The sequence below is a fragment of the Mesoplodon bidens genome (assembly GCF_964165515.1).
Source record: "Mesoplodon bidens genome assembly, chromosome: 14".
Lineage (NCBI taxonomy): Eukaryota > Metazoa > Chordata > Mammalia > Artiodactyla > Ziphiidae > Mesoplodon > Mesoplodon bidens.
The window spans coordinates 23,946,940-24,088,857 of NC_138170.1; the positions used below are offsets into that span (position 1 = coordinate 23,946,940).

The 141,918-nt window shown below is 46.4% G+C and overlaps 2 protein-coding genes and 1 long non-coding RNA gene across 9 annotated transcripts; all 3 read left to right on the top strand.

Moving 5' to 3' along the window:
- The first annotated feature begins 1,448 nt into the window (after nt 1–1,448).
- Nucleotides 1,449–51,758, top strand: LOC308627621 (E3 SUMO-protein ligase RanBP2). 4 transcript variants are annotated; one of them, XM_081253930.1, is made up of 30 exons: nt 1,449–1,632; nt 6,612–6,679; nt 7,973–8,084; nt 8,618–8,770; nt 12,863–13,093; nt 13,430–13,575; nt 15,468–15,660; nt 19,528–19,615; nt 21,751–21,960; nt 23,396–23,577; nt 23,663–23,838; nt 23,997–24,120; nt 24,803–24,964; nt 25,233–25,370; nt 25,449–25,595; nt 26,672–26,851; nt 26,939–27,022; nt 29,683–29,818; nt 33,113–33,207; nt 34,078–38,866; nt 39,550–39,627; nt 41,772–41,942; nt 42,560–42,652; nt 42,954–43,132; nt 44,771–44,975; nt 45,559–45,660; nt 49,022–49,167; nt 50,149–50,422; nt 50,549–50,874; nt 51,246–51,758. In XM_081253930.1, exons 1-30 carry the CDS (start codon nt 1,561–1,563, stop codon nt 51,549–51,551), a joined length of 9,366 nt encoding a protein of 3,121 aa, XP_081110056.1. In that variant the 5' UTR covers nt 1,449–1,560; the 3' UTR covers nt 51,552–51,758. The 4 variants fall into 4 exon arrangements, with proteins under 4 accessions (XP_081110056.1, XP_081110053.1, XP_081110054.1 ...); XM_081253927.1 differs by lacking the exon at nt 39,550–39,627; XM_081253928.1 differs by lacking the exon at nt 39,550–39,627 and having other exon boundaries at nt 6,615–6,679.
- Nucleotides 51,759–53,359: 1,601 nt separating this feature from the next.
- CCDC138 (coiled-coil domain containing 138) lies at nt 53,360–108,313 on the top strand (the record flags this gene model as incomplete). 4 transcript variants are annotated; one of them, XM_081253771.1, is made up of 13 exons in its annotated part: nt 53,702–53,733; nt 53,924–53,981; nt 54,449–54,573; nt 63,797–63,955; nt 66,740–66,859; nt 69,917–69,994; nt 70,107–70,214; nt 73,218–73,382; nt 80,000–80,116; nt 90,309–90,501; nt 97,561–97,737; nt 105,805–105,943; nt 107,844–108,313. In XM_081253771.1, 11 exons carry the CDS (start codon nt 54,508–54,510, stop codon nt 108,007–108,009), a joined length of 1,488 nt encoding a protein of 495 aa, XP_081109897.1. In that variant the 3' UTR covers nt 108,010–108,313. The 4 variants fall into 4 exon arrangements, with proteins under 4 accessions (XP_081109896.1, XP_081109898.1, XP_081109899.1 ...); XM_081253770.1 differs by lacking the exons at nt 53,702–53,733; nt 53,924–53,981; nt 54,449–54,573 and adding an exon at nt 53,360–53,452; XM_081253772.1 differs by lacking the exons at nt 53,702–53,733; nt 53,924–53,981; nt 54,449–54,573; nt 70,107–70,214 and adding an exon at nt 53,360–53,452.
- Nucleotides 56,612–58,990, top strand: LOC308627515. Its single transcript, XR_014017411.1, has 2 exons — nt 56,612–56,649; nt 58,377–58,990. It is a non-coding gene; the product is annotated as an uncharacterized lncRNA (long non-coding RNA).
- Nucleotides 108,314–141,918: the final 33,605 nt, after the last annotated feature.

The window sequence follows — 141,918 nt, forward strand, 5'->3', positions numbered from 1 at the left end:
TGGTTATGTTCATCACTTTGATGTTTGGGTTCCACGTAAGTTAAGCGAAAAAAACCTTGACCGTTTTTTCACACGTGATTCTCTACCGAAACATAATAAAAACGTTCCATTTTTAAAAACCAATTGCGATGGGCGATGAAAAGTGGATACCGTACAACAATGTGGAACGGAAGAGATGGTGGGGCAAGCAAAATGAACCATGACCAACCACACCAAAGGCCAGTTTTCATTCAAAGAAGGTGGTGTTGTGTCTATAGTGGGATTGGAAGGGAGTCCTCTATTATGAGCTTCTTCCGGAAAACCAAACAGTTAATTCCAACAAGTACTGCTCCCAACTAGACCAACTGAAAACAGCACTCGACGAAAAGCGTCCGGAATTAGTCAACAGAAAACGCATAATCTTCCATCAGGATAACGCAAGACTGCGTGTTTCTCTGATGACCAGGCCAAAACAAAACAAACAAACAAAAAAACGTTACAGCTTGGCTGGGAAGTTCTGATTCATCTGCCGTATTCACCAGACATTGCGCCTAGGGATTTCCATTGATTTCGGTCTTTAGAAAATTCTCTTAATGGAAAAAAATTCAGTTCCCTGAAAGACTGTAAAAGGCACCTGGAACAGTTCTTTGCTCAAAAAGATAAAAAGTTTTGGTAAGATGGGATTACGAAGTTGCCTGAAAAATGGCAGAAGGTAGTGGAACAAAAGGGTGAATACGTTGTTCAATGTAGTTCTTGGCGAAAACGAAAAATGTGTCTTTTATTTTTACTTAAAAAACGGAAGGCACTTTTTGGCCCACCCAATACTAGGAAGTTCAACTACCCAAGGTAGACTCTTCCAAACCAGCCACCCTTATTCACATACAATACGATTGAAATAAAACAGAACCAGAATGTTGTTTTATTTTCCCTCTTTATAAAGGCAATAATTGCTCATTGTGGAAAATTTGGAAAAATTGAAAAATCAAAAAGGAAAGGCTGTAAGAGGCCAGGTTAGTTCCATGTGTTGGATAAAACTGTATTAAGTCTATAAAAAAAGGATCAAAATTATCCATAACCATAAATCCAAAACTCCCTGTGTACACGGATGTGATCTTTTTAATCCTAAAACCTACTGAAAACATTTTATGAAACTTGTTTTAAGCTAAGACCTAAAAATCCCAATTCCAAAAATGAGCGCTTTGACGCACACGACTGGCGCCGAAGAGTGACGTCGGCACCGGGTACACCCCGTCAGCCTCCAGCGCCTGCGGGGCGCGGGCTATTCACGAACGCAACTTCTCGCGGCCCGTGTCGTCGTCATGCACTTTCTGCCGCGTCACACAGCCCGCGAGCTTCTCATTTCCGCGCCGCGCAAGCGCAGTCACCTCCGCGCGCCGGCCCCCGCGGGCCTGAGCGGCGCACAGAGATGACGCGACACGCACGCACGCACACTCGCAGGCGCGTAGGCCTTTCGCCGGCGACGGCGCTGCGTCACAGAGCTTTGGGCGCCGCGTTCCCCAGACTGCAACCGTTGCGGCCTAGTCGCTGGCGTCTCGCGCGCGAACCCTGGTCGGCGGCGCTATGAGGCGCAACAAGGCCGACGTGGAGCGGTATATCGCCTCGGTGCAGGGCTCCGCCCCGTCTCCCCGGGAGGTGAGCGGGCCGGGACACGCGGCCTCCGGGCGGGCCAGCGGGCGGCGGCGCCATGGTTCGCGCTGAGGCCGGGCGGCGGCCGGGGGGCGGGGAGGCGGCGGGGCGGGCGGCGGGCGTTGGCGCTTTCTCTCCCTTCTCCTTTTTTTTTTTCCTCCTCCACTTCCTCTCCTCTTCGTCCCCGGCGCCCGGGCGGCCGGGGAGGCGGCCCCGCTGCGCCCACGGCCCGGGCTCCGCGCCGAGGCCCGGCCGCCCTGCTGCCCCTCACACCCCGCCGCCCCTCATAGCTGCTTTTACCGGCATTTTGTTTTTCATCGGAGCCCTGGTGGGGTCTGAATTTCCTCCCGGGCCTTGTGTCTGGGGCAGATTTTGTGGCCTTCCGGCGACGCCTGTCGGGGTACTTTTCCTCCTTGGAGGCAGATAGCGAGCTGGGTGCACCGTGGATCCGACAGTCGCTGGTCGGATCCCTGGTCGCTGTCCCGGGTCGAATGGCAGCTCTGCCATGCACACGCTGTGGGGTTTGAGGTCAGTGTAGCTTACTTCATTAGTAGGGTGGCGTTTAGGAGGGTCTTTGTTAAACATTGAGGGCAGTGCTCGGCGCGTTTGGTGAGCCCTCAGATGTGGCTGTTAAAGGGACGGTCGTTCAAGGTGTTCTGGGCAGGGGCCTATGCGAATAAAGATGCATGAGGAAGTTAAAAACCGACAACCGAGTGACAGTCATGAATATAATGGTACCGTAATTGTGTCTTTAACCACATACTAGGTGTATGTTGTGTTACTGCCGACGACCCTGTGGATATTGAGATCTGGAGAGATGAAAGATACTTGTCCTGGGGAGACAGGTGGCTCGGCAGGATTTTGGCAGTGGGTGTGGTTTAGTTTCTTTTAGGACCAGCGGAGTGGCGGTCAGTCCATCCCTCCGGAGGAGGGGACCAGGTGCCTACATACAGATTGTAATTCCCAGCTGCTGGCGTACTCATGAATACAAATGTGGTACCAGAGCCTAAACCAGAACCTCACTGAACGTTTCTGTACCCTTGAAACCGGTATAACTTTTTTTTCTAAAGCAAGTTGAGAGCTTTTATGAAATTCTAAGTGGGGACCCTGGCTCTCAAAAGAGTCAGAACCCCTGTGTAGACAGGAGTTAGAATGTTCTTTGAACTAAGGAACTTTTCTGTCAAATCAATAAAGGCGGGGACAAAACTTTAAGGACTGGTTATGACTGTCACCTCTTTTACATTTATAAAGAGTATTTTAAGCAGATGTTTTTCTTCAGACAAGGAGAAATCATTGATTTTAGAACCTGGGGCCTTCAGTGGAATATTGACTAGCAAGCGCATAACTTTGGAACAGGTGACAGTAATTCTATAAACTTGGGTCTCAGTGAAATGACAAAACAGGGCGCTGTGGACAGGTTGGGAGGGAGATGGTGGGGTGAGCAGAGACAGCAGTTGTGAAGAGTAGGAAGAGATTAGTATCTCCTTGGTACCCAGTTTGGCAGAGACCGGCCATATGTGAACAGACCAGGCTTTCTAGGATGTCCAAGTTCTAGGTGCCGTGATGGGTCCATAGTCTCCCATCTTCCCAGGCTTCCACTGTGCTTTCATTTGTTCACCTCATCTTTTGTTCTCCCATTTTCTGCTCCTTTACATCTGTTTTTGTTCTTGTTGAAAATGTCACTTAACGTTTCTTCAATGTATTTATTTATTTTTTCCAGATGGCTTCTATTTAGTTTTCGTAGTTTTCTGTCTGGTTGGCTTTTTATCCCACACCCCTGATTTCCTGCTCTTTAGAGGCAACTTGACAGCTCTTAGGTGTTTGTTCTACCGTTAACATCTGTATTTCATACTTCTGAATAACACACATATGTACAGTTGACCCTTGAACAACACGGGTTTGAACAGCACAGGTCCACTTAAATGTGGGTTTATTTTCAATCAATCTGTACTAGAGTACTATGCGATCCACGGTTGGTTGAATCCGAGGATGTGGAAACTTGGGTATGGAGGAACCGAGTGTGTATACAGAGGGCTGACTGTACGTATATGTGGATCTTGAACTGGGTAGAGGGTCAGTGCCCCTAACCCTTGCTTCGTTCAAGGGTCGACTGTACTTCTATTTCTTTATCTCCTTTTCCTCATTTTAGACACTTTCTACTGGCTTTCACCTTTCCTCCAGACTGGTCCACAGATGTATTTACTTTTCCCCTCCTTTTTTCAGTTCTGTTCTTGTAAATTTTAGTTAAATGAATATCTAGTGTTTATATAATTACGGTAAGGTAAATATGTTTGCATTCAAGTCCCCTTTATTGTGTAGTTTTATTTTTCCTAGAGTAAATAATAATTGCTCTATTTTTTTGGTTGGTTTAGTTTCCTACGATGTATCCCTTTTTAAAAAAATATTAATTAATTTATTTTTGGCTGCATTGGGTCTTTGTTGCTGCGCGCAGGCTTTCTCTAGTTGCAGCGAGCGGGGGCTGCTCTTCGTTGCGGTGCGCGGGCTTCTCATTGCGGTGGCTTCTCTTGTTGTGGAGCGCGGGCTCTAGGCACGCGGGCTTCAGTAGTTGTGGCTCGCGGGCTCTAGAGCACAGGCTCAGCAGTTGTGGCGCACGGGCCTATTTGCTCCACGGCATGTGAGATCTTCCCAGACCAGGGCTCAAACCCGTGTCCCCTGCGTTGGCAGGTGGATTCTTATCCACTGTGCCACCAGGGAAGCCCAGGTGTTGGATTTTGTCACGTGCTTTTTTTCTTTTGGTGGCATTTGAGATGATCTTGTGGTTTATTTCTTTTTCACTTTTAACGTGATGGATATATTTGTGTTATGCTTTTGGCAGGTGTACTGGACCCACCTCTGCCTCCCCAGGGTGTAGAGGGGAGGGAGGTGAGTGGCACTGAGGGCTTTCCACTCACTCTACTTTTCACATCCGTTTATGTGCCAGACGTGAGTCGTGCTTAACATGGTCCTCCTTGTCAGCTGATCCTCTCAAACTCATTGCCCCGTAGCTGTTGTTTGACTAGGTTAGTGAGAATCTTGGTCGTTAATTCCGTACGTCTCTAATTAGATGATAAGGCATTTGACTACCTTAAGAGACTCATAGTTACTCTGCCATTTATTTACCTTCATTGAATTTCTCTACTCTGACGTTGAATGTACTGGGCAGAAGTCACATCACATCAGTACCTACAGTTGCCTTTATTTAAATTAAGCAGTGAGACTCCTCACGGCTGCCCCAGTTGGAGAGATGCATTCTGGTTTTAGTCACAGGCTAGACCATAGTATGCAAGGGGCAGATGAAGTAAAGTTGTAGAGCTGGGCAGGTGCCATGTCATGCTAGTCTTTGGTGAGAAGTATGGGTATTTTCAAAATGTAATGAAAGCCATAAAAGGATTTAAAATTTTAAAGAAAGGCACAGTGTGGTTTGTCTTATGTTTTGGCGAATTAATTTTGGGAGGGAAACAGGAAGGAATTAGTCGTTTTGGTAGTCCCAGAGAGAGAGCATAGCAGGCTTGTACTTCGGTAATAGCAGTAGAGATGTCGAAAAATGGATGGATTGAGGTAACACAGAAGGTAGAACTGACAGGTCTTAATATTTTACACGTAAGTTTAGAGCTCAGGAGAGCTGAGAGCCAGAGATACACATTTGAGAGTCAGCGTAGTCATGGGTGAGATGGATTATGTATCCCAGATGAGATGCTCTGAGAGGGAAGAGGACTTAGGACCAACTCCTGGGGCTCTGCCAGTGGGATGGGCACAACGTTAGGGTGCCTGTGCTTCGTGCGCTGAATCTGATTGTAGCCTTGTGAAAATGCAGGGCACTGTGCATAATTGATGAAATACTGTAAAATAGCACTCTCTCCTGCCTCTGTGCTTGTCACCCTTCCTGAACTGCAGCCTTCGTGCATGAAGACAGAGACTTAATTTTATGCCCATTCCCCAGTGCCCAGAATGGTGCCTGGTGAATAGCAGGCACAGTGAACAAATCTAACACCTGTATTTTTAGGAATAAAATCAATAAAAGAAAACATTGCTTTGTAGGCTGCTTTTTCACTTAATATATGTTGATTTTTGTTTTTCTGTGTCTTTATATAGCTTTCAAAAATAAAATGCTTGATGGCTGTGTACTTTTATCACATGTGTGTAACATCATCTGGTGTGTCCCAGCAGGCTGGACTTTGGAGCTTATAGAAATAAAAGAGCCAGGATGTGGACTTGGATTATTACCAGAAGAGTTCAATTTTTATTTCTGCCTCTTTAGCTCCTTGAGTGTAGAATAATGATCTGTGGAGCGGTCAGTAACTGGACCAGGGAATCCCCAGTGCCTTATGGGTCTGAAGTACTTTGGTACTCTCCCCATAAAGGCTTACACATGGCAGGAGAAGTGAAGTCTCTCGTGTACCTCTCCTCCCCTAGAAAAGTGGGCTTCTGTCTGTTCACTTATCTGTAAAGTGAGAGAGGGGCACCACTTGTTTTCTGAGGTTTCTTGCTGATATAAATTCTTTTTTTTTTTTTTTTTTTTTTTTTTTTTTTTTTTTTTTGCGGTAGGCGGGCCTCTCACTGTTGTGGCCTCTCCCCCTGCAGAGCACAGGCTCCGGACGCGCAGGCTCAGCAGCCATGGCTCACGGGCCCAGCCGCTCTGCGGCATGTGGGATCCTCCCAGACCGGGGCACGAACCCGTGTCCCCTGCATCGGCAGGCGGACTCTCAACCACTGCGCCACCAGGGAAGCCCTGATATAAATTCTTAACTTCCAATGTCATCTTGCCTTGATGTTCTTAAATTTATTTTTTTGTTTCATGAAAATTAGAACACATGGACTCGGGACTTTTAGAACATGTGCATTTCTACAGGCAATTTTTAAAAATCTTCTAAGTGAACAAAAATCAAATATATTAATATTAACCTTGCTAGGACAGATTTTAGCTCTTGTGAAAAATATGCAGAATTCAAAATATGATAAATAAAAGAATTCTTAATTTTTTTTAGAAGTCAATGAAAGGATTCTATTTTGCAAAGCTGTATTACGAAGCTAAAGAATATGATCTTGCTAAAAAGTAAGTACCAAACTGTAAACATGCCTTAATTTTCTAAAACCGGTGGTTTAACCTCATGTTCTTCTTCGAAATGGATAAATACACGTTTTTTAGCAGTTCTTCCTAAGTATGTCCTGGAAATAAGGGATTCATCACTCAGATTGGTGATAAGAACTAGTCTGGATTCTATATGCAGGTTGAGTCTAGAATGATACTTTCTGCATGCCTGCTGCTTGTTTACACCTAGGGCAAGAAATCGTTTGGCATTAAATTTTCTCTAAAGATTGTCCTGGGTTAGAACAAAAGAGAACCATGCCTATATCTTAATTTCTTCCTGGTTAGGTATCTGCTACTTTTATCAGCTGGAAAAAAATGGCAGTGAATACAAAATTAAACTAATTCCTGGGCAGGAGAATAGCTTGTGTAAAAGATCTTTAATTGACTGGATAGGTGATCCTGTGAGGCTTTGTCTCAACATAGAGCCAAGAAGCTTGGTGGTCTGATTTCCTGATTTATAGTGACTTAAAGCTGGAAATTCTGAGGGAGGCAGGCTATTAAAGGCATCGATGGGAAGATGAAAATTCTGATAAGGAAAGTGTTAGCGCTTTTATTTAACTAGCAGCATTGGGGCTGTTAACCCTGTTCCTTATTAATATGACACTTTTTACTCCAGTGTTGATCTTTGGTCTAATATCTCCTGTGATAACATCCACTGGACCTAGAATATGCTTATTTTTAGTTGTCACTTGAGTTAAGGAATGGAAGTCACCGGCATTTGGTGGTGTAGTGAGTGATTTTTCTTCTGTGCTGTTTTAGCTGTGTACAGTCCCGTTAGATGTTATTTTCTTGTTTAAAAGGTGAATACATTCTCTTAGTTGTTATTTGGAAATTGTTGCTCCTTAGTGTTTTGCATTATGATAGTTTAAAGATTTATTGTAATCACTTTCTAATGTCTGTGCAAAACTTAGTGCTATTCCCAAAGTGTAATAATAGAAAAAAGAAGTAATTTATGTGTTGTTCATTTCTTAAAAATGGGTAGCACTAGAAAAAAAAATTTGGTAAATGTACCATTTAATGGTAAAGTGAGTATGTTGTCAACTTTATACATGTGTTTTTGTTTAAGTATTATCTCTTTCTGTGGATGCTTTTCACTTATCTGCATATTCTACTTTAAATAGTGGTGGTCAACAGTTAGAATAACAATATAAATTATTTTAGTGGTTGCTTGGCTTAAGATATTCTCTCAGCAGTTCAATGCAGTTCTAAATGTGATAATTTAAAGATTGTTTTTATATTATTATTATTTTTAAACAGATATATATCTACATACATTAACGTGCAAGAAAGGGATCCCAAAGCTCACAGATTTCTTGGCCTTCTTTATGAAGTGGAGGAAAACATAGAGAAAGCAGTTGAATGTTATAAGGTAAACTATATAAGATTAAAACATAGCCTTCGCACAGCCAAACACACATAATGCCCAGGTTAATTTATGTAATAAATAATTCAGATACATTTTATGGATGTCTTGAAAATAAGCACTGGTATCATCGTACTATTAAGTGAAACAGCCTGAAACAGATTTTGAAGTACTTAGCCCAAAGAATGCTATATTTTATCATTAAGAGATTAGCGATTGTAAAAGAAGATTAACACCTGTAAATTTCAAGTTTACCATGATCAGAAATGCTGTTCTTATGTGTGTGGTTCCCTCCCTCCCTTCCTTTTCTTTTTTGTGTTTACCAAATAAAAAGATAATTTTTTTTAATTCATCTTCAGAAAACTTGCAGACACTGTTTTTTTTTTTTTTACTTGCAGACACTTTAACAGCCTTGAAATAACATGCTGTCATTTAGAAATAGAGTTTTAATAGAGTCACTTGATAAATTTTTAATTTTTGTGTATGAGTGTATGGACTTTAGGAATCCTACTAATTTCTTAATTCTTTTTTGATATCAGCGTTCAGTGGAATTAAACCCAACACAAAAAGATCTTGTGTTGAAGATTGCAGAATTGCTCTGTAAAAATGATGTTAGTGATGGAAGAGCTAAATACTGGGTTGAAAGAGCAGCTAAACTTTTTCCAGGAAGTCCTGCAATTTATAAACTAAAGGTAAAAAATTAAACAAAAGAAAGCATATAATAAAAGCAGTTGGGGAAAACTTAAGACACAGCTATTTCTAATATTTGGAGTTTAAATGATTTCAGTAGTAACCTTTAAACCGGTGTGTGGGGGGATGGGGAGTGTGGGAAGTGGGTGAAGGGGGTCACAGGGGTACAAACCTTCAGTTATAAGATAAATAAGTTCTGGGGCTGTGAAGTACAGCTTGTGACTATAGGGAACAATACTGCACTGTGCATTTGAAAGCTGCTGAGAGTGGGTCTTAAAAGTTTTCATCACAAGAAAAAGTAATTTGTAGCTGGGTGAGGTGATGGACGTTAACTTATTGTGGAAGCCATCTCACAGTACATACGTTATCACAATATGCTTTTTCATTAGGCACGAGTTTGCTTCACACATGGCATCTCATTTACCCTTTGGAATGATTAATATTTTAGGGATTTTACAGTTTGTTAGCTAGATGGTGGAGCTAAAATTAAACTGACTTCTATCTGATATGAAATTTTTGCTTCATTGGGTGAAAATTACCCATAGGGTGACAGTTTAGAGTTATAAAGTTTTTAAAGCACTGTTATCTAAATTTGGAAAGGACTGTGTTATGGGATAGTGAGGTTTTCAAGCAAAAGTTAAAAGACAGTTTCTCTAGCATGTAATTTCTAAAAATGATAGAAACTTGTTGCTAATATATTAACTCATTCTGCTTGTTATTCTTTACTGAGTAAAATATAGTTTACTAAGTGACTGTTCTGGAGAAAGTCTTTCCAAATATACTAGGCAAACAGAATTTTAAGTGTATGTTGGGTTGTAACCAATGTATTGGGTGGCTTGTAGGATCTTAGTTCCCCGACCAGGGATCGAACCCCGGGCCCCGGCTGTGAGAGTGCTGAGTCCTAACCATTGGACTGCCAGGGAAGTCCCAGTGTACACTTTGTAACAGGACCCCCTCCATCCCGACTTATACATGTTTCCGATAGAATTTTTTAAACTTTTTTATTTTGAAATAATTATAGATTTTTCTCAGGAAGTTGCAAAGATTGTACAGAGGAGTCCTGAGTTTACTTCATCCAGCTCTCTCCCCAGTGGTTGCCTCTTAATGTAACTATAATACAGTATCACACCAGGATTTTGGCGTTGGTGCAGTGTGTGTTCAGTTCTCGTCCATCTCATCACGTGTAGATTTACGTCACCAGCACTGCAGTCAAGAGACAGAACTGCCCCATCACCACAGGGCGTCTTTCATGCTTGCCCTTCTGTGGTCACATCCACCTCTCCTTCCCATCGTCCTTAACTTCTGCCAACTGTGAATTTGTTCTCTGTCTTTATAATTTTATAATTTAAAAATGTTGTATAAATAGAATCAGGCATCGGGTGACCTTTTGAGGTTGGCTTTTTTCATTCTGTACAGTGCCCTTGAGACCCATTCACGTTGTATCAGTCAGTAGTTGGTTCCTTCCTTTTATTGCTGAGTAGTATTTCGTCATATGGGTGTGTTCCACAGTTTAACCATTTACTTTAGAGGGAAATTTCAGTTGTTTCCAATTTTTAGCTATTACAAATCCGGTATGAGCAATTGTGCACAGATTTTTAAATCAAAAGTGTTTAAAAAACCCCTAGAGATAAATACTAGTAACATTAAGTTTTTCTCCCTGTGATAAGCACCTGGATTTTAAATATTAATCTAGGGGCTTCCCTGGTGGCGCAGTGGTTGAGAGTCCTCCTGCCGATGCTGGGGACACGGGTTCGTGCCCCGGTCCGGGAAGATCCCACATGCCGCGGAGTGGCTAGGCCCATGAGCCATGGCCGCTAAGCCTGTGCTCCGCAACGGGAGAGGCCACAAGAGTGAGAGGCCCGCGTACCGCAAAAAAATATATATATATGTTAATCTAAAATGTTAGGTTTCAGTGTGTAGATTTCTTTACCTTACTGTCTTTGTTTTATGCCTCAAACATAATGTCCTTATCGGCCATGACAGTCCATTCCATTGTGACGTTGTGGACCATGTATAAATGGGAGGGGATTATTTTTCTTGCAGTATAACCAAAGTTAAATGTTTCTAAAGCATCCTGATTTTCTTTAATGACTCTTTAAAGACAGTGTTGTCTAAAACTAAATCTTATGTCAGATTCCCCCCCCCCCCCGCATCTTTTGGAATAGAAACCCATGAGATTTGTAGCTATTTAGCAAAGTAACTCTATTTCTCCTAAAATTTGAGGCTTACTTACAGTAAACAGTTTTTTGGCATTTCTTTAATGAACAAAACTACTCAATATTATTAATGAGAGGGCTTTTTCTCTTGGGTATGGGAGCAGAATTTTTTTTTTTTAACACTTATTTACTTATTTGGCTTGCACAGGGTCTTAGTTGTGGCTCATGGGCTCCTTAGTTGTGGCTGGCAGGCTCCTTTAGTTGCAGGTCGCCGGCTCCTTAGTTGTGGCATGCGAACTCTTAGTTGCAGCATGCATGTGGGATCTAGTTCCCTGACCAGGGATCAAACCTGGGTCCCCTGCATTGAGAGCGCAGAGTCTTAACTACTGCGCCACCAGGGAAGTCCCGAGAGTAGAATTTTTGAAAAGCATCCATAATGGTGTTGATTTTTTACTTATTTATTTTTAAACATATAATTGAAGTCTAGGGCTTTTTTGCAGTTATAGACACACCAGGTGTAAGTTACGGAACTGATCCAGGAGGAGAGAGCTTGGTGAGGGAGAAAGGGCACTAATGGCGAGCATGGTCTGCGAGGTGGCGGGGTGGGGAGGTGAGTGCAGGAAGGTCGAGTGGAGCTTAGGGGTGGTGGCTTCCATTTTCTCCGCGGGGGATGAGGTGTGATCATAAGTTGAAAGTGAGGGTTGGAGGAAAGAGGAGTATGAAGGGAACTCTTCAGGGAATGGAGAAAGTGAGTTTATTAGACGTAAAGTAGGGCTTTATTTTTTCTAGGCATTACCAGTTTGGCAGTTTGAGATTATGAAAGTAAATCAGTTAGCTTGCTTGTGATTTCCCAAATTCCCGAATGCCCTACACTCACTTGTTCCTCTGTTAGTGTATGGGCGCAGAGGAAGCAGGTGGCGGAGTCTCCAGGAAAGGTGGAGGGAGTTAATTGAAGGCATCTGTAAGTAAGGAGTAATTGTGGTTATTGGGACTGTGGCATTTCAGCTGGACATGGAAGGAAAGTGTATGTGGGTATTTCATGGAAAATTAAAACTTGGTGATGTCAGTGTACTGAAAGCTTTTCAGGTGGTAGACAGAGGCAAAGAGATGTGGCAGTGAGGGTATGTGAGCCCCAGTGAGGTGGGAAAATGAGAGGGTGTGGTGGTCTGAGCGCTTTGATCAAAATACAGATTTTGCCAAATGGATGGCTGAGGCTGGAGTGTGGAGCAGCGGAGATGAGGTCGTTAAAGAGCAGGATGCCCAGGCTGTTGTGTCTTGAGCACTTCTCAGTTGCCACTGGCGGGGGTAGTTGTTAGGGATAAAGGAAGACGGTTCTATTCCAGTTGCTAATGGGGGGTACTGGCAGGAGTAGCCGGATAGCAAGTCCTTCAGAAAACAGAATTAGGAGCAGGGATGTGGTGGTGACGCTGGGAGACCCCCACCTCCTCTGCTTGTGCGTAGGCTAGCAGAGAAGTGATGGCAGCTGTCTTGGAATGGGACTCCATTCAGAAAGGCCAGAAGGTGAAGACTTTGAGAAGATAGTAGAGCAGTAGGAGCTCCAGAGTGGGAGCAGAGGGGGCAGGGATGAGTCAGCCTTAGGGAGATGCAGAGCACATTGAGGCTGAGGACCCTGGTGCAAGGGCTCCTGGGAGGCTGGGCTTCTGGTAGTGACCAGAGTGTGCAGGGACGCGGGCCGGTCGTCCTTACACACTCTGAGGTGAGCATGGGCAGCCACTGCTGCTGTGTCATCCCAGGTGTTTCTCCCCACGTACATTTCTTGAGGTTTAGCTTCTGGGCTGGAAGTGACTCTGAGGGGCTAATGAGGTAGGTAGAGTGGGAATTTACTAAAGCCAGACACAGTGGGATGATGCTCATAGGAGCCATGATATGTTTAGAGTTGCACAGATGTTTCTCTAATTAACGGTTCTTTAAAAACAGGAACAGCTTTTAGATTGTAAAGGTGAAGATGGATGGAATAAACTTTTTGACTTGATTCAGTCAGAACTTTATGCAAGACCTGATGATGTCCACATGAACATCCGACTAGTAGAGCTGTATCGCTCAAACAATAGACTGAAGGATGCTGTGGCCCACTGCCACCAGGCAGAGAGAAACATAGCCTTGCGTTCAAGTTTAGAGTGGAATTCCTGTGTTGTACAGACCCTTAAGGTAGGTAAAAACTGCTGGGTCTCACACTTCTTGATGGACAGTTACCGTATATCTCTTTGTATATAAGCGCTGCCTTCCAAGACCTAAATTTCTTTCATTTATGTATAGCAGCTGTGAAATGAGATTTTTACTAGCATGATTTCAATTTATATTGGGTGGATTGGAGAAATAAATATGAGAAATATGTTTATATATTTTTTGGTGTTTTTATGGGCTGATTTAAAATCGACATGGTTTTACAGCATAGGAATGGGCAAAGGAATTTGTAGGCATAAAGCACTCAGTTTTGTAACACATGATAAAGTTTTGTAACTTGGAGTTCTTTTTGCAAAATAGGAATATCTGGAATCTTCACAGTGTTTGGAGTCTGATAAAAGTAACTGGCGAGCAACCAATCAGGACTTACTTCTAGCCTACGCTAACCTTATGCTTCTCACGCTGTCCACGAGAGATGTGCACGAGAGCAGGGAATTGTTGGAGAGGTATGTTGACCTACGGAGAGAGTACTTCGGTGTCAACTACAGGTTTTCTGTTTGTGGTAATTCCGTTCATTGGTCTAAACATCTTAATGGCATTATTTTTTCTGTAATATATCCAGAGGTAATAGTTAACATAATGAACTACTTAGAAGGAATCTTCTTTTGTGAGGATATTGTAATTGGTTTCGTGTGACTTTGATTTCTAGAGAACTGTATTACTGCTTAGGCCTTATTAAATTATAGTTAAATATTTAGTTTTGGCATACTTAGTAAAGAGTTGAGCCTGAAAATGAATGTTCTAACTGATGTTCCATATTCTGTTTCAAAAAAAATGATACACTCTTGATTGAAAATCAGAGAATAAACTTCATTTGTCAGATATTCTGGTATAAGCTGTTAACGTGACTGATATTTCAGAAAACAATGTTTTAGCTTAGAAACAAGATAACTAAAATATAATACATGATTTTTCTGTTTTCCACGTTTTAATTTTGAGGACCAGTATCTCCACTTGATTAAAATAAATTCCACTGAACAGAAACATCACTTGGATTTGTTTGTTAGTTTAGAGCAGGGGTTGACTAGAGCTTGTGGGCTAAACAAGGCTTACAGCCTGATTGTATGAATAAAGTTCTCCTGGCCACAGCCATGCTCATTGTTATGTGTTATCTATGGCTCGTATCTACACACTGCAGTGGTAGAGCTGAGCACTTGTGACAGAGGTGGTGTGCCTGCAAAGCCACATTCGTATGTGGCCCTTTATAGGAAAAGTTTGACATTCCCTGGTTTACACTCTCCATTTGTCTGAAAAGTAATTCTTTTCACTGAAGGGTAGAGGTAGTTTTCTTGAGGAAGTACTTAGTGTCTTAACATGGGTAGGGTAAGGGAGTATCCCAAAAAAACTAAATTGAACTTTTAGATCATTTTAGAAACTATTTAGGTTTTTTTGTTTTTTTTATTTTGGTGTGGTTATATACTTAAAAACTTGGTTACATGAGGAAATAAAGGAGAAAGAGACAATTTTTTAGTAGTAGTAAAAAATAATTTTAACTTCATGGATCCCTAGGAGGGGTGTTAAGACCCTCTAGGGCAGTGGTCCCCAACCCTTTTGGCACCAGGCACTGGTTTCACGGAAGACAATTTTTTCCAGGGACTGGGGGTGGGGCGGGGGCGGGGAAGGTGGGGTTGGGGTTGGTTCAGGCAGTGATGGGAGCGATAGGGAGCCGCAGGTGCAGCTTCGCTCCCCTCCTGCCGTGCGGCCCGGTTCCTAACAGGCTGCAGGCCGGTGTTGGTCCGAGGCCTGGGTTTGGGGACCCCTGCTCTAGGGGTTCCAGGAACTCACATGCTAGAAGAAATGTCTGTTGTTCAGGTTTCTTACAATCTACTTTAAAATCATCCTTCACATTTCTGTTGTGTTTGCTTTTGATTTTCTTACAAAATGAAGATTCTGAGAGCCATTAGGATTCAAAAGCATTAATTAATACATAGATTACAAATAATAGTGAGAAATATAATTTATTTAACTCTAGTTATGTGTACAGTAAGAAGAGCAGTTATGGTATTGATAATGCACATATTTTAGTTATAATTTGAAAATGGCATGTTTAATTTGAGAAATTTCAACTTTGAATTAAACAACTAAACCGTATGATGGAGAAGATGTTTTGGATTAAGACATTCTAGAGGTAAAGCTTGAAGTATAGGAAGTGTGTGGAATAACAATAAGCACTAGATGATTTATAATTCATAAAACAGAATATGGATTATTAAGAGTTACAGTGTGGAAGATGAAGCTTGAAATAAACTGTTTTATTAATTTTATTTTGAATTAAATAATGAAACTGATTATTTACAATGCAGTAGTTTAATGCATGTTTAATACTTTAATATTACAGTTTTGATAGTGCTCTTCAGTCTGTGAAATCTTGTGTGGGTGGAAATGATGAACTCTCAGCCACTTTCTTCGAAGTGAGAGGACATTTCTACATGCATGCTGGTTCTCTGCTTTTGAAGATGGGTCAGCATAGTGAGGTGCAGTGGCGAGCGCTCTCTGAGCTGGCTGCGTTGTGCTATCTCATAGCCTTTCAGGTAATCCACTCCCAGTTTTGCATGCAATTGACATTTCAGTGAGACTTTGTTGTATTTCACATGGAGGTGTGTCCTGGTCCGTAATGAAAATATGGGTAAATATGTAAAATTAAAATGAAATAGTTACTTTGATGGGTGAAGAGTAACAAGATTTATATAGTACTGGTGAGGCTGGTGAAACAGGTACATTGATGCATTGCTAGTGGCAGTTGGCATTGCTATGGCTTTTTGGAAGATCAATTTGAAGAATTTGATCTTTTTACTCTGCCATTTCTGGGAACCTGTAATATGGAAATAGTCTCAACGATGGATAAAACTTGATTCAAAAAGGTACGCATAACTTGGACAAAAAACTAAGTAAATTTTGGGGTATGGTTACGTAAGCTATGATAGAAGAATGTGTTTGCCACATGCATTTCAACATGTTAATTGAAAACGTGTATGTAATATGTATACAACATTAATAGTATATTTAACGTATAGCAGTATACTGACTTATCTTTGGAAACATGAAACTTCTTTATACATAGAACGTGACATGAAGAAAGTACGCCAAAATATTAACCATTATTTTTAGATGATGGCTCTTATCCCTTCCATAATTCATTTTTGTAGTTTTAATGTTTTCTTGTAGTTTTAATGTTTTCTTTAGTGAGCTTCTCGTAACTCTGAAGTGAAAAGAAATGAGCAGTCTTCCAAAAAATGAATTAAGCCCAGCTTGTAAAAATTATTGTTAGCTTTGGAGAATAATCTTTTGCCTGAGAGAAAGAAAAAGGGGTTCACTATAGAATTACTTTTAGAGAATGTTCCTCCTTCTAGTTCACATTACCTAGATCTTTTAAAAACCTGTTGATATGTGGTCCACAGTGCTACAGTGTGCTCAGTGAAAGCATTTTGGTTCATAAGGAATATATTTTAGTGAAAATTAGTGAAGTTAATGAAGTTTGGTAATTTATATAAGCACTAAAAGGTACTTATGATTAATATTTTTATAGAATCATCAAGTAGCTGACAGTTTTCTTATTTTTAATGGAAACTAAAATGTATTAAATTTTTAAAAAATGTGTATTTTTAAGTTAACACACAGTCAACCATTCTAAACATTGGCCCTTTTAAAACTGAAGCATAGTTGATGTACAGTATTGAATAAGTTACAGGTGTATAATATAGTGAGTCACCATTTTTAAAGGTTTTACTCCATTTATAGTTATTATAAAATATTGGCTGTATTCCTTGTGTTGTACAGTATATCCTTGTAGCTTATTTTATACACAATAGTTTGCACTCTTAACCCCACACCAGTACCTTGCCCCTCCCTCCTTCCCTCTCCCCACTGGTAACCACTAGTTTGTTCTATATATCTGTGAGTCTGTTTCTTTTTTCTTGTATTCATTAGTTTATTGTATTAAACTTTGACCTTTTTAAATAGTAAAAACTAAATCTCCCTCTTAATTGATTGCGTGAGGCTAATAACTTTTTTAATGGTAGGGTTCTCAGACCCTTGCTCAGGGGACCACTGTAGTTCTAGTGAGTCCAGGTAGTCCCCCACTTATGATTGTCCGACTTACAGATTTTCAACTTTACAACGGTGTGAAAGTGCTACGCATTCAGTAGAAACTGTACTTTGAATGTTGACCTTTTCCTGGGCTGGCGATACGTGGTACATACTCTCCTGTGACGCTGGGCAGTGGCAGCAGGCTGCACCCCCCATCTGTCACACAACCATGAGGACTTACAGCCATCTGTACCCAGGCAACAACAGTCCTGCTTTTCATTTTTAGTACAGTATTCAATCACATGAGATATTCAACACTCTACAATAAATGGGCTTTTTGCGTTAGATGAGTTTGCCCGACTGTAGGCTGATATAAGTGCTCTGAGCACGTTGAAGGTAGGTCAGGTGTATTAAATGCATTTCAACTTAGGATATTTTCAACTTACCGGTTTATTGGGGCATAACCCCCATCGTAAGTTGAGGAAGATCTGCGTGCCTGTGTTTCAGCTAGGCTTTAAGCAAATTCTCTCTTGAAGCCTTTTTTTGGCCGCACTGTGTAGCTTGCGGGATCTTGGTTCCCTGACCAGGGATTGAACTGGGGTCCTCCGCAGTGAAAGCGCCGAGTCCTAACCACTAGACTGCCAGGGAATTCCCTCTTTTGAAACCTTTTAATTAAGATGAGGAAGTGTTGATTTGAGATGATGTGATTAGTTACTGTGACCAGTAACTAATTTACTGGTCCCAAATGATAGTGGTTGAGTAAGTAGTTCTGGAAAGGGTGCCAGTTTTATGAATTGAGGTCAGTTTGAAAGCAAGAAGAATTATGTCACATTTTGTTTCTTATTTTCTGTGGTCTTCAACATCAATCTATAGATGACTAAGTTTGGCTTCATGCTTTAACAACTTCTGGGTAAAAGCATAGGTCAAACTAATGTTTCTAAAATGCAAAATCAGAAGTTTTTAGGTTCATAAGTAATATATTTATTTCGAAAAATTATCTTTGGAAAGGTGGTTATATTCACATGGTTTCATATTGTAGTGGCATGTAAGAATATACAGTGAAAAGTCCTTCCTGTGTCTGTTCCTTAGTCATTTACTTCTCTTCCCTGGAGGAACTAATGTCATTAGTTTCTTATGAGTTCTTCAAGAAATGTTTTATGCACACACACTCTTCTTAGAAAATACAGAAAGAAGAAATTCTGTACATTCTGTTTATTTTGCCTTATTTCCATGAAATATATCTTGGTGATATTTCCATATCAGCCCAGAAAACATAGCATGAGTACAGCACTCTCATTTGTTCTGATGTTTGCATGTTATTTCCTTCTATGGATGTACCATAGATTGGGTTTCTTTAAACCAGTGCCCTAAAACCAAGATACCAGGTTTTACTTTTTTGCTATGCTACTTCAAAATAATTCTGTAACGACTAATTTATGCCATTTCACACGTGACATTTTGCGGGTGGAATAAATTCTTGAGAGAAGAATGGCAGGATCAAAGTGTATCTATGCATTTATAAGTTTTAGAGCTATTGCCAAATTTCTAGCCTCACAGAGGTTGTACCAAATTATACTCCCACTACCAATTTAAGAAAGTCATCAGAGGTTTAACAGCAGTTACCCCCACCATCCATATAGTTAAGTTTTAGGAGATCTCCAGTAAGTGTTCATTTTCTGGAACTGAACATTTTCAGTGATGGACATTTGCTGCTTTTCAAGATAGCCTGTTGCGTTTTTGGATAATTTGGTTCTTGGTGCTTCCTTATATGGAGTAAAAATCTTTCTCAAGCTGCTACCCATTGGTGGTGTTTTTTTCTTTTAGTACTATTAAGAAGTCTAGCCCTTCTTTTACAAGATAATTTTCCTGATATCTGAAGGCAGCTGTTGTCTTTTCACCATTGTGTTTATTCATAATTGTTCCAGCTCTTCTTCATAGGATATGGCTTGGAGCCCTTTTACTCTCTTGGTTGTCCCAATTATCCCAGTGTTATCTCAGATTATTCTCTGGAAATGTGCTGTCCACAGTGTGGCATTTCCAAGTATAGGCCCACCAGTGCCAGGTCATGGAGAGCTGTCATTCTGTTTATGCAGGGTAGAAAAAGTCTCTAACCAAGTACTCCCGTTTCCCCACCTGTAACTTGAATGTGCTTTTAGTAGAAAGTAATTTCTCAGAAGTGCTTTTCGTAGGCATCTTTTATAGATTATCTAAATTCCTTGGTTCCGAGTGTTTTGCAGTTAGATTTCCAACTCTGTTTAACATTGGCTAACTGTGTATTCTTTATCGAAAAAGTACAGTGTAATAGAAAAGAACATCTTACTATAAAAATGTGAGTATCACTGAATTAAGATTTTTGATTCTAAAATGATCAGGTTCCAAGACCAAAGATTAAATTTATAAAAGGAGAAGCTGGACAAAATCTACTGGAAATGATGGCCTGTGATCGTCTGAGCCAATCAGGTAATAGTTATGTATAACTGATTTTATTTTAAAAAGAAAAGAAAATTTCTGTTTGAGCACATCTTATGATAGTATCTTCTCTCTGTCCAGGAGATAATTTGTCATAATCATTTGTTTCTCTTTGCCATATTGGATTAGGGAGCGAGATACAGAAAGAATGATAAGAAACTGTATGTTCTTTAAAAGGAACAAATAGTGTTTGCTCCCAGGTAGAGAAACTCCTTAACACCCCCCCCCCCTTAATCTAGCTGCTAGAGCCTCCATCCAGAACTTTTTTTTCCTTTAAAAAAAGATTTTTTTTTAATGTTTATTTTATTTTTTGCTTTCTCTAGTTGTGGTAAGCGGGGGCTACTTTTCGTTGTGGTGCGTGGGCTTCTCACTGCGGTGGTTTCTCTTGTTGCGGAGCACGGGCTCTAGGCGTGTGGGCTTCAGGAGTTGCAGCACGCGGTCTCAGGAGTTGTGGCATGCGGGCCCTAGAGTGCGCGGGCTTCAGTAGTTGTGGCGTGAGGGCTTAGTAGTTGTGGCACACAGGCTTAGTTGCTCCGTGACATGTGGGATCTTCCCAGACCTGGGATCGAACCCTTGTCCCCTGCGTTGGCAGGCGGATTCTCAACCACTGCGCCACCAGGGAAGTCCCTCCATCCAGAATATTTTAAAGCACTTCCTAAACAAAGAATAAGTTACTCATCAGTTACTTATAAGACATTACTATGGGGGATATAAAGATGAAAATGTTCTGGATCTCTCTCTTAAGGAACTGACATCATAGTAACAGAGATAGAAGGTATATATTCACATTCTGTTAGGCTCTTAGAATTTTTAGATTTATTCCCAGTTTTGACTATTTGGGATGGATCCTAAATGTCTATTACAGACTATCTGGCTTTGTTAAGGCAGAAACTTGCAGGTGTTCACGCAGGCAGTGAATCAGGCAGTGAAATGAAGACTCCATGGGGAAATGTTTCTGTAAGAAGCAGTTTTCGTATAAAGTTGAAAGGACTTTGTTAAGAGTTAAGAAGTGGTCTTAAATCAGAGTAGCTATAAGCTGTTGTCTGTGGGTAGATGGTTGATCAAGGCTTCTCTGTCCCACAGCTTCCTTTTTTGTGAGAGACAGACTTTGAGTCCTTGAAGAAGTGACCACCTGTTTTTTTCTTAGGTGTCCCTTCTACCTTTGCACAGTTTGTAAAATGAACTTACTTTACTGTCTTTGATCTGGGCCTTACTGGGTTTGTCTTTGCAAATTTTCAGAGAGATAATGGTCTGGCGGTAACCAAACCTGACTGACCAGCAGAATTACTCCACTTTTTTTTTTTTAAACGGCTTGATTGTGTAAAATTCACATATGATATTATTCACTCATTTTAAGTGTACAGTTTAGTGGTTTTTTAGTATGTTCACGGAGTGGTGCAATCATCACCACAATTTTAGGATATTTTGATCACCTCATAAGGAAACCTCGTACCCGTTAACAGTCACTCCCCATTCCTCCAGACCCCCTCGTCCTAGGCAACCACTAGTTTTCTGCCTCTTTATATCTCTCTGTTCTGGACAGTTCATATAAATTGAATCATACAAAGTGTGGTCTTTGGGTAACTGTCTTCTTTCACTTAGCACAGTGTTTTCCAGGTGCATTCCTGTTGTAATGTGACCTAGAACTTCATCCAAGGAGCGTTTTTAAAACAGATTCTTCACCCCAAATCTGTGGAATCAGAATCTCTGGGAGTTGGGCCTGGAAATAAAAAAAGAAATTTTTAAAGCTTTTTAAAGGATGATTCTGACCAGCCAGGTTTAGAAGTCAGGTTTATCAGGCCAGAAAATTTGAGCTTGGTCCCTTTCTCCTGTGGCCACTCGAATCCCACACTTTTCCATCTAAAATGGAAATCCTTTTGGTATTTTTTGCACACATTTTTTTTCTTTCCTTTTATTCTAGCACATAGATACAGATACTGTTACACCTGTAGTCTATTCATTTTTCGCATCAGCACCCTTTTGGGTCCAGCTGTGGTTGTTGGGCTGGAGGGCTGGGTCTGAGATAGTCATGTTATTTCCCCTTAGGGTATGTGAATGAAACTATTGAGAGAGATGAATAAAAACAATCTGTATTTTTTAAATGATGGAAATAATTTGTTTTTCAGGGCATATGCTGCTAAACTTAAGTCGTGACAAGCAAGACTTTTTAAAAGAGGTTGTAGAATCCTTTGCCAATGAAAGTGGGCAGTCTGCTGTATATGATGCTCTGTTTTCTAGTCAGTCACCTAAGGATAGATCTTTCCTTGGTAATGATGATATTGGAAACCTTGATGTACAAGCACCAGGTCCTGAGGATTTGGCTCGATATGATGTTGGTAAGTTGTATCTTTCTAAGGAAACATTTTGCATTTTAATCCTTTTATACTAGGAGACAAATAATAGGAACAAGGGGAATAAATTGCCCATAATCTCATTACCCAGAAATAATGACTTAATATTTTCCTGTATTCCTTAGAAGTTTTTTGAAGGGTTGGGGTAGTATGAGGGGTTGGGGTAGCCGTAGTGGTGGCATATGTTTTTCTTGTAAATAGTTGTTTATACTGTACACATGATTAGTCTCATGAATTCTTTCTCATCCTGTCTCTCTAAATATCACTTTTAGTGGCAATATGATCTTTTTAGTGAAGTAGCCATAATTTGTTTGCCACTTTTTATTGTTGGGTATCGAAGATGTTTCCAGTTATTTCACTTATATTAAAATACTGATGGGGCTTCCCTGGTGGCGCAGTGGTTGAGAGTCCGCCTGCTGATTCAGGGGACACGGGTTCGTGCCCCAGTCCGGGAAGATCCCACATGCCGCGGAGCGGCTAGGCCCGTGAGCCATGGCAGCTGAGCCTGCGCTTCCGGAGCCTGTGCTCCACAACGGGAGAGGCCACAACAGTGAAAGGCCCGCGTACTGCTAAAAAAAAAAAAAAAAAAAGGGGCCTCCCTGGTGGCGCAGTGGTTGAGAGTCCGCCTGCCGATGCGGGGGATACGGGTTCGTGCCCCGGTCCGGGAGGATCCCATATGCCGCGGAGTGGCTGGGCCCGTGAGCCATGGCCGCTGAGCCTGCGCATCCGGAGCCTGTGCTCCGCAACGGGAGAGGCCACAACAGTGAGAGGCCCGCATACCGCAAAAAAAAAAAAAAAAAAAAAATACTGATGAAAACTTTAATATAAAGTGCCTCCATTTCAGTTTTTTCCGTAGAGATTCCTAAAAACAGAATTACTGGGATAAAGTTGATGAACATGTTTAAGTCTCTTGCAAATTGCCATATTACAAGAAAACTTGTACCTATTTATGCTTTCTGAAGCCCATAACTTTTTTAGTATTGAATTTCTTGTAGAGGAAAAGATCTATTTATTATATTCCTAATGGACTAACGTAGTGGTATCCCATTGTTTTAATATTTCTTTACTGAAAGGAAAATCTATTGTTTCAAGATTTCTTACTGGGTGGCTATTCTTTATTTTACCTCTATCAGTAGATTTTGTTTTATTGAGTTCTAGTGAGGCTCTTTTTTCTTCTTAGATGGACTTCAAAAGAACGTTTTCCATTATAACTGTCTTTATTAAAGTTCCTAGATGGAGTTTGAATACTTTTAATAAGAACATAAGACTTTGCTTATCATAGATTTCCCCTGTGCTCTGATATAGAAAAGCAGTTATAAAATTAAGGTACATTTAATATGAGTCAGTTGTTTCTGTTGGCAAAACTGTTGGGACACAAAGATTTCCAAAACCTCAAGCCAATTTTTTTTTTGTATTTCAGGTGCCATTCGAGCACACAGTGGTAGTCTTCAGCACCTCACCTGGCTTGGCTTACAATGGAATTCATTGCCCGCCTTACCTGCGATTCGAAAATGGCTAAAACAGCTTTTTCATCATTTGCCCCAGGAAACCTCAAGACTTGAAACAAATGCACCTGAATCAATATGTATTTTAGATCTTGAAGTAAGCAGAGATTTTAACAACTTAAATATTATGAGTATTGTTTGATTTTTTTCTACTTAAATTGATTTTTCTTTAAATAAAACAGGTATTTCTACTTGGAGTAATATATACCAGCCACTTACAATTAAAGGAGAAGTGTAATTCTCACTACAGCTTCTATCAGCCTCTGTGCTTGCCACTTCCTGTGTGTAAACAGCTTTGCACAGAAAGACAGAAATCTTGGTGGGATGCAGTTTGTAATCTAATCCACAGAAAAGCAGTGTAAGTAGTCAGATAAAAATACTCCTTTGACTTATTGCCTAGGGACTTTAATTCTCATGTGAAGTTTTAATTTTTAATTATCATGTGATGATTAACATACATGTAAGTGTTGAATTGCATGTTTATAAATCAATTTTATTAAATAAAACTTTTTTTAGACCTGGAACCTCAGCAAAATTGCGACTTCTAGTTCAGCATGACATAAACACTCTAAGGGGCCAGGAAAAACATGGCCTTCAGCCTGCTCTACTTGTGCACTGGGCAAAGTGCCTTCAGAAAACGGTGAGTTCACTGAAGTGGAAGCAGTTTTTAAGAACATTACCGTCATTTTTTAAAATCACAGACTTTACATTGAAAGCCTTTCAGTTGTAAAAACAGTAGCAGCTTATTCATATTATATCAGGTGAAACTTATTTTCTTAATCTTGCCACAGAGTAGTTAGTCTGGTTAATATATAAGTGCTTAGAACGGTGCCTGGCACAGTAGATGTTACATAAGTATTAGTCATTGTTGTTATTACTTATAATTACCTTACGATAAATATTGTCCAGCCTGAAGATTTTTTTACGTGTTTGGTGGCACAAGGCTCTGTAGGTAAGGGCATCATAGATCTCTTGCTAAGTAGTTGAGGTCTGTTCTGTGGCAAGATTAGATTAGTTTAGCCCTTTGACCAAACAGTGGCACCTATAAGAGTGGCAGATTTCGGCTGTCTAAAAATAGCAACTTTAAAAAAATAAAGTGGGCTGCCTGATTAGTTAGTGTCATTGAAAGTGTGTAAAAATTGGTTCTAGAATGATCACTGGTATTAAAGTGGTTAGTTATTCCAGTATTTGGAAAGGTGAGCATATGACTTTTGAGATTCTATTTTTCCTTGATTTGAAATTTTAACCAGTTGTTCAGACCATCTATAAATGAATTTTTGGATCTGATCGTTTGTGTCTCTTCTAACTTTGTATTTTTTTAGGGCAGTGGTCTTAATTCTTTTTATGATCAACGAGAATACATAGGCAGAAGTGTTCATTACTGGAAGAAGGTTTTGCCATTGTTGAAGATACTTAAAAAGAAGAGCAGTATCCCTGAACCTATTGACCCTCTGTTTAAACATTTTCATAGTGCAGACATTCAGGTAATGGAGGATCCCTTTGTGAACTAACTGGAAATACGGATTTCCAGTTTATAAACAAAGAAATGGAAGAATAAACTGCTTAAATTTGTTGCTTGGCTATTTCATGGAGGTCTTGTTTTCTAAGTCCACTAGCTGTCACAAATACAGTATGGCAGAAAAGAGCACTGAGATGCTAATCTCATTAGATCGTATAAAATCTTTGGGAAATCATTTGGGTTTGATATTCTGGGTAGAGACAATCTGACTAAAAGTTATCCAATATGTTTAGGCATCTGAAATGGGTGAATATGAAGAGGAAGCACACATAACATGTGCTATATTGGATGCAGTTAATGGAAATATAGACGATGCTGTGGCTGCTTTTGAATCTATTAATAATGTCGTTTCTTACTGGAATCTTGCACTGGTAAGTAGTGTGGTACTTGAATTAAAAGGTGTTTGTTTTAAAACATAATTGTTTCATAAAAGCACTCTGTGTATATAGATTTTTCACAGAAAAGCAGAAGACATTGAAAATGATGCGCTTTCTTCTGAAGAACAAGAAGAATGCAAAAATTACCTGAGAAAGACCAGAGACTACCTGATAAAGATTTTAGATGACAGTGATTCAGATCTGTCAGTGGTTAAGAAAGTAAGTTGCAGGTTGTTTGTACTTTCTTATTATTTTGATAAGTACTTTTGCCTTGGTATTATATTTTGGTAATTTCAAAAATGCTTAGTAGTGCCTTATTAATGCGCAAAAGGGAGGGTGTTTAAATATTTAATTAGCATTGCTTTGCCTTAGGTTTGGGGGGGGTGGGGTGTGTGTTTTTTTTAAACTTGGGCATTTAAGTTTATACTCTTCCAAAAAATGCTTGTTAGGGAATTAGAAAAGTTTTCCAAGGCACGCATTTATTTTTGTTATCGTGGCAATGAAATCAACAAATACTGCCACCTAAGGACTAGTTCTGCATGGACTTCGCAGTTAAACATGTCACTTAAAGGTGATTGCTGACTACTTGAGAGGGTTTCTCTCATCATGACCATCTGATGTGACTACCTTTTCCCAGCTGTCAGCAGTTTGAGGCTGTTGTGATGGTATTAACCTTAACTACATTCAACCTTCCACCTGTTTTGTTGATTAGTTTGTGTTGCTGCTCTTGGATTAGGATTTATGTTTGGTGCATTCCAACATCTGTGTTTCTCCTCATATTCAAAATCAGTTAGGGCTTCCCTGGTGTCGCAGTGGTTGAGAGTCCGCCTGCCGATGCAGGGGACACGGGTTCGTGCCCTGGTCCGGGAGGAGCCCACATGCCGCGGAGCAGCTGGGCCCGTGAGCCATGGCCGCTGAGCCTGCGCGTCCGGAGCCTGTGCTCTGCAACGGGAGAGGCCACAGCAGTGAGAGGCCTGCGTAGCGCAAAAAAAAAAAAAAAAAAAGTTTGTAAACGTCAGTAACTTATTTTGTTCACATGGAAAAGCTTCCCCAGTTAACATTGCTCTGTCATTACTGTGGCTAACGAGGGATAGAAACAGCATGGACTTGAGGGTTGGAAGCCTTTGATTACACAGCAGTTTCATGTTTGTTGTTACATAAAGTATAATGTGCGTGTTATATAAAAGTGAAAAATGTAAATTAGTAAGAAAAGACATCTGTGTTTATTTTAGAGAGAGTTCTTACTTTGGTAATTTTGCAGGCTAAAGCCATTGATTCATGCCTTTTGTTTTTAGTTGCCCGTGCCCCTGGAATCTGTAAAAGAGATGCTTAATTTAGTCATGCAGGAGCTCGATGACTTCAGTGAAGGAGGGCCTCTTTATAGAAATGGTTCTTTGCGAAACGCAGATTCAGAAATAAAACATTCTGCACCGTCTCCCAGTAAATACTCTCTCTCACCAAATAAAAGTTACAAGGTAAGTGGGGAAGAAATGAGTCACTCCACTATGGAATATGTTTCTGTTCTAAATGTTTTAAGTGCTACTTTGTTGTTGTTTTTTCAGTATTCTCCCAAAACACCACCTCCATGGGCAGAAGATCAAAATTCTTTATTGAAAATGATCTGCCAACAAGTAGAGGCCATTAAGGTAAATCACTTGATTTCTCTAAACTGTGCCTCTCTTATTCCTAGATTCCTTCCTTGTCCACTTTCTCACTTATTTCTAAAACTGTTCAGAATGTTCCTTTGCCATGTGACTGTAAAATCATACTGTGTTTTACGTGCTTTCATCTAGACACTTAGCATATTTTTGAAACTACTTAAGTGTCTGCGTCCTCCACTAGATATGAATCTTTCAAAGGTAGAGACTCCTATATCCAAAACATAGCCTTGTTTCTGGCATAAAGGAGGTTCCCAGGTGATTGAATTGAACTAGTGAAATACGCTCTTCATACCTTGGTCTATGAGTTTGTCTCAGACTGACTGTGGTTGTGTATGTTAAGTTTATATCTAGGACGTCACAAGTGGTCTAAACTTCAAAAGGTCTCTTTATCTTTTTAATATTTCATATGAATTTGACTTAGTTATGTAAAGAAATAGTTATGTGAACATGATTTTATTTTAACTTTATGGAAGTGACCTTAACTATAACACTCAGAGGAGCTTTACTTTGAAATTGGAAATACAGGTAAGTTGTTTCACGCTCATTGACAAGAACTAAATCATTCATACTTCTACAATTACACCAAGGAAGTATTGGTATGTGTATGACTATTGCACTGCTGTCAGCAATTTGTGAGACTTAATACTATTTGTATTTTTTGCACTTGTGAATTTGCACAGTTTTTTTCATTTTTAAACTTATTTTTGGCTGTGTTGGGTCTTTGTTGCTGCGCGCGGGCTTTCTCTAGTTGTGGCGAGCAGGGGCCACTCTTCGTTGCAGTGCGCAGGCTTCTCGTTGCAGTGGCTTTTTTTGTTGCAGAGCACGGGCTCTAGACGCACGGGCTTCAGTAGTGGCAGCACTCGGTGTCAGTAGTTGCAGCACGCAGGCCCCGGAGCGCGCGGGCTTCAGTAGTTGTGGCTCACGGGCTCAGTAGTTGCAGCGCGCGAGCTCTAGGGCACATGGGCTTCAATAATTGTGGCTCAAGGGCTCTAGAGCGCAGGCTCAGTAGTTGTGGCACACGGGCCTAGCTGCTCCACGGCATGTGGTATCTCCCTGGACCAGGGATCGAACCCATGTCCCCCGCATCGGCAGGCGGATTCTTAATCACTGTGCTGCTAGGCAAGTCCCTGCACAAAGATTTTGTATGTTAATTTTCTATAATCGTGGCCCGTTATGATATTACATACTTACCATGTAGGTTTCTGGTACCCGACATTGTATTCTTGGAAGCACTAGTAGTGGAGGACTAGTCCGAGTGCCTAGAAAGCTGAGTTCTAGTCCTAACTGCCATTGATGAATGATCTCGGGTCAGGGAGTTCCTTATCTTTCTGTCTGTTTGGCTTCTCATCTGTAAAGTTGAGTGAGAATTGTTGAAAACGGTTTTCATCATATGTTCTAGTTGTTTGAATTTTTTAAATTACGTGTATAGCTTTAATTACATATTTAAATCTATGGTCCAGATACCAGTAGTGACCAGTAAAGTTTTCCAGTTGATTCCATCAGTTTCTTATTTTTGGATGTGAAGCATCTGGACTAGACACAGTAGATGGACGAATGGGAAAATTTTAGTTTGAAAATTCAAGATATTTTTCACCTCAAGAGTTACGGTTTTCAGGAAATTTCTTTTCCTAAAACACTTTTGTTTCTTTGGCCACACTGTGTGGCTTGTAGGATCTTGGTTGGTTCTCCGACCAGGGATTGAATCCCAGGGCCATGGCAGTGAAAGCGCTGAGTCTTAACCACTGGACTGCCAGGGAAAGTCCCTCTAAAACACTTCTAGAAGAAGAGAGCAGACATTCTGGATTTGTCTCTGACCTCATTTGTTAATTTTACTATTCCTGAAGAGTGCCTGCTTTGTAGGTTCTGGGGTTGGGGAGGGCGTTGTCATTTGGTTGTCTACAAAGTGATGGATCTGATTGCTGACCACTAGCTGTCATTGGGGAAGGCATTATGTCTGCCGGTTTGGAACTTTGCAAGAATTGAGAGATAAGAGCGTAAGTAAATTGTCTGGAATGTGTCATTGTATACAATGTATATACATAATATATACGGTATACTATAGGTAACATATTCGGAGCAAATGTTAGCAGTTTTCCCTTTCCCAGTAGAGCATTTGAGCTTTATCTTGGGAGGTTGGCAGTGTTTGGCACCGTGTATGCGGCTGAGCGGGAAGCTAGTCTGGGGGGGAATGTGGGGTGTAGAGCAGTCCAGGTGGACTGAAGAGCAGAGCAGGTGCAGTGGGGCGCTGGAAGGGCGTGTGGGGCGACGCTACTGAGCACTGGCAGTGTCAGAGAAAGAAGTTCATTTCGTAGGGACTTGTGTTTTTGAGCAGGTAAGTGTCTTGGCTAGAGCTGAACTTTAGTAAGATTAATTTAAGCCAGTGCAGAATGGAAAGGGAGATGAGGCCGTTGTTTAGGTTAGAGCTGACTCTAGAATGAATGAATTAGGTAATGGTACTAAGGAGTGAAAGAATGGGAGCAAATTACAAGCTTTGACAAATTAAGGATCATGTTTTAAATCAGCACCTGGTACTCAGATCCTACTGGAGTATAGAATCTCTTAAAAGGCATCATCAAGTATTAAGTTTGCTTTAGCACTGTATCTGCTGTGATATGATTGCTTAAAATTATTTCCTCTTCCAACAGAAAGAAATGCAGGAGTTGAAACTAAATAGCGGTAACTCAGGGTCCCCTCATCGTTGGCCTACAGAGAATTATGGACCAGATTCAGTGCCTGATGGATATCAGGGGTCACAGAATTTTCATGGGGCCCCACTAACAGGTGAGTTGGCAACTGGATACTCCCAGGTATTAGTGAAGTCTGTACTTTCTCCTCCTCTGAACAGGTAACTTGTGAAATCACCTTGTCTGTATACATTTATCTATATACATGTCTGTCTGTGTCTGCCTATATGTTACTTAAGCTGTATTTGGTATTACCAAGATTTCTATAACTCTAAGCAGAAACAAAACAAGCTTTATCTGATCCTGTTTATATAAAGGCTAAAGGCTTAAAGAACCTTTTAATGCACATCTCAGAGGAGCTGAGGCTGAGTTGGAACTATGCCTTATGATTGAAAAAACGTTAACTGACAGACAGCGTTATTCATTAAGAGATGCCTAATTAAGAACTTAAACGTCTTGGGAATTATTTTGATGACATACTGAGAGAGGTATGACAGTCATGGGAAACCTTTTATTTTGAAATACTATGGTCATATATAGAGGGAAAGAGTGTGGAGCTAGAGCATACTGGATTTTTAGGTTGTGCTCTCTTAACTTACCTCTCTGAGCCAGTTTGTATGAAACCTGGAACTAATACTTTGCATCACGTGATTATTGTGAGCATTTGTGTGTGGGTGGTGTGCATTAGGCATTTACTTAGAATATGCATTAAACACCTAATGAACCAAAGGGTACGGACTGTGTCTCCTGTGGTTGTCTGTGTGCCAAGGTGCTTGTGTGTGTAATTTTATTTAATGACGGTGACCCAGAGTGGTGGGTACCATTATGAATCCACATTTTTTAGATGAGGAAATGGGTTTGGAAGGGTTAGGTAACTTACCCATTATTGTACAGATAGTTATTGGTAGAGCTGGGGTTCAAACTCCAGTGTTATAACTTTAAAGCCACTTGTCTCCAGGCAGCCAGAGTGATGGGGAAAATAGGTTTCTTTCACGAGACAGATTCCTGAAATGTTGGTAATTAGATTAATTGGTTTTGATTCAGAATGGTGTGGCCTAGTTTCATACCTTTGTGTGATGGTCCATAGGGCCGTACTTAAGGGAGACTCACGGTCCTCTCGTAACAGTGTCCTCCAAGTGCACGCAAAGTAATAGATAAATCTTTGTGAAGTCAAACTCACTAAATGTCATATGTAAGTCATAGATAAATATATGAGAAGTCAGGGTTTAAACATTGTTTACCTAAACCCTGTGCACCGCGTAGAGCCTTGACCGCAGAAGATAGGCAAGCTGGCTGGCTTTCTCCTGGGCTCTCCAAGTGCTGTGTGGAGTCATCATTTGGCACCTGTGGGTCACAAGTTCTGTTTTCTTCTTCTTTGTACAGGCATAACAGGTCTTCTGGTTGTTAGACACACATATAAGCATAACATTCACATTGTCTCGTTTTATTCTTGCGGTTACTCTGTGAAATGGGTAGAAGCAGCACATCCTCATTTTACAAGTGAGAAAAATGGAGACCCCAAGTGGCTACTTGACAAAGTCGCAGGCAACTTTGTGGCCATGAGAGGAGAGCTCAGGTCTCCTGATTGCCATTCCTGTGTTGACAGACTGTTTTTCTTAATGAAAGTGCAGATGTGCCAAGATGGTTGTTGTCTTTTTAAAAGAAGATGATTAAAAAACAATTAATAAGCTTATAATAAAGAAATATTCAGAAGTACTGACCAGTGTAAAGAAAACTAAACACTAACCATATCACACAGAGTTCTGCTAACATTTTGGAGCATTTCCTTCTGGTCCTCTCTCTTTGTGTATTAGAGAACTTTATCACGTTGTATGGAGACGAGTAGCCTGTTTTTAAATATTTAAGTTCTGAGCAGTTTTTCTACTCAACGTTTTTCTGACAGTACTGTTAATGAATACAAGGTATCCATCATGTGGAAGCTCTGCAGATTTTATTCCCTTATTTTTAAATTTCCAGTTGTTGCTATTGTAAATAATGCCGTGAACACAGTCGTAGGATTTTAGGGTTTTGTAAAATTTCTTGTGTTGGGAAATTGCTTTCCTGAGAAGCTGTGCCAGTTTTACACTCTTGCCACCAGTATCTGGTAGTGCCTGTCTCTTTGCACTCTTGCCAAGTGTTTGCTATTACCAGTTTATAAAAACCTTGCCTATTTTTAAAAACAAAACTAATATCAGCTTTTAAGTTTTTGTTTTTTTAGTACTAGGCATGCTCAACACTTTATAATCCTTTATATTTCATGAGTTATCTGTTCATGGGGTACCTTTTTTCTATAGGATGTTTTTAGTACTTTTTTTCACTATCCCTGATAAAGTCACCAGTTAAGTTTCAGACTTTATGATTCTTGGCTTATATCCATCATCTTGTTCTGTGTTCTTTGCCTGTTTTCTCCCCAGAATGTGTCATGGTAGCTGTCATCAGGCAGCCCGTTAGTTTTCCATGCTCAGGCTTGGGCCTCTGCAGTGGCTCTGTTTCTCTGGTAACTGCAGAGAGGACAGACAGCCTGGCTCGCCTTTACTGGGTCTTTTTCAGGGCTTTCCACAATCAGCTGCCCAGCACCTCTTGGGTCACAATTTCTGCTTCCTCTTCCGTGTAAAGGTATAAATGATCTTTAAGTTGTTTTGTTTTCTGTTAAAACTTTCTTAAAACAGATCAAGCAAATGATTGTTGGTTGTTTTTACCATCAACATGAGTGTCTTCTAGTTGCTGGTTTCCTGATAACACACACACAAAACAGATGGAGCAGATAGTTTGGACACCAGCATGAGTGTCAGTCATGCTGTGCCCTTTTTATCAAGCCAGGGAACACATTTTGTGTTATTTGTGAGATCCTTTGCATGAATTTGTTAGGTGATTTTTGACCTGAACGTTCTCAGCTTGAGTTTAAAAAAATGCAGCCCTGTCATTCTGCAGATTTTCACGGCTCACTTCAAAAATGTGGCCCTGAGGCCCTCACGTGTGTTTTGGTCCCTTAAGTCCTTCCTGTGGCTAGCGCATCCCCCATGTTTCTGATGCGGCACGACTGAGCCTTCCCGTCGCGCCCCTCTTTCTCACGGCGCGGCCCCGCCTCTCGTCCTGGCTCCTTGTGGTGCCTGTGTGGGGACTGTTCTTGCGGACACCCTGCTGCTGCTCTCACTCCTCCTGTGTCACACCTCGCGGTTACTCCTAGTTTGTCATTTGATAATCTTTATGATGATGTATTTTGATGTATAGAAATTAAAAAAAAATCTGTGTAGTTAAATCTCTCTCTGATTTCTACTGCTTTTGTATTTATAGTCTTTATAGTTCTTGCCTAGATAGTCCTAACTGCAGCATAGACTTTTTTTAACAGTGTTTTCTTTCTTTTTTTTACTTTTCTTTTTTTTTTTTTTAGTTGCAACTACTGGCCATTCAATGTATTATAGTCAGTCACCAGCATATAATTCCCAGTATCTACTCAGACCAGCAGCTAATGTTACTCCCACAAAGGTAACAAAGGAATAATTTGTACATTTATAAGTATCTCCTTTTTAATTGTCCAGGCTTCCTACAGAGAAATTCAAGAAGTAGTTCAGCATTAAAACTTAAATGTCCCACCAGATAACAGATATTTTAAATTTCTCTCAGATATAGAAATATGTTTCTCAGTTAATTTCTATGTTACAATAAGTGTGAACATCTAGAATATTTTTAAATTGGGGTGGTGGTGGGTCCTTCGTCATTCGGTCGTGACAGAAGCAGGACTGTGATGTCCTCACTGGAGCGCTGTGTGTAACTTGCAGGCCTGGGGTGCTGTGACCAAGTGTCCACGGAGACCGGCATCCAGCAGCGCCGGGCAAAGACACCGGGCTTGGGTGCCTCTAGGCCCTGGCTCTTCAGTTCTTCACTTCTCTATGCATTAGTTGCCTCATATGTAAAATGAGGATAATAATGCCTTAATTCATAGGGTGTTCGAGGATATTAAGATGAGGTAATACATGTACAGTGCTTAGAACTGTGCCCAGTTGGCATGTTAACAAATGTTAGTCCTCATTGTCATCATCATCGTTGTTAACATCATTGGACACCTTGTTGAGGAGTGAGGAAGGTATTTATTCTATGGATCTATTGTAGGAGAATTAGGTTTTTAAGGTGCTGTCATTAGTTAAAGCAATTTTCATTATATGCCAAGAAGGACTAGAGTTGTAAGTATCTTTGTAGTAATGTAGAAGTGTCTTCTCTTAAGGATGCACTATATGCCCTAGTGATGTATTTACCCTGTACTCATGCTTGAGGTTTATGAGGATTGGGTTGTATCTAGTTAAGCTATAGTTTTATAGACAACCTACAAAAATGTGCGCTTTATTTTTTTTTTCCTAGGGACCAGTTTATGGCATGAATAGGCTTCCACCTCAGCAGTATATCTACGCCTACTCACAGCAGATGCACACACCACCAGTGCAGAGTTCGTCTGCTTGTATGTTCTCTCAAGAGATGTATGGTCCCCCATTGCGTTTTGAGTCTCCTGCTACAGGAATTCTATCACCTAGGGGTGATGATTACTTTAATTACAGTGTTCAACAGACAAGCACAAATCCACCTTTACCAGAACCAGGTTATTTTACAAAACCTCCAGTTGCAGCTCATGCTTCAAGATCTGCAGAATCAAAGGTTATGGAATTTGGAAAAACCAATTTTGTCCAGCCCGTGCCAGGTGAAGGCATGGGGCCATCTTTGGCAGCACCTGTGCGTGCATCACAGCCAACTCCTTTTAAATTTAATTCAAATTTCAAATCAAACGATGGCGACTTCACGTTTTCCTCACCGCAGGTTGTGGCACAGCCCCCTTCTACGACTTACACTAATAGTGAAAGCCTTTTAGGTCTCCTGACTTCAGACAAACCTTTGCAAGGAGATAGCTACAGTGGACCAAAAGCTGCTCAGACCATTGGACCTCGAAATACATTCAATATTGGAAGCAAAAGTGTGCCTGGAATTTCATTTACTGAAAACATGGGCCCAAATCAGCAAAAGAATTCTGGTTTTCGACGCAGTGATGATATGTTTACTTTCCACGGTCCAGGGAAATCAGTGTTTGGAACACCAGCCGCAGAGCCGGCCAACAAGAGTCATGACACTGATGGGGGTAGTGTGCACGGGGACGAGGACGACGACGGCCCTCACTTTGAGCCGGTGGTGCCTCTTCCCGATAAGATTGAAGTGAGAACTGGTGAGGAGGACGAGGAAGAGTTCTTCTGCAATCGTGCCAAGTTGTATCGTTTTGATGCGGGTTCAAGAGAATGGAAGGAGCGTGGAATTGGCAACGTAAAGATACTAAGGCACAAAACCTCCGGTAAAATCCGCTTACTGATGAGACGCGAGCAAGTGTTGAAAATCTGTGCGAATCACTACATCAGCCCAGACATGGCCCTGGCGCCCAACGCCGGCTCGGACAGGTCCTTTGTGTGGTACGCTCTGGACTATGCAGACGAGTCGCCTAAACCAGAACAGCTTGCTATTAGATTCAAGACACCCGAGGAGGCAGCACTTTTTAAGTGCAAGTTTGAAGAGGCCCAGAGCATGTTAAAAGCCTCAGGAGCAAACAGAGCCACAACCTCCAGTCAGTCTACGAGAACTGTAAAAGAACCCACGGGTCATGACAATAAGGATATTGGCAAATCTGTCGGAAACATGAAATTCGAATTTCAGCTTGCAAAGAAAGAAGGGTCTTGGTGGCATTGTAACAGCTGCTCATTAAAGAATGCCGCAACTTCTGAGAAATGTGTATCCTGCCAAAATCTAAACCCAAGCACTAAAGAGCTCCTTGGCTCACCATTAGTTGAAACTGTTTCCACTCCTAAACCTGGCTCAGAAAATACTCCAGATAGATTTGCATTGATGACTCCAAAGAAGGAAGGTCACTGGGATTGTAGTATTTGTTTAGTAAGAAATGAACCCACTGTATCTAGATGCATTGCATGTCAGAATACAAAGTCTGCTAACAAAAGTGGATCTTCATTTGTTCAGCAGCCTTCCTTTAAATTTGGCCAGGGAGATCTTCCTAAGTCTGCCAGCAGTGATTTCAGATCTGTTTTTTCAATAAAGGAAGGACAGTGGGATTGCAGCGTTTGCTTAGTACAAAATGAAGGAAGTTCTGCAAAATGTATGGCTTGTCAGAATCCAAGAAAACAGAGTTTTCCTGCTTCTCCTGTCCCAGCACCTCCCTCTTTTAAGTTTGGTGCTTCAGAGACAAGCAAGGCTCCAAAGAGTGGATTTGAGGGAGTTTTTGCCAAGAAGGAAGGACAGTGGGATTGCAGTTTGTGCTTAGTGCGAAACGAGGCAAGTGCGGCCGTGTGTGTGGCTTGTCAGAATCCACCCGCTTCTGCTGCTCCACCACCTGCGTCTTCAGAGACAAGCAAGGCTCCAAACAGTGGACTTGAAGGGATGTTCACCAAGAAGGAAGGACAGTGGGATTGCAGCGTTTGTTTGGTACGAAATGAAGGAGGTTCTACAAAATGTGTGGCTTGTCAGAATCCAAGAAAACAGAGTTTACCTGCTTCTGCTGTCCCAGCACCTGCCTCTTTCAAGTTTGGCGCTTCAGAGACAAGCAAGGCTCCAAAGAGTGGTCCAGAAGGGATATTCACCAAGAAGGAAGGACAGTGGGATTGCAGCGTTTGCTTTGTGCGAAATGAGAGTTCTTCCATAAAATGTGAGGCTTGTGATGTCTCTAAACCAGCCCATAAACCTGTTGCAGAAGAACCTTCAGCTTTCACTTTGGGCTCAACAACTAAGGCAAATGACTCTTCTGGAAGTCAGGTGGGAACAGGATTTAAAAGTAACTTTTCAGAAAAAGCCTTTAAGTTTGGCAATGCAGAACAAGGATTTAAATTTGGACGTGTGGATCAAGAAACTACACCTTCATTTACATTTCAGAGTTCTTCTAATCCAGACTCTAAGTCAACAAAAGAAGGATTTAGTTTTTCTGTCCCTGTGTCTGCTGATGGGTTTAAATTTGGCATTCAGGAGCTGGGAAGTCAGGGGAGGAAGAGTGAAAAGCCCTTTGGAAATGACGCTGGTTGTCAGGCTCAGGATGCTGGCGGTCAGAAAGACGCGAGTGCTGTGGTTCTTGGTCAGACTGGCAGCACTTTTACCTTTGCAGATCTTGCGAAATCAAATCCAGGAGAAGGGTTTCAGTTTGGCAAAAAAGACCCCAATTTCAAGGGCTTTTCGGGTGCTGGAGAGAAGTTATTCTCCTCACAAAGTAGTAAAATGGCTGATAAAGCCGACACTTGTGGTGACCTTGAGAAAGATGATGATGCCTATAAGACTGAGGACAGTGACGATATCCATTTTGAACCAGTCGTCCAGATGCCTGAGAAAATAGAGCTTGTCACAGGAGAAGAAGATGAGAAAGTTCTTTACTCACAGCGGGTCAAATTGTTTAGGTTTGATGCTGAGATAAGTCAGTGGAAAGAAAGGGGTTTGGGGAACTTAAAAATTCTGAAAAATGAAGTTAACGGCAAACTGAGAATGCTGATGCGGAGAGAGCAGGTGCTGAAGGTGTGTGCCAACCACTGGATCACCACCACCATGCACCTGAAGCCCCTCTCCGGGTCGGACAGGGCCTGGATGTGGTTGGCTAGTGATTTTTCTGATGGCGATGCCAAACTAGAGCAGCTGGCAGCAAAATTCAAAACACCCGAGCTGGCTGAAGAATTCAAACAGAAATTTGAGGAATGCCAGCGCCTTCTGTTAGATATTCCACTGCAGACTCCCCATAAGCTTGTGGATACTGGCAGAGCTGCCAAGCTAATCCAGAGGGCGGAAGAGATGAAGAGCGGACTAAAAGATTTCAAGACGTTTTTGACGAACGATCACACAAAAGTCACTGACGAAGAGAGTAGTAAGAGCTCAGGAGCAGGAGCTGCCAGTGCTGCGGCCGCGAGTGGCATGCCAAGTCCTGAGGCCACCGGGCCCACCCTCGAGTGGGACAGCTACGACCTAAGGGAAGACGCTCTGGACGACAGCGTGAGTAGCAGCTCAGTGCACGCCTCCCCGCTGGCCAGCAGCCCTGTGAGGAAAAATCTCTTCCGCTTCGGTGAGTCAACCACCGGGTTTAACTTCAGTTTTAAATCTGCTTTGAGCCCGTCTAAGTCTCCTGCCAAGTTGAATCAGAGTGGGGTCTCAGTGGGCACGGATGAAGACTCTGATGTCACTCAGGAGGAGGAGAGAGATGGACAGCACTTCGAACCTGTCGTCCCTTTGCCTGATCTAGTCGAGGTGTCCAGTGGTGAGGAAAATGAACAAGTTGTTTTTAGTCACAGAGCCAAACTCTATAGGTATGATAAAGATGCTGGGCAGTGGAAAGAAAGAGGCATTGGCGACATAAAGATTTTACAGAATTATGATAATAAGCAAGTTCGCATAGTGATGAGAAGGGACCAGGTATTAAAGCTTTGTGCCAACCACAGAATAACTCCAGACATGACTTTGCAAAATATGAAAGGGACAGAAAGAGTGTGGGTGTGGACCGCATGCGATTTTGCAGATGGAGAAAGAAAAGTAGAGCATTTAGCTGTCCGTTTTAAACTACAGGATGTTGCAGACTCGTTTAAGAAAATATTTGATGAAGCAAAGCTAGCCCAAGAAAAAGATTTTTTGATAACACCTCATGTTTCTCGTTCGACCACTCCCAGAGAGTCACCCTGCGGCAAAGTCGCGGTAGCTGTGCTAGAGGAAACCACCAGAGAACGGACGGATTCGGCGCAGGGTGATGACGTGGCAGGTGCAACCTCAGAAGTTGGCGGGGTGTCTGGCACACCTGAAACAACAACAAAAGCAGTGGTCTCACCTCCAAAGTTTGTATTTGGTTCTGAGTCTGTTAAAAGCATTTTTAGCAGTGAAAAGTCAAAACCATTTGCATTTGGCAACAGTTCAGCTACCGGGTCTTTGTTTGGATTTAGTTTTAATGCACCTTTGAAAAATAACAGTAGTGAGGCCAGTTCAGCAGCCCAGAGTGGATCTGAAAAAAGAGCGGAGCCTGGTGGTCACCAAGAGTCACAGAGCTCTGATCTCACACCGTCTTCTGACAGCAAAGTCAAAAACCCCTCTCCTGCTTTTCCAAAGGAGCAGTCCTCAACCAGTCACACGTTTAAAACACCAGAAAAGGGTAAGCACTTAGCCTTTAGATTAAGCAGAATTTGTCTCTTTCCTTCCTTCCTCCCTCCCTCCCTTACTTCCTTCCTTTTTCTTTCTTTTCTTTTTTTCTCTCTCGCCCTCCCTCCCTCTCTCCCTCTCTTCCTCCCTCATTTTTTTTTTTTTTTTAACGTTTATCTTGGTGTGGACTCTTTGTAGCAGGCTAATGTTTTAGTAAAAGTCAGCTCATAAACACAGTGCTCTGTGAACAGCCAAAAAATACTTGTGCGGATTTTTTTCCTCCCTAAAGCAGTTGACTGGTGAGTGTTCAAATGTTCAAACAGCAGCAGAGAGCTTGTGTGTAGGTTGTTTAGGAGATGTTGGTTCCTGGGAGTTGCATCTGTCCGAGCAGAGCACAAGGACTCAGCCCTGGGTCCAGCTTAGGGCCTGGAGCGTGAATCACGAGCATGTTCATTCTTCAGGTTATTATCCTCGTGTTCTTGTCACTCAGAGAGCATGGTACTGAGATGTTCACATTTTATGTAAGGCAGTCTTTCCACCCCTTGTTAAATGAGCAAAGAATGAAGCCCTCGGGATAAATGGGTACGTGAGACGGCCACATTGGTGTAAATGGATGGACTCTGGCTTTTATATTTTAAAATTATATTCATTTTGATTCTCCATATGTTCAAAAATGAAATACTCTTTATTTTCTAGGATTTAATTTTAGCCTTTTTAAATCTAATCCAATGGCATTTTGGAGCAGCACTCCTTCCTCCCAGCCTGAGAACAAAGGTACAGAGCTGGCACTGGCAGTGTGAGAGGACATCCGTTTTTCAGCAGCTGCTAGTCCTCAGCAGAGTAACTGGCTGTGTGCAGTTAAGGGCTTAACACTGCAGCATGCATGTGACAGAATGGTGGCGTGACCCCTTAATGCTGCTCTCGTGTACTTGGATGTCATGTTTTCTCACATGTTGTACAACGTCGTTTTGAGGTAGATCCGTGTGGTCTTTCCCTTTCTCTGTTTTGCACATCAGATGCTGTTTTCAACTGTGATTAATGAAGACCTGTATGTTACCTAACCTTTATTGTCTGCCAGTGTCCAGACGTGATGGCAGCAGCATGTGTACCACAGGGAACCGAGTGTTTCTTTTAGCGCTTTCTTTTTGGACATGGAAGATGCTGTGTCTGAAAGTAGGCCCCATGTATAAGAGCCACCATTATATCCTGGTGTGTTCCCGGTGTAGTACAGACCACTTGTGGGAGAAAGCGTTGGTGCTGCAGTGGAGTACTTGGCAGCTGGCTCTGTTAGAGACGGTCAAGGAGCAGGTTGTGGAGGTGAAAACTCACTGTTAGGGTTTAATAATATATCTTGAGCAACACAGCTGTGTTACAAGTTGTCAAACAACTACAGTGATCACATGACAACCTGTGAGTTCTGGGACCCTCAGTTTTAAAGTACACCAGTCGTACTACTTGCTACAGCAGCTCTTAGCCTTTATTCTTAAGGATGCATTCCTTGAAAAATTATATGAATAGTGTGGACTTTTTTCTGTAAAGGGTACATACTTGTACACAGACTCTGAAGAGTCCCTGATCTGAGAGCAAATTTACCAAAATACTGCTGCACGACAAAGAGTCCTGTTCTGTTTCAAGTCTGAGAATGTCATGGTTTCAAAGGACCATAGAGATGAAGACTTGAGGCTGTCTGATAAACAAGAATCTCTATCTCACAGTGTCTTTTTGTGGTCCTTGGCTAGGAATTAATGCTACGTTTTTGTAACAAAGGAGGATGAAAAAGGCAAGTTCAGTATTGCAAAAGGGCTGTTCTGTGGATCAGCATCATCCAGTAGAAATAAAATACGACCTGTGTGTAATTAAAAAGCTTCTAGTAGTCACATTTAAAACTAAAAAGAGAAACATGAAATTAATTTTATTAATCTATTCAGCTTAACGCATTATGTCCAAAATACCATTTTAACTTCTAATCAGTATAAAAAATTAATAATGAGATATTTTCCCCCTTGTTTTTGGTGGGTATTTTTTGTTTGTTTTTTGTTTTTACCAATCTTCAAAACCCAGTGTGTATTTTTACACTTGCAGCACATCTCAGTTTGGACTGGTTGCACTGCAGGTGCTTCATAGCCAAGTGTGGTCAGGCGGCCATATTGGACAGTGCCAGTTGGTACAGAGCATGCTTCATGGTTTGCTTACTCTTATCAGTTCCTTTAGCCAGAAGTCCTTCTTTATAGACCAGAGCACATTGTACGAAGAGTTCCTTTTCTCTCCATCTTTTGCCTTTTTGTTGTTTTGGTTTTTCAGCTAATAGAAATTGTCTTAGGTTCCTACAGGATTATTTACCCAGAGGATAACGGGTTTAATTTAATTTTATCTATTATCATGCTTGGAAATATAGAAAATTGGATATAATTCTAATCACCCGCCATCCTTGGCAATTGTTAACTTTCCTTGTAGGATCTCATCGAGGTTGGCTTTGCTTTAGTTTTGTATTTATACTAATCTTTGCTTATGACTTCTTTAATGTTTCCGCTATCGCAAATATATGGATATTTTGCTAAACCATTTAGTATTCCAAGTATGAGTGTGGTCGCACTTTTTAAATACCTTTTTAATTTATAGCCATTAATAGTAGTTTTTTCAATGATCAGTAAGTAGAAGCAGGATTTTTTTGGGGGGGGGGGTGCTTATTAAGTAGATTCTGTGTCCACTAAGGGTTTTTGATAGAACATTGCCTCAGGCTTCTAATTCTAATTCATGGTTATTATGAGCTGTGTCCAAATCAAAGTATGTGTGTTTTTATCAGCATGCTGTTTTAACCTAAAGATTAAGTTCCATGATTTTTATTTTCAGTTAGAATATTGACATTAATTAATTACTTAACACCTTGTCTTTATCAATTTTTTTGACTTGTCTTACAGTGGAAGAGAAGAAAAAGCCTGAAGATCTTCCCTCAGATGACGATGTTCTCATTGTGTATGAGCTAACCCCGACCCCTGAGCAAAAAGCTCTTGCAAGCAAACTTCAGCTTCCTCCCACTTTCTTCTGTTATAAGAGCAGGCCAGACTACGTCAGCGAAGAGGAGGAGGACGGTAAGTCTTCTGTTGCTTTAAAGCATTCTGCTCATGCTCCTCATAGTGAATGGGGTGATGAAATTGTTTTCAGCCTGCTTCCTAGAGCCCACCCCTGCTGCCCTGCAGGTCGATACTGATCCTAAATGTATGCGTGAACACTCAGTGCATGTCATAAGTGAAAGAGCTGCATTCATTTATTAGCATTCCCTGGGTGGCTGCCGTGAACAGGGCAGGCATTTTGAGGGGACTGAAAGCAATTCTGATTTCCCTGGGGTCTCAGAGGGGTGGGCGAACTGTGAGGCAGAGACAGGGTCTTACTGGGGAAAGCTCTGTGGGCCCTGTCCACGTTTTCAAGCAGAGGAGTTAATACGTGCTCAGAATAATTTCAGCAGGACAGTCGGGCAGTGGTGTGGAGGACTGAGTCGTGGGAACTGGAGATGGGAAGGGGAGCCAGAATGCCAGAGTAGCTCAGACAAGGCATTCGGGGTGTGGAATAGGCAAAGTTGGTTGCTATTTGGATGTGGGGAGTAAGGGAAAGTGTGAAGTTGGAGATAATTTTCCTAGATTCCTGGCTGGAAAATCTCCTGAAATTTACTGGAAGTTCTTTTATTTAATAAACCAAATTATACTTTAAGATGAAGATTTCGACACAGCTGTCAAGAAGCTTAATGGAAAACTATATTTGGATGACTCAGAAAAATGTAGACCATTAGAAGAAAATCTAACAGGTATGTAACAGGAAAATTACTAGTTACAATGTTTTTTAAAAATCTTCTGTTTAAAAGGAATCTCGCAATCTGGTCACCTCTGTAATTACCAGTTTTGCCTTTTGGTGACTTAAAATATTTAAAAATAATGTGAAGTGAAAAACACTGTGCTCCTGGTGTGCTTGTTCTCCATCAGCATCCAAGGTCTTGTTATTTGGGTCTATAGTCTGTCCATGACACTGAGGGCCATTGTGTGTGGAGCAGTTGGACTTCATCTACTTTCGTCTTAACTTTCTTTTCCTTGGGTTGTTGGGATTTTCAGATAATGAGAAAGAATGTATTATTGTTTGGGAAAAGAAACCAACAGTTGAAGAAAAGGCAAAAGCAGATACGTTAAAGCTTCCACCTACATTTTTTTGTGGAGTCTGCAGTGACACTGATGAGGACAATGGAAGTGGGGAAGACTTTCAATCGGAGCTTCACAAAGTTCAGGAAGCTCAAGTAAGACCGTCTCTGAGTGTTCCTTCTGGCCCAGTTGCCTCTGTTGACGCGATAAGCTAGAGGGTCCTCACCGCGTGGTAATAATGGGGTGCGTCTGGCAAGCGGTCAGACACCTCGGGCAGCTCTGGCCAGAGGAGGAGGACTCGTGTTCTGCCCGAGGACCGGAGGCCCCCCTGTGACTGGTGTGTGTGCTGGGCTTGGGGAGTCAGGGCGGCAGCGTGGCGGTGCAGATGTCCCTAAGAAGGTCTATGCCCTGCAAAGAACGGTGTTAAGTAGTTCATTTTCTGTGCAAGTTAATTGATTGTGGAGTGGGCAGAGTGGATAGGAAATAGCATTTGAAACTTAGTTCCCCTGACGTATATACCTTGCTTTGCCAAAAACTTCGTGATTTGGTTACTTTCTTAGCTCAGGTGTAGTAATTTTAGTAGCTGTCAACACCTTGGTGTCTTAATTTGTATTCCATGGAAACTAGAAGACAAGGTCCCTGTCTAGTAATTGTTTACAATCTAATTTTGACATATTCAGAATGGTTCCTTGCCTCTCAAGAAATACTGTTTTTTAAAAATTGTTGGAAAGATGGTTAAAATGAAACAGAGTCCTGGAGTTAGTTATGAATGCAGTGTTTTATTTAAAGGATACGTGGGTAGAGAGAGACGTGGCCCAACACGTGGCCTGAGTCTGTAGGAGACTTACTACCCTTCACCGTCTGTCTGACTCTGAGGAGTCTAGCTGGCCTGCTTTTTTAAGTTGTCCACCTAGGATATGCTGCCTGTTCCACAGGCTTCAGCTTATTCATCGGTGCACATATAGCTAGTGGCCATCAGCTGATGTAAAGACATTACTTCCTTGTTTATAACCAAATAGATTTATGGAAGCCCTATCTGAAGTTTCTCCATCAGCAGCCTTGCTATACTAAATCTGAAGTATATTTTAAATCCCTCAGCAGTTTCCCTGGACTCAGTGGAAGTACACAATTGCGATTTCTCTTAATCATCTTCTGTAACTGCTGCTGCTGCTGGAGGCTTTATTTATTTAAAAATTTATTTATTAAAAAAATTTTTTTTTGGATGCATTGGGTCTTCGTTGCTGCGCACGGGCTTTCTCTAGTTGCAGCGAGCAGGGGCTACTCTTGCGGTGCACGGGCTTCTCATTGCGGTGGCTTCTCTTGTTGCGGAACACAGGCTCTAAGCACTAGGGCTTCAGTAGTTGTGGCATGTGGGCTCAGCAGTTGTGGCTCACGGGCTCCAGAGCACAGGCTCAGTAGTTGTGGTGCATGGGGTTAGTTGCTCCGTGGCATGTGGGATCTTCCCGGACCAGGGCTCGAACCCGTGTCTCCTGCATTGGCAGGTGGATTCTTAACCACTGCGCCACCAGGGTAGTCCCATGTCTTGAGATTTTTAATCCTTCTGCTTTCATCCACTTTTCAGAGGCTTCTTCTAGTCGCTCTATCTGTTTCAGTCCAATTCAGCTGTAGGTGCTGGGAGAGGTAGGATGGAAGGTGGAATGGGAGAGAGAAAAGTATGCTTACTCCATTTTGTCCAGAACTCCAAGTCCTCAATTTCTTTTAAAATAGGGTATATGATCCTTTTTGTCAATCAGTACTTCATGGCATAGTTATTTGTTACTTCCTCTTTGCAGAAATCCCAGAATGAGGACATAACTAGCATGGCGGACAGTGTGTGTACAGATGGCAGTAAAGTGACTGTACCATTTTTGTGTAAATCTGAAGAACCAGAGTTTACTACCAAATCTATTAGTTCACCATCTATTTCTTCTGAAACTGTCGATAAACCTGTGGATTTATCTACTAGAAAGGAAAATGATGCAGATTCTACAAGCCAAGGTACAATTTGATATGTTTATAAAAACCTTCTAGGCATGCATTACTACATAAGGTACACCTGTGATTTTGAGAAGATAGACTTTTAAATGCAGATCCAGAAACTCCCTTTCTTAAAACAAAATTTGAGATGTATAAAGGGGCATGAAATATTTCGCTTTTATGAGCTTATTTTTTACAATTGAGAATACAAAAAATCTTTAGGTATTTCCTGAAATCCTGCCTTTGAATGAATGTTTTAGATTATATTAGAGTGTGTAAAGCAGGAACTGTATAGCTCTCTATCTGACTTAGTATAGATCTACATCTCATTTTTAAAAAATGATTTTGGGTATGCTTTTGGTATATTGTTCATTGAGAATAGTACCTGAAAACTTAATAACAATGAAGAAGCTCAGAACTTGGATGTCTTTCATAAGTTTTCTTCAGAGAGATAACCAGATTATAAATGTTCCACACCCCATCCCACCCCATCCCTCTCAGTAGTACAGCAGGTCCTACCCCCATTCTCTTTGGGTCCTGAGTAGAGCTTTGATGTTCAACATGTATTAAATGAAATATTAAATTGCTCTTTTCCTTTTGCCAGTGGAAAGCAAAACAGTTTCATTTGGATTTGGAAGTAGCACAGGGCTGTCATTTGCAGACTTGGCTTCCAGTAATTCTGGGGATTTTGCTTTTGGGTCCAAAGGTAAGATCAGGAGGAGCGGTTTTAATGATCGTATTACAGAAATATGCACACCTCAGGGAGCAAGCCCTTTGTTAATTCACCCGGCCATTTGTTTCCCCAGCCTGCCCTCCAGCTGTCTAGTGTTGTAATAAAGGAAGGGCTTCTGTTTTATTGCTACTTTTGCTATTATTAATATAACCATAAGAATTTTCTCTTCATTCATTGTAACTCATGGTGCTAGTCTTCCTCATCCTGAAATGCAGAACCGTCACTCCAGTTTTGGAATAACCTTGGGACGGGCACATTGTTCTTTTAGTTATACTTTTGATTTACTAATATTTCAAGATTTGTGCATCAGTAATTTTTAAGGAGATGATTTTGCAGTTTTTTATTTTTGCAATATCCTTGATTGTGCTTTTTAATATAAGGGTTGTGCTCATTTATAACTGGTGAGCTTTCCCATCTTTTCCAGTGATTTTTTTCTATTTTTGGTCCATTTGGGTATCATTTGTAGAAAATAATCCGTTTCCTTGATTGTTTCAAAAGCTTGAAACAATTAGCATGTTTTCTCATTCTTAAGATAGCTTTCATGTATCTGATTATAGCACCACCTAAATTGAACAAGATGCTTGGTTTGTCAAATAAATTTTATTGAAGATACATACTTATTACATGATTAATCTAATTCAGAATAGTGTTCTTCCCTCTCTCATATTTTAACTTGTTTCACTAACACTGGGTTTAGCCAATCAGCAAAACAAAAAACAAAAAAAAACACAGTTCCTGTCATTTATGGAAACACATATAAAACTTTTAGAAATTACCTTCAGATGCTACGTTATGTTGGAATTCATAGCTTCACTGATGTCAGGTTGCTTTATTTTTAATTTATTAATAAGTAGCCTGAAGTCACAGGGTCATAGGTCAACAAATACAACAGTATAGTGGGTATAATTATCCACAAATAAAAAGCCAAATAAAAATTGATGTGTTAGGTTGCTTGATACTTGGTATACCTTTTCCAAAGTACTCCATCAGTACTGTACAACAAAGTGTGAGGTAGGCAAGACTCATGCTGTGTGGGAGGCTCTCCCTGAGTATTATTTGCTGATGTTCACTCCTTTTTCCGTGAGATTATTTACCAAGCTCTTTTTTAAACTACACTTCTTGTTTTGTTCTTAGATCTGACAGGAATTTGTGCTTTGTCTTTTCAAAGAGGTAGCTTTTGGTTTTATCAGTTCTTTTGTTTATGTTTTGTATTTATCTTCAGATTTTGTCACTACTTTCCTTTAAATTATCATTAGTTTTCTTGCATGTTGAATGCCTGCTTTATTTAATTTAGATTGTGCTAGTAAGCACAGAATAGCATTTTGAAACTAAAGTCCCCTGGAATCAATTTCATAGCTTTTCATGGGGAATTTTCACACTACTGTAAGTTTTTTTAATATTTTAGAATTTCATCTTGCCTTCTTTGATTAAGAGCTTGTGGGATTAAATTTTTTTTTTTAAGGTAATCAATTTCACCAGAATGTTTTTTTGTTTTTTAAACTTATTTCTGGCATTGTGTGGACCTTTCTGATCTTAAACTTTTTGTTTTGGTTGGTTTTAAGCTACGAGGAGTCTTTTTTTTTTTAATCCTTTCCTCCTCTTCTGTTATGTGTTATTTCTGTGGTGATTACTTTTTCTTCATCTGTTCATTTTATTTTTGTTTCATGTTTTCTTTTGTTCATTTTTTATCCCGTCTTCTCCTGACAGTCCTCTTCACAGGCAGGTCTGTCAAGTCCCTCCCTGTCTTTTGTGTAATATTTCATATGGAAACTAAGAGAACACAAGGAACACCTGTTTATCTGCTGCTCCCCTTTGTCTGTGGTTTGACATTTTATCTTATTTCCTTGAGATTCTGTAATGTTTTCATTAAACCTGGACACAGAGTGGAAGCTTCCTAGGTACTGTTATCTAGAGCACAGTTGTTGTTAAGTTGATATTACTGATGTGTGCACATCTTTATACTCTTACTGTATAAGTTCTTTCTTCTGTCCCTTTAGAACAGTGGTTTTCAACTCTTGGCTTCATATTAGAATTTCTTGGGAGCTTTTTAAAGAAAAAAGAAACACCTGATAGTTATGTTGGGCTCTCTGGGCCTGCGGCCCAGGCATTGGTATTTTACAGAAGCTGTTGGTGTGATTTTAATATGCACCCAGTGTTAAGAACCATTGCTTCAGAGGAATTTTGAGACTTTCTGCTATACCTCTCAGGGTATTGGGGTAATTTAAATTTTTTTTCTGCTTGGGAGTTCTGAGCCAGTTATTTTTGAGCCCTACGCCTGTGTATCATGTAGATCTGTGGTTACTGTTCTCAGGAAGCCCCACACACAACCCTAGATTGTGCTCTTCTTGTTTCAGAGCATTCTTTTGCTGTATCTTCTTAAGAATTTTTTTTCTTTTTTCCTGTTTTTTTCTCCCCATTAAACCTTGCTTAGGAGTTACTGCTTTAGATACTCATTTTGTTCTTTCTTCAGGGTGCTGAGTTTTTAACTGATCCATGACATTTTTGCCTTCTCCTGAGTTTTTGCATCAGATGTAGGATTAGAGAGCAGTGATTTTTGTCAGCAAGTGATGAAGAGTTGGGAGGTTTCTTTCCCCTAAGATAGTGGGGAATGTATTAGCAGGTTGGGTCCTCACATTCGAGATGCGGGTGAAGAAGCTTTTAGTTTTCACGTTTAGTTTTCACCTTCTCCCTGTGAGGGAGAGTAAAAGTCTTTGTTCCTCTGCGTGGGAGTGGGGACCCTTTTCACCCCTTAACTAAGTTAAGCCTAGTATTGCTTGAGGACAGTGGGGGTCAGCTTCTCCCAAGGCTGCCAGTGCCACCTGGCCAAGAAGTTTAAGCTCCAGCCCTAGTACCTTAGGAGGAAGTTGAAGTAGAGAAGTTATAAACGTGTTTAGTCTACTTCGGCTAATATGGAAGTAGCAGATTTGGCTTCTTTGGGAACATGTTTAGGTTCAAAAGTTATATTTTTCATGTGATAGAATGTTTTATGAAATGAACTACCTTTGGAGCTGAGCTGGGTTTTCAGAGTTTCAACGTATGTACTTTTAATTAAGAACCTGCATCATTATTGAAAGTTCTTCTGTAGTTTAGTGTCATGAAGACCTAAGGCTCCGACAATCCTAGACCCTATCTGTATATCCAGGCATAAACGTTACTAAAAGTCCTGTGTACTCGCCACATGAGTTTAACATGCCAGAAGAGTACAAGTTTAAACATTTTTATTAGAAGTATGTTACATCATTGGAAATTAGATTCATTGATAAAGTAATCTAACTGGGATTAAGAGCTTATTAAAATAGATACCACTGTTTAAGTATCCTAATTTATTCATCAGATAAAAATTTCCAGTGGGCAAATACTGGAGCAGCTGTGTTCGGAGCACAGTCAGCCAGTAAAGTTGGCGAAGATGAAGATGGTAGTGATGAAGAGGTAGTTCATAATGAAGATATCCATTTTGAACCAATAGTGTCATTACCAGAGGTAAATATTAAAGAGTGAAAACCTTGTCACATTTTAAGTTTAAAACTTGACGTGGGCTTGATTTGTAGGGCTGGCCTTTATTTGCATTGCATTTCTTTCAGAACATTGACCGTTTCAAATGGAAGCTCTTTATTAGAAGTTCAGCCTTTAAGTTCAAATTGTGTGTGTGTGTGTGTGTGTGTGTGTGTGTGTGTGTGTGTGTGTCTCTCTCTCTCTCTCTCTCTCCCCCCACCCCCCCCCTCTCTCTCTCTCTCTCTCTTTCTCTCTCTCCCCCTCGCGCGCGCGCGGGCCTCTCACTGCTGTGGCCTCTCCCGTCGCGGAGCGCGCAGGTTCAGCGGCCATGGCTCACGGGCCCAGCCGCTCCACGGCATGTGGGATCTTCCCGGACCGGGGCATGAACCCGTGTCCCCTGCATCGGCAGGCTGACTCTCAACCACTGCACCACCAGGGAAGCCCTCAAATAGTCTTTTTAAAGAAATTTACATATAAGTGTTATTTGGTAAATTCTATATGAAATCTTTGGGAAGAACTTAATTTTTTCATGTTTGTTTTCAGTAATGTAATTCTAGGGGCAAAAAAAAAAAAAAAACCCAACCAACATCTAATCTCATATTTGCCACAGTCCTTTCAATAAAAAGTAAATTGAACTTTTTCTGGACAAGAATGTTTTAGGCAAATTACTTTTATCAGTTTCAACCTCAATCAGTAGATAATCTTTCTTTAAGAACAAGCATTTTTTTGAAACCTCTCCTGTGAAAGAATGTATTTAGTTTCCAAAATGAGGAAGAATGTTACATAAGAGGAAAATGTGTAATGACAAATTTTTCCTGCCTCATCCAAATCAGATGTATTTGTAACCCTAGGATGTTAACTGTTTTCAAATTCTGTTCATGCCAGTGTCTTCAGGAATTTGGATCTTGGAATTTGTTATGGAATATTTTATAAGCAGCAGCTTAGAGATAATTTCATCTCCTGTCACAGGTAGAAGTAAAATCTGGAGAAGAAGATGAAGAAATTTTATTTAAAGAGAGAGCCAAACTTTACAGGTGGGATCGAGAGGCCAGTCAGTGGAAGGAGCGTGGGGTTGGAGACATGAAGATCCTCTGGCACACGATGAAGAATTACTACCGGGTCCTGATGAGAAGAGACCAGGTGCTCAAAGTGTGTGCAAACCACGTCATCACCAAAACAATGGAACTGAAACCCTTGAATGTTTCCAACAATGCTTTAGTTTGGACTGCCTCAGATTATGCTGGTGAGCTCTACACTCAAATGCTACTTTCTGGTTTGGGGATTTTTCTAAAATTGGTAACAAATACATAAAACAATTTATAACAGTTATTATAACACAAAGGTCACTGTGTTGTTTGTTGTTTAATAGATGGAGAAGCCAAAGTGGAACAGCTTGCAGTGAGATTTAAAACTAAAGAAATGGCTGAGTGTTTTAAGAAAAAATTTGAAGAATGTCAACAGAATTTATTGAAACTCCAGGAAGAACAGGTATCACCGAGAGCAAAGGAGACAAATCCTGTGGTGTTTTTTGATGTTTGCGCAGATGATGAGCCTCTGGGACGTATAACCATGGAATTATTTTCAAACATTGTTCCTCAAACTGCTGAGAACTTCAGAGCACTGTGCACTGGAGAGAAGGGCTTTGGTTTCAAGAACTCCATTTTTCACAGAGTGATTCCAGATTTTGTTTGCCAAGTAAGTCTTAACTGTACATCACGATGGGTGTGTAGAAAAGTGCAGCACACCAACTTGGGAAATTTGGGTGTTTCTCCTTACTTATAATTTTCTTTAGACTTCTTTAGCATTTCCACACCCCCAGCTTCTGTCCCCACAAGAACTTTCAGCCTAAAACGGTTCATATTTTTAATGCCTTGAACCTGCTAGAAATCAAGGGTGGGAAAAAGATCTTTTCATTTTTTGTCTTCTTTCACAAGTGGGTATTTCTTAGTTTTCAGACTGCATTCTCAAAGAAGCTGGGTGTTTAGGACCTACCCTTTAGTGGTTAGTTGTGTATGTATCTTTAACATTTTATTTGGGATTCCTGTTAATTGAAATCTTTTTTTCAGGGGGGAGATATCACCAAACACGATGGAACAGGAGGATGGTCCATTTATGGAGATAAATTTGAAGATGAAAATTTTGATGTGAAACATACCAGTCCTGGCTTACTATCCATGGCCAATCGAGGCCAGGATACCAATAATTCTCAATTTTTCATAACACTGAAAAAAGCAGAGCATTTGGACTTTAAGCATGTAGTATTTGGGTTTGTTAAAGATGGTATGGATACTGTGAAAAAGATTGAATCCTTTGGTTCTCCTAAAGGGTCTGTTAGTCGAAGAATTATTATCACAGAATGTGGACAGATATAAAATCATTGTTTTTCATAGTAGATTTTACCTGTATAAACAGTTGAATTGAAGCCTGGCTGTTAAGACAACATGGTAATTATGTTCAGCTTTTGAAAATGGACATTTCCAATGTATAAATATAAAATTGCAGCTTATAGCTGTTGTCACTTTTTCATGTGTTATAATTGACCTTGCATGGTGTGAAATAAAAGTTTAAACACTGGTGTATTTCAGGTGTACTTGTGTTTATGTACTCCTGACATATTTGTATTAAAATGGAGTAATACTAATCTTGTTAAAAGCAATAGACCTTCTCAAACTATTGAAGGAATATGATATATGCAATTTTAGTTTCTTCTAAGATATTAGACTTCCTGCATGGACATACTTACTGTTTGGATAAAGGGACCATGACTTGGATAGTTTTTATTTCAGATTTGGAATGTATTTGGTAATTTTCACTATTGGTGTGCTCATTTATGAATAAAGATTCACTTGTGAGTGGGCAGCGCCTGAGGGTAGAGACTTAACCAAAGTGCTCTTCTATGAATTCTTGCACCTCCTGTATAGCTAACGGAGTACCTTCTTTCCTTAAAATGTTACGTAGCTTCCTGTGCTCTTCCCAAGGGATTAAATTAATTTTTACATTTTGAGTAAGTTGAGTATTTAGAGTTTTTAAAAAACCTGTCATCTGTTTCTACTACCTCAAACTGCATTTGGTTCTGATAGAACTTGAATTTTTCCTTGCAGTTATTGTGATAAAGTATGAGTATTTTAAAAAGGTCTATACCATGTACTTTGGTTAAAGATTTGGTTTATACTAGATTGTTGCAGTACCTTTTTCTGGTGAATTTTGTAGCAAAAATAAAGTGACAATTGTTAACAGCCCTGACATTTAAAATATTCATTACTTGTGCATCTAGTTTTTTCATCCTGGAACCAAAGTAAGGAGATAATTAAAGATCCGTAAACTTAAACTGCCACCTAATTTCCAGAGCTCCCAAGGAGAGGACTGTTTTCCAGTTGTGTATACACTGAAAACTTACTTGGAAATGGCTAGTGTCAAAAGTTCGACAGAAAAAGGGGGACGTTCTCATCAGCCTACTCGTGTCGCACCACAGCACCGCGGGAGAGCACATTTTGCGTATTCCAACCACTGCCGGCGGTGCCTTCTGCCCTCCGGGGTTCTTTCCAGCGGAGCTGCCTCATTTTGGGTGGTGAGGCAGTGGGGGTGTCGCGCCGTTTGGGGTTTGGAAACAGGCTGTCCTGGGACAGCACCTGCTGACCGCCCGTAGTGCGGGGGTCACGTGGGGTCCGTGTGCCGGGAGCGGGGGACGGCCCCGACCCTCCGAGTGTGGGTGTGTGTGCGTGTGTGTGGATGCGGGGTGGGCGCGCGGCTGCTTGGCGGGGACACGTGCCTGTCACGTTTCGGGGCGCCTCCCGAGGGATTCCAGGCTGCGGGAGGCACTCGGAGGCGCCCTAAAGATTACAACTGTGGACTCAAGCTTGGTAACGAATGCTTTGGGCGAAACCGACTTCTCCAGGATTAGTGTCTCACAGCTGCTTCCGATGGGTTCGAGCGCTTATGAGATGGACCCGCGCGGACTTCCCCTCGGCGCGACCATCGGGAAGGAAAGGAAAACGGGAGAGTCCCGCGCGCCGGCCCCCAACGCGCCCCGACGACCCGCGAGCATGGACCTGCGCCAGCGGCCGCGCTTTTGCCAGGGAGACGGCGGCGGCGCGGCGCGCCGTGCGTCACGGCGCAAATCCGCTGCGCTCGCCCCGCCCGGCCGCGCGCCGTTGCCAGGGAGACGACGGCGGCCGCGGCCATGGAGCCGACGGTGGTGAAGCCGCCCGGGCAGGACCTGATGGTGGAGGTCCTCAAAAGCCGCTACGGCGTGAGGGGTGGCTGCCCCGCCGAGGTGAGGTCCTGCCCTGCCTGTCGGCCCATGCCAAGTCCCCGGGTCGCCGGATCTGCGGGTCGGAGCGTGGGCGCGAGGCAAGGCCCCTGGCGGCGGCGGCGGCGGCGTGCGTGCGTGCACTTGTGAAGAGGGTGCTCTCGGCGGGCACCGGGAGCGGGAGGGGCCGTGCACGTCAGCGCGCAGATGCGTGGCAGGCGTTCCCGGCTGTGACTTGCGTGCGGGTTGGAACCGCCTCGGTCCCGCCCCGTAGCGGCGAGTCCGAGCCGGTTTCACGCCGAAAGGTGTGGGCGCGCGGCCCGGTGGATCCGCGGTGGCCGCCTCTGTGCGCGCACCCGGCGCGCGTGTCGGAGCGGCAGGGAGGGGGCGCTGCGCCGGGGCGGGGGCGGGGACCCGGGATCAGGCCGGTTGTGCGGGGCGGGGGCGCCGGGCGGCCCGGCCCGCCCCGGTCACCTCTCCGTCGCTCTCTTTCAGCCCGGGCGCCGGCGGCTGGACGTGGCGGAGCGGCGGCGGCGGCCTCCCCGCACCCCAGGTAGGGCGGCGGGCCGGGTGTCCGCGCGGCTGGGGAGGCGCTCGCTCTTTTTTTCACCGAAGCAGATGTAGTTTATTGCGCAGCGTTTAATGCTTGAAGTGTATAAAGGGGAGAAATAAAGTGTTGAACGTTTGGGCACTGGCGGGATGTCGTGACGAGGTGGAAGGAGGGCGGATTCTGAACGTTCGGGGAGTTCCTGCGTTCCGACCCATAGAACGGGGTTAGAGGCACCTGCTCTGCTTGCTTCCCCGCGTTATTGCCGGCGTCACGTGCCGGGGGGCGGGGATGAACGTCAGTGCTGTTTGAAGAGCAGACTTGATGCCTGTTTTCTGGAAGTCTGCATTAGGGAGACACACAGACAGGAAATCGGTACGTAGCTTTGTTCTCCTACGTTTCGGGGTCGAGAATGAGGTCGTTGATATCTGACCTTAGTGAGCAGCCTCTGCAGTCTTCCTTCCTGTTCACAGAGGACTTCGGTTTCTGCTCACGCGGAGATGAAGCTGGTCCGCGCTGAGATGTTACTCTGATGAGAGGAGGCACGGCCCCGCATCCCCCCGTGGTGCCCTCAAGCGCGGGACCATCAGTTGGCAAGGTACCCCGAGTCCTCCTCGGGCCTCCCCTGGGCATCTCTGGAAACTAAGGAGGGTCAGGGGCTGCCTGTGTGTTTGCTTTTCTCTGAGAGGAGCCTACTGAGTGGTTGGAGAAACTGACTGATTGTTACTGAGAATTTGATAAAAGCACAAACCTAGCATCGTGTTTGCTGGCATAATGCAAAGTTACTTACACTGTGTGATAGATGGCTCTTCATCCAGGACCCAAATGAAGACCTTGCTCCCCCCCCTTTTTTTATTAAATAAGGAATTAGGGTAAAAACGAGTATAAGTTTGTTAGGCGGCGGTATTAACTCAGTCTGTGTCGTGTGTCTCCTGGTGTGGTGAGCACTGTGTTCCAGGTAGCAGAGAGAGAGAGGGAAGAATTCAGCCCAGGGAGTTGGTATCAATGCCTACAGTATATGTATGATGTGGTGCTGGGCTGTGAGGGGTCAGCAGTTTTGTAGAAGAGATTTTACTCTGGGTAAAACCACTGTAAAAACAATGGAAGCTAAGGTGCAATAAAGTTCTAAGTTGAATAGTATTAATGCCAAAAATATGTGGCAGAAGAAAATGCTTAGGTATCGAGAGGGAGCAGACATTTTGAAATAACGTTAAACCATAAAGATGTGTACGTGTACAAAATGAAACGTTGGGGTAATTGTGGAGAGAAAAGAAGAAAATTGTGCCTAAAGTATCTGTTGTTAACGTGATTGATATTTTGGAGTTTGAATTGCTTCATTCTCTGATTAAACGAATTAATCTATGTAAAGGACTTAGAACAGTGCTCAGTACGTAGAGAAGCACTCAGATGCACCGCTATTTATCATCATTACTGTTACTGCTGTTTCCTTTGGCGCTCACACAGTCACCTAGTTGATCTAGAGTCAGGATTTGGACATGGGGTTGATCGAATATAGAGGAAGGAAAGAGAAAATTGCTGGAAGTTAATTATGAATTCATGGAAATTATTTTCATATATTTAACTAATAGTTTTATCATCTTTAAGGTAAGCAGTCTGGGTGTAATTTCAAGTTACAAGTTGAAGCTTGTGGACTGTGACTGTTTCTAACATTGGACAGTTTTTCCACAGTCCCTAGTTGTGATCTAGTGTGGAGTCTTAGAGCTGCCCAGCACAGGCTGCAGGTGTCTGTTGAATTCTTGAGATGGGGCTGGTCTGAATTGAGATGTGCTGTGAGTATAAAATACACAGCTGATTTTAAAGATGGATAAAAGAATGTAAAATGTCTTATTTTAAAATATTGATTGTATGTTAAAATGACAGTCTTTTAGATATACTGGGTTAAATATAGTATATTGTTAAAATTTCATGTCTTTTTATGTTTTCAATGTGGCTGTTAGAATTTTGTTTTTTCTTCTTGTGGCACCGAGAGGCTTGCGGGATCTTAGTTCCCCGATTGGGGATTGAACCCCGGGCCGTCGGCAGTGAGAGCACAGAGTCTTAACCACTGGACTGCCAGGGAATTCCCCAAAATTTTAAATTATCTTTTGTGACTTGCAGTATATTCTCTTTGAACAGCACTGGTCTGGAAATGTCAACGTTCAGATGATCTTTTTGGAGAGAACACCTGGGATTCTAGTTCTGCTTCACCTTTTGCTGGTTATGTCACCTGTCAGTTAATTGAACTTTAGGGTTCTGTTTTCTCACCTTAAACACTAGTTCTCTTAGTTACAATTAGAGAAAGCAGTGCCTGTCAGATCTGCCGCACGGCAGCACCCGGGGTCAGAAGGAGAAGTGTGGAGTGTTTTCAGGGTGTGCAGTTTGCAGTTGAGCCTGTTTGAATGTGTAGAAGGATCTTTGTAGTGAGTTTTCAGCATCAGTGATTGGTACTTTACAATTTTTCCTTTTGCTTTTTTAAACATGTTTACTTGTTACATTTTTCACAGTTGTTACGCTGTTAATATTTGAAAAGCAGTCTCACCTGCTTTAAATGCTATAGGAATCTTCCAGAATGCTGTGATAGAATTTTTTTTAAAGCCTAGATGATGAACTGGATTCTTTTCAAGATTTAAAACAACGGGAAACAGAAGAAGAGTTCATTGGGAATGATCATAGGGTTAGTACCTCCGAAATAAACAAGCAGTCTTTTAAAGAGATAAACAAAGTAAGAGAAATACTCATTTTAGAACAGTCATTTAAACAGTAACTCTGTCAAGTAGGGCACATAAAGCTTACCCCATAGTAATAACCCTGGTTCTCAGGGGTCTGTATTTCTGTGTCCTGGATTTTTGTAATCCATGAGCTGGTTACTGTGCTTGTCATTAAGCTAAAGGAGAAGAAAAAATAAACTTCATGATTTTCCAGTAGAATTTCTACACTCTCAGAGTTTATCAAGAGCGCTTAATAAACTGAATATTTTTATAATTTCTTCAGTTCTTTTTCATGCCGTTATTTCTTAGGAAGTGAGTAAAATTATGGTAGCAGGTGGCTATTCCTTAAACATTTTAGGAAAATAGTCCAGATCACTTGAGGTCTGGCTTCCTTTGGCCCTGAGCCAGTAGTTGCTCTCTGTGTACCTGGCTGCCTATCCTAGTTTTGCCAGGATTTCAGGAAAAGAGGCAGCCGGGGTGGTGCCCTCCCCTCTTGGCCGCAGGACCTGGCTGCCCCCGGGAGCCTCTGCGTCTCCGACACACACAGGACACTCGCTGCTCCATCCTCTTCCTAATTCATCTCAGTGCGCGAGGAGCATGAAGAATACTGCCGGCTTGTGTTTCCTGCTGTGCGGTGGATTTTTCCACGGATGACCATTGAACACATGCTGAGTGTGTGTAAAGGCTGACAGAACTAAGGAGTCTTCAGGCCGGTGCTGGGGGGATGGTGTTGCCCCTTGAAGGGCGTCTGCTGAGTGAGGGAAGGGAGACGCTTTCCTTTTTAAATGTTCCTACTTTTTGTCTTGGCTCCCCAGTCTGTCCAAGACGGGGAGTACTGTGGGAGAGCCCTTCTTAAAGCCGGGGCAGCTGGAGGCCAACGCAGGGGAAAACCACAATACTCGGGATTAGCGGAGCGTGCGTTCTGATAGCTCAGTGCTGGCGAGGAGCGAAGCAGCAGGGCCTCGCCCTCCACTGCTGTCAGGGGAGCTGGCTAGCTTTGGGCGCCGCGCAGTTGGCTCTGCATGCGTACCCGGAAACCCTGCAGTGTCGCTGCTAGTCATGTGCCCCGGGGGAGCGCTCACCGTGGGCGCCAGGAGCCAGGTGCAGGGCCGCCTGGCCTCTGTGCAGGCAGCACCGCTCAGGTGTCCGTGCGCAAAAAACACAGCACAGGTGAAGCAGTGGAGGGTGGTGAACCTGCCGCCATCGTTAATACAGGAACGTGTTATTTACCGGGGGAGGTTATAGAGGTTATGTAATTATATGATTATTTAACTACAGACGTTATATAAAGTTTAAAGATAGGCAAAACAAACAATTTTTAAAATATAAGTAGTAAAAATTAAAAAGAAGTGAAACAGTGATGAACACTGTATTTGGGTTAGTGGTTACTTTGGTGTAAGGGAGAGAAGGGAATGTGCTCCGGGGTTTCTGGGATAACTTTCCATTTCTTGGCCTAGGCAGTTAATCCATAAGTGCTTTCGCGCACTCATCTTTGAAGTAATCTCAGATTTATAGAGAAGTTGCAAAAAGACCACAAAGAATTCCTGTGTGGCCTTCATCCAAATTTTCTAAATGTTAACTGTTTGCTATATCATTCTTTCTCTCTGCATATAGTCCTTGAAACTTTTTAACAATACTATGAGGATATTTAAAACTATAAATTAAGTTTTTAATTTAAGTTTAATTTTCCTAGCAGTTGCTGGGCCAACTAATTTGGCCTCAGATTCAAGGAACTGGACTGACTGTTGCAGTGACGCTAGTGACTCTCCTTCGAAACGTGTCAGCTCCCCAGCGTCCAGAGCTTCAGACAAGCAGGGTGTGCTTCCACGTCAGGTCAACCAGATCTATGTTGAGTTACTCCAGATATACCAGAAACTTCAGGTGAGCCCTCAGGCTGAACCGAGGGTCCGGAAATGTTGGTGTTGTCAGCGCCGAGCATTGAGGAAACATGAACACAGGTGTTTCGTTTTAATTGTGTTAGTTAAGTGTTTATTTCCATCCCATCCTTACTGAAGAAATAAAACAATTTGCTGGTAAAGTATGCTTTTTGAAGTAGGTGTTCTAGATTCATTGTTTTAAATACCTGAATGTGAAAATTTCTCCTGTCAGCTCTCACCAGAATTCAGTTCAGAACAGCGGCCTTTATCTTCTTCGTCTCTAAAGGATGTAATTCATGTCTTTCTCAAGCATCCACTGTGTGGGAGTACAGAAGGAAGCAGAAGTATATGTAATAACAATTTCTATTTGAAATTCTTCTGGTTGGAAATACATTTTTAGACACATGAAATAAACATTTTTTAAAAGCCAGTATCATTTTGTCTAAATAATTCAGATCATAATTACTGTAGCATTTCAGAAGATTATTTTGGCCTAAAATCGCTGGGGGAAAGCTCAGGGAGAGACTTAGTGTGGTAACTTGACAGAGAGGCAGAAGTTCAAGAGGACAGGAGCAGGGGAGGACATTCTTGGTACATGGAGTTGGAGGTGAGACACTTCCGAAGGAGGCTTTATCAGGCTGTGAGGTCACCAGCCTGTCGGGGGAGAAGACGCGGACAGCTCAGGCCAAGGAGCGCCAGGGTGAAGCCAGTGTGTTAGGAAGATGCCTTCGACCGTACTTCACAGGGTAAAAAAGAGTAAGGGTTCTAAGGCCATAGCAAACACAATAAAGATATAAATAGTTAATTTAAAGAATGAAGTACAGTGGGTTAATCTGGTTTAATTAATCTGCAGTTTAATCTGATTTAAAAAACTACTTTGTGGTCTTTTATCGTGTTGTCGTTAAACATACATTTTTGTTATGCTGTGTGATATCATTCATTCAACAAATATTTGAACACCTGTTAATATGCTTTTTGATGCTAAATGCTGAGTATATAGAAGTAAATAGAGTATATGGTCCTTGCCATACATAGCTTATGAGAAGTGATGCATAAGTGCCCATGTAGTTACAGTTGTACAAATTTTAGCGAATAATATAGTTATAATATGAACACCTGATTGGAATGGACTGAGAGACCAGGCAAGGTATTTCTAAGAAAATAACACTGAAGTCAGACGCTGAAGGTTGGGTAGCGTTTAGCTCAGTGAAAGAGGTCCATAGTAGACAGACGTTCTGTTATGAGAAGCCCCTGAGGCCTGGTAACACTCATTCAAGGGAAATGTAGCAGGTGACTCTGCAGAGTTGCTTAAATAAATGGATTGGAGGGGACGGGTGTGGAAGTTGATAGCCTAGATAGGGTATTCTACTGCAGTGGTCCCGGTGAGGGATACTGGTGACTCGGAGTGGGATGGCGGCAGAGAAACAGAACTGAGTAGGTTGGAGATTTATTTTGGACTTGGGGTGATGTGTTGGATATGGTGCAGAGAGAATAAGGTGTTGAGGATGATTCCCGCGTTTCTGGTTTGTACCACTTGGAGGAAGAATGGATTTAGGGAGAAAGATCGAGATTTTCATCTGGAAAGGATCAGGTTTGAGAGTTAAATGGAGATATAGGTCTCACGCGGTCAGTAGGTGAGGTCTGGAGCGGGTGCAGTGTGACGAGGTGGGGCAGTGCCCTGGGCTAGGGTGAGGGCCCTGGGGGTGGAGGGGAACCAGGAGGGGATCAGAAGGTCTTGGAGATTGTTTCAGTTTGGGAGATGTGCAACAGGCTTGTAGTTCAGGGGAAATGCAGGTCAGTGTTTTGGGTATTGGAAATGGGCTGCTTTTTGCTGAGATAGGGAACAAAACTAGAGAAGGAGAGGATTAATTAATTCCATTTTTAAAAAAATTCTAAGTTTTTGTGCAGGAAATAATTTCTTCATTTTCTTTATTTTACTAGGTAACACTGTATTTTCATTTTTTATTTGTTTTCTTTTTTAACATTGTATTTTTTGGCTGCACCACGTGACATGCAGGATCTTATTATCCCCGACCAGGGATCGAACCTTTGCCCCCTGCAGTGGAAGCACAGAGTCTTAACCAGTGGACCACCAGGGAATTCCCTGTATAAGTTTTATTTATAAAATACAGCATGTAGAAAAACATCAGCAGTGTGCCTGTTGCCCATATTTTAGTATTTTAACATTTTATTAATATTTCTATTTGATATTTTTAAAAAAGTAAAGCGTTTCAATTATAGGTGAAGCACCCGTCTCCCATCCCATTTCCTCTCTTCCCAGGATAAAGCTCTCCCCTAAAGCCAGTGTGGGATCATTTGTGTTATGTTTTAACTAAACCCTTTATGTATTCGTATGTATGCGTTGTTTTTGAGTGTTTTAAAATCTTATGTAATGACACATTGTGGATATCTTTTTACAACTTCCCTTGCTTCATTATTATTACGTTTTTGAGATTTACGTATGTGGAAAATGTAGATCTAGTTTGTTGATTTTAATTGCCATTTTGTATTCCAGCCTATAAATAAACCAACAGGACTTTATCTGTTTCTGTGTAGATGCACAGCAAGGTGGAGTATGCCCAGCAGGCAGCTCTGTTTGCTCCCCAGCCCGTGAGGAAAGGCAGCACGAGCGCCACGTGGTCCTCCGGGGGAGTAGTGCCCGTTCACCTGTGTTCCTGTCGGCAGCATCCTGGTGCTCTTTTTTCCCCGTGATCTGATGGGTGTCTCAGTGATGTTGTAGTTTGTATTTTCTGCCTTTGAGTGTTGAGTCCGTTAACGTGATTCTCTCTGAGTTTAGACACTAATGATAAAACCGTATTTTTAAGCCAACCAGGATAGTCTACAGTGCAAACCTAGAGACCTTGAGAGTACACGAGGTAACAAGCCTGTGTCCAGGAGTTCAGTTTCAATTCTCCAGAATTCTGTGGTTCTTTGTTAATCAGACAACATAAGCACCATATTAGAATTTTTTGGCTTTCATCATCTGCTAAGATGAAATGTTTCCAGCAAGTTTCTGCCAGTGTTTGACTGATTATGAGGACTCTTCCAGTGATTGTAGTAGAACCCATCCCTCTGAGGGCTTCATCCATGTGCCTCAGGAACCGCTGGGACTGAGGCCTCGCTGGGTGTTCAAAGGGGAGGCTGGTCCTGTGCGGAAAGCTTCTGCGTCCAGAACTGGCGGTCAGAGGAGAGCACGAACGTGAGCCATCCCAGGAAAGGGGAGGAGGGAGGTGTACCATCACAGGGCCTGCCAGGCACTGCAGGAAGCAGCAGGTCAGGGTCTGATGAGAGCCCGCTTCCGGGTTCATAGACAGCGTCTTCTTGCTGTGTCATCACATGGTGGAAGGGCCTCTTTAATTGTTTTTAAAGTGTACAATTCATTTATTTTTAGTATACTCAAAGAGTTACACTGGCCATCACCCCAGCCAATTTTAGAACATTTTCATTATCCCAGTAGGAAACCCCCTTACCCATTGCATGTCTCTGCTCATGTCTCCCATACCCACCTCAGCCTTAGGTCACCACTGATCTACTTTCTGTCTCGATGGATTTGCCTGTTTTGGATTTTTCATATAAATATGTAGTAAGTCTGTTGCATATAAGCATGAGGTAACTGGCTTCTTTCACTTAGCGTGGTGTTTTCAAGGTTTATCCATGTTGCAGCATGTATCAGTACTTTGCTCCTTTTTATTGTTGAATAATATTCCACTGTAAGGATGGTCCACATTTCCTTTATCCATTCATCAGTCGGTGGACATTCGGTTTGCTTCCACTGTTTTGGCTGCTGCGACTGATGCGGCTGTGAACACTCGTGTCTAAGGTTTGTGTGGACATGTGCTTTCATCTCTCCTGCGTGTGGGATTGCTGGGTCGTATGGTAGCCCTGTGTGTCTCACTCTTTGAGGACCCGTCAGACTGCTTTCCAAAACGACCGCATCGTTTTGCATCCCACCAGTGCTGCACAGGGATTCCAGTTTCTCTCTGTCTTTTTGATTCTGGCCATCCTAGTGGGTGTGAAGTGCTGTCTCGCGGTTTTGATTTGCATTCCCCTGATGGCTAATTGATTTCAATTTTGGACATGAGTATTTTGTGCTACCTGAAAGCACACAGGTGGGGATGTTAGTAGGCAGTTTGGACTTGAGTCCGGAGCTCGGGAGAAAGAGCTGAGCACCGCACTTCGGAAACAGTGAGTTGCGTACGCAGTGCTTTTAGCCCCTGGGTGGATGGAACCAAGCAGAGAAAGTATGGAGGAAGAAAGCAGCTTAATCCCCAGTCTTGAGGAGCAGCAGTAATTTAAGGGCAGTGGAGGGAGTAGAGCCCGTGGCGGGGAAAGGGGACCCGGAGGAGATGGTGTCAGGGAGGCGAGGAAGGAGGGGACCAGAGTGTGCGACGCGTGAAACCAGGGCTGGAGCGGGACCTGCGGGTTCAGTGGTTGGGCAGCTGGTTCAGTAGGGGACGTGGGTTGAGGCCAGATGAAAGTATCAGTATGTCCAGGAGTGACTGGGATGTCAAGAGGGCTCAGCAAACGTAGACAACATTTTAAAGAAGTTTGGGAGGAGGGGAGGCCAGTGGGCGGGGTCCAGAGATATTTCATTTCTGATGCGACGGGAGCGTTGGAAATAGTAGAGCAGTGCGTGGCGGCAGTCTCCCCGGGGGGCAGAGGCAGTGGGAGGCCAGCCTCCCTTTGTAAGGCTGCGTCCTCCCACTGTCTTCTGTTCCCCTGTGAAGGCAGAGACCAGGCTGCCTGCACAGAGGCTGGAGCAGGTGATGGATTCAGGGTGGAGGGTGGAGAAGGTTTGCATAGGCGCCGTGGGGAATGCGGGGAGGTGGGAGAGGATTTCTGGGCCGCACAGGAGCGCCTCTTCAGGTGTGAGGCTTTCTTCTCCAGGGGAGCTCAACTGGTGGCGTCGGGGCAGGGAAGGTGGCTGGAGGGCAGCCCAGGCGATGGGAAGGGGAGGGGTGGAGGGCATCCCGGGGGGCGCGGGGAGCTCCGCGGTGCTCACCTTGCTTGCACCCCAAATTCTCTCGAGTCCTCACGGTGGAATCTCACTGGTGGATCCTGCAAAGTACAGGGTCACCTGCATGCCCGTCTGGTTGTTGCTGCGTCTGCGCTCACTTGGTTCCCGTGCGTCCGAAACGCCGTTCGATTGAGCTGCCATCTCAATGAATGAGACTTTCACTTGTACCGCTGGTATGTGTGCTTCTGAAAAACACTAAACTCTGCCCTTTCTATACAGTGTGAAACTGCAGCACAACAGGAATTTGCTGAAGAGCTTCAAAAGCGAGAACGTTTTCTGGCTGAGAGAGAAGAGCTGGTTTTCAGACATGAAAGTGCCTTGAATAAAATTAAAGGTGTCAAAGAAGAGGTTCTTACAAGGTTCCAGATCTTGAAGGAGGTAAGTGCATGGCGCTGACTTTAGCGTGCAGGGCCTTTCTCCTCTGGTTTGGGCTCCCTGCTCATTCGCATTTGCACATTTGCTCAGCCTCCCCGCCCTCACATTTTCTCCTGGGCCAGTTGAAGGTGGGTTGCAAAAATCAAGAGCCAACACCCTAAGTCCTTCTTCCGTGCTATGAATCGCCTCAGAATGAGGGTGCTCTCCACACCACTATTGAACAGGAAATGCGTGCTAATTATATAATTTAACTTAAAATACACAGTCTACGCTCACTTTCCCAGTGGGTCCCCAAATTGTCTTTTATTGCTTTTTGTTTTGTTCTCTGATCAAGGAACTAGACAAAATGCAGGCAAATCTCATTGGTTTCTCTGGATCTAGAGCAGTCCACGTCACCATTTTTGCTTTTTCTGAGGCTTTTCTTTGAAGACTTTTGGCCTGTAGTCTTAAAGAGTGTGTCTTATTCTGTATTTGCCTGATTGTTTCCTAATGTTTATATTCAGATTAAATGTTTTTATTGAGACTGTCAGGTAGGTGGTACGGTATTGTTCTTCGTTTCCTATCAAGAGATGGGTTACTATATGTGCAACTTATATAGAGGAGAATTTACTATTTGTTTTGAAAGCGCGTGCAGTCTCGCGATGGGCACCGTGATCAAGAAGAAGAGTAGTCCCGGCCCCCAGGGTTCCCACGTGCTCCTCGTAGCTATCCGTCCCCCCCCACCTCCCCGCACCCCCCAGCAAGTACCCCCCCCCACTTTGCTGTCACCCCGCAGGTTTCTGAGGCTCTTCCTCTCTCCAGTCCTTTTCTTGGGCGTCCTTCAGATTTGATCACAGGATCACAGTGTCTTCTTTCATTTCCATGTTGCAGTTGAGCTCGTCTAGAGAATTTTTTTATTTCTGGCATTTTAAAGTTCTAAATTTTCCTATTATTTTCAATTTTTCTCATGAGAATTTCTGTCTTTCCATTTGCATTCATTGGCATTTGGAATTCAGTTAAAAATCCCACCCCAGATCACCTAAGGGTTGGCATTTTTCTTGAAACCTAATCACATTTTTCTGGTTCTTTGTATATGCAGTGAGTTTGGGATTGTCTTCGGGACCTTTTGGATATTATTAATTTTGTATAGATTCTGGATCCTTTCATAACACTCTGGAGAATGCTGGTTGTATGTATTCATTTCTTAAGCAGTGAGCCCAGTGGGTTGAGGCTGAATGTTTTTTCACCGTGTGGACTGTGCCCCCCTCGCTCGGTTTCCAAAGCCTGTGCTGTTGCTCTGGAGCCTGTCATGCAGGCACCGCTGGGGGTTCTCAGCCTTTGCTGTGATGCTCTGGGTCTTTAAGGTGCCTACGCGCAGTGGGGCTGTTTTTAAACTAAACTCCTGTCTCTGCCCCTTTGCTCTGCTGCTTTCGCCGGCTCAGGGCTGATCCAGATTTGAGCACATTCCTTGGCTCCTGGGGTCCCCTCTTCCTGGTTTCCCAGCCCTGAAAAGCAGTTTCTCTCCCATTAGCAGTGTCTGGGGCCTGCCCTGGGGCAAGACTGCAAGGGAAAAGGAAACCCAGGAAACTTCAGCCCCTTGTTGGTTTCTTCTCCAGGTTTTCCCTCCTTTCTACTATTCCCTGCTTTTGTTTCCCTTTGACATTCCTTGGGTAGTTGCTTTTTGTGTTTTGTGTACGGTTTTTAGTTGTAATTAGTTGTAATCTGTAAGAGAGGCAGAGTGCAGTGGGCTTATCCCTCTGGAAATGGAACCCATGTCATACATTTTTAATCTCTTCTGGAGGTGGAAGATTTGTACAGTGAGAATGTTAATCTAATTTTTAAAATACATATAGTATTTGTGACCATATCCTAAGTTATTTAAGGAGTCATTTAATGTAATAATAAAGTTGCATAAAGCTAATTTTTTTCACAAGCTTGGATTTTTAAACAGGGCAAAAGAATGAATGCTTGGATTCTCAGCGCTCTCCATCCCAGTTTTAGCCTTGATTTTTTTCTCTTTGGATTTGTCTGTTTGGTACTTGTAATAAGTATAAAGCTAACTGCTTTATTTTAATGGAACCTAGATGATTACTCGAAAGAAGGAAATTAACTCAGTTTCTTGATTTCTTGTGGAAACTTGCTTGTTTTAATACATTATGCATAAATTTGAGAGTAAAAGGTGAAAGAAACTATATAAGTATTCACAATTTAAATCTAAAATTGCTCTCATTTATATGGAATTAGAGGGGAAATTGATTTTAATCATTATAAAACTGGTTAAGGAAAGTCGAATAGTTTGGGGCTCAGGAAATTTTATTATGTATTTACGTTTTTTGAGATGTACAATTTTAGCTAATTTATGAGAACAAGAAATTAGTTTGTTCTGTCTATGGAATATTTCTTCTACTCCACAAGGGTAATTTAAACCTTAAATTTTAATTCACAAAGCTATGAATAATTAACTAGTCTCTTGAAAAGGATCAGAAATCCTTCATTATTTTATCATTCCATGATGTCAAATAGAAATTATTTCAGTGTGTTTCTGTTGTGGATTTTTCTGAGCAGAAGCAGAAAGTAGCCTTATTGCTAATTAATTTATGTAATATGTTTTAATAGGTATTTAACATATGCTTTTAATGCTTTGTTATTAGTTTGGTTGATTATACAGTTTTTATAAATCATTTGCAATATTAGTCATTATGCTTAAATACACTGATTAAAGTCCGTGTGATTCAAGGAGTTTTAATTTTTAATTAATTTATGTTCAGTGGCATTAGTGACATGGAATCTGTATTTTTTCCCTCCTAGCAACATGATGCAGAAGTTGAGCACTTAACTGAAGTTCTTAAGGAAAGAAATAAAGAAAGCAGGAGGCTAAGGTCCTCTTTTGATGCATTGAAAGAATTGAATGATAGCTTTAAAAAACAGGTAAGACCTATTTTATCTATATTAGATTATAAGACATTCTTAGAACTATATAGATTAACAAATTGTAAGTCAAAATCTTAGAACATATTCTGGCTAGAGAAAACCTTGATTATCTTTATTTGTTACCTTTATTATAAAATACTTCCAAATATAAATAAAGTATTCTTAAGCCCTTGGTTTCTCATCATCTGTTCTGACAACCAGCTGAGATGTTTGACAACTTGAAATTTTTTAAACTATTAAGAACAATGACTAGATTAAAAACAAGCAAAAGAAAACCTGCTGACCTGGGTACTTTAGGCGCTTATTTGTAGCTTTGTGCTGTTCTTGCACCTGCTGTTACACACCACTCTTTATTTTTGGAGTGTCTGTGATGTGTTGATCCTGTGCTGGGGAGTGTGAGCTCATGTCCACTGTGTCACAGTGCACTGCCCTTATGTATGTAAGTGCTGTGGTTTACCGTGCTTAATAATACTCAAGTTGCACCAAATTCTTATGAGTTGTACTTTTTTTTTTTCACTTCCCTTTGCCAGTTTTTGCCTGAAAGATGTGGAAGTGAAGGGCTCTGTGGATGAGGGACAGGAGAGTGATTGTGTGTGTTCGTGGGGAGGGAAGCATAGATGAGCAGAAGCGGGTAAAGCTTGTCACTTTAGTGGTTAAGGCCTTGGGCTGGGGAACTTGGTGGATTCCAACATGTTGGTGATCTTGTACTCCGAGAGAGAACTGGGCTCCTGGAATCCCTTGGCTAGCTGTGTGTTCTTCACTACTTGTTACAGACTTTCCCCTTGGCAGTGATAACTAGGTCCCCCATTTCTCACTTGACCTGATGCTCTGGATTCTCTGAATCAGGTCTAACCTCCCACAATTAGTGTGTGACCTTGACTCACTGTTGTCTGGAAGCCTCCTTATCCTGGAGAGACTGCTTTTTCCCATCACAGTCTCAGGGAGCACTCTTTTTTGAGAAGGGTTTCTTTAACTGCTAGTATAGGTGCATTGTTGCCCATACCTGTCTCTTACGTGGATATAATCCTTGATAATCCTGCGTGTGTTTGATGAGTGCGTGGTGACGGGAAGTGTGTATTATTACGAGTTTGAACCTATTGATAGGAGTGGGGAAAGGTTGGAAAATTCACAAGAGAGGCATGTGGGACATAATGAAGAAGTTTAACACGGGAGTTCCAAAAGTAGTTAATAAGGCAAAAATGTAATATGTGAAGAGGTGATATCCAAAGCTGGTGAAAGATGCCAACCTGTAGATTCTAAGAAATTCTGTTAACCCTAAGCAGGGTAAATATTGAGGAAAACCATATAGGCACGCTATTTTAAGACACGAAGACTTTAGATAAAGATAAAATCAGAGAAAAATAAGACACCTTACCTTCAAAGAAGAAGCAGTAAGACTAATGGCTAACTTTTTTTTTTTTTAATTTATTTATTTTTGGTTACATTGGGTCTTCGTTGCTGCGCAGGCTTTCTCTAGTTGCGGCGAGCGGAGGCCACTCTTCCTTGCCGTGCGCGGGCTTCTCCCCGCGGTGGCCTCTCTTGCTGCAGAGCTTGGGCTCCAGGCGCGTGGGCTGCAGCAGTCGCGGCACGCGGGCTCAGTAGCTGTGGCTCGCGGGCCCCAGAGCGCAGGCTCAGCAGTTGTTGCGCACGAGCTCCGCGGCATGTGGGATCCTCCCAGACCAGGGCCCGAACCCGCGTCCCCTGCACCTGCAGGCGGACTCCCAACCACTGCACCACCAAGGAAGTCCCTAATGGTTAACTTTTAAGGAGGAAATATCATGTACCTTATTTACATAAACAGAAAAAGAGAAATGCTCCCTTTCTTGTTGTATGAGGCCAGCATAACCTTGAAACTAAACCTGTCAAGAACATTACAAGAAACAAAAAAATGCAAGCCAGTCTCCCATGAGTACAGATGCAAGAATTTTTAATATCAGCAAATTGAATCCAGAGGTACACAAAAAGTATAATACAACTCAGCGGACTTAGTCTAGGAATACAGGGTCGTTTATCATTTGAAAATTAACACATCATCTGATAAAAGGAGAAAAATCATATAATTCCTTGATTTAAAATTCAGCACCAACTCAAAGATAATAACTAGTAATAGAAGAGAACTTAATTCTCATAGAGTATCTACAAAAAAAAAAAAACCAACCAACTTGTGAATCACACTTAATGTAAGTTATTGAAATCTTTTCCCTTGAGATCAGAACAAGATAAAGGTGCTCACTGTTACTGTTTTGTTGAACTTTGTGCTGAAGTCCTGGTCAGTGCAGTGAAGAGAGGAAAGTCAGGGTTGGGAAGGAAGAAATAAGAATTATCCTCCGATGACATGATTATGCACAGATGTAGTAAGTATCCAAGTGAGCATACAGACAAGTTATTAGAATTAAACAAATTTAGGAGAATTTGGGGGTATAAGCTCAGTATATAAAATATCAAGTGTATTTCTGTATATCAACAATAATCAAGTAGTGAATGTTTATTGAAAGATACTGTGGGTAGTAGCATCAAAAAGCATTGGCTATCCAGGAATAAATCTAAAGAAAGATTATACACGTATAAAACGTGCATACTGAGGAGTGCAAAATGTTATTAAAAGCAACTAAAGAAGACCGAAATAAGTTGAAGGCTATGTTATGTTCAGGGATGAGAAGACTCAGTATGGTAAAGATGTCAGTTTTCCTAAATTAACATTTACTCCAATCCCAGTAATTCATTATGGTGATATTTAATGATTTGTACACTTTTCTGTACATACATCATAGTTCAATAAAAAGTTCAACTAAAAGACGTTTCCTATTAAAATGTATGCATGTAAGATGTTAGGAGACTTGCACATTTTTCATAGAATGAAGTAAACTTTCTTAGAAACTCTTAATGTTTTAGGACCAAATGGTGGTTTTAGCTGTGATCTTTAACCATGGATGCTACCTCTGTCTGTTATGTTGCTTGGTAACACAGACTAGATAAGATAGTACACTGGGAAAAACTTTAGTAGGAAATCGGCTTGAGGTTTCTATTGAAATATCTAATGTTTTCCTACTTTAGTTAAATGAAGTAAGTGAAGAAAACAGGAAGTTGGAGGTTCAAGCTAAAAGAGTTCAAGCTCGTTTAGATAATTTACAGGTAAGGTACCTGCTCTTCTCTTGAGACACAAGTGAAATTTAAAATGACTGCCTTTGGACTTTCTCACTTTTAATATAATTTTCCTTTAATTCACGGATATGTACTGTCACAGAGGAAGTATGAGTTTATGACAATACAGAGATTGAAAGGAAATCCCCACGCCGCTCACAAAGCAAAAAGTTTAAAACAGGAAAAAGTACCAGTTTCAAAACCTCATAAGGTATGATATGATTTCTCCATTGGAAAGCCAGGACATTTTTCTCTTCCTTTTTTTTTTTTTTTTTTTTTTTTTTTTTGTGGTACACGGGCCTCTCACTGTTGTGGCCTCTCCCGTTGCGGAGCACAGGCTCCAGACGCTCAGGCTCAGCAGCCATGGCTCACGGGCCCAGCCACTCCGCGGCATGTGGGATCTTCCCGGACCGGGGCATGAACCCGTGTCCCCTGCATCGGCAGGCGCACTCTCAACCACTGCGCCACCAGGGAAGCCCTCTCTTCCTTATTTTTTTTCCCTTTGGCAAACATTCTTCTTGGTGTGAAAGGATTCACTGTGATAATTTCTTTGTAGAAAAGTATCGCTATAGTATTTCAGATATGCTTTTGTTTGCAAAAACCAAAACATTTAGCTGCTAAGAATATTCATGTATAAGGCTTTCTGGGGACATGTGTTTTCATTCCTCTTGGAAATACAGCCAAGACTGGAATTTCTGGGTCATAAGGTAGAGGTATATTTAACTTTTGGGGCAACTGCCAGTTTTCCAAAGTGGTTGTACCATTCATACTCCTGCTAGCAATGTGTGTATGACAACTTTGCTAAAAAGTTTGCCCAAAAAACATTTGGTGTTTTCAGTCTTTTTCATTTTGACCTTTCCAGTGGGTGGGTAGTGATACCTCACTGGGCTTCAGTGGTTTTGATAAATGCTGTAGTTTTTCATAAAGTGAACTGGGTGGATGGCCCTGTTTAAGGACGGCAATGGGAGCCCCAGCAGCAGAGGCGGGAGCTGCCGTAGGACGGGCACCGTCTGGCCTGTGACGGGCCAGTGCAGATTGAGCAGGAGCTGCCGCGCTCCCAGCCCTGCGCCGGGGTCCACGCACAGGACCTCCTCGACAGAAGGCCGGGGACCTCGTCTGTCCGCAGGGCCAGGCCTGGGGGAGCTGCTTGTGCCGAGCTCTCGGGTCCCCCGCTTGGCGGTGCTTCGGGGTGTCAGCAGGGAGGTGCTGCAACTCTGGGCCGTGCTGCTGAGAGCACAGAGGACCCGGCCTGCGTCCCCTCAGGCACCTGCAGTGGGAGGTCAGCTCGGGGCGGGCTGTCGACGTGGGGCGGGGAGGGAGCCAAGCCCACAGCATCGCTGGCCCGGCCTCCGCATCTCATCCAGGAGGAGCACGGCGGCCACAGCAAGGGCGGCAGCACTGGCCGCATGGCTCTCCCGGGGGCTCCAGGCCCAGGGCCCCCTTCTGACCTGCAGGGACCCCTCCTGGGCCCCATGTTGCGCTCCCAACGGGGCTGCCCCAGCCTGTGGCCGCCCCACCTGCCCTCACCTCTACCAGGCCCCGGCTGTGCACAGAGGGTTTAGTGGTTGGAAAAGGTCATATTTAACTCCCCCAACCCCTTTTTCTTGTCATGGATGCTGGCTGTGAAAAAAATAATTTTTTAAAAATTAATTAATTAATTTTATTTTTGGCTGCATTGGGTCTTTGTTGTGCGCGCGGGCTTTCTCTAGTTGCGGCGAGCAGGGCCTACTCTTCGTTGCGGAGCACAGGCTTCTCATTGCGGTGGCTTCTCTTGTTGCGGAGCACAGGCTCTAGGCACGCGGGCTTCAGTAGTTGTGGCACGCAGGCTCAGTAGTTGTGACTCGCGGGCTCTAGAGCACAGGCTCAGTAGTTGTGGCGCACGGGCTTAGTTGCTCCGCGGCATGTGGGATCTTCCCAGACCAGGTCTCAAACCCGTGTCCCCTGCATTGGCAGGCAGATTCCCAACCACTGCGCCACCAAGGAAGTCCCATGAAAAAAATTTTTTAATTAAAAAATAATAATAGGGCTTCCCTGGTGGCGCAGTGGTTGGGAGTCTGCCTGCCAATGCAGGGGACACGGGTTCGAGCCCTGGTCTGGGAAGATCCCACATGCCGCGGGGCAACTGGGCCCGTGAGCCACAATTGCTGAGCCTGCGCGTCTGGAGCCTGTGCTCCCCAACAGGAAAGGGCGCGATAGTGGGAGGCCCGCGCACTGCGATGGAGAGTGGCCCCCGCTTGCCGCGGCTGGAGAGAGCCCTCGCACAGAGGCGGGGACCCAACACAGCCATAAATAAATAAATAAATAAATTAAAAAAATAATAATAATAAAGTAAATTGGAAAAAGTGGATATTTATACTCAGGTTAGTCAAGATGATTGCAGTTTTCATCAAAAGTTCCTATTTGAAGAAAATTGAGAAGGTTAAAAGTGACTCTTGGTCAGAATAGTATAACTTTGTTTTCATTCATCTGATGCTGTTTTTGTGGATTGCTGTCTGCTTAATTTTGCCTTTTTATTAATTTGCTTTTGTTTTTCTCTGTCTAAAATTAAATCTAGCATAGTTCCTGTTTAAGGAACATGTGTGATAAATGTTGAATTAAATTGACTAAAAGTGATTTGAAGGAACACGGAAATCAGTTTAGTTGAATTTATAATTTTTTTATGGCAGTTTGTTCTTATTTTCCTCCCATTTTGGTAGACTCTCAGAGAACAGGATTTCCAGGAAAAAGTTTTCATACCCTATTTATAGAATGTTACAGTGTAAAGGAAAACAACTTTTTTAAAAGGGAAAAAGAAGATATCAAGTTTCATGGTGGAAATTGTTTAGCTTTTGAGACCTTTAAATTTTTTAAAATCTATTAGTTATGGTGTTCATGCTCTTGAGTTAAGGCCAATTTTACTCTTCTCCATTATCAAACTTGGGTACAGAATTTTAATGAGAATTCTCTCTTTTGGTTATAAGGTGCAGTTCTTTCAATTTCCTTGTTATGGTGGGTTTCTCCCCTTCTGTCAGCCAGCATTTAACATGTTTCTAATATTAATTAGAGATATTTGATTTGTAATTTCTTTCATTTGGAGAAGCTTTGTCATCCAGTACATGTTTTAGTGTTTTAGATAAATTATGCCATAATCACTTACCAAATTTAAAACTTGCCTTTGAAGTTTTAGGAGGCTGTGAATTGAAAGAAGTGCTTGATTTAGTTTTTTTGCATATAGGTACCACTTAATGGACAAGTTTATGAACTTTTAACTGTCTTCATGGACTGGATTTCGGATCATCACCTTAGCAAACTGAAACATGAAGAATCTGGAATGGATGGTGAAAAGGCACTACCCACATTTGCTTCTCAGAGAAATGATATTCAGGAGAAGTGTGTGAAGGTTTGTTTTTTAATTTGAAATATATGACTCAGTAGACACAAAGATTGAAAAAGTGGTACATTTTACAAGAGAAAAAATATTGAAAGTGTTTTTGATAGAAAGTTGATTATACCAATAGTTCTAAAAAGATTCATTTCAGACTTAATTCAAATTAATTCATACTTATATTTTTTGGAACATGATGGGAATTTTTTTTTTTTTTTTTTTTTTTTTTTTTTGCGGTATGTGGGCCTTGCGCTGTTGTGGCCTCTCCCGTTGCGGAGCACAGGCTCCGGACGCGCAGGCTCAACGGCCACGGCTCACGGGCCCAGCCGATCCGCGGCATGTGGGATCTTCCCGGACTGGGGCACGAACCCGTGTCCCCTGCATCGGCAGGCGGGCTCTCAACCACTGTGCCACCAGGGAAGCCCGGGAATTTCTTTTTAAAAGCAGACCAGAAATTGAAAACCTACTCCAAAAATGGCAAAATAATTGTGTGTTAGAATTAGGCGGATAATCAGTGATAGGAACAATTCCTGATACACATCATTTTAGGATTCAAATCCCACTAAAATAATTTTATTTTGCCTTTTGTCTTGAAGGGTTAAATAGTATTTTCAAGGGGCTTCTCATTAACAAAGAGAAATGACGATTTTCTTAAATTACAGACATTAATTTAGATATTGATACTCAGGATTTCCAGTCAGTATAAATTGTCATTAGAGACTGACGGTTGCATTCTACAAGAAATACTTTAAAACTCTGAAGAGTGGATATCTAAAGTTGTTTGGTTTAACGAATTATTAAATACAGGCCAGGGTTTCGTTTGAGGAAATTATTTCCGGTTTTCATCCTTACCTAAAAAGTTTCTTCTAAATGCTTTCTGTGCTCGGCAGGATAATGGCCCCGGAGATGTTCATAACCTAAGCCCTGGAACCTGTCAGTGTGTCACATTTACATGGAAAAAGTAAATTAAGGTTACTAATCAGCTGACCCTCAAGTAGAGATTAATCAGGATGATCTGGGTGGGTCCAGTAATCACGTGAGCACTTCAGGCCAGACAAAAGAGGCAGAAGAGTAGGTGAGACACTCAGACACTCAGTGCATCCTCAGTGGCTTTGAAGATGAGGAAGAGGGTCATTAACCAAGGAATGCAAGCTGCTTCTAGAAGCTAGGAGTTACCTTCTGCTGACAGCCAGCAAGGAAATGAGGACCTCCATCCTACAACCACAGCCCAAAGGAGCAAAACAGGGATCCTTCCCAGCCTCCAGGGAGGAACTCAGCTCTGCCCACACCTTGATTTTACCTGGTTGAGACTCAGTCACACTTCTGACCTGCAGAATTGTGAGATAATAGATTTGTGTTCTTTAAACCAGTAAGATTGTGGTAACTTGTTACGGCAGGAATGGGAAACAAATACATCTTCGTTTAGAATTTGTCTCTTTTAGCATCTGCATCAACTATTCTGTCTATATCTAACCACACTTTAGAAGTAGCTGCTAATTAGGAAGGCCTCCAGTATTAAAGTTTTGTATAGAAATATCATTTGTTAGAGCTAGATGCAATAGGGCAGCCCTAGGATTTTAAGGCTAACAATCGATAATTTTAGCAAATGGAATATGGGTCATGTAATATTCTGTTTTCACATCAGATTAATGGCATAAGAGGAGAATGATGAGCACACATTTGGCACAGGATTCTTGTCATCATCCTTAAGTGAGGATCGTTACTTATTAACTTATTCTGGATTTACAGTTTTTGTTGAGCCTAGATCTTTAACTAAAATATTTTTAATATATGGTCCCTGGTATATTAGTAAAGGTAGAATAATGTTAAAACTTATTAATAGCCTTCTTAACAGAATAAGAGACAGATAAATAGTACCAAACTAATGAATTACTTAGCTGAATATACTTGTAGCCAACAGAAGCAACTATTCAGATCTTTTTAGGAGTATGTACAATTTGTGATTTTAAAATAATGAAGCCTTTTTTCTGACAGCATGTATTGAATCACTTTGATGACTCCTTTATTTATTTATTTATTTATTTATTTATTTATTTATTTATTTATTTTATTTTATTTTATTTATTTTTTTTTTTTGCAGTACGCGAGCCTCTCACTGTTTTGGTCCCTGCCGTTGCGGAGCACAGGCTCCGGATGCGCAGGCTCAGCGGCCATGGCTCACGGGCCCAGCCACTCCGCAGCATGTGGGATCTTCCCAGACCGGGGCACGAACCCGTGTCCCCTGCATCGGCAGGCGGACTCTCAACCACTGTGCCACCAGGGAGGCCCCATTTTTTTTTTTTTTAACTTTTATGCTTCAGAGTATACTATCGTGAGAGTCAAAGGCAACCCAATGAATGGAAAAAATATTTTTCAAATTAGATCTGATAAGGGACTTCCATCTTGAGTATTTAAACAAAAAGACTTTACAACTTAGTAATTAAAGACACCGTAATTGAAAATGCTCAGTGCATCTGAATAGACGGTTCTCTAACACCCAAATGGTCGATAAGCACGTCAAAGGATGCTCAGCAACGTTAGTAATTTGGGGAATGGAAGTCAGAGTCACTTTGTTTTGTGACTTCACACCCCCTGGGATGGCTAAAATTAAAATGCCAGGTAATCTTAAGCATTGGCCAAGATGTGAAGAAATCGGAACTCTCATGCGCTGCTGGTGAAAATGTAAAAAGGTGTAGTAGGAACTTTGGAAAATAGCCTGGCAGTTCCTGAGAAGATTAAACGTGGATTTACCAAACGAGTCAGCAGTTCCACTCTGAGGTGTGTACTCAAGAGAAATGCAGACGTGTGCGCACATAGATTCATATGTGAATGTTCGTGGCAACATGACGCACGATAGCCAACACGTGGAGACAACCCAGATGCCCATCAGCTGACAGATGGCTCAATAAAATGGTGTATGTAGATTGTGGAATATCATTTGGTGGTAAAAGGGGTTGATGTATCCATGCATACTACAACATGAGTGAATTTTGAAAATATTGTAAGTGAAAGAAGCAAGTCACCAAAGACCACATATTGTGTGATTCCATTTATATGAAAATCCTGGAACCGTGTAAATCATTGTAGAGGAAGTAGCCAGGTAGTTGTGAGGACTGGATGCTGAGATGCCTGCTAATGGTTAGGGTTCTTGGGGGGGAGGGTGATGGAAATGTTCTCAAACGGATTCTCACGATGGTTTCACAACTCGCTGAATATACTAAAAATCACTGAATTGTACAGTTTACATGGGTGACTCATATGGTGTGTGAATTATATCTCACTAAAACGATTACCAGAAAATTCACCACCACCACCGTGAAAGACAGGAAAGACACCAGGCCAACACGAGGTGCTCTTGCTCTTGGTGTTCCCTGGGTCCTTAGACCTGGGACACTCTGCTTCCTCCCCCTCCCCTCGCTTCCCCTCCCCAGCTTCATGCTGGTAACCTAGTGAACTTACGGAATATCTCACACTTCTAATTTTCCTGCGTGCTTCCTTGTGTTATGTACCTTGTTTGTGACAGAAACACTTTATACATAGTTCTGTGTACTTTATCTTGTATGCTTATGTGTGGTCCCAGTTGAAAGATTTCTCTCTGCAACGAAAGACTTTCCTTCCTTACCAGTTTTAAATACTGTAATTTAAGGGCGGGGGAATTCAGAATACAAAATGTTCCTGTGATTATGACCTTAACAGAGTAGGTGGTTATCAAATTCTGTTCATCCACAAAAGTACTCAATTTCGAGTGTCTATAAGTTTTCAGTTTTAATTGAAATTTCATTCTAGAAAATAACTAAGACTAGGAGGAAATTAATGAAGAGCTTTCAGGAGAAAATAGCGTCAGGTTTATGCTTTGAAAGGGTCGTGTCTCCTGTGATGCGGCAAGAGGGTCGAAGAGATGCAAGGGTGGGTCTGGAGGACACTTAGGAAACGCACTTAGGAAACGCAGGTGGTTCAGGGGAAGGACGGTGTGGCTGTGAGCTGGAAATGGGCCGTCTAGAGAATGTTCAGGGGGGAAGATTGACGAGACTTGGTGATGGATCCTGTATAAAAGGTGGGCTCTCAGGGTTGGCGCCCAGGCTCCTGACTTTGCCCCGGGATGAACGTTGGTCGCATTCACTGCGAGTAGGGAACACTACACGAGATCTGGGTTTGAGCCTCCACTGTTGGTAAGTGAGTTTTAGATGAGTTGAGTTGCAGACACCGGAGTACGTGTGCGTCTGTGGGTGTGGGTGTAGGTGTGGCTCCAGGGGCTGGGGCTCTGCGGAGAGGCCGGAGCTGGGCGTGTGGATGTGGGGGTTGTGAGTCCGGACTGGCTAGCGCTGAGTCAAGGAACTCCGGTATTTAATGGTCAGGTGAGTGAGGACCAGCCGGCAGGAGAGAATGGTAGTGGCCCGAGAAGTAGAGGAGAGCTGGGTGTCGCGGGAGAAGTTGGTGACACAGAAGCCGGGGTCGGGGGGGGGGGGGGGCGGTATTTCCAGAGGAGAACGTAGGTCATATATGTCCTTCCAGACTCAGAGGTTTATCTTTATACCTTATTTATCACATCTGGGGTCCAATTACATATGGTTTTATATCCTAGCTTTTATTATTATTATTTTTTAAAACTTTCTTGCCATTTTTTTTTTACATCTTTATTGGAGTATAATTGCTTTACAATGGTGTGTTAGTTTCTGCTTTATAACAAAGTGACTCAGTTATACATATACATATGTTCCCATATCTCTTCCCTCTTGCATCTCCCTCCCTCCCACCCTCCCTATCCCACCCCTGTAGGCGGTCACAAGGCACCTAGCTGATCTCCCTGTGCTATGCGGCTGCTTCCCACTAGCTGTCTCTTTTACGTTTGGTAGTGTATATATGTCCATGCCACTCTCTCGCTTTGTCCCAGCTTACCCTTCCCCCTCCCCATATCCTCAAGTCTGTTCTCTAGTAGGCCTGTGTCTTTATTCCCATCTTACCCCTAGGTTCTTCATGACATTTTTTTTTTCTTAGATTCCATATATATGTGTTAGCATACGGTATTTGTCTTTCTCTTTCTGACTTACTTCACTCTGTATGACAGACTCTAGGTCCATCCACCTCACTACAAATAACTCAATTTAAAAACCCTGCAGAAAGTAGGCATAGAGGGAACTTTCCTCAACATAATAAAAGGCCATATATGGCAAACCCACAGCCAGCATCGTCCTCAATGGTGAAAAACTGAAACCATTTCCACTAAGATCAGGAACAAGACAAGGTTGCCCACTCTCACCACTCTTATTCAACATAGTTTTGGAAGTTTTAGCCACAGCAATCAGAGAAGAAAAGGAAATAAAGGGAATCCAAATCGGAAAAGAAGAAGTAAAGCTGTCACTGTTTGCAGATGACATGATACTATACATAGAGAATCCTAAAGATGCTACCAGAAAACTACTAGAGCTAATCAATGAATTTGGTAAAGTAGCAGGATACAAAATAATGCACAGAAATCTCTGGCATTCCTATACACTAATGATGAAAAATCTGAAAGTGAAATCAAGAAAACACTCCCATTTACCATTGCAACAAGAAGAATAAAATACCTAGGAATAAACCTACCTAAGGAGACAAAAGACCTGTATGCAGAAAATTATGACACTGATGAAAGAAATTAAAGATGATACAAATAGGGCTTCCCTGGTGGCGCAGTGGTTGAGAGTCTGCCTGCCAATGCAGGGGACACAGGTTCGTGCCCCAGTCTAGGAAGATCCCACATGCCGCGGAGCGGCTAGGCCCGTGAGCCATGGCCACTGAGCCTGTGCGTCTGGAGCCTGTGCTCTGCAATGGGAGAGGCCACAGCAGTGAGAGGCCCGCGTACCACAAAAAAAAAAAAAAAAAAAAAAAAAAAGATGATACAAATAGATGGAGAGATATACCATGTTCTTGGATTGGAGGAATCAACATTGTGAAAATGACTCTACTACCCAAAGCAATCTACAGATTCAATGCAATCCCTATTCAAACTACCACTGGCATTTTTCACAGAACTAGAATGTATCACTATGGTCTTAATCTTTCAGCAAAATGACATACTGTTGAAGCAGCGTTCATAAATACCTTTTTTAAAGATTTGCATTATTTTTATAAGTTGACATTAAGATATTTATGAAAGACAGACATGTAAAGAGGAAAGTAAATATCATTCCAGTTACTGAAATCTCACTGTTAATATATTTTAAAAACATCTTTTCTTATCTCTTTTTCAATATAAATTCATACAGACATTTTATATAAGTGGAATCTTATTACACTTTTTGTAACCTGCTTTTATAACCTCAGAATATGCCATGGGAATAAATATAGATGCCATTATCATTTTTAATGGTTATATGTGCACCATAAGTTTATTTAACCATTTAAGATTCAGAGTGTGTTTTTATAGGTTAATCTTAAAATCCTAGATGTGCCATTGCTGGGTCAAGGGAATAGATATGTAATGTTTCAAATACATATTTCCTTATTGTATTACATATGGTTTTAAAGTGAAGATTTTTTGTTAGAGAACTTTTTTTTCTTTTGGAAAAAGATAATTTTTGGAAAATTGTGATAATTGATTTCAGACATCTAAAAATAGTGTGTGTTTGTATTTTCCATCCTTTTATCTTTAGCTTTTGCCTGTGATGACAGAGCAGCTACAGTGGATGCCTTTTGTGAATGCCAAGCTTCACGAGCCTTTTGTAAAGTTTATTTATTGGTCTCTAAGGCAGCTGGATGCTGGAACACAGGTAATTGGTGAATGGGAGTCTATCTGCAAGTAAAATCCTGTTGCTCTTGATCTTACTCTTTCACAGCTTTCCCCACATGTCCTGTTCTGTTTCGGGACTTTTCCTCGCCTCCCTTTCTTTGTTCACCACTTTCTCTTCTTTCCCCTTTTACTATTCTATTTCTCAATGCTGTAGATCGGATTCAGGGTGTAACATTGTTTTTGAGTTTCAGAATTGTGTAATAAGGAGTTTCACTGTATTAGGTTATTGCTGAAACCAACTGCCCCCCCCGTGCCTCATTATTTATTTTATAGTTTTTCATATTCTTCTGAAGGTAACAGAAATTGGTTTTTTGTCTTTATGCCAGTAAACACACACTAGCTAAATGGAACAGTGATTATTAGGATAACCTAATCAAAGGGGGAAAATTATTCCAGCATCTTATAAAATGAAGGGTAGGTATTACCAGCTCATGTAAGGGTTATTTAATCTAAATATGACGTGCATATATAACCAATCATGCTGTGAGTTGTAGTAGGTTTGTAAAATGTTACTTCCCCAGTTAGTGTTGATAAATGCTGTTACAGCTTTCATTTGGTTAAAAATGGAGAAAAACAGATTAGTGCTCGAGTAGCTCACTCTTGGTCCTGTGGAGCTCAGGAAGCACATGGCTAAACTGCTAAGTGCAGGACTGGTGGTTAAGTAGTGGGATGGTTGAGGTTTAGGGAAAATGTCTTTCTGAGGATTTCCTAAATATTTTGCCTTCATGGCACACATGAGCGAGTACGTGAGCATGTGTGTGCGTGCACACGTGCACACACATACATAACATACACACAGTTGACCTTAACTGTGTGTCTCACCAGAGTTATATAAATTATCTGATCTGTTAATGTCACTGTTGACTTTGCTGTTCACGTGATGGTTTCTGAGAAAGGTTGGCTGCATGCTTGCTTTCAGCCGCAAAAGCCTAGACTCACAGAATTGAGTGGAACTTTGTTTTATCTTCCTTCCAGAGGAGTCTTCTCATTTTTCTTCAGATAATTTGTACTCTCTTCTTGTCTTCAGATCTCCACTCAGCACCACTCTGTGTGCACTGCCAGCCTGCACCCACTTTCTAGTGAAAAGTAGCATTCTTGCCACTCTCCCATTCGTTTGCTCAACATTTACTGATGGGTTTTTAACATTTTAGTTTGAACAGTTGTCTAATTGCAAGTACTTTTTTAAAAATTAAGCTTTTTATTTTGAGACAGTTGTAGATTCACTTGTATTCATAAGAAATAATAGAACGATCACTTGTTTCCACTCCCCCAAAGGTGACATACTCCAAAACTAGTTGCAGCACCACAACCATGATACCGACATGGCTACAGTCAAGGTAACAGAACAGCTTCATCACCATGAAGGTTTCTTATGTTGCTTTTTAAATATATAGACTTTATTTTTTAGAGCGAATTTAGGCTCACAGCAAAATGGAGCACAGAGAGTTCCCGTAACCCCTGCCCCACACATGCACAGCCTCCCCACTACCAGCGTCCCACCAGATGGGACCTTCGTCACAGTCAGCGGACCTGCACGTGCACGTCACCATCACCCACAGTGTGAGGTTCACATCAGGGTCACTCTCGGTGTTGTACGTTCTCTGGGTTTTGACAGATGTATCAGGGCCTGTAACCGTCATTGTAGTATCATACAGAATAATTTGATACAAAAAATCCTTTGCCCTAAAAATCCTCTGTGTTGTGCCTATTCTTGCCCTCCCCCCAGCCCCTGACTCCCGGAAACCACCAGTCCATTTACTGTCTGCAGAGTTACGCCTTTTCCAGAATGTCATAGAGCTGGAATCATACAGTGTGTACCCTTTTCAGATTGGCTTCTTTCACCTAGTCATACGTATTTAGGGTTCCTCCCTGTCTTTTCATGGTTTGATAACCCTCTTCTGTTTAGCCCTAAATAATATTCCATCGCCTGGATAGGCCACAGTCTATGCATCCGTCACCTACTGACAGATGTGTTGGGACATCTGTCAAGTCCTGTCAGTTATGAATAAACTTGCTATCACAGCCATGTGCAGGTGTTTGTGTGGACATAAGTTTTCACCTCCTTTGGGTAAATACCAAGGAGCATGATTATTTGATAGTATGGTAAGAATATACTTTTTTTTTTTTTTTTTTTAAGAAACTACAAACTGTCTTCCGAAGTGGCTCGCTATTCTGCATTCCCACCAGCAGTGAGGAGAGTTCCTGTTGCTCCACATCCTCACCAGCATTCAGTGTTGTTTGTGTTCTGGGTTTTGGCCCTTCTAATAGTGTGTAGCAGTATCTCCCAGTGGTTTTAATTTGTGTCTCCCTGGTGACGTATGATGTGGAGCATCTTATGTTTGCCTGACGTCTGTATATCTTCTTTGGTGAGGTGTCCAGGTCCTTTGCGCACTTTTAAATTGGGTTATGTATTCTCTTATTGCTGAGTTTTTAGAATTCTTTGTATATTTGGATAACAGTCTTGTATCATATGTGTCTTTTGCAGGTATTTTCTCCTAGGGTCTACCTCCTAGCCTAGGTATTTCTCTGTGGCTTGTCTACTCATTCTCTTGACCAGTGCCTTTCACAGAGCAAGAGTTTTTAATTTTAATGAAGTCCAGCTTATCAAGTATTTTTCACGGATCGTGCCTTTGGTGTTGTATCTAAAAAGTGATCACCGTACCCAAGGGGTTGTTATACCCTCTTGGAGAATTGACCCCTTCATCACTATGCGATGCCCCTCCTTTCCCTGGTAACTTTCCCTGCTTTGAAGCCTGTTTTCTCTGCAATTAAGATTTCACAGCTGTTCCAGCTTTCTTGTGATTACTGTCAGCATGGTATATCTTTATCCATTTGTTGAATACTTTTAATCTGTATGTGTCTTTAGATTTAAAGTGGGTTTCTTGTAGACAGTGTACAGGGATCTTCTATTACAGTCTCTTGTAATTGGTGTGTTTTGACTATTGTTATTTAGAGTGATTATTGATACTGTTCGGTTAATATTTACCCTAGTTGTCAGTTTTCTGTTTGTTGACATTGTTCTTTGTTCGTCTACTCTTTTCCTTTCTTTGGTGGCTTTAACTGGACATCTGATAGTCTACTTTCTATCCTTTTTAGCATGTCATTTGTACTACTTTTTAAACTTTTTTTAGTGGTTGAGTACCTTATTAGAACAAAATATTCCAAATTCTTTCCTTCTGTGTTTTATTCCTTTGTATCATTGCTGTCATTCATTACCCCTATACATAAGCACACACACGTGTGTATATATGTTATACACACATGCACATATAAACACACATGCATACATAATCGAATACATTGTTGCTATTATTTTCAACAAACTGTTATCTGTTAGACCAATTAAGAATAAGAAAAATAAGTGTTTTTATTTTACCTGCACTTCTTCCTTCCCTAATGCTCTTACTTTATGTACATCCAAGTTCCCCAAGATACATAATTTCCTTCTCTCTAAAGAATAGTATTTCTTGCAAGTTAGTATTTCTTGCAAGACAGGTCTACTGGTTACAAATTCTTTCAATTTTTGTTGATCTGAGAAAATCTTTATTTCCACTTCATTTCTGGTGGATAATTTTGCAGTATATAGAATTCTAAGTTGGTGGGTTTTTTCCCTCAACACTTTAAATATTTCCTTCTGCTCTCTTCGTGCTTATGTGGTTTTTGAAGAGAAACTCAGTGTAATTCTTATCTTTGCTCTGCTATAGGTGAGCTGTTTTTTCCTCTGGCTTCTATTAGGATTCTTTTCATTAGCTTTTCTTTTCTTTCTTTCTTCCAGCTGCGCGACATGTGGGATCTTACTTCCCCCACCAGGGATTGAACCTGTGCCCACTGCGGTGGAAGTGCAGAGTCTTAACCACTGCATCACCAGGGAAGTCCCTAGCTTTTTTTTTTTTTTTTTTGGCAGTACGCGGTCCTCTCACTGTTGTGGCCTCTCCCGTTGCGGAGCACAGGCTCCGGACGCTCAGGCTCAGTGGCCATGGCTCATGGGCCCAGCCACTCCACGGCATGTGGGATCTTCCCGGACCGGGGCATGAACCCACGTCCCCTGCATCAGCAGGCGCACTCTCAACCACTGTGCCACCAGGGAAGCCCCCTAGCTTTTATTTTCTGTAGTTTATGATACACTTTGGTGTAGTGTTTTGTTTTCTTTTTTCTTTTGCTACTATCCTACTTGGTGTTCTCTGAGCTTCTTTGTTCTGTGTTTTTGTTTCTGACATTAATTTGAAGGAGATTCTTGAGTCATTATTGCTTCAAGTATTTCTTACGTTTCTTTTTCTCTTTTTCTTCTGGTATTCCCATTACCTGTATGTCACACCTTTTGTAGTTGTCCCATAATTTTTGTATATTCTGTTCCATTTTTTCAGTCTTTTTTTTTTCTCTTTGCTTTTTTTCTTTTTTTTTGGCAGGGGTGGCTGCGTTGGGTCTTCGTTGCTGCACACGGGCTTTCTCTAGTTGCAGTGAGCAGTGTCTGCTCTGTTGCAGTGCGAGTGCTTCTCATTGTGGTCGCTTCTCGTTGCGGAGCACAGGCTCTGGGCGCGTGAGCTTCTGTAGTTGTGGCACACGGGCTCAGTAGTTGTGGCTCGCGGGCTCTAGAGCACAGGCTCAGTAGTTGTGGCACACGGGCTTAGTTGCTCCACAGCATGTGGGATCTTTCTGGACCAGGGCTCAAACCCGTGTCCCCTGCATTGGCAGGCAGATTCTTAACCACTGTGCCACCAGGGAAGTCCCTCTCTTTGCTTTTTAGTTTCTGAAGTTTCTGTAGAAGGTATCATCAAGCTCAGAGATTGTTTCTGGAGCCCCGTAGATTCCACTAATGATCCCAGCAAAGCTGTTCTCCATTCTCAGTGGTTTTCATCTCTAGTGTTCCTTTTGGTTCTTTCTCAGAATTTCATCTCTCTGCCTATTTTATCCGTCTATTTTTTTATGTTGTCTCCTTTTTCCATTAGAGCTCTTGGCATGTTAATCATAGTTGTTTTAAATTCCCAGGCTGATTATTCCAACATTCCTACCATATTTGGGTCTGATTCTGTTGCTTGCTCTGGCTTTTCAAACTGTGTTTTGCCTTTTGGTGTGCCTTGTCATTCTTTCTTGCTACCGGGACATGCTGTACTGTGCACCGGTGCTGCTGCAAATAGGCCTTTAGTGCTGTGGTGGCAGGTGTCTGGAGGAGGAGTGCTCTGTGGCTGTGTGATCAAGTCTCAGTCTTCCAGGGAGCGCGTGTCCCTGGCCTGTGAACTTCACAGGTGCTTCTCGGGTCTTCTGCCCCTGAGGTGGGGCAGGAGCGTAGAGTTCACTGGAGTTGGGTGTCAGTTCCCTTCCCCTAGGCTGATTGGACTCTGATAAAACTCCAGTAGGTTAGGCTCTGATAAAGTAGTTTTTCTCGAGGACAAATCTAACACTGGACAGTGTTACCATTTTTGCTTCAGCTGTCAAACATGACCTCAAGATGAGCAGGGAAGTCTGTCTGTTCACCTGTGTTTGAGCTCACCGTGCTCTTCCTTCCCGATGTTCCAAGGCTCCTTCTTCCATCTCTCCTGTTTGGAGAACTTCCCTTAGGCAGTCTGATGACAAACTGTCTTTTCTTTTTTTTTTTTTTTAATTTAATTTTTATTTTATGTTGGAGTATAGTTGATTAACAGTGTTGTGTTATTGTCACCTATACAGCATAGTGATTCAGTTCTACATATACATGTATCTATTCCTTTTTTTTTTTTTTTTTTTTTTTTCTGCGGTATGTGGGCCTCTCACTGTTGTGGCCTCTCCCGTTGCAGAGCACAGGCTCCGGACGCGCAGGCCCAGCGGCCATGGCTCACGGGCCCAGCCGCTCCGCGGCATATGGGATCCTCCCGGACCGGGGCACGAACCCGTATCCCCTGCATCGGCAGGCGGACTCTCAACCACTGCGCCACCAGGGAGGCCCGTATCTATTCCTTTTAAAATTCTTTTCCCATTTAGGTTATTACAGAATATCGAGTAGAGTTCCCTATGCTATACAGTAGGTCCTTATTGTTTATCTATTTTATATGTAGTAGTATGTATATGCTAATCCCAAACTCCCAATTTATTCCCCCCACCTTTCCCCTTTGGTAGCCATAAGTTTGTTTTCTAAGTCAGTGAGTCTGTTTCTGTTTTGTAAGTAAGTTCATTTGTATCTTTTTTTTTTTTTTAGATTCTACATATAAGTGATATCATATGATATTTGTTCTTCTTTGTCTGACTTACTTCACTTAGTGTGATAATCTCCAGGTCCACCCATGTTGCTTCAAATGGCATTATTTCATCCCTTTTTATGGCTGAGCATTATTCCATTGTATATATATACCACATCTTCTTTATCCATTCTTCTGTCAGTGGACATTTAGCTTGTTTCCATGTCCTGGCTGTTGTAAATAGTGCTGCAGTGAAGACTGGGGTGCATGTGTCTTTTTGAATTGTGGTTTTCTCGGGATATATGCCCAGTAGCGGGATTGCTGGGTCATATGGTAGTTCTATTTCTAGTTTTTTAAGGAACCTCCATACTGTTCTCTATAGTGGCTGTACCAATTTACATTCCCACCAACAGTGTAAGAGGGTTCCCTTTTCTCCACACCCTCTCCAGCATTTTTTTTTTTTTTTTTTTTTTTGCTGGGTTGAGTGGCTGCCAGTTTGATGGGTGTTTATAGAGGTACCTTGTATCACTGGCTCTGTTACTTCACTTTTCATTTCTTTTTTTTTTTTTTTAAATTTATTTATTTATTTATTTTTGCTGTGTTGGGTCTTCGTTTCTGTGCGAGGGCTTTCTCTAGTTGTGGCAAGCGGGGGCCACTCTTCATCGCGGTGCGCGGGCCTCTCACCATCGTGGCTTCTCTTGTTGCGGAGCACAGGCTCCAGACGCGCAGGCTCAGTAGTTGTGGCTCACGGGCCTAGTTGCTCCGTGGCATGTGGGATCCTCCCAGACCAGGGCTCGAACCCGTGTCCCCTGCATTAGCAGGCAGACTCTCAACCACTGCGCCACCTGGGAAGCCCCTCCAGCATTTATTGTTTGTAGATTTTTTGAGGATGGCCATTTTGACCGGTGTGACATGATACCTCATTGTCGTTTTGATTTGCATTTCTCTAATAATTAATGATGTTGGGCATCTTTTGGTGTGTTTTTTGGCCATCTGTATGTCTTCTTTGGAGAAATGTCGATTTAGATCGTCTGTCCATTTTTTGATTGGATTGTTTGTTTTTTTGCTGTTGAGTTGCTGAGCTGTTTATATATTTTGGAAGTTAATCCCTTGTCGGTTGCTTCGTTTGCAAGTATTTTCTCACATTCTGAGGGTTGTCTTTTCATCTTGTTTACGGTTTCCGTTGCTGTGCAGAAGCTTTTCCTTCATCTTAGAATGCTCTGATTTCCCCGTCGTTTCTAAAGCATATTTTCACTGGATATCAGATTTAGGGATGACAGTTCTTTTCTTGCAGCGTTTGAAAAATGTTGTGCCAATTCCTTTTAGTCAGTTTCTGTTAAGGAGTCTGCTGCCATTTGAATTGCTTTCCCATATATGTTCATTTCTCTGACACTGCTTTTGGTTTTGTTCTCTTTCTTCAGTTTCCATGAGTTTGGCTGTGCTGTGTCTCGTTGATCTCTGGGTCTGTCCTCTTTGGGGCTTGCTCAGCTCCCTCAACCTCTGTAGATGGTTTCCAGCCGCCGTCCCTTCAGCTGTTCCTTTGGCCCTGCTTGCCTTTCTGCTCCTTTCAGGGTTCTGATTGTCATCGCTGTCACAGCTTTTGTGACAGTCCCTCAGTTTCTTGAGTCTCTTATTTTTTTCTCTCAGTTTTTTTTTCTTCTTTCTGCTCAGATTGGGTAATTTCTGTTATTGTATTTTCCACTTAACTGATTCTTCCCTCTGATCTCTCTGTTCTGCTGTTCAGGCTGTTCATTGAGGGTTTTGTTTTGGTCGTTGTGTTTTCAGTTATGAAATTTCTATTTGGTTCTTTACATTTTCTTTGGTTAGACTTTCTTTTTCTTTGATGAGATTTTCTGTTTTTTTCTTCATTTGTTTCAAAAATGTCTGTAATTTCTCATTTCGTCACAGCTCCTCTAGCGTGTTTGTCATGTTGGTGTTGGCAAGTATTGGTTTTCCTTTTTCATTCAGTTTGAGGTCCTTCTGGTGTGATTAGTGATTCTCTGTTGGAAACTGGACATTCCGGCACTGTGTCATGAGACTCCAGATGTTAGTAAACATTTTGTCTCGCCTGGCTGGCACTGCTCTGCAGACGAGGGGCCTCCTCAGTCAGAGCCCTGGTTCCCCGCCAGCCTGTGTGGCCATGGGAGGTGGTTGGGGGGGTGGGGTCTGGGCCGCTCCCTACCCGGGGTGGGGCTGGGGGCGCCTCATGGCTCCCACGTGGCCTCCGCTGACGCTGCCGTTCCGCCTGGCGGGGGTGGGAGTCCCCGCCTTCCTGACGACCTTGCTGACTTTGAGGGGCTGGGCCACAGGCTGTTCTGTGGTGTTTGGCTGGAGCGCAGTTTTGTCTGCACATTTCTTGTCTCACAGGTCTACCCTTTCCCGCCCTGTGGCCAGAGATCAGCGCTTGGTGTTAGGGTGGGCATTCTCTATCCTTTGGTGGCCGCTTTTTCGGCACCAGATCTGGGAAGTCTGAAGCCGTATTGGGTGTTTGGGGCCCCAGCCAGCCTGCTTTCTTCTGTCCGCCTTTCCGTCATCTGGTGTTTGTTTTCTGTACAATGTCCAGGGGGTTTAGTTGTCTTCAGAGCAGGAAGACTAGGGGGAGGTAATACCTACTCAGTCTTGTGGCCAGAAATCTTATTTTCTATTTAAAAAAATTTGTTAACCTGGGGGGGTGGTCAAAGTTGTTTTTGACATGTTTTTTGCCTTATAGTAGAGAAGGCGACCTGTCCTACAAAATATGGTTGAAGTCCTGGGACGAGCGACCCCCGTAAGCGGGTCCTGGGCCACACTGAGCACAGATGCGTGAGACATCACGTTGTTCTTCAGCAGAGACTTTGGTTTCTCTTCTGTTTCCACTTAGAGGGAAGTAGTATCAACACACGTTTAAGAAAACAAAAAGCTTATTTTTAAACATAAGCAAAATTCCCTTAATCCTGTCTTTCTAATGCATTATTCTGAGTAGGATTTTGAAATATTTTCTTCTATTACCTTTTTACCCTGAGGCTTTAAAGCACAAATGTATTCTCTCTTCCTAATGATATCAAAAGCTTATTGATAATATATGTGAATTAGATGGCACTGCTTGTGCAACTCATCACCAAATCACTCGGCCTCTGACACTCATAAATCTCAGTATATCTGTCTCTGGTTTTATGTGCAGAAATTCTAGAGCTGATGCTTTTTATCCACATTGCAAGATCAGTGCTGATTTGGGTACAGATGGGTCAGAAATCCCCAGAAGATGGGGAAGGCCGTTACAGAAGTCAGTGATATGGGTTTATAACAAAGGGAATTTTAAGTTATTTCTGAGTGTGGCTTCAGCACTCCCATCTGCAGCAGTTTGAATGCTTTTCCTGTGTTGGCTTCTTACCGTATTTGTGGAAAATCGTCAGAGCCTGTGTTGTTTTAGAGGTAGTTAATATGCCATCATTTCTGTTTTGCTCATTTTCTTGTTTGAGTTGATTGGCCCTGAGAATTGTCCATGATTCTAACCCAGCATTTTTTTCTTCGGAAATGGATAAAATGTATTGCAATCATGGTGACATTTACCATCTGACTGGGCTGTGAAGCAGCGAGGCGCTAGATGACCGCGTGTGAGCGGGCACTGGGGGATGCTGGGCTCTTCACCAGCAGTGGTGAAGGTGGGCAGCACAGACCCCACGAGCCTCCCCTTGTTCCTTTGTCTGCTCTGTGCCAGAGATCTCTCGTGATCTGCTCTTAAATGTCTTGAAATGGAATCTTGTCATAGTGCTTCTCCTAATTTAATTCTTTGGAAATTACTGTTTCTAATTTCTTAGTTGTACCCATTTCTTTTAGAGAAATATGTGGTATAAATAATTTTTTTAAGTCGATTATAAAATTACTGCTTTCCAGTCTTACATATTTTCAGCTCCATTTGATCTGTTTTTAGTTAGCAAAAGATTGGCTTATTTTTAGTTCATATATTGGATTGTAGTATTTAAAATACAATACGTACCTTCTGAACATGAGTAAGTGTACTAAGACAGGACACGTTTTCAACAGCACTCGACTATGGCGTCAACACTGAGGCGGCTGGGTGAGGACGTGTTCAGAGGAGTGGTGACCAGGGGCCTTCGGGAGAATTCTTACGAGCTTTCTGTGGAGAGTAAACCAAGGACAGCTGCTTTCTTTAAGAGCTCCAGTTTACCACTGAGATTTTTATCAACTTTAATTGTTCTCAAAACAGTCACACAAGGTAAGCTTTCAGATGTGCTTGTGGTATATAATTACTTGTCAGTAACCAGAAGAGAATCCTCTGTAGTGGAGCAGTTCTTACATAGTTAAATATATTTTACATTTTCAGAATGAGCTTTTAAGTTGTTTTATACTGGTGACCCATTGTTAAAAGCTACTTTAATTGCTGAATTTGAGAAAAATGAGTGGTGGGTTGGCTTTGTTGCCCCTCCCAGAGGCCCTTGTTGATGCTCTTAGATCACGTGCCCATAGCAACCTTTGCTGCCACTGCCCTTGCATTTCCCGCATGGTATTGAGATTGCTATTAATAGTTTCCTACTGATTCCCACTAGAGCAGGGCTTGGCGGACTAGAGCCCATGGGTCAAATGTGGCCCACCACCTGTTCTGTCAGTAAAGTTTTATTTGAACACAGTTATGTTCATTTGTTTCCTGTTGTCTCTGTTTTTGCCATATAACAACAGAGCTGAGTAGCTGGCAACAGAAACAGCCTGCCCTCCGGAGCCTATAAAGTTATTATGTGGCCCTTCACAGAAAAAGTTTCTCAGCCCCCACACTTGTGTGTAAGTTTACTGCCTTGTTGCCCACTGTACACCCCGCACCCAGCCTGGTGCTTGATGTATACGAGGGAACGAGGAAATGACTGCATTAAAAATGTTTCCGGGCTTCCCTGGTGGCGCAGTGGTTGAGAGTCCGCCTGCCGATGCAGGGGACACGGGTTCATGCCCTGGTCCGGGAAGATCCCACATGCTGTGGAGCGGCTGGGCCCGTGAGCCATGGCCACTGAGCCTGCGCATCCGGAGCCTGTGCTCCACAACGGGGGAGGCCACAACAGTGAGAGGCCCGCGTACCGCAAAAAAAAAAAAAAAAAAAATGTTTCCTTCAGGGACTTCCCTGGTGGTCCAGTGGTTAAGTCCCTGCGCTTCCACTGCAGGGGGTGCAGGTTCGGTCCCTTGTCAGGGAACTAAGGTCCTGCATGCCGCACAGCCCAAAAAAAAAAAAAAATGTTTCCATCAAAGTTGGCCATTTCTAGTACAGTTTTGATATACAGCTATAAGTAGTTATCTTTTTTGGATTACTAAGTATGAGAATTTGTGTTAAGGTGAGTGATACCAATGTAGTCAAACAATAAATAGACCATCTTTCTATCTTCCCTGTTAAATTATATAACTCAGTCTGGTTGGTTGTTTTTTTAAGTGTGCAGTGGTGGTAAATTATTTTGACTACTTTCTCTGAAGTATATTCTCCTGATTGTAAGGAATTTAAGGGAAAAACCAAACTGTGACTCTTAGTTATTTTCTTCCTTCTGGTTATGGTTCCCAGAGTTATAACAGATAGAGTGCTAACTGTCTGAAAGGTTGTTTGTGAGAAGGGATATTAGCCAAGCCAGAGTTCACCACATGTCAGCATACATGATAGTGTCATTTGATACAAAGTGATATTCATTACCAATGAAACGAATGGAAAGGAGAAATAAGCAGGAAGGGATTTGGCGCTTCCTGTCCCCCTTCTGTGCAGCACAGTATTGGATGTGCTGACTGCCTGTGGTGACCTTAAACAAATGGGAATGAACATTGGAAAGGAATAGAGAAAACTGGTAACTCATGGGTACTCTGTGTAAGTCAGACAGAGAAACTGGCTGAGAGATCACTGTGCTGTGGTCTGAATGTGTGTCCCCCTCAAAGTTCACCTGAGGAGATGCTAATCCCCAGGGAGGTGGTGTCAGGAGATGGGCCTTTGGGAGGCACTCAGGTCGTGAGGGTGGTGCCCAGATGAACAAGACCCCACAGAGCCCCCTCGGGCCTCCACCACGCGAGGACACAGCAAGAAGACCGTGAAGGAGGAGGGCCCTCGCCAGCCACCAAACCGGCCAGCACCTCGACCTCAGACTCCCAGAGCTGCGAGCAGGACGCTTCTATCCTTTCCCAGCCGTCCAGTCTCTGGCATTTTGTTGCAGCAGCCCGAGTGGACTAAGGCCTAATCTGGGTTTCAGAAAATGGGCTCCAGAGGAAATTCACAAAAATCTGTTGATTTTGACCACTATCGTGACTAGATCGTAACTACCGTGACCATCAGTAATAAGCAGCTGTAATGTGTGAAAAACAAGAGATCTTGTTCATGTAAGCAAAACAAAATAATGTAAAAAATGTGGATATTAATCTAACATGGTGTCTGTAAAACCTCATCTGTTGTGAAACATAACAGGACATAAGTAAAGATTTGGTAAATAATGGGTGAATGAACAGGTTGATAGAGATTATTGCCGAAGTTAAAGGGCAGCAATAAAGGACTTTTATTCTTCTTACCCGGGAAGACCAAGAGTATTAAAATCTATAAGACACCCCAGGTGGCTGCATCTAATGATACCAATTAAAATTCCAATATGGTTTGTGTAAGTTGAGAGAGTAGTAGAAAAGTTTATTTGAAAAAATATTTGCAATGAGTGTGATAATTTAAAGGAAACAAGTGAAATAGCAGCCCTGGGGCAGAGGCTTGCCTTAGCAGATTTTAAAACAATTGTGATGTGTAATAATAAAAAATGAGTAATATTGATATAAATCATTATAATAGGAAAATAGTCCAGAATTGACACACAACTGGCACTTCATGTGGACTTAGTGAATTAATGAATTTGATTGCTTCCTGGTCCAAGTCAGTTTTTTAAGAACATAGAATCGTAAGCCAGTCCCTGTGGAGCTGGTCCCCTGGTCCCCTGTCAGCCTTCATTTGTCAGGTGCCCCAGAGAGGTCCTGAGGGCTGGAAGGGGGCTGTTGGGTCTCAGCCAGAAAGCCAAGGAAGAGCCAGGAGAGCAGGAGGGCATCTAGGAAGCGCTGTTAGGAGCGGTGGTGCGAGTGTGGGGAAAGGGGATTGAGGCATGCTGTCTTGCCACGCACTGCAGCAAGTTCCGGGAGAAGTAGAAAAGTAAATGTAAGAAAAGCTCTTAAATTAAACAGTAGACTTGGTGAGAGGACATTTCCTACTTATAAAATAGAAGTGTCTGTTACAAGGTCAGTAAACTTAGTAGAAACAATGGAGAACAGATGTGTTGGATAATATGCATAATATTAAATGCTTAATAACCCAAACATATGTGGGTCTGTAAGGTGACTTCCTGTTCCGTTGACTGGACAGTGCGGGTAGACTGTTCCTGAGACTCGGCACGCGTAGTGGCCCTTGGTGTGGATGTGACACGGTCACGTCAGGCCCTTTGTGTGTTGTCTGAACGTGGTTATATCCCCATTTGAGGGGTTATAGGTCACAGAGCCTAGGCCTTTGTGCCAGGGCCACACAGCGGTGTTCGCCAGCGTGGTTCAGCTCAGCTCTGTCCGTCTCTAAAGCCCACCTCGTGACCCTCCGGTGTGACTTCCCGAGACCATCAAAGAGGTAATAATAGCAAACGCCTACACAGTGCCTGCTGTCCTGGGCTAAGCGCTGCATACTGGCTGCTCTAACCCTTCCAGCAGGGTGGCGAGGGGTCAGTGTTCTCTCACCTCCGTCCTGCAGGTGATGCGTGGAGGCTAAGCCTGCGCCCTCCATCACTGCCGTGCGGCTCTCTGACATTCACTGTGAGCTGCGACCTCAGACCCATCACACAAAGCTAAGTGATCGGGGGATGTGCCACCGGAGGGGGCACGTACAGCTTTGATTGCACTGTAATTTATGATCACTTTTGAAGTGTATTCTGGTTTCAGGAGCCACCAAGATGTATCATAACGTTTAATAAGACTTACTGTAAGGAAACAGTTCAAAAGGGAAGGAAGTCCCAGGTTGCTGGTGTGCTGTCTGTGCTGGTGGAGAAAGTGGGTGGGTTCTCGCGCTGTTGCCGGTCTTTTTCTAGCCACACTCGGTGGTTTCTGGGGTACTCCCCACAGGAGCCTGAGGAGGGATGTGGAATTGTCATTTTTACAGAAGAACGAACTGTAAGGGAGCCAGATCTTTCTCGAGGACAGAGAGATGTCATGCGTCATCAACAGTGATAATGCATAGGTGTGGGGGTCAGCGTGAAACACTTCAATACAACTCTCCGTGCGTGCACACTCGCTTGATCCGTGTAGAGATACGAGGAGTAGAAGAAGAGATGAGAACCTTACCTGATGGGATTACCTGTCTTAGGGGCAGCCTTCTCCCGTTTGACTTAATGTGGGCGTCAGGGCTTGTTCTGTAGTCCTGCCCTACCCACTCTCGGCCTCGACCTACGCAGGTTTGTGTGTTTGTGATTATGCTCTCACCCCTCAGGCTTAGAGGGGTGCAGGGTGTGACTGCCGTGCTCAGGGGCAGGAAGGCTTGGCCTGGGGAGGCGGCAGCGTGACCGGCAGGTGAGAGCTCAGCTCTGCAGCCACAGGCTCAGCCCCGTCAGTGGTGTGCAGCATTGGCCCCTCCCTTTTCTGTGTTTCCACCGCGACATTGTGTCCTGAAGATTGAATGAGAAGGTTTAGCAAAGAGCCTGGCATCCAGCAGGCCCCTAAGCAGTACGCTAGCCACTCTCGTTGTGGCCTCATTACTATTTGCTGTTATTAAACCGCTCAGGGTTGGTTTCACCTGAGACAGAATCGATCTGTTGGATGCCGTTGGGTTTCTGTCGCTGCTCAAATGGACCATGTAAACACTTGGTTCTTTGGGCTCAGCTCCGCTGGGAGGCTGGGCTGGGCTCCTCCCCCATGCTGCCCCTCACCTGCGCCTGTCTACACTGCACCAGGGGCTGCCCGGCTGGAGGTCTCTGCCGCCTTCTGCGGTCACAGTCCCAGGTGGGCCCGGCCGCAGAGGCGGAGTCACTGCCAAGACTTGATCCGATCCTCTCGAGCCGGCCGTCGCCCACCGATGGCCTCTGATCAGGACTAAAAGGTGGTCTCATTGAACGTCGGGACGTTTCTTAAACACTCAGTAGTACAGCATGTGTATAGAAGGAAACCAGGTTTGGCACAGTTGGTAACTAAACTTTTTTAGAATACTCTCTTAGGGGTTAAATTGATTTTTAGGAAATCTTCATTATTAGAGAAATTAAGGAGGTAACTTTTAATTTCCCCTGAAAGATTAGACCACTTTAAAAAAATAACCAGGGCTTCCCTGGTGGTGCAGTGGTTGAGAGTCCGCCTGTTGATGCAGGGGACACGGGTTCGTGCCCCGGTCCGGGAAGATCCCACATTCCGCGGAGCAGCTGGGCCCCCGTGAGCCATGGCCGCTGAGCCGGCACGTCTGGAGCCTGTGCTCCGCGACGGGAGAGGCCACAACGGTGAGAAGCCTGCGAACCGCTAAAAACAAAAAGCAAAACAACAAAAAAAGAGCAAATACCATCTTTCTATCCCCTCCAAATTAATAGAGGACTACTTTTTAAGTTTGCAAACCTGCTGTATTGTGCAGCCTTCGGCCTGTTTCATCTGAGGCAATGCCGAATGAGAAGGGAGAGGACTTTGTGTCAGATGCAGCAGGGCAGCACCCATAGTGGTGCTTGTCCCCAGGAGGGGCTGTCTACGCTCTCCTGCCTCAGCAAGGCAGCTCCAGAGAACAGCTGCAGCTTTGCCAGCCTAGATACATGGTCGCCTTGCAGTGCTCTGTGAAGCTCAGAAGTTAAGTGCAGTAGTGTGCCTTGGGCTAGATGCTACTAGAAGTAAAGACGAAGTGTGTTATAAATTGACGCAGAGGCACAGATCTTACGTTCTAAAAATTCTTTCACATGCGTTTTAATTTCACACAGGTTATTCCCAGCTTCTCATTCTTTTTTTTAAATATATTTATTTATTTATTAATTTATTTATTTTTGGCTGTGTTGGGTCTTCGTTGCTGTGCGCAGGCTTTCTCTAGCTGCGGTGAGTGGGGGCCACTTTTCGTTGTGGTGCGGTGGCTTCTCTTGTTGCGGAGCACGGGTTCTAGGCGTGCGGGCTTCAGTAGCTGCGGCACACGGGCTCAGTAGTTGTGGCTCGTGGGCTCTAGGGAGCAGGCTCAGTAGTTGTGGCGCACAGGCTTAGCTGCTCTGCGGCATGTGGGATCTTCCCGGGCCAGGGCTCAAACCCGTGTCCCCAGCATTGGCAGGCGGATTCCTAACCACTGCGCCACCAGAGAAGTCCCAGCAACTTCTCTTTCTTAGTAATTAGGGTTCTAATTATTTCTTTAGTTTACGTAGCATGGACAGCAAAGAAGAGACAAAACCTGAGGCCAGAGGACAGGAATTTTAGTGGTGATCCTATCATATTTTCAGTGTGTTTCAGAACACTTCTGAGCCTTCTTAAAACAGAACTTTCAGCAGAAAAATTAACTCACTAGTGCGTGAACAGCATGAACAGTTTCTATTGCTTCGAATAGTGTGTTGAAAGAGTTTTAGAAAACTGGAATGTTCTTGCACATTTGAAAGCATGGTGTAAATTGTTGTAGCCATTGAAGCATCTTAACTCATCTGCGTTGATCCCGGTCACATCAGTGCTTCCCAGTCACCCGTGGAACATCTTGGAGAACGTTCCAGGGCTCCTGACCGCAGGTGCCGTCCCTGCGTCGGCCATGATCGGACCTCCAGCCATTCGTCACGGTGGAGGCATCACAAGAGACTCCGGGCAGGTCAGCCTCCTGAGGCTCTTTGAGGGGCTCCTGTTTGGTCTGGATCAGAAGGCAGAAACCCTGGTTTAAAGCCCATTGAGCACGTTTGTATGAACTTACATTTTGAAGCAGGTGACCGTGTGGCAGCAGTAGCAAGAAAATACAATCTCGGGAGCCTGTCAAGACCGTGGTGCCAATGCCGTTGAGGTTTGTGGAAGCATGTGGTAGTTCCAGCCAGAGATGGGGGCTGACATTACTTGTGGTGTTTACTAGTAAACAGCCACTGTTTTCTTTCTTGATGTAAAAAAGGAGTGGCGTTTATTGTGATTTCAGCGTTACAGTAGGGAAATTCTTAACGACATTTGCCCTGTCATAACGTAATGTCTCTCCCCGTTTGCCTTCAGCCTGTCGCCTCAGGTCGTTCAGTTTTTCCTTTCCTCTTGGATCCGTGGAAGTGGCGGTGTTCCCTTTCTGCCGTCCGCGTCTGTTACCAGCTGGACCACTGACGCAGCCGCTGTTTGACGCCCTGTCTTTCAGCCGACTACCTGGCGCAGGCGTTTGACTCTCTGTGTCTGGACTTGAAGGCGGATGAAGGGAAGAGCCTGTTCTTGGAGTACCAGGCTGTCCCGGTGGTGCTGAGCCACCTGAAGATTTCCAGCAAAGGGCTCCTGTCCAGCGTCATCGACAGCCTGCTGCAGATGACAGTGGAATCCAGTGAGTGTTACATCTCTTATGAAAGTGTGACTCTGCAGGTCAGGCCCTGGTGCCTCTTATACTCTAAATGCTGTGTGGTGGAGTCTTTAGTCCCACTCCTGACCCTTCGTCCACATTTCCACGAACTCGGCGCAGTTTCCAGGGGGCCCCGGTTGTGTGGATTCGCTCTGCAGCGTCACTCCGTCCTCGAGCCTCTCTCTGCGCTCTGTGTCCCGTGTCGTCCCTGAGGCTGGGAGGGAGCGGGGCCCTCAGACACGTCCCCACCTGCAGGGGGGGTGGGGACCCGGTTCCCTCCGGTGGTCGTGCTGGTGTAACGTGCTCTTCTGACTTGCGGGCGGTGGCCCCTCACCTAGCCCGGATACGGATGGGGGTGCCGAGCCCGGGTGCTCTGATTCACTTTGGCTGCCTTGTTGTTTGGACCCCAGGTAAGCTCTCGACTTGTAAGAAGCAGCCATTTAGCTTCGGTCATTCCTTTTCACATGGAGCTGCTCCTCTTCCCTGTGTTGCATTTCTGATTATGCCTTTCAGGAAGCGGAGCCCACAGACGGGAAGCCCAAGCTCAGCCTGAGAGCGAGCGCGCGAGGCCGGGTGCCCGGTGGCCGGCCTCGGGCAGAGGGTTTGTAGGCAAGACACAGAAGCAAAGCGAAGCACCTGTGTATTTGTCTCTAATATAATGTTTGCCTTATTTGGCTGTTAGGATCGTTTTTCTTGAGTTCGGTTTCTCAGATTCTGGTTGGGTTCTGCTCTGTCTGGTGGGCTGTGACCTGGGGGGACTGGAGCCACCTAGTCTGGTGGCCGCCTTGTTTACTGACTGTCGTGACAGTATTTGGGGAGAGTGTGCTGGGTTCCCGGCGCTGGGTGGCAAGTTCAAGAAGATTGGTCCTTGGTGCGGAGGTGGAGAAGCAGTAGTAGCTCCGTCCGCCCTGGGCCCCTGCCTCAGGGCCCCTCTCTGCCCAGCCCCGCTGCTCCCCAGGCTGAGGGCTGCCCTTAGCTGTGCAGGCAGAGTTCTTTGAAAGCTGCTGTGACGCGTTTCCTTGAGTGTAAATTGAGGTCTGTGCATTGATTTACCTGAACATATGTATTGTGAGCACACTGTCATTTTTAGATTGAGGGCTTCTGATTATCTGTTTTGGGCATGAATGTAAATCATACAATAATTGAGCAACGTGCTTTTAGAAAACCACTCGGCGGTTTCTTTGTTTTCTTCCTGTCGGTGAAAGCTGTTACTTATCTGGGTTTAGCTGTGTAAGAACATGAGTCTTACTTTATTTTAAAGAATACTTTCCTTTTCTTGTCAGATGTAGTTTAAACAGAACATTTAAGTTTGTGTTTTTATTGTGAGTTTATTCTCTTGTGTGCCCCAGAAACCATCTTGTCCAAGGTGACACACCTGAATGGCAACAATGTATTTGAGTACATTTTGCACACCTTGTTTTTTTCAAGTATAATTTACTTTTATTATAAAAGTAATAGAAATTTGGAAACTGGCAAAAAACCAGAAAGTCTTAGTAACCAAAAATATGTACATTTGCAAGCACACCCTGCTCTATTGTGCTTTTTCCAAGTACTCCTTTTTTTTTTTTTTTTTTTTTAAAAACATACTGAAGGGGCTTCCCTGGTGGTGCAGTGGTTGGGAGTCCGCCTGCCGATGCAGGGGACACGGGTTCGTGCCCCGGTCCGGGAAGATCCCACATGCTGCGGAGCGGCTGGGCCCGTGAGCCATGGCCGCTGAGCCTGCACGTTCGGAGCCTGTGCTCCGCAACGGGAGAGGCCACAACAGTGAGAGACCCGCGTACCGCGCAAAAAAAAAAAAAAAAAAAAAAACCATACTGAAGGTTTGTGGCAACCCTGCCTTGAGCAAGTCTGTTGGCACCATTTTCCCCCAGCATTTGCTCACTTCCTGTCTCTATGTCACATTTTGGTAATTCTCACAGTGTTTCAGACTTTTTCATTATTATTATATTTGTTCTGGTGATCTGTGATTAGTGGTCTTTGATGTTACTCTTGTACGGGTTTGGGGGGGTCATGAACTGCACCCTTAGAAGATGGTGAACTTAATAATGTGTGTGTTCTAACTGCTCTGCCGGCCGCTGTTCCCTGACACACAACAGTATTGAAGTTAGGCCAATTAATACCCTACAATGGCTCTAAGTGTTCAAGTGAAAGGAAGACTCACACTTCTCTCACCTTAAATCAAAAGCTAGAAATGATGAAGCTTAGTGAGGAAGGCATGTTGAAAGCCAAGATAGGCCTAAAGGCAGGCTTCTTGCAACAAACACTTAGCTGAGCTGTGAGTGCAAAGGAAAAGTTCTTGAAGGAAATTAAAAGTGCTCCTCCAGCGAACACACAGATGATAAGAAAGCAAAATAGCCTTCTTGCTGATTCCAGAAAGTCTCGCTGTCTGGATAGAAGATGAAACCAGCCACAACATTCCCTTAAGCCAAAGTCTAATCCAGAGCAAGGCCCTGACTCTCTTCAGTTCTGTGAAGGCTGAGAGAGGTGAGGAAGCTGCAGGAGAAAAGTCTGAAGCCAGCGAGGTCGGTTCATGAGGTTTCAGGAAAGAAGCTGCCTCCAAAACATAAAAGAGCGAGAGGAAGCAGCAAGTGCTGGTGTAGAAGCTGCAGCAAGTTATCCAGAAGATCCAGCTAAGAGAATTCATGAAGGTGATATGAAAAAATATAGCTGAAAGCTTACCAATTTGAGGAAAGACATGGTTTTACAAATCTAAGAAGCTAACCAAATTCCAAAGCTCAGTGAAGTTCAGGATAAACCCAGAGAGACCCACACAGAGACAGATGATATTAAACTGTCAAAAGTCAAAGACAGAGAATCTTGAAGGCAGCAAGAGAAAGTGTGGTCTGCACACAATGGAATATTATTCAGCCTTAAAAAGGAAGGAAATTCTGGCACCTGCTACACCTTGGATGAGCCTTGAAGACATTATGCTCAGTGCAATGAGCCAGATACAGAAGGACAAATCCTGTATGATTCCACTCATGTGAGAGCCTTAAAATCATCAGATGTATAGAGACAGGAAGTAGGATGGTGGGGGCAGAGGCTGGAGGGGTGGCTGGTGTTTCACGGGGACAGAGTCAGCTGGGGAAGATGAAGAACTCGGCGGGGGGGACCGGGGGGATGTTTGCCCAACGGCGTGAATGCACTTCACACTAACAAAGACTACACTTTTCTAAATGGTTAAAATGGTAAATTTTATGCTACGCGTGTTTAACCACAATTTGAAAATTAAATATAAATGAACTTTTAGTACTCAAAAAAAAAAAAAAAGTCAAGGCAGAACTGTAGAGAGCATTAAGTGTTTTTTCCAAAACAATCCCCAGAAACCTTGTCATCTGGAAATAGACGTCATCAGCGTTCGGTGGATGTGATTGCAGACACCGTCCCGTGCGTGTGTCCTTGGAGGAGGGGGGCGGTTGGGTGGGTGGCAGGTGGAGACGCTGTAACACAGGGGGCTTGTTACACACGTCATTTAGCGAGACGTGCTTAATCTAACGGGGAAAATGAAGCGGAGTTGAGTCAAAAATGATCACAAGCTCCTTCCGTTAAGAAATCAGGTAAGACATTGAGTCTATTTTTACCTTTTTTATTGTAAAATATATACAACATAAAATCTCCCATTTTAACCATTGTTAAGTGTGCCCTGTTGGTTGCACCGCTCGGTTTAGGCAGTGCTGACATCCAGCTGTGGAGGGTGGGGCACTGGCACCACGGCTCTTTCCTTCTCCCCATCTCCACTTCCCGGCCGTTGAGTTTGTATCTTTCCTGTGACCGCAGAATCTGCACATTTGCTTCATGCTAGTTTCTTCTTCTTACTCTGCTTTATGTTAGGCTTACATTTAATCACATTCAGTGCTCAGGATTCGTCCTTTGACTGCAACCTCTGCATTTCTGTTCTTAATTCTCAGTGATCTCTTTTTGTTTAAATTATTAATTAACTAATTTTAGTTATTTATTTTTGGCTGCTTTGGGTCTTCGTTGCTGCCCGCGGGCTTTCTCTAGTTGCGGCGAGCGGGGGCTACTCTTCGTTGCGGTGCGCGGGCTTCTCACTGTGGTGGCTTCTCTTGTGGAGCACGGACTCTAGGTGCGCGGGCTTCAGTAGTTGTGGCTCGCGGGCTCTAGAGCACAGGCTCAGTAGTTGTGCAAGGGCTCAGTTGCTCCGCAGCATGTGGGATCTTCCTGGACCAGGGCTCGAACCCGTGTCCCCTGCACTGGCAGGCGGATTCTTAGCCACTGCACCACCAGGGAAGTCCCTGAACGATCTCTTAATCTTGCTCCCTAGCCTGTGTGCACCCCCAGTTTAGGAGGTGCTGTGGAGGCTGCTTCGTGTTGTGTTGGAAGCGCTGCCGGGGCGCCTACACTCAAGGAGGTCCCGTCTGAGTGCTCATGCTGGGTCGCACGTGGTGCTTCGCGGCTGTCTCAAGAGGCCAGAGGGTAGCCCGGCCTTCCCAGCATTGGTGCCCTGCTGCTGTCCTGGGTGGTTGATAGCTGCTTCCTCCCTCAAGCCCAGGGTGTAGCCCTTGGATGTTGCCTGGGTCGCTGTTGTGCTCGTTGGATCTGCAGGTCCAGTTCTGTGTTCACTTAGCATTTCACATATAACATAATATGTAATATTTTTCTTTTATTAACTTTATATCGTTAGGAACACCATTGTCCTCATGGATCTTTTTTGATGGTTTTCCATATCTTGGCTTCTTTCTGGTCCTTTCATTTTGGTTTTCACTCTCTGTGATGATCGGATTGTTATGATAGTAATCTAATTTTCAGCTCTGTCCTTTTGGTTTCTTGATGTTTTAATTTATTACTTCTTTAATGGTGGTGTTTTGATTCTCTCTCTCTTAAATCCTGTTGCTTATCATCTTTTCTTATTTTATTGACTAGCCTTGTTCTTATTAGGTTAACTGAGACCTCAGAACTCATGGAAAACTGTTCTTTGTGTTTTCTTTTAGATTTGACTCTGCCTTGTGTGTGCTATATCCCTTTCTGATTGATTGATTGATTGGTTGATTGATTGCTATAACATGCTCACCAAGTTGACGTGCTGTCTCTTTTTAAATCTGTTTTATACATATTAGTGTATATATGTCCATCCCAATCTCCCAATTCATCCGCCCCCCGCTTGGTGTCCATACATTTGTTCTTTACATCTGTGCGTCTATTTCTGCCTTGCAAACCGGTTCATCTGTCTCTGATGACTCTGGTTCCCTGTCCTCGTGGACAGGGGCGGGCCTTCTACACTCTGCCTACCATTCGTCCCAGTCCAGGTTTTCTCTTCCTTCCGTGCCACAGTTTGAAAGCCCTTTTCCCTAATGTATCCCTTCTTTCCTGTAGCCAGTGGCTCTGGTGGTGACGTGCTCTTTGCCAGATTCTCAGGGCTGTGTTCTCACTTCTCAGATTCTGCTAAAATATCTCGTTTGGGTTCATTTAACCTAGTTAGTGGGAGGCGTGGGTGTTCTGTTCCCATAGAGAAATTCTCTTGGCTTCTGCTGGTTCCCAGTACAGTTTGCTCTGGGACTTTGTTTTCAGTCGATTCCCTGTCAGAAGAGTGAAGAGGCGGCAGTGGCTCCCCTGTGGGTTTGGGGCGGGGCGGTTGGTGAGAATTCCTGAGGTTGTGTCCCCTTCCCCGTGTCTTGTGGAAGAGGGGCGTCGAGGTGGGCTCAAGCCCTGCTCTGGAACTTCGTGCTTCTGTCCTGGGCCGCCTGCTGCCAGTTTTAAGGTCATGACGAGGACTGCTCCCCTTCCTGTGTGTGTGGGTTTGGTTTTTGTAAATGAAGTTTTTTGTTTTTTTGTTTCATTTGTTTTACAGTTTTTGATCCATATGACTAGGTGTTGGGGAGAGAAATGCTCTCAAGCACTTTTATCTTCCCATTTTAATCAGTGAAGACATCAGTGAAGTTTAGAAGAGGAAATCACCTGGCCTTTTGGGCCTTCGGTTCTTCTTTTCCTCTCTCGTACTGGCCACGTGTATTCAAATTGAAATTCTTCTAAGCTTAAAAAATATATAATTAATTTAAACACTGTAGTACTGAAAAAAATGTTGACTACAATGTTTCACCCTTATAGGTAAACCTAACCGAATGCATATATGAATCTTAGCGTTTCCTTTCTCTTGTCTGACGTCCGTCTCACAGGTCGGAAGAGAGATTGGAAATCAGGCCAGTGAACCTCTTCTGCTTCTAAAAGACCTTTATAAGCTTTACTTTTAAAATATGCCGGTGTATTAAACTCTTTGCATGGTCTTGGCCTTTTTCCATTAGAGGTCATACAAGGAAGTTCACTTTTATTTGGAAGTGCTTACTTGTAAATTTCTGTGTTTTATTCATGCCAGGACCTGATTTACACATAAAGTAAAGCAAAATAAAGGGAGATGCACTCTCTTACACTTTTGCAATTTACAAACAACTATGATAACTTTCTTAGGTGTTTTGGGGGCTTTTAAATGGAAAGCATTGATACTGTGGCCTGTAGCAGTGTTGAGAACCCCCAGAGGTGGCTCCGGCAGTGACTGGGGACTGTCCCTCTCCCCGGACCTCACTCATCAGCCGTGCAGTGGTCAGCCTTCCGGTTGAGAGTGACTTGCACCACGGGTCTCAGGATCTGAACCGAGGAAGGTGTACAATTGCTTAATGAAGCTGCTTGAACTCTCGGTGTATTTTTAATCTGTTTGCAGATTATGTGCACCATACTCATGACCTAAAGTTCATTCTTCAGAGAGTCTGTGTGTCTGAGATCGAAACACATGTAGACACTTGGTGGACTCCTGTGGGGAGGTGTGCATTTCCCCTCCTGCTTCTCACCACGGGGTCCCGTGCAAAGGGCACACCGACCTTGTCTCCATGCACCAGCTTTCACTTCCTGTTACCAAAACATTCCTCCGGCTGTTATTTTGGGTTTTGCCAGTTTCACTACTTAATAGTATATTTTACTCAGTACACCATCAAAATACCGACATAGAGTCTTTCCGGCTGTGCTTATGTGCTCGAAAAGAATGATGAGTACAAATTTATCTTATTCTTATGTCCTTTAGTCACTGATTTGTGCTTGAAATAAAGTTCTGTCTCCATTGTGGGAGCCCCTGAGTTTTACAGGGGAACTTAACTATTTTAAAGGCCACAGTTTAATGTTATTGTATGATTTTTGTTTCTGTCCAAGCTTCCCTAATTACAAATATAAGTGATTTACACCTTGGAAAGCATGTTTACGCATTGTTTTGTTCAGTGGAGCTTTCAGTTTTCACGGTTACAGACTTTACAGGGACTCTTTCATACACCTTTGTGTATGTCTGTCAGAGTCAAAGGATATACACACTTAAGTCTTTTCATACGAATTTGGCAAATTCCAGTTATTTCATTACATCAGTACTGAGTTGAATATTTTTACTGCTTTTGTTCTGTTGTGAGTTGCTTGCTTGTACCCTTTGCTCATTTCTAAAAATATTAGGTCCATCTTTTTCTTAGTGATTTATAAGAGCTCTTTTTATAGTAAAATACCAATTCTACTGGCAAATATATTACGAGGAGATTTCTGCCCCCAGTTCCCGCCCCACCAAGTTTGACATTTCCCTTTTTTTTGTTTTTTAGAGCTTTTGCCTTTTAATTTGTTCTAATTTCCTTTACGTAGACATTTAAGTTTTTTACTTTATAAAATTTTTCCATCTTTTCTTTTATGAATCTTTCCCACTTTTGCTTTTATGCTTTAAAAAGTTTTTTCCTATTCAGCGATTATGTAAGTTGTCATTAGCACATAAATGAAATTCTTAAATTTAGGGTTTTTAAAAAATTACCCCAACACAATTTCTTACTGCTAAGTATTTAAACAGCCTCCTCTTACAGACTTTCTTCTAGATTCTGCTTAATAGAAGTTTGACACCAGGGGAAATGGTCTTACCTTCGGTTTGCATCGTTCAACAAGAGCCAGTAGTATTTTAATTTTTCAAACGATGGTACTTTTCCCCATAGTTTAGGAGGGGAAGGAATGAACACCCAGTTCGGTGTCGGTGAGCCCCGTGCACAGGCGCGCTGGCCCCTCACCGCGGACCCGCCTGTCTCGCAGGGTTCCTGCGGCCCTTCCTGCAGGCGTGCAGCTGTTCCCTCTTCTTCCGAACCTGCTCGGTGCTGCTCCGGGGCCCGAAGCTTGATCTCCGCGTCCTAGAGAAGCTCAGCATCATCCTTCAGAAACTGTCCAAAATCAAGTAAGAATTTCGTATTTCTAACATTTTTTATTAGAATGTATCTTACTGTGATCATTTAGATGTTTCCGAATCCTGTAGTGGCTCAACTGTGATGACTAAATCAAAGTTTCCAATAAATGTGTAGAATATTAACACTGATCCAAGACCACACGCTTAGGGACACAGTGAGCCCTCGAACAGCTTCCTGCACACTGGTATTCTGTGATGCAACAGGTGAAAAGAAGGGAAAGAATAAAAAAATATATTTTGTAGATCCTTATTATTGACTGCAGTGAGTTTAGGGAAGAGAATGAATCAGGCAGAAAAGACTTTAAATGATGTGGGTAACAAACTCTTATGGGCATGCTACTGCCGCTAGTTTGGCTTTACTGCAAGAATTGAGGGCTTTCGTTTCATATTTCTTCTTTCCCCAGTGCACACATTGGTATAACCAGTTTTTAAATTATAAAAAAAGGACATAGACTTTAAGCTGTGTTTTCCTGGAATCTTGTATACGCTAGTGTTTCTCTTGAAGCACCTCTGAGCACCTTCTGTCTGTTGCGTTTTTATGACAGTGCAGCGTTGGGCTGGTTCAGCTCCTCTGTCCGCCCCGCCCCCGTCCCCTCGCCCGTGACCTCCATGGCAGCGAACCTGGGTGTCTCACCAGGCCTCAGCATGCGGGGATAGTGAATACAATGCATTCTGAAATTCCTTGTGGTTGTGTGACCGCAGGTCTGTCTCTTCTGTTTGGTGTCGCACACCGTACCACACTGTAGGGAATTATTAATTGTCAAATTGTAACCTCATACGCAACTCACCAACTTATTAGTTTGGCTCTGGTATCAGCTAAACTTGTCAGTTCGTTGTCTTCCTTGGCCTGCAGGCTGACTGGCTGTGATTGTCTCGATTTGTAATCAGTAAATTCTCGAGGAGGCCTCTTGGCGTTTACCCTCTGTGGTGGCACAAGGCTGCAGTGGCGTCCCTTAGGTTTAATTCCTTCTCAGCTCTTAATCCCTGGGCTTTGTTGAAGTAGTGCCCAGTGCAGCTGTGTCCTTGGGCCAGAGTGCTTTACGGCTGGCAATGTGTTTTGTAGTTCATATTCATTTCAGACGTAGATAAAGAACTAGAACGAAGCTTGAATGAGGAGTTGGGAGTAGTTGACACCCAAGCAAGTCTTAGGGTAAATCTGTAAACGCTTCTGTAGCGGGTGGTGGTCACGTGGGCTACTGGAGAGGCAAACAGATAGATGTACACAAGGAAATAGGAAATAATGCTACTAGGTGTCATTCTCACTGATCGAAAGTGAAGTTACTGACTGGTTACTATACAGAGGATGGTTGCAAAGGTATTTTGGAGCCAAGTCAAGAGGCCAAGTAATATTCTGCTACATTAGAAAGCCCAGCTTACTTAAAATAAGGTGGTCAAGTATTTCACTCTTTCTGGCTATGAGGGAAAAGTCTGCTCTAGTAGTGAATAGGGTGCAGGTTTAAGGATGATAAAGCATTCTCTTTTCTCCTTGAATACTTTTCCACTTTAGGCCCATTTCATATAAGCTATTTTGTTTGTCTTGGCATGTTAATCCTTTAGTTACCCATTTCCTCCTTTTTTTTTTTTTTTTTTGCGGTACGTGGGCCTTTCACTGTTGTGGCCTCTCCCGTTGCGGAGCACAGGCTCTGGACGCGCAGGCTCAGTGGCCATGGCTCATGGGCCCAGCCGCTCCGCGGCATGTAGGATCTTCCTGGACTGGGGCACGAACCCATGTCCCCTGCATCGGCAGGCGGACTCTCAGCCACTGCGCCACCAGGGGAGCCCTCCTCCATTATTTTTAAAAGCAGGTGCCATTTCCCCACATTTACACATAACATACCTTTCACTGTTCCTAAGTGTGTGTAATTAAATTAATGTGCTCATTCTCTTACAGGAGTAATAAGAAGCTCTTTGAACTCTTTACAGTTCATCTGATGCTTCAAGAAATACAAAGGACGACACATCCAGAGCATGCATTTCTCTGCATTAACCTGAATTCAACTCTGTTCAATTTGGGTTTAACAAAAGGTAACTCCCTGGCCGCCAGTACAAACCCTTAGGCTGGCTCATTACTATTTATAGGTATTACCGATGTGCTGCTACTTGTAAGATTGTAAAAATCACCAAAGTAACGACCAAGTAAAGTTATGAGTAGCATCATTTATCATGAAAAATGGAAAATTTTTTTAACCTTTAAAATGGAACCTGTAGAAGCTGTGGAATGTGGATTTTTTCCATTCAGCTAAGGTGGTGCTAATGTACACGATGGAATTTTCAGGGTTAACGACCCTGGGGTTACGTTTTGTAAAAATGTTTTAGGAAAATTCTTTGGAATAAATTGGCGTTCATGTGGGAACAAGGTTAGAGCATGTCATCGTTCTGTTTTCTTAATATGTTAAAAGTCCCCCTTCTAGAAGCGTATGTACACACACTTTAGCTGCCATAGTTCCCACACCCAGAGAGCTCTCCTGCCATCAAAGGTGAGTGACGTAGCCAGAGGTCTGGGTAGAGCTCGGGGCGTAGGACAGAAAACTGATACACAGAAGAAATCATCCTGAAGACTCACAGAGATTATCCTCTATCAGCATTTAATCTCATTTTTAGAATCTGGAAGAAAGTCTCAGGAAACTTGGGCCCCTTCAAAAGAATGTAAGAAACTGCTGTTTGTGAAGCAGAAACAGAAATCCATAAACAAAGAGCTGGCTAATGTGATGGTGAGGCTTACAGGCACTGAAAAATGCAGAAGTGACAGTGAACGTGAGAAACAAACCCATCATCAGTGCTTGAGGAGGCGGAGCCAGTGCTGGGGGGCAGGGGAGGTGCCAGGAGAGGGCGGCGGGCGCCCGGCGGCGGGGCCGGCGCTTCCTTCCGAAGGGGCCACTGGGCACAGGCCAAGCAGGAGCCGAGCTGAGAGCCAGAGTCGAGCGGGGACTGAAAGCCTGTGAGCGCACGCCAGGGGTGATGGGCCGCTACCTACAGGAGAAGAAAAGCAAGCCGGCTCCCGCGGTGCCAGAGGTCTATCGGGAGGACTCACACCTAGTGGACATGCCTGTCGCCGGTGTTTTCAGATTTGCAGGTGTTCAGGAGTTATCCACTTATGTACCATTCCTGAGAAAAGAAACTGCACAGATTATTCTAACCAACTTAAAATTGAGTTTATTAACTCAACCTCATACCAAAAGACTGTAGTGGGCTCTGAAACCACTGAAACGTAAATAGGTTTAAAGATTTGTTGTAATTTGTGTATAAAATGGAGTGAAATATTAAATTCCTCAAAAGGGTAAATAATGGGGAAAGCAGTAGTTAAGAGTATTTGGATGAGACTCTATTAATCGATGTCAAAAACAGAATTAACGGGGGCCCTGGGATCTAGGTGGAGAGGGGGAGCTAGTAAAGAGCAGTTTTCTGCATTTTCACTGTCCATCTCAGTACTGACTTTGGCAGAAAAATGAAGGATGAAGGCTTTTGGAAAACGTCAGAGTAACCACTATTAAAAGCAGAAGAGATTGCTTTTAACTGAAAACTAAAATACGTATACAGACATGGCAAAACATAGAAAGCCAGGAACATGTGAAGAATAAAAATATATATTTAGGATAAGTAAGGGAGGTTTTTAAAATTATGAATAAATTCTGTATTGCCCTATGTTGATAAATTTGAAAATCTGGATGGAATGGACTGTTTTCTAGAAAAAGACAAACTTTCAGAATTGCCTCAAGAAATCTGCAATGGAAAATCATTAAAGTCTTATAAAAGCATGAAAATTAATTTTTAAAATGACATTAATTCCAGATGTTTTGCAGGTGAATTGTTTTAACATTTCAAAGAGGAAATATTTAAAGCTATTTAAACTGGCCCAGAATGTAGGAAAAAACATTCATTTTATATAGATAGCATGAACCCAGTACCAAAAATTGTCAAAGTAAGAAAGAATAAAAGGTTCAAAAGTTTCAAAGAAATATGAACAAATCAACACCAACCGTATGTTACAGGAACATTAATCCACGACCAACTAGGGTAGCATGTATTCTAGAAATACCAGGTTGGCTTTCTGGTAAAAAAAAAATACATATATATATAGTTTCCTGTGTTTGCTGAGCAAAGGTAGAAAGCCATACACTCAATAAATGCCTAAAAATATTATAATTCAACTTAGATTCCTGATAAAACTTACTACAGTATGTTTAAAGGGCCATGAAATCAGCAAAGTTACTGTGAAACACTGGACACGTGCCTGTTAAAGTCCTGTGACACACGGTGGATGTTTAAGGAAGCGTTAACTTTGGGGAAGGAGGTGCAGGTGAGGTGCCCACCTGGGGAGCTTACGGAACCTCAGCAGGATGCCTGGTTACAAGATAAACATACAATTGCAGAGCTTTTAAATACTCCAGCAATCACTAATTAGAAATTACTGTTTCACTTCAGTGTTAGTAGTGAAGTTAATAGTTTACATGATAAACTTTTATAAAACAGGAATCAGACATAACAAGGAAGGTTCAGAACCTAATGAGCAACTGTCCAAGCTTGTCTGCCAGACATCGGGGAGAATTTGATGGGGATGGACTCCGTGTTCCGGGTGGGAGGCTACATCTGCCTGAGTTGCTCTACATTTCAACTAAAACTAATCCCAATCAGAATTCCAAAAGAATTCTTTTTAGAACTTGAGAAAATCATCGTAACTCATCTGGAAAATTTAACAGGCAGGATTAGAGAAAAGTTTTTGGTCCTTGTCAACACTGAGCTGAGTTCTTACCTGTGTTATTTAATCCTCGTCAGAGCCTTGCACTGGGTCTTGTCACTGTTGCCCTCACACAGGTTGGAAGAGACACGGGCTGGGGAGACCTGCCGCGAGGGGCAAGGGGAAGGCGAGCGCTCGCGGTGCTGGGCTTCACCCGGTTCTGGGTGGGGCTCACGACCAAGTCTCCTCCGGCCCCCATGCCTGCTGGAGTGAGAAGCAGTCAAGTAGAGAGCCTGATGCCAGCGGGTGGTGGACTCCATCCCCCAGGTCGTGGTGCAGCTAAGAGTGTCGGGGACACTGGCCCCCGCCCCACGCCCTGAGCTGGTGGCAAAGTAGAGGATCCCTGGGAGCCAGAAGTGAGGGTGATGCAGAAGAATCAGGTGAGTAATGGAGGCCTGGGGCCCAGGGGCCCTGAGCCAGGAAGGCTGAGGTGAGGGGCCATCAGGGGGGTGGGTTGAACTGTGATCCCTGCAGAGTTGGGACCCCTGAAGGCAATACGTGTGATGACATTGGGGAAACCCTGGTCTGCGGAGGGCGAGTGGGGAGGCACCTGCCTGAGCAGTGGAGATGCTGAAGTACAGTAGGTCCTGTCGCCTAGGTTTAAAGAAACGAGGTGAGTACAGATAAAATGAAGAAACAAGGGACTAACAACATTGACTGCAAAGTTTTGAAAAATAACTTCTGGAAGTGAAAATATAACCAATGAAATTAGACACTCAATGGATAAGATTAAAAGGAAAATTGGTCATAGAGATCATGCAGAATGCCCATAGGGAAACGAAAAACCTAAAGGACTCTCTTACATAAAGCATAAAAAGAGCTAACATACGTATAAACGAGCTCCAGAAAGAGGGACTGCAGCAGAGCTGAAAAAGTAACAGCTAAGGATGAATTACAGAGAAGGATGGAAAAGATGAATCTCCAGTTCAAGAAGCCAAATGAATTAGAAGCGAGAAAGGTACAAAGAAATCACTACCTAGAAACATCGTATAGGAAGAAATAAAAGAACACCGAAGACCAGCAGACGCTTACACGCGGCCCGAGAGAGAAGACAGGTTGATTCAAAGGGCTGGCCGTCAGCCTGGGGGTTCTCAACAACACCCTTCCCAAGACAGGGGCAAGAGGAGGACATTTCAGAGAAACCAAATATTCACTACCAATAAATTCCACTTAAATCTCTAAAGGGTGTACTTTAGGAAAAAGAATGGTTTCAGAAGGTCGAAGAGGCAAGATGAAGTAGCGAAGAAAGTGGTAAATACGCGAGTAAAACTAAACTCTGAACAGCCATATTTAATATGGCTAAAAAGAACTAAAACCTGTGAGGGTGCAGGTCTAAGGGGTCTCCAGGTACAGGGAGCACAGTCTGGGATGCAGAAAGAAAACAGAACTCCTATTCCCGTTTTTAATGCTTTGCTGCTGTTTGAAGGTGTTTTTGTACACGTGTACAGTTTAAAAGTTTACATATATTTAAGCACACAAGTGCACATAGTGGAAGTATGTTCCAGCCACTGGTCTCATTCTCCATGACTCCACAGCTGACCCTTTTAGTCCCATTTTCCAGCAGTTAGCAGTCATTTGTCTAACGCAGTGACTTTCAATCTTGGATGCACATTCCAGTCGCCTGGGTGGGCTTTAAAGCGTCCTGCCCCACCCCCGACGTCTGAGTTCACCGTCCTGGGGTGTCCTGGAGGGTTTGGAAGCGCCTCAGGTCGTTTTAAGTGTGACATCATCCCCACCAGGGCTCTAGGCGAGGGGCTCGTCCAGGTGTAAAGCTGATGTGTGTGGAAGCCCCGCCCAGGTTCTTGGCTGTAGATTCATTAGGTGGGCTGGGAACTGCCAGCCCAGGTGGTGTGTCCCTGAGCACTGCTGCCCGCAGAGGGTGCCATCCGAATGCGGATTAGAGCGGGAAGCGGTGCAGGGACCCCAGCACCCAGGCTGGACTCGCACAGCGGCGAGGTCAGCTGTGGCGGCCCATGACCGGACGCCCTGCGGACCAGCGCGTGGGGCAGGTGGCAGGGGCTTCCGTGTGACCGGAAGGGCCGCAGGGAGACGGTGACCCCAGGGCCATGTGGGTGATTCAGACCCACTCTGAGCCTGGAGCAGGAGGGCGTGGCGCGGGGCCTGCCTCTTGCAGCTTTCCCAGCCTTGGAGCTGCGTTCCTCGTGGGGACACCCGCCCACCTGCTTCATCTCCCAGAGGAAGCACTCCCCCACCTCGGGCTGTGTGCCGTCTTCCAGGCGAACATCTGTCTCTCCCGGGCTGTGAACTCCCCACAGCCAGGGATCAGAGGCTTCACGTCTGTCCTCCCGGCACTGCTGGTGCGCACAGGTGGTGCCGTGTCCACGGAGGAGGGAGTGGTGGGCGGGCTGCACGGATGCGCACAGACTTCGCTGGGGCTGGCGAGGCCGGCATGTCCACGTGGATTTCTGTCTTTGGTTAGACCGGGAGACGGGCCTGTTCCCTCCCGTTCCTCAGACCAGTGAGGCGTCCCTGGTGTGCAGGAGGCAGCCCAGCCACGGGGTCCATGGGCCCCGCTCAGGACACGGGGGGCGGTGGGGCGGCAGGCGGTGGGATCCCCGCCCACTCCAGGATGTCTGCGCACAGGGACTCCACGGCGTCCAGCCGCTCGATCTGCACCAGCTTGGTGAGCAGCTCTGGGATGCTGTAGCCGGCTGTGCTGATGCGGTCGAAGAGCTGCAGGCCGTCCGTCATGCCCCCGATCTCGTCCCGCTTGAGCCCGAAGCTCTCGGCCAGGTGGCGCCACGTCTTCACCACAGCCTTCTCTGAGTTGTACGTGGCGCTGAGCATCCGGCTGGTCTTCTCCAGGCAGTCGAACGGCAGCTCCGTGGGGCTGAGGCCTGCGCGACAAAGGGCCACAGTTAGAGACTGGCAGAAGCGCGACACCTTCGAAAAGCCTTTCTAGACTCTCTTTTTTAAAACTGTAAAATAAAACACAAATGCAGAAAACCACACAGAATACATGCTTAAGGCAAACAACTCCCGGGACACTGCCAGCCACATGCGAAGCCCCTCCATTTCCCTGATCCAAGCAGCCCTCTAGGATGCCCTCTAGGACACGGTGGGCCATCACCAACGCCTTTGATACGGGCCACCCTTCGGTGCCCCTGCCGATATCAGGTCCCTTTATGGGGACCACAGTCACCTTCATGAAAGGTGCTCCAAGGACAGCCTGGCGTGGGTGTCATCTGAGCCAAGTCACTGCCAAGTCAGTGGCCTAGCGTTCCTCAGACCCCGCTGTACGTCAGACTCGGCCAGGGGCACTTAAAAAAGAATGTGTTTCCGCTTCTGAAAGATGCAGTAGACATGCTCTTCCCTCTTCCTCCTGGTAGCACAGCTGAAGACCCGGGACACACCCACAAGCACAGACAAAACGCCAGTCAAAAACCTGCGCTCTCAGCAAGAAGAAAACACTCAGACAGTAACTGCCCTTTTACAGCCAGACACACACAACAGCCCTGGCCCCACTCCCTCCAAGGCCAGCAAAGCTGAGTGGGAGCCTGGGCGTCCACCCCCAGGAGGCCGTAGCACCAGGTGTGTCGGGAGGGCCAGGTGGGGACAGGGGCTTCCTCCTCATCAGCTGGTAACAAGCCTCCCTGCCCCCATGGTGTTGGTGGAGACCACTCGGAAGAGCAGATGCCCACCCGCACCCCCATGGGTGTCAGTGAAGGCCGAGTGGGAACCCGCGCATCCACAGCCACCTGGTGGTGACAAGGGGTGCCCCTCCCCCACCCAGGTATGTCAGAGGAAGCCAGCTGCACAGAAGCTTCAAGTAAGACCCTGAGTCTCAGAACATCCCATAAAACTGTTCAGGTTTCCATAGAAACTCACTCATCATGATCAAGAACCAGGAAGATCTCAAATGAGTGAAAAAAGACAATCAGTAAATGCCGACACTGAGATGAGATGTTGGGATATCTGACAAAGATTTTAAAGAAGCCGCGATGAAAGTGCTTCAACAAGTAATTACGAACATACACTTGAAACAGATAAGAAAAAATAGGAAGGTTAACAAAAGAAAGTATAAAGAACCAAATGGAAATGTTAGAACTGAAAGAGGTAATAACCAAGATTAAAAGCTCAGTAGATATGGCAGAATAAAGAGGAAAGAATTAGTGAACTGCATAGAGGAATAGAAATTACCTCCCTGAACAAGAGAGAGAAACGGAAAGACCCAAGAGCCAAACCCAGCCAGACGGCCGGACAGGGTCCCAGGGAAGTAAGTGCCCCCTGGCCCTCCGCTCACCTTCCATGACGCCACACACGTTGGCATACACGTCCAGTATTTTCTTCCTCCGACTCTGAATCTACGAAAAAAGGTGAGTATTAAGTTTCAGAAAGCGGGAAAACGGCAGCAAAGGATCTAATCCTCCACCTCAGTGTTGGCGGGCAGCTGCCTTCCCCTATTTCCCATCAGAAACGCTGAACCGCGGTCCTGGCAGGAACGGCTGTCAGATTCGTAGAAGGAAGCCTCTCCCCTGGGTCACCCGGCTCCGGCGCCCTCCTGGCTCACAGGGCCTTATTGGGCTCCACTGGACATTCAGATTCAAAGACGACCAGAGGCCACATCTGGCCTCGGTCTGTATGGCAGGACGGACCTGGGGGTCCCAGCCTGCGGGCGGGTGCCTGCAGGCGCGGAGCCGTGTGGCGCTCTCCTCTCCAGAGCGGGCGGCTCGGGGTGCACACGTGGCCCTCGGAGCCACCATCTCTTGGGACGACCCCACAGGCCCCCTCCAAGGGTCGCTGAGCTGGGCAGCCAGGGCGCATCCTTGTCGGGAGTGACCCCAAGGCTGCACCTCAGCCCCCGCGGCGCCCGGCCGTTCTCTGGGCAGCGTCCGCGTGCATCTTGTCTGGGTGGGTATATTCCAGTATGTTTACAAAGGATGTTGCTGTCCTGTGCTGTTCCAAGCCATTTAAACTTTCTCCTCTTGGTTTGTTGTTTTTCCTTTTCTTCTATAAAAGCTGCATAATAAGGGAACTAACTTTTCTGTCCTTAATGCCTCCTTTTGAACCTGTCTCCTGGCGGGGCTCGTGGGAGGAACCCCTGGACTCAGCAGCGCCTGTTCAGTGGAAGGCGGTGTGTTTGGGGGCCGGGCGTGGGCCTCACCCCGGCCGCCTTGGGGGCGGTGGCCGACTTCTCCCTGGCCAGGTGGACCAGCGACAGCAGGCACAGCTCCGGGGGGCCCTGCCCGTCGGGGACCAGCTCCTCGTCGCTGTCCAGGCTCCGGTTCAGCAGCTGCTCCTTCTCCGACGAGGTGTCGTTCTCACTGCGGAGACAGGGTTAGGGTTAAGGGCGCCGGGCTGGCTGGCCTCACCCGCTGCCCCAGCAGTGGGGACTGTGGGCGCCAACAGCTGTCCCCGCTGTACCGAGCGGCTCTGGGCACAGGACTCGAGACGGAGAGACACCGCTCTGGGGCCTCCCCACCTCCCGGCCGTCCACACCCGAGTCTACCGGCGCCGCACCCCACAGACGCCTGGAGTTACTGGAAACGAAGCTGAACACAGCCTGCGCCCGGGGACCCCCTCCGACGGGGGCTGGGCGGGGGCTTCGGGACCCCCCACGGGGGGCAGGGGGGCTCACGTCACCCCCCTGCCCCCGCCCAGGCCGCGGCCCTAGTCACGCTCTCGACATCACTCCACGCGAACGAAGAACAACATTCTTCCTCATAGGCACCCTGCTCGCCTCCTCTGGTTTGGCTGAAGGTCGATTTAAAAACAAAGAGCCCTGGGCTTCCCTGGTGGCGCAGTGGTTGAGAGTCCGCCTGCTGATGCAGGGCACACGGGTTCGTGCCCCGGTCCGGGAAGATCCCACATGCCGCGGAGCGGCTGGTCCCGTGAGCCATGGCCGCTGAGCCTGCGCGTCCGGAGCCTGTGCTCCGCAACGGGAGAGGCCACAACAGTGAGGGTCCCGTGTACCACAAAAAAAAACAAAAAAACAAAGAGCCCTGTGTCCTGGCAAGTGGGTCACGGAAGAGAAGCACGCCGCAGCGCCCCCTGGAGGGACCGGACGGCGAGGACGGCGGGGGCGGCGGGGGCGGCGGGGGCGGCGGGGGCGGCCTAGCGCCCCTTCCTGCTCGCAGCCCGAGGGCCCACCTTCGCCCGCGCCGGGGGCCTGCCCACCGCGCCGGGGGCTGCCGTGCCCTACTCACCTCTTGGCCGACTTCTCCGGAGCTGCCGTCAGCTTCTCGAATTCGTCCTGCTCGGAGAACATCACCACGCTGTCTGTGGGGACGGGAGCGGGTCGGGGAGGCGTCACTGTCCAGCCTCCCCGGAGCGGCGCGCGCGCCCGGCCCGCAGCCCACGCCCTCCCGGACGCCCGGCCCAGGGGCTGCCCCCCACCTGGGGCCTCTTTCTTCTCCTCCTCCTCGCTCACGGGGGCTTCCGGGCTCTTCACCGGGGCGCTGGGGCAGCAGGCTGCGGGGACAGAGGGTGTGGGCGGCTGGCTCGCGTCGGGGGAGGCGATGGGGGGACGGGCACGGGGCACGGGGTCGGCACCTGGGGCGGGAGGCCTGGCCTTCAGGATGTAGAACATGATGATGAGGACGAGGGCGACGGCCATGGTAAAGATGGTGGACATAGCGATGACCAGGGCCGTGGCCAGGTGTCCTTGGCCCGAGAGCTCTGCTGCGGTCGGGAGAGAAGGCCGTGACTCGGATCGGGGCCCCCTGCGAGGCCGCGGCCCCGGTGAGCAGTGGCCCTGCCGCTGACCGTCCAGGGGACCCTCGGGATCCAAAACGCTGGCTTCGTCTGAGAACCGAGCCCTAAAAGTCCGCTCCAGCCGTCACGTCGGGACCGCCCGTCCGGCCCCCTTGCTGGCCAGCAGCAGCGGATGCCCAGGTTGCTCCCGGGCGTTTGCTCTCGGTTCTACTTTTTGGGGACCCGGCAGGTGGGTGTGGAGAGAAGGGGGCCCACGAGCTAAACTGTCCTGAAGACAGTTCAATCCAAGATTTTTCCCAGCAAGAGCCAGGGTGGAAGCGTCGCCTCCGAGGGCCGAGACTTGATCCCTGGTGTGGCTCCAGCTTCTCCTGCAGCCTCGGGCTCCGTGTGCCCAGGGCCCAGGCAGAGGTGTGCCCGGGCTGCCACGCACCTCCTCTGCTCGTCTCCCCAAAAAGGGGAGACCTGTCCTAATTCTCTGAGGGAACCAAGCAGGACCCGCTCTCCCGAAGCAGGATCCAGGTACCCAGGCCCCCGGCCCCCGGAGGGAGGCCGGCCCCTCTTCGTTAAAAGGCACTAGAGCCGGTAGCCCGGCGCTGCCCCTCCGGGTGGGGTGCATCTGGGTGGTCCTCGTGTTTTCCTTTCCTTTGTGCTGGTGCCACCTCTGTCCTGGAGGAAGTGAGGTCCAGAACTTCAGCTAAGTTCCTGCCTTGGTGCTCTGTGTGAATGTAGGGGTCAGGCTGGTGGGCCGCGCGCCCTGGGATTCTGAGACCTGGGCCCTGAACGTGCTTCCCAACCAGGCAGCATGGGAACAGTGCCCAGTCTTGGTCCGAGAGACACCAAGGCCAGGGCCCTGCAGCCCCCCCAGCCTTGAGGGCTTGGGGGTGAAGCACAGTTACTGGAAACAAGTATTAAAGTGTTGGGTGGGCAGGTTCATTTGAAAGCCAGCAAGGCTCCCCTGAGTCAGGCCCAAAGCCCAGGGGGCTGGCCTCCCCTCCGGCTCCCCGCCGCGCACACCCTGATCACCAGCGTGGTCCAAGGGGCCCCGGCGCCCGTGGAGGGATCGGCTCCCCTGCTTGCAGAGAAAGTTGCTAACTTCTAGCAGCCAGGGCCCAAGCGTGGCTGACACGTGAGGGGAGTGATCCGAGGTGGGGAAGGTCCCGTCCTGATGACCCTCCTGTCCCCCCTCACTCTCGGCCACCCCTTGGGGCTGGCATCCTCGCCACCTTACCTTTGTGGGCGAGCTGGGACGGGGACAGGGTGCTACTGCCGGGCGTGCGCGGGAAGCTGGCAGGGACTCCCAAGACGGCTCCCACACCTATGGGGACGGCGGTGACCATGGGTCCCTCGAAAGGACCCGGATGCCCCAGCCTTGGAGACGGAGCACAGGCCGCGGGCTGAGCGCCCCCGGCCCCAGGGATTCAGAATTCTCGTGAGGAAGGGGCTGGGCCGGGGGGCCCCTTCACCTCAGAGCTCATGACAACCCTCCAGAGTGCCCCGACCTCGCCGGCGTTGTTGCTCCCTACGTGGGACACACGGGTTCACAGCTGCTCAATCCAGGGGATTCAGACTCGGTCTCCGCGAGCACCCGTGGGGAGGAGAGAAGCAGGTGTGTGCGTGCACACGCGTTTGAGGGGAAACACCTGAGGGATTCCTTCCATTGCATCAAAGAGGGATGTACTTGTAATACTTTTCCTACTTATAAAATGAATACATGCTCGTGATTAAACATCTGGAAAATATCAGAACCCAAGAAAGAAGGGAAAGGATCACCCATAGCCTCACGGTCTAAAGTTGACATTTTGATGTATTTTCCTCTAGAATTTTCCTCTGATGACGTTTTCAAAATAGTTGTGACCAAATGGTTTAAGAACAGAGATGAGGTTTCCTTCCCTCAAAACTGTGATTCACAAACTTGGCCCCTTCGTAAACGGTGTCACAGAGTCTGATTCTGGGGTCGGCTGAGTCAGCAGCGGTTTGTCCCGTTAAATCGCCCGGATGGTAGATCTTCCTTAGGTCAGACTTGAGCTTTGTGATTCGTAAAGAGGATCATGTTTTAATAAGTTTCCTCCTGTCTGGCTTCTGTCTCTCCGGGTCCGGGGTCATTCGTGGCTCGGGTTTGCCTGAGTAAGGACAGGTGCGCGGGGCCCCCATGTCCACAGCCGGCCGTCCTGGCCCTGCAGGACCTGGGCAGCTCTGGAGGCGGGCAGGTGGAGAGGGTGGAGGCTGGGCGGGATGGGCAGTGGGGGACTGGCCCCGAGTGACTGCACTTCTGTTTGTTAGAAACTGAACTGTGCCTAGAGACCCTCGCGGGGGGGGAGGGGGGAGGACACGCCGTCCCCACAGCCTGGCTGGGCCGCTGTCCCCCTGGGCGGCCTCCCTCGTCAGTAAAACACCACCGGCTGCTCAGATGTCCCAGGACCAGAGGTACCTCCACTGGAGATTTCGGCTCCTGCAGCCCAGGGCCTTCACCCATCTGAGCTCCCAGCCTTTGCCCTTTGCCCTCTGCCCACGGCGGGGCAGCCCCTTCCCCACGCCAGGCTCACACCCGCGGTCCCCGCCGCTGCTGACTGCTGGCCCTCGGGTGAGTCCTAGCTTTCCCGCTGAGAGGGGCACGGGCGGCCGTGGTGGGTCTTCGCATCCTCTCCCGGGTGGGCTCCTGAGTGCGTCCAGGGCCTAGAGGGATGTCCCCCGGCCTTTCCCCCACCCACCAATGTCCGACACATCTCGTGACTGAAGCGAGATTTAAACGGCATTGATTTCACCATCTCTCCTGGGGTGGGGGGCAGCGTCAAGCACCACCTGATTTCCTTTCAAAAGCAAATAGGTTGCTGGGAACCAGGCCATCTTTCTGTTTAAGGGGCTTGAGGCAGCTGAAGCCACGTCTCAGGAAGACAAATCCCCGTGGGCTCTACGTGTGGGTGTTTGTCGTCTCCGTCTGTTTCTGTCCCTCTCTGCTGGGCTTGCCCATGCGGCTGGTGACGGGCTTGGGGACACAGACGCGCCCAGGCCTGTGGTTTAGAGAGAGACAGCCAGAGCTGCCGGCGGCTGGACTTACGAAATGCCTCTGCCCCTCGACGGGAGGGGCTGGCACACAGTGACCACATCCCCTGCCCCGCAGGTGCCCCGCCCCCGCCGGGTGGCAGCTGGGCCTCTGCCCTGATTCACGACACCCCCAGGGGCCTCCAGCTGGTGTCGCCTGCACAGCCCTGGGATCCTCGCAGATCTCCAGTGGATCAGACGGACTGTTCTGGGTACACTGAGGGGGGAGGAGGCTGCATGGCCGGTGGGCATCTCTGTGGGCGGGTGCCCTCGGGACAGCGCCACCGGGACCCTGCACAGCCGAGTCTCTGAGTTCCCATCCCAGGCTCTGCTCTGGTCCTACGAGGACTGACTCAGCACCAGCACCAGTATTTGGTGTCAAGAGGTTTCTGTCCATCCAGCACGTGCCTCCTGGGCTGGCTCCTGAGATGAGAATGTTCCTCGGGGTTGGGTGGTCAGCGGGTCCGTCCCTCCATCCACAAGGGAGCAAAGAGGAGGCGTTTTGTAACCGGGGTGAGGCAAGGCAGGAGACCCGAGAGGAGAGCAGGTGGGTCTGGGTCTGGGTCCGGGTTTGCTCGGCCCTCCGCTGAGTGGGGGTCGTCCTCTGGGGACTCTGAGCACCAAGCACGTGGCTTAATGTGGCCGCACCTCCACGCCGGGGTTGGGGGACGCGGGCGACCAGAGTTTCTGGGGCCCTTGGTCTGTTAATTCACAAGCTGTGGACACGCTGGTTTGTATCAGAGTCCGGCTGGGATCCTCCATGTAGGGCACAGTTTGGATTTTTAGGGACGATTTATGGATTCGTATGGCTTCACGGGGTGGCCCCGGTGCAGAGGCTGGGGCAGTGGCGGAGCATCAGGGCCTGTCTGCTCTCGGGGGACGCAGCTTGGACCCCACGGGAGCTGCGACAGGAGCAGGCGATGGGTGTGCACCCTCCCGGCTGAGCAGCTCTGCCTTAAGAAACAGCTGGAATCCCGCCGCTGGGGCCAAGGCTTCTCCTTCGAGCGGCAGCACTGCTGGGCAGAGAGCTGGCCCTGGACCGGGCGCCTCGGGCACCTTTGTCCCCACAATGCTGGACGGGGGTCGGGGCGTCCCCCTGACAGACGAGGAAACTGGGGCACAAAGTCAAGGACCTTCCCAGGAGTGGAAACTCATCGCGAGGCTCCGCCGTGCAGAGAGGCCTTTTTCTTCAAGGCGGGCACTGCGTGCAGGGAGGGGGCACACCCAGGGTTCAGTTGCAGGACGGCTTCCCGCGGCCCGGCCTGGCTGGGCTGCTCCAGCACTGAGACATGGGGCCTGTGTCACACGCCGCCCTGGGGTCCGTGCCATGCTCTTTGACGTCGTCTGTAGGGTCCACTGCCCAGCAACCTGGGGTGTCGAGGGGCTGGCTTCATGGGGGTCCAGCCCAGGCGATCACATCCAACCAAAGGCTGGAGACAAAGGGGCTCTGGGCCCCCAACCGGTGGGACCCAGGCATCCAGCCGGCGGCTCCGGGGACCTGACCAACTCCTGGCTTTCCCGGGATGGGGCTGCTGGCAGACCTGTGGGTTGGTCACTCTCAGCCTTTCTGGCCCTGTCTGCTGACCCCTGAGCAGGAGCCCCAGATAAAAGGTCAGCGCAGAGGAAGGTGCAGACCCCAGAGGTGGAGCCCACCCTGGAGACCCCCTACTCAGCAGGCTCCACTCCCCACGTAAGCCCACAAAGCCTCTCTTGGCTGCATCTCCCCATTTCCCAGAGGGATAAACAGAAGTCAGGTGACTTTCAAGGTTGCACAGCAGGACTCCGGGTCCCCTGACTCTCAGCTTCCCTTCCTTGCTGGCCTCTTTCAGGGCTGGATCCTGCGAACCCACTGGGGGCCTGGCTGGGGGCTGCTCTTGAGATAAGCAGTTAATTACGGGCTGGGGGCCGGGGGTTATGCGCTCATTGTCGAAGTCTGCTGGATTCGGGGACTCTGCTGTCTTTCCCCACGTGATGGGTCTCGTGTTGGAGGAGAGGAGGGGCTGCTTCCCGGGCTGAGAACTCTCCGGCTTCTGGGTGGCTAGTGGGGTCCCCCCCAGACGAGGACACAGGCCCCATGAGCTTTCAGATGAAGGCCCATGGGGAAGAGCTGCATGAATCCCAGGTTCCACAGCAAAGAGCTTTTTCTCAGTAGGTGGGGGAGTGTCTGCCGTCTTCCCAGATAGGACTTTATCCCAAAGCCCCCTGGGATTGACCTGTTTAGAGTACCCAGAAGCCACAGAAGTGGCAGCCCAGGCCTCTGGACCTCCTCTAATTTGTTAATTAGCATCTGGCTGGGTGGGAAAGCTCAGCTTTAAAGACATGCAAACTGTCCTTGCCAGGTTCATCTACTTAAGGACTTTGGAAGGAAGGGAACGCCCTCCCACTGCCCAAGGCATCTCCTCCAGCCGATCCCAAGGGCAGGAGCCGTGCCACTCTGTCCTCTTGCCCTCCTCCCCCTCCTCCTGGTGCTTTCAGGAGGCAGGCCCTTGTTCTAGTCTCCCCGACAAGATATGTGAGAAAGCGGGGTGGGCAGGGCCTTATGGAGAACCAGGAGGGCAGGGCCCCAGCACAGACCCTCAAGCTCTCTGGAATGGCAGCGGGGCTGCACGCAGCCCAGGACCAGACTCCCACTTCCCTCCCAGCCATCCCATCGTCCATCCGTCCACCTGTCCCACCTCGTTCGTGTCTCTCCCCAACCACAGACCTGAGAGGCCACACACCGCCTTCTCTGAAGCAGAGATTCCTGGCCCTTCCTCATAAATGGACGCCCAAGAACGTCAAACCAAAATTAGAGCAGGAAAGAAGCAGCCCAGGGCTTCCCTGGTGGCGCAGTGGTTGGGGGTCCGCCTGCCGATGCAGGGGACACGGGTTCGTGCCCCGGTCCAGGAAGATCCCACATGCCGTGGAGCGGCTGGGCCCGTGAGCCATGGCCGCTGAGCCTGCGTGTCCGGAGCCTGTGCTCCGCAGCGGGAGAGGCCACAACAGTGAGAGGCCTGCGTACCCCAAAAATAAAAAGTAAGAAGCAGCCCGAGGTGAGATTCTAAACTTGAGAGACTCACCGTTTACGGCACGTGCTTTGTGATCACTCCTCATATTCCCTTGGCCTCGTCTGGTTTATAAAACACATGTGAGAACTCACAGTTGCTGAGCCCTCTGCAGCACTCAACAAAACACCTTGGCATTGTGGGTGTTTGCAAATCTCGCAAGAGATGGATGGTCCACGTTACAGATGAGAAAACTGAGGCTCACAGAGGTCCCACGACTGGTGCTGACCTGCATCTGACTCGTGGTTCTGCCACTGCAACCCTGCCCCGCCCCATGGACCTGCAGCCTGTCGCCAGTGCGCAGATCACCTCTCTGCCCTCACGGTCACGAGCCAGGGTGGGAAGCTCCCGTGTAACGCTAGGTATCGGAGCTGAGCCAGGACCACTGCCGGAGCGCAGACACTCACATTCCTTGATGTTGGGGGGCGCCAGCAGGCAGGAGTAGCAGACCATGCCGTAGATGTTCCGAGGCCTGTTCTCCAACATGTAGTAGCTGCGGGGGGGGGGGGGGGGAGGCGGAGAGAAGAGAAAGCAGACAGGTGAGCAGGCGTGAGTACGGCGCGTGCTGACCACTCGGCATGCCCACCACCAAAGCCGGACACGGGGGAGGGCGGGCAGGCCCCTCGGAGGAGGAGTGCCCCTGTAGCACGGGCACAGCCTGCAGCCTGGCGGCGTTACGGGCAGGGGTGTCTAGGAGCCCCTGGGACTCTGGGACCTCCTGGACCACACGGACGCTTGCTGACCGAGACCGAGTGGGGCTGGCTGGCGGGCGTGGCAGCAGCAGAGACCGTGGCCACGTCTAGAGCGCTCAGGGCAGACGGCCTGGAAGGTAGCCAGGTCACGACCGAGAGTCTCCCGCTTTCTCCTCAGATAAGGACGCCTGGTGAGCCCATGCTGCGGCTGTACCCACTTAAGGAAAATGTCAAGGCCTTCAGGTACGGCTGTCTGCAGGCCTTCATGCCCAGCGATGCCCCACTGATGTCGGCGTGACAGCTGGGACCCTACAGCCCGCGGGGCCCTCCACGAGGGCCGAGTTCTCTGCAGGCCACACCCCGGGCCTGCTCAGGCCCCCCTCACCCCATCCCCCCACCGCAGGCTTCAGCCCCTCTCTGGGCCCTTTTCCCATAAACACACGCGGAGCCATTCATCATGTGGTGAGAAGTCACTGAATAAGTGAGCTGCTGCCAGTGTCTTCCCTATTATACAGTTCAAGCGATGAAAACTCCTCCCCACCACTGGATCTGCCTGCGGTTGTTTTTCCATCTCTTTTTATTAGCTGAGCCCACCCTGGCCCGTGACGGCAGCGGTGAGGCCAGAGGGGTCTGGACTCCGGCCTCCGAGAGCTGGACGGTTACCAGGTCCGTGAGGATCGTAACCACCTGCCCTTCCTTAGGGCCTTTCATCCCCAGGTCCCCGTGCATCCTGTAAACGTGAATTAACCGATCGCAAAACACGCCCCCCCCCAGAGAAGCAGCATCAGGCAGGCTCACAGTTAAGCTCTCAGACGCACGTCTGCCACCTCCAGAGCCACCTGCAGGGCATCTGCTCTGGGCCGGCCAAGCCAGGGCCCCGGGGTGACCCCTCCCGTCCAGCCCAGCCGTCCTGGTCCCCAGTGCCCTGTGCTGGGTGCTGCGGGGGAGGCGCGGGCAGTGATGGGTGGGGCCTGGGCTCCGGCACAGAAGCTGATGGGGCCCTAGGGTGTCTCGTGGGCCTTCCTCCCCTCCAGGCCTGGCCACTGGCCCTGGGCATGGGCTCTGCCTAGGTGAGACCCTCCCCTGCCCTGGCCCTCCTCCGTCTTCCTGGCACACAGGCCCCTGCTGGGGTGGCTCTCTGAGCTGTGCCCCTGCCTGACGAGGCTCCTGGGCCAAGCGGTGTGATGAGCTGAAGGCCCAGCGAGAAGCAGGTTCTCAGGGTTTCTAGCATGTTCCTCCAGGAGCTGTCAGGGGCCTCCTCCTAACTGGGCCTGCATTCAACCCCTTGCTGGTCTCTAGCACCTGCTGCGCCCCGAAATTTTCAGAAACGTTAGGTTTTTCTCCTCGGGGCTCACTCGGCCTGTTCTGGGCGGGACAGGGGCCAGGATGCAGCCCGGCTGCTTCATTTCCCTCCACCCGAAGCTGGCTGTTCCCTTAGGGCCCCGTGGCCCTTGGTCTTTATGTAAAGGTCAGATTGCCTACACTTTGGTCTACACTGTGACTTTCCCCTAGTTCTTTTTTCTTTTTGCTCCTGTTCTTCAAGGGTTGATTAAGGTGAGGGGCCCAAGACAAGACTCAGTTCATAAGGGGCCTCTGGAATCTTCCTCCAGGTCGACGGGGTGTAGCTTCTCCCCAAGGACTTCCTCCGCTCGGGGCTTCTAGGCTAGTGGACGCTCCCTTGCCCTCCCTCCGTGCTGGCGGGCAGAAGCCACAATGAGCTTCACCCCGTCCTCCCTCCGTCCTAGGAGGCCCGGCAGGGAGTGGCCGCGGCCAGCAGGAGCTTGTCGTGGGGAGGCAGTGAAATCCAGCCTCTCTGCGCGTGCTTTGTTCCCCGGCCTCCTGCACAGCCTTTCTCACAGGAAAGCCTGTGGACGGCTCCTTGTGCAGCCGGGGCCTGGCCGCCCGCCGACACACAACACCTGCCAAACCACAGGCAGGGACACTGCCACGCAGATCCCGGGACGCACTCGCAGGGCTGAGCTGGGTTGGAGCGGCCCGGGCGAGCCTCACCCACCCGCTTCCTGCCCTACGAAGTGGAATCATGGGAGAAGCCCATCCAGACCACGAATGTGCAGGTGACTCCCAGGTCGGACCTGAGCTCCACATCTATCTCCATCCATGTGTTAGGTGTCCTGGTCTGGACACTACGACCGCCTCGAATTCCACACACCCCTCCTCCATCTCCCCTCCACCTCCTGCAGCCACGTCCCAGCAAGAGGTGTCACTTCCCTCACGGCTGGCTGGGCAGGCATCCCACACGACCCGGTCTGCAGCTCCGTCACCAAGATCTTCCAGCCGCTCTAAAGGTTTCCTCTGCCTCTGCTCCCGCCCACTCCCACGACTCCCCTGCCCTGGTCCCGGCTCTGTCTCTTCCCCAAGCGGCCCGGTTCCTTGTTCTGGACGTAGCCCGACAGCACCCTACGTGGCCGCGAAGTCCACAGGGGACCTGCAGCAGCACCAAGTGAAGCCTTGCCTCATCAGCACCGTCTTCCCTCCATCCCTGCCCCCTGCCCATTCCCACAGCCTTGCCTGCACCTTCCGCTTGGCCACAGGGACCACAGCCCCACGGCCCCTTGTACTTTGTCTTGGGCATCTGCCTCAGACAGCCCTGTCCTCTTCTTGGCCCCCGTCCCCCGCCCCTAAGGAGGGTCCTTCCTGGACCCCTAGACGGCTGGGCATACCTGCCCCACTGGGCTGCAGTCACCGATTTTCCACTGCAAAGAGAGGAACGAAGTTCTCCTCTTTGTCTCACTACTACCCACCTGGTGGGCTCTCAAGTCAGAGGTTTACGAAAGTCAGTGCAGGAGCTGCTACGCTAGGTTGTGACTATCATATCCGATTCTCACACCCGGAAGCTCTCAAAGTAAGTTGAGGTTTTGCAAAGAGCACTAGTTTCTTCCCAAGGTGAGCAAGGCCAGGTGTGCAAGCTTTTCCTCGGCACAGCTGTAGTTAATCCTCGAAACTGCGTTTCTCTCCTGAATTATGTGTCTGCACCAATAAAAACCAGCCAAGGAAAGACTTAGGAAGTGTATGTTGTGAGGGACTGATTCCAGCCACCTAAGGTCAAGGTCCTACTGAAGTTCTCTCGTTCGGGCAGAGTCTGCACAAAGGCCTCAGCAATGCTTGTGTCACTGGTGGGAAAACCTCAATTCTGCTTCTTCCGATATGTTCGTTTTGGTGGGCACACGGCAACACAATAACCTCTACAACTAAATTAAAGGCTGGCAGCTACAGAACTTCTATTCTTATCAAACTTTCTAAAAGAACAGCCTAATATCCTCCCTGGGTGTAGCTACCTGTTTTTTTGCATATTGAGAAATAATGTTCCCCTGCTTTCTTTACCCATTTGACAAATATGTTTGGATCGTACTCTGTGTCAGGGATGGGGATGCAGGCCTATCAGGCAGATACATGGCCATGCAGGTCTGCAGCTCAGTAGGTGGGTCTGAACCGAAGGCCGAAAGCTGCAGAGACTCGGGGTGGGGATGGTCACCAGCAGGGGGATGGCGGAGGAAATGGATGCTTCCCAGCATAAATTTGAACTAAGGTTAATTTCTGCAAGCTTAAAATATCTCCCTCATCTTAAAGAGTTTTTCACTTTCAATCTGTCTCTAACTTGGAGGATCTTTGTGCACTTCCCTTTCTTTTATAGACTAACGTCCACTGCTCTTGTTTGCATATCGTCTTCTTATTTTCTATCTCCTCTTAATTCAATACAGTGATTCCAGGTGGGAGGAGCGGGCGGATAACAAGTGACAAGCCGGCTGCGAAATATGGTGCATTGTTCACACTGCTGCTGCTATGACCACCTCCATCATCACCTGCATCACCACCACCTGCATCATCACCTGCATCATCATCACCACCTGCATCACCACCATGACCTCTACCATTGTCACCACCACCAGTGGCCTTCACCACTGCTCTCAGTCTCTATCTGCAGCCCTTGTGAGCACAGGTTGTGTGGCCACCAGAGGGAGGTAGTCACTGGGTGTCAGGGCTGTACTTTCCTTCTCCCAAGGGGAACTTGCTACTGTCTTGTCTGTAAGAAGGAGGACTCTTTCGGTCTTTTAGGCTAATTGTACTTTCACGGGAAGACTTTTGACACATAACAGAATTGTGTTGGAATTACAGGCACCATATGTCTCAGGTATCTCTATTAGTAGCTTTTTATGCTAAGTTTTTTCCAGAATACTAAAAATACCGAAAATAATATATTGGTATGGAATCTTGGTTTTCTTTCCTCCAGAGCATTCCATATGTGTTGTCTCATTGAAAGCATTCAACAGATCTCCTTGATTTAAGTGCTCAGAGGTTCTGTGATGACGATGTCCACTTAGGGACACACACGCGGAGCCTGGGTGGGCGGCCCGTCCCGGGGAAGGTGGAGGGAGGGACCCCGACCCTGGACATGTGCGCCCCGCTGATCCCTGCCGTGGGACCCGGGGCGGCAGAGGAGGTGGGGCGGGGCGGCCCTGAGCTCACCCGGGCAGGCAGGGCCCACACTCGGCGTCATGCTCCGTGTCCCCCGGCGTCAGCACCGTGGCCCGGAAGAAGCCCTCGCAGTCCTTGTGGCGCCGGCAGATCTGGTAGCCGCCCTTGGAGAACTTCTCCGCGGGGCAAGGGACGCAGCCATAGTCCTCGTCTCTGGTGCCGTAGCCGCAGGACTGGCCGGGGACGGGGACACCGGTGAGTCAGCGGCCGCGCCCGCCATGACCCAATGGCGGTCGCTCTGAGCCCTCCTGCCCCACGGCGCCCGGCCCCACGCTGCTGCTCCCGCCGGGTCCCGGATAAACTCAACCGGCCAAGCCGGTGGAGCTGCAGGCCTGGGCGCCTGACTCTCGGGGCTGCGCAAGGACCCCAAATACCGCAGCCGCGTTGGGGCTCCCAGACCTGAGATCACCGCGCGGAGCTCGTCCGGAGGAGGAGAGGCCGCGTGCAGGCCTCCAGCCACGCGGGGCAGGACACCACGGCCTCCGGCCCCCGCCCCCAGCCCCACAGGGCATGCGCTTCTTACACTCCCCGGGCGGGCGTGGCGCGGGGGTCTTACCAGGTAGGGCTCCTCCCCCGGCCCGCACGGGGGACACTCGTGGCACAGACCCGCGGTCTGGTTGTAGAACTCGTTCTCGCCGCAGGTGGCGTCCTCCGCTCTGGCCCAGCATGCCAGGGACGCCTGCCTCGAGGAAGGGGCTCCTTTGGCCTCCACGCGCCCTGGGAGACGCCCCCCGACTCGGGGTCTGCGTCCGGAGGTTGTGGCGGAAGGACCTGGCCGGGCCCTGCGGCCCCCCGGCGCTGATTTGCGCCTTCGGTAATGACCAGGCAGCCCCGCCCTGCTGTCGGAGGCTCCGTCCCAAACGCTCCACCCCAGGAGCTCCCCCGACTCCCCTCCCCACGGCCCTCGATTCCTGGGGAGCCCGGGGGCTTGGCTTCCCCCGCTCCGTGGCTGCAGGAGCTCAGAGCACGCGGCCGGCGAGGGGAGCTCTGAGCAGTGGCCACCTCGGGCCCGGGGCCAGTCCGGGCTTTGCTGGCGCCTTGGAGAGCGCAGTGAAGGGGGTGTGTGATCGCCCATGTCTCTGCCACACAAACAGGCCGAGAAGGACACGACTGGTGAAGGGCACGGCCGGGTGGGAGCTCCCACTGGAACCTACCCAGGTTCCCTGGCCACTTACCACCAGGATGGGCAGCCAGGCCATCCGTGTGCCGCCTCCCCTGTGGGCCATTCTCTCCCGAGGGGTCACCTGAAAGACACACTTCATCTGTGCGGGGGGCTGCAGGTGAGGGCTGCTCCGGGACCCCGGCCCCGCCCAGCCCCACCTTCACTGCCCCCGGGCCTGAGGGCCTCCCGGCAAGTGCAGCAGGAATGAATACGCCCTAAAAGAAAAGGCAGGTTTTAAGCTGAGCCCCAGGCCCCTTGGACGGCCTCTACCCATGGCCCCCGTAGCATCGTGCCCTCCCAGGGAAGAGCTCCAGAGATGAAGGACCAGAGCCCACTGAGAGCTGATGCAAAAGCCCAGGGTGATGGCCACTGTCCTGCTGCTCGGAGGGTCTGAAGAAGCAGGTCCTGGTCCTGCAGCTGCGGGGGCGCCCTGAGAGAGAGGTCAGAACCCAAACCACCCATCGCCCCCGCTTCCTGCCACCCCTGCCCGATGTGAGCTTCCTCCCTGGCACCCGTTGGAGCCATTCAGAGCACACTTGGGTCCGACCCTGTAGTTTTACTGTTGAGACAGCTGAGGCCCAGAGAGGTCAGGGGCTGGCCCAAGGCCACACAGCTGCCACACGGACGGGGCGACCACAGCCCGCTTCACCAACCAAACCTATGCCCTGCTGTCATTGTCACTTCTCCTTTTTCAGGATCAGAGGCCTGTGTTTCCGACGCACAGCGATTTTACCTGGGAGCCTGGTGCACGGAGCGATGCTGGGCTCACCCGGGGTTCCTCGTTCCCCAGCAGCCACATTCGGGCCACTGCTGTCTTGCCTGGACACGGGGTTTGAATTCGTGACAAAAGAACGCACCCCGTTCTGACGCTGGCCTGTGGGAGGAGCTTCCAGAATCAACCACCGACTCAGACCGGAGGTCAGCTCGTCTCGGGAAGCCCCCAAGGTCACCCCCACCCCTAGTCCCCTTGGCGACCACCGTTGGTCACGGAAACCTACAATCCCCACCCACGCAGAGACGGAGCAGGTGCCTCGAGCCATAGCCCTGACGCGGGGACTCACTCCTGCTCCGAGGACCTCGTGTGTACAGATCAGGTTCCTCACGGCCCCGGGAGAAAAGCTGCCACGAGATCACTGTTGGAGAAAGCTGGGGGTCGGGGAAGGGCGGGGGCAGCCAGCGTTGCGAAACGGGCCTTCTTTTCTAAACCGGCAGGACTCTGCTCAGTGAGACTTTCCGGAGGAGCACCCAGGCGCGCGCGCACGCTCACACGTGCACACACGCACACACACACACACACACACCGGCCGGGGCGGGGCCTGTCCCCGGAACTCTGCGTCCACCCGCCCCTCACCCTGGCAGGCCGTCCGAGCGGCCCCGTCGGCCTCCTGACCCCATGCTCCCCACGCGAAGGCGGTCGTCCAGGCGGGGCCGTGGGAGTCGGTGCTTGTTCATCACTCTCACAAATGCCATCCTGTGGGCCAGCGGCCCAGGGGCTGCAGGGCAGGCTCGGCTTCCCCAGAGGCGGCTCTGGCTGCTTTGTAAAGCTCCCCACACACGTGGAAGCAGTTCTGCAGCAACAGCCTCTGGCTTTTCAACAAAGACTTCTTGGCAGGGAGGGAGGAGGGATGGGTGACCGCGGATTGAGGGAGGTTATGGGGAGCGACCCCTTTCCACGAATTAGGGGTGGACCTGTGAGCCGTGTGACCAGGAGGAGAGGCAGGACAGTTTGGGGAGGATGCCCCGCCGACCCCAGGGAGAGACACGGGGATGCGGGCAGGGCCGTGGGGCTGAGATCTTTCCGGATCGCTCCCCTGTTGGCCTCTCACCCCAGTAACATCAGGTGGCTCTGGGGGGGGGGTTGGTTTTCTGAAATCTACTGAAGAGACACAAAAAGTGCCTTCCCCACGTTCCCACACACAGTCCAGCACTCAGAACTACGTTTACGGTTGAAAACGCCAAGTGGACGCGGCTAGATTAAAGCACCAGCCATCTGGTGGTGAACTCCTGGATGTTTTCCTTCCAGCAAAGAGCAAGCTGGGGCCGGTAGGAGGCGAGGGGACCGGGTCTGCCCCCGCCAGGTGGGGAGGAAAGGTGCAAACAAAGGCCAGAACTTAGGAACCGGCCCCTGGGTCAGCCAGCCTGGGACAGGATGGTGGGTTTCCCTTGCCGGCAGCCCTGGGGCCCTTCCAAGGACAAGGCCCAGGGTTTCTAACTTAACTGACTTCTAAATATAGCTGCACCTGGGAGGGCTTCCCTGTAAACCCGAGAAGGGCCGGGCTGCAGCTCAGGGCCGTCCAGGCTCCTGGATGAGCAAACCCTCGAACGGACGCAGAAAGCAAAGCAGAGCCTGTGGCTTTGGCTGCATTTCCATCATCAACCCCAACTGCCCAAGAAGGAAGGGGGTCAGGAAGGGAGGCAAGGGCAGGGCACCCAGTCAGGAGTGCAGCCCCGAGGTCTAAGCCGTCACAGAGGGTGGCCCTGCTCCAGCAGCACCTGGGAGCTGTTGGAGCCGAGTGGCTCCCCGTCGTGATCCCCAGTTGTTTTCACTTTGGGGGTCCCCAACCCTGTGCAGGGCAGCACCCTGCCCCCCACCTGTTACCGTCTCTGAGCCCGGTAACCATGGCAGTGGTGGGGAAACAGTCGGGGGCACGGAAACACCTCCTCCCATCAGCCAGTGGACTCGGCCGTGGGGATGGTCCAGTTCAGGGTCAGCAAACTGCCCCGTGAACCCAGCCGCCACGCGGTCCGGCTCCAAGAGGCCACAGAAGGTCAGAGCGCATCAGGCCTGAACACTTGGTTGGGGCCTTCCCAGGAGAAGTTGACAAAGAATCTGGTGATTTGAGTTGAAAGTTTAAAATGAGAATCCCCTATTTTCATTTGTTAGTTTCAATTGAAATAATACTCAGAAAAAAGATATTCTTGCACACATAGAATAAATATAAGGCATGCAACATGCATTAATCTTTGACCACTTCTGACTTTTCTTTTGAAGGATCACTGCTAACACAGATAAGCTCCCAGTGTGGCCGGGGCCCTCACCCGGCCTGGGGATGACCGTGTGGCTGTCAGGGAAGCAGGCCAGACGGGGGGATCCCAGCTAGCGGCGAGGAAGCTGTGGGGATGTCTCTCCCCTCCGAGGTTCTGTTGGTGGGGACGCCGCAGCCCCTGACTGCCCTCAGCTGGCGGGAACCACGGGGGCGAAGAGGAACCTCAGCAGGTTTCCTCAGACGCCCGAGGGTCGGCGGCGGAGCCCTCAGGCGTTGCTGCGGGCAGACACCGGGTCTGGCCATGGCCTCGCGTGTGGACTGGCTTCAGTTAGTCCCCCGAGACTAGGAGCTGGGCGCTCACTGGGCCCCTTTTGATTGGCGGAGCCCGCGGAGGCTCAGAGAGGCCGCGCAGCTGGCCTGAGGCCCCAGCATAAGAGGTGGCAGAGCCGGGGGGCCCGGCCCAGACCTGCTCCTGTTTCTGCCAGGCGTCCTGGGGGCACAGGAGCGGCTGGGTGGGGCTGGAGCAGGGAGGGTCAGAGGGCCACGTCGTTGGCTCAGCGTGGGCTTGGTCTCATCCACCTTCTGCGGCCCCGTGAACGCTGGGCTACTCCTCATGGGAGCCAGGGGTGGCACAGCTGCTGACCCCCAGCCGCCCTTGGCGGCTCTGTGGCTGTGAGGCCCCTCCCACCCGCCCCCCCACCAACCCTTTGAAGATTCTGGGAGCTGTTTGGTTCCAGTGCATCCTGTTTTCTCCTCTCCGCTTTGGACGGGGCGTCAGCTCCCCAGATGCCTGAAACCCAGTGAGGATGCTCCCCAAGATCCCCCTGAGGACAGAGGGGCGAGAGCACCCCCAGCAGCGGGGGTCAGGGGTTTGTGTGTCTGTTGGCTCCGAGCATCCAGTCTCGGTGCCGCTGACCTGGAAACGGGGGTAAGTAACCACCAGGGGCCCCAACTTGGAGTCCCAGCAGGAAGCCAGGGTCTTGTAAATTCGGATCCTTCCTGTCAAGCTCAGGGGCTTGTTCTACCGGTTTGAGAGGAGCTGTTTCTCGCGCTCTCTTCACGTTTGTTCAGGGACGGGCTAGTGAGGAGGTGACCCAGTGAAGGCCCCCAGGGGTCGGCCAGGAGCGCCCTGAGGCCGCAGGGACGGAGGGAGGTCACAGCCTCACGGGCCACAGGCTGGTCCAAGCCCCCTGTTCCTGCCCGGCTCGTTCCCCGTGGGGTTAAACTATACGTTGGTGTGAGACAGAATCGTTTACAAGCTCACCACGTTCATGTCCCAGCCTGTCCTTTCTCTAAGGCAAGGAGCCGGGGTCACTGCCGGCGTCCTGAGGGTCCTTTTAGAGGCACTGGAGGGGGTGGCATCGCTGAGCTGAGACAGGCAGCCACCCATCTGGATGTGAGGATGTGCCGCGCGCACCCCAATTCTGAGCGGAACTGGCCGTGCGGCTTCCTTGGCTGATAGTGCAGGAGCCCGAGTCCACGCTGGGCTGTCTGTCTGTCTGTCTGCCTGGTGCTGGTGTCTGATCACTGCCCAGCACCTCCTTCCTTGGAGGCTGCACAGTCTGTGCTCCCAGCACGTCCAGGGCAAGCGGGATGGTGTGGACGCTGTGTCCACCGCAGCTGCACACGGAGCAGCCCGGCTGAGACCTGCAGCCTGGCCAGAGCATCATCCCCTTACCTCTAAGTTGGGGGCACAGCGGGGGGTCCCTGCCTGCCCGCTCCTCGGGACTTTGCACGAGATGGATTTATGTGGGAGGGTTTTGCACGTGGGGCTCAGCGTGGACTGAGGTTACTCAGGGGCACACGGGCAGTTACTGTCCAGCCACATGGAGCAAACGCACCTCTGCTCTGAAGGAGCGTATTTTCTTTGAGAAAAGTTTGAACAGTCTAACCGTGACCACAAGAATCACGGCCACGGGGCTCACACTGCTGCTTTTTTTTCTTTCTTTTTTTTTTTTTGGCTGTGCCACACGGCATGCAGGATCTTAGTTCCCCTGGCATCTCATCTGGTGCTTTACCAGCCTCAGAAGTCTCTACCTGCTTACCTGTACCCTGTCCCTCAGTGACTTTATTTAGCCAAGGGTCACTGGGAAGATAATTATATATTTAATCTCTTGTTTCCTAACAATAGTCGTCAAACGAGGGCTCTAAATCAAACCCCCGCCATGGGCTCAATGATTCTACCAGTGTCCGTGGCCGCCACGTTCGTCACCACGTTCGTCACCACGTTCGTCACCACCTTCTGCTTGAAGTGCCCAGACTCCGAGCCTCGGATCCACAGCCCCACACCTGGATGCGCTTCAGCTGAGTGAGGAAAGATGCTCTTGCCTCCAGCTGCATTTAAAGCATCATTGACAGGGCATAAAAAACCGTTTGACCCCCAAGCTGCCTCTCACCAGGCCCACCAGGGAGCCTGTGGAGGGAAGACACCTGAGGACCCTCACTTTCTGTTGGATCTGAGTTATTCCGAAGGGAAGGATGCTGGTTTTCCTTGTGCTCCTCTAATGGATGCAGCTGTGGCTCGGCCGCATCTGCGCTAAGTATTATGTCTTTGTAACATTTTTTTTTTTTTTTTTTTTTTTTTTTTTTTTTTTTTTTTTGGTACGCGGGCCTCTCACCGTTGCGGCCCCTCCCGTTGCGGAGCACAGGCTCCGGACGCGCGGGCCCAGCGGCCATGGCCCACGGGCCCAGCCGCTCCGCAGCACGTGGGATTTTCCCGGACCGGGGCACGAACCCGTATTCCCTGCATTGGCAGGCGGACTCTCAACCACTGCGCCACCAGGGAAGCCCAACATTTTTGATCTTCATTAATTATAGCTCAGGAAAGCTGACAAAGGCAACCTGTCTCTTTAATGTAAACAAGATTAATTGCACGGTTCCTGCAGAAAATGAACTACCAGCAGTTTAACAAAAAATGTTTGTCTTTAAGCAGCTTTGGATTAAAAAAAAAATTAAAACTGTTACAGGAAGCGCTGAAGCTGCCACATTAGCATGCCTGCGAGCCTTGCCCTCATTATCAGCCTAAACGCATGCCCGCCTGCACTTTCATCCTCCTCCAGGCCGGGGCTGAGGACAAGAAGGGGGGAGAAGGCCCCTGCACACGGCAGCGCCTCCGAAGTCTGGAATGCAGCCTGGCTGTTTGAAGACCAGGTTTACACCCAACACCTTCCCTCACGCTCATCGTCCAGACTCGCCTGCTTTCGCACCAGCCACAGGCCAACGGGCTGGGTGCTTCATCTTATAACGATCACATAATCCAAGATAAACACCCGGGATCGCTATCACTTTCATTAATAACCGTGAAATATTCCTTCCTTCAGCAGGTACAAAACCCAAACAGGCGAATGTACTCCATGGGCCGAGGCTTGTGGCGGCAGGGGACTGAGGGCAGAGGTGCAGCTGGCGGGCATCTCACAGCCACTCTGTGGCTCCAGGACCGCGGCTGGGCGGTGGCAGAGCTGAGCCGGGCACTTGCCTCTCCGCCCGCCACCCTCCAGTGAAGGGGCCCCTGGAGTCCAGCCTGGGCCTGCGGGCTGCCCTCTGCTGGACCACCCCCCACCCCCCACCCCCCGCCACGGGGTAAAGCCCCGGAGCAAGGCTTTGGACCCGGGATGCTGAGAGTTTAAGGCGCATCAGAAAGACCGGCATGGGGAGCGGGTCCTGCAGGCTCCTGGATGAGAGAAGGCAGTGGGTTTGGGGCAGGACCAAGGGGCAGGTTGTGAGCATCTGGGAGCTGCAGTGCTAATGAAATAGAGCCTTCCCCGCTGGCACGTCCCTAGGAAGCGGCCTCCGTGGCTGGAGAGCAGACACTGAGCTCAGGGACTGGGGAGCGAAGCAGTGGAGTCGGCGCCCAGCCCCGTGGCTGCCAGGGGTTCCCGGCTGAGAACGTGCTGGAATAAGGCCTGACGGAGTGTGTGCTGGTCGGGAGTGACGGGGGCGGAGCAGCAGCTGCAGCGAGGCGAGCGAGGGCATCTGGGGGCCGAGTCTGCTCCGGGGTCAGGGCACCCACGTGGCCGGCGGGAGCAGAGGCGGCCTGGGGCTGTGCCCCGGGGTAGGCGCCGAGCTCTCCCAGAGCAGAAGGGGCTGGGGAGGGGAGGGACTTTCCGAGTTTGGTGACACAGGGACTACAGCAGCGGCCCCTGGAGGCAAGTCTGGAGAGTGGACACCAGACCGCCCATGGCGGAGGGGAAAGAGTCCAGGGAGGAGCCGGACGAGGGGTCACCCTGTGGCCCGTGAGGGGGCCTCCCGATTGTCACAACCTGACTCTGTGTCCCTCCGCACCTCGCTTTTCTGGGACGAAACGACTCAAGTTGTAAGCTTTCCAGGGACCCTAGTTCCAAGGAAGTCGCCGGGCCGAGGAGCCCCTGCGAATGTGGCCCTGGAAGCGGAGGGAGTGGCCGGGCCACCGGGCTGTCTTGATGGCCGGGCCAGGCTCTCCCCCACCATGTCCTGCGTGGTCACTCAGAGCCTGGCACAGACGGCGCAGGGAAACGAGGACGACGCACCCTCTGAGATGCGGGCTTTCCCGCAGGTCTTCACCCCGGGGCTCGGGCCCCTCGTAAAACACCGGCACGCGCACGTCTAAGTGAAATAAGAGACTTACCCACGGTCGGCACCTGCGGCCTGCACCTCTCTCTGCCACGTGGAACCGCACATACTGCATCCTGGTCCTGGGCAGGGTGCGAGTCGTGACCCACGAGTGAACTGATTCCACGAGGCCCTCAGGGAGGGGCTGGCAGCTGAGGACACACTGCCCCAGGGGGGACGGGCACGGAGCTCCCACCAGCCGCCGGGGAGGAAGGCAGCTCCGGGGAGGGGCTCCTGACCACACACGAGCAGGCCGGCCTCCGAGGCGCAGTCCTGGCTCAGCCCCACCTGCGCGCGCACCATGTCTCCCGGCGGCGGCGGTTTCTCCGGCGGTAACTGACAGCCCTGTGTTCGACGATCGCCACGTTCTAACTCTGGTTTTAGAACCTGATCTGAACAGAAGCAGGCGATCGGAACCTCAGAATGTTTACTGAGGGTGGGTTGAGGTCACAGACGCTGTGGATGGTGGTCAGACATTATCCTCCCAAATGGCGCAGAACAGAAGTTCTCAAGACAAGGCCATCGAGGACAGATATTTTCGGGAACTTTTGGGGGGCGTGGGGCCCTAGGTGCCAGATGGGGGGACTCACTTACGCCTGCACTGGCCCCCCAGGAAAGGTGGATGGGGACTTCGTCACCCGGCCTCGGTCTCTGACATTTGTTCCATTTTTTTCTTAATTTCCTGACTACAAAAACTTCGTAGAAAGTTTTCAAATACGTAAAAGTGTGAAGAAGAAACTTAAAAGTCACCTAGAGCCCTGCTCTTTGAAACGTTATTGAGATTTTGATATATTTCCTTCCATTTTATATACATATAGAATTGAGAGTCATGTTGTATACAGCGTTGTATCCTTTCTGCCTAATAATTTAACCAGCATCTCCGTCTATCACGACACAGCAGGAGCATGGCTGCGGACGTGGATCCCACCTCACAGGTCCAGGAGCAGGTAACCCAACCCCTGGCTGGACATTCGTGTTTATCCCAGTGTCTTCCACTATTGTCATCAATGTGACAACACCATATATAAATCACACAGCGTGAGGGACTCTGATTCTTCCTTAGAAAACACTCCTGGCGGCAGAACTGTTGGGTCCAAGACCAAGAGATGCAGGGGGGTGTGGCGTGGGGTGAAGTCTGCAGAGCAGCCACCACTGCCAGGCCGGTCCGCCCGGACTTCGGAGACACAGAGTGAAGAGGATGCAAAAACCAAGGCCCCGCCCAGCCCTTCCCTCCTCACCTCGGGGGAAGGAGCCACACGGCCTGGAGTCCAAGCTTACACCCAGGCTGCCCTCACCTGGAATCTTTGCAAGGAGCAGAGTGGACCCAGAGAGGGACAAGCCAAGGTCTTGGGGGACAAACATCAGATTTGCACGTCCAAGGTGGAACTGCCTTTCTGATTACAGCGATTCTGAGAAGTACAGACCCACCAAGTGACTGTTACTGGCAGAGGGGTTATAATTGTTCCTTTCCCGAAGCCCTGTGGTCAGAATGAACCCGGTTCTCATGCGGGGGCCCTGGGCCGCTCAGGCTTAGGTTGCAGGGAGGTTCACGCGGGGGTGGCTCTTAACTTCTCTGAGCTGAGCGTGAGGCCACTGCCTTGCGCGAGGGGTCCTCGTGCTGTCAAAGGGCAGAGGCAGGAGCCCCGTGTCGTGCGTCCGGACCTTCACTTATGTTTCCAAGTGGATGTTTGTAAGAAGGACCCCTGCCGTGTTCCGGGAAACCCGGGGTGGGGTGGGGGGAATGCAGCCAGAAGCTGGGTCCTTCCTCCCACCCTCCGCTCTCCCCACATCCAGCAGTTTGGTAAATCCCTGGAGAGATGTTCTCCCTGTGCAGACTCTATCCGCAAAGCACAGAGGGGAAATCCACGGAGACACCAGGTGGGAACATGAACCTGCCAGGGGCTGCGCGGGCCGCGTTCAGACCACCCCTGCCTCTCCTCTGGGCTTCCTGAGGCCACCAGTGCCCTGCCCGCCGTGAGCCACTAACTCCCATATCCTAACCCAAGTTACTGCCTGTGAAAATCTTATGAAACAGGTGGGTTCACTGGGTGCATCTTACCGATAAACTGGGGATTAAAGAGGTCAGGTCACTGTCTACGTTCACATAACCAGGAAGGGATGAAGGAAGTCAAACCAGGGCTTCCCACCCAAGGCCAATGCCCGGCCCAAGGCCACCACCCTGCCCCCCGGCCCGGCATGATGTCTCTCTCTCTCTCTCTCTCTCTCTCTCTCTCACACACACACACACACACATGTCAAGGCCATGTACCACCACCTCGTCCAAGAGACGGAGCAGAAACACTGAATTCAAATTCCAAGACCCTCGGTCTGTAATGGTTATGATGAAGACCTACCAACACCCCTGGCATTGATCTAGGATAAGGAAGGCGCCTCACGGGGACACCGAGGGGAGGGGCCGCCACGTCCTAGCTCCTGCAGTGATTTCAGCAGCAACAAACCATCAATGGGAACCATATGCTGTGGCTCTGCTGGCGGTCAAGGTCGCCGGTCACTCACAGGCCCACATCCAGCCCAGAAGGGGCTCCAGGCCCTCGCAGCCCTGACTCAGGTCGCTGGGGCCCACACACAGAAACGCTTCAGAGTTTGGGAAATGCCATCAAGTAGTTTTACGCTGAGTCCTTGTTTGAAATTCGGGCGAATGTAAAGTGCAAAGAGATCTACGCGAAGTCCAGGTTTAGTCAGGGGACGTTTGTAGGCGCTATGAGAAAAAATTCAGTGTGCTTTTAAAGGTCATTCACAATCTGCTCCTCGGGCGCCCAGGGCAGGCATTCTTAACTTTAAAAAGATTTGCATTGTAGGAAGCACAAGGGGGAAACATTCAAAAAAATTAACTTTTTCGTTTTGAGATAACTGTAGATTCACATGCAGTTGTGAGAAATAATGGGGAGACCCATGTCCCCTTGACCCCAATGGTCTCATCTCACAACTTTGTAGTTGGATGTCTCCCAGAGTTGTGGCACAGAACAGCTACGAGAGAACTTTCTAGAGACTCTTTATAACACTCCGTCAACCGCAAGAGTGAGCTGCCACTTCAGCAGAAGGATGAACCTGGGTTCTTTGGGTGTTTTGACCAGTGCAGGGCAATTCCCAGGCCGAGGGTCTCAGGGGGGTGCCTAGCCCCGACCTGCCACCTGCAAACGGGGGGCCCTTCATTCTGTCAGTTCTACCTGAAAAGACGTGGACTGGAGGCGGAAGCAAGGATGCCCGTGCTCTCTGGACTATCTGTGGGCCGGGCTCCAGCAAAGTCCAGCCCCGGCTCCCGCCCCGGCTGGTCCTACTCTCACCTCCCCACTGCTTTCCGAGCCCGGCCTCATCCAGGACGACGGCCACTGTCCACACAGCCGCTAAGCCCTTGTGTACGGCTGGTGTGACTGGGGAACTGTCTTGAATGTTAATTAGCTTTAATCACTTTAAATGTACAGTCCTTTGTGGATAGTGGAGACCCCACCGGGCAGGACAGAGACAGACCTTCAATCTCTCACCTCTCAGCTGTTCTAAGTATCCAGGCTTGTCTAGGTGGCCATCTACCTCCCTGTGGGATGGGCAGTGAGCCTCAGTCCTGAAGAAACTGAGGCTCCGAGTGGTCCAGGACTTTTCTGCGGGCCTTCGGTGAGTCTGTGCCCCAGCTGGATGCACGCCCAGGTCACGTGACCTCCATGCCTGGATCACATGACCAACCCACCAACATTTCTCTCATCCTTCTCCTAAATGGAGTGTGAAGCCCAAAATATGGGAAATAAAAGTTCATATTCTAAACAGCAAGGCAGACACTTTTGGGAAAAAATCCCCATGGTAACCAGTGATGGAAACGAGGATCATTTTTTGACAACTAAGAGACCCCTATTTAAAGAACCAAGTTTCTATGAGCAAAAGGAACAGCAAATAGCAAACCAATTCTACGAAGAAAAAAGCACTGAAGTAAATCCAGACGAGAGCTCACAAAACACTGGCTTCGATGCCATTTGTTAGGTGAACCCACTGCCCATGCAGGAGTGTCCCCGCGCTGGTGGGGGGAAGTTTCTCCCGGGAGACCCAGTCCTTCTCCAACAAAGCCCCCAAACTTCAGTCAACTCTACACACCACGCAGCTTCGCAAAAACACACTTAGAGTAGGGGTACTTCATTCATTCTAATTAAATCCCACGAAGTTCAGCTTAGCATTTAAAATGTATTTTTTTAACAATCTGAGGCTTTTTGTCCTCAGTTATGCAACCTGCTTATTTTACACTAACTTCCTAAAACCTTGCTCTTTATTTCATATTCCCCCAGAGAGTTAAAATTTGTGTCTGGGGGTGTGGTTTTCCCTGAGTCCCCCAGGTCATGGTCACGTCCTTCAGCAACCACAAACGTCCCAGAGAGACTGCAAACAAGGACGACCCTAGGGGGCTTCAGCCCTGTGGACCGTCTCCCCCGCCCCGACCTCCACAGGCCTCAGAGGGACTTGGGTTTTCCTCCTACCTTGGGGTGTCTGTGTTCCCTTTCATCCTCCGCTCAGGCACTGCTGCAGAGGGCAGTCTCTGCCCTTCCTGGG

Coding starts and splice junctions, on each gene's coding strand:
- LOC308627621 (XM_081253930.1), top strand. CDS start 1,561: ATGAGGCGCAACAAGGCCGACGTGGAGCGGTATATCGCCTCGGTGCAG. Junction 33,208..34,077: donor CTAATGTTACTCCCACAAAG/GTAACAAAGGAA, acceptor TTTTTTTCCTAG/GGACCAGTTTATGGCATGAA. Junction 38,867..39,549: donor GTTTAAAACACCAGAAAAGG/GTAAGCACTTAG, acceptor TTTATTTTCTAG/GATTTAATTTTAGCCTTTTT.